Consider the following 121896-nt stretch of genomic DNA (forward strand, 5'->3'; position numbering starts at 1 on the left):
CATGTTATGTGAAAAGTCCCCATGAACACCTTGTGAGTGTTCATAAGTACCAAAAATAGGAAGAAGGCAAAAGAAACAAAAACTTGTTTCTTTCTTTTGTTATGCTGTAGCAGCACATTAAAGCCAAGAAGAAAGGAAATATTTGTTGACAATCAAATGAAACAAGAAGAGTGTCAGCAACTTTCATCTCTTGGATGGTTCTATTCTATAAATTGAATCAAATGGACAAGTTCATTGACAATTTTGCAGCATGTGGATCCATCTAAGGTAGTCAGCAAATAACCAGACGCTGATGATCATGGACATTCAAACTACCTCAAAACCAAATCAAATAAATGATGTCCAACATTAATGTGGGCTCACAGCAAGCGAACAATGGTCACTTGTTATCAAATTAATTTGGTTCCAATAGAATCTAAGCTAAATCATATCAAAGGGACAAGGAACTTGTCAATGACACCAAAAGCAAAAAGAGGCTGAAGCAAAACAGAGGTGCTCCATATTTTGTTTGCATATCCAATTAGAAAAGACTAAAGGCGCCCCCTAAAATTCATCATCAATTAATGATGTGCAAGTTCTATTTGAGTCAAGGCTCATGAAGTTTTCAACTTCCTCACATCACTCTTGCCGTTAGAAACAAAAGAAAACAAAGTACCCTGGCACTTGTATCCCATTTGTATTCCAAGAGACGAAGACGTGAGTTCACTACTTGTAGCACAAAGCTAAGCAAGTGCACTCTAAAAAGATACCAAAGGAGCATCAATATGGATTAACTTGTTTGTCAATCATAATAGCCCATTAATCTTAAATTCTTCAAATCATGCTTGGATACAAATGCATGTGTTAATGATCATATTAAATTAGTGGGTTCATCAAAATTGCCCATTAGTTTTCTTTGACATTACAATGAAAAAAATGATACAAAACCATTTCAAATTTTCTCAGGGGTCATCTACCCATGCAAATTTCACTGAGATCAAATTCAAATCTCTCAAACACAAATTCAAAATTAGTAGGCCATACTTACCCACTAATTTCTAAAATTTGGAACTACGTCAGTTTGATCCCATCAAGGGTACTAACCATAACCAAATTTGAATCCCTGGTTTATCCTAACCAAATTCGCCCAAACACTTTTCCAAATTTCCGAACTAAATTGGTTTGATCCCGCTGTCGTTGTGGGTACGTAGGCAATCTAGCATTCCACTAGGCGCAATCGCAACCAAGTTTGAATCGCCGGTTACATCAACCAAATTCCCCCAAATCAAATTTGTCTCCATACAATTCAATTCCAAACTACGTTGGTTTGATCCCTTCAAAAGGGTACGTAGGCAATCTAGAGACTTAATCTAGATGCAACCACCCAAATCCCAAATCCAAACAGAATCCCTGGCTTATTCTTAACCAAATTCGCCCCAAACACAATTCCATATTGAAGCCCTAGTTTGTTCAGCTAAATTCACTCAAACACTCCTCAATACAATTCAAATCAAATTTCCCGCAATGAGTCATTTATTCATTGCGATTTTTTGAACTACGAGTGGCTTGATTCCCGTAAGGGATACATAGGCACAATGAGGTTCGACTTAGGAGCAGCCACAAAATTAAACACATAAGTTTTGTTTCTTTATGATGAAATAAAGGGGGTTCCCTTGAAGCAAGTGATTGTAATTAAGAGACACCGTGTCTCGAATCAGGCGATCCTAAAATAATAGAACCCCATTATTTAATTAGTGGTGGTGAAATTATGTTGGGTGGTTCACATTTTTCTTCAACATAATTTTTGGCACACCCAGTGGGACCCATTTTCCTTTTCATCTCCATTCATAAATAGACTAATCATATTTATTTTGTGTTTGCCTCAAGTTATTTAAACCAAAACAAGGGCACCACAAGTTATGCTACTTCTAAGAGCTTCTTTAGAGTTATGGCTAGCACGGCGACTGCAAAGGTCATTAATTCCTAAGCCACAAGAACTCCATCTAGGAAGGTAACCCCAAAATTCAAGAAAGAGGGTTGTTAGCTGTGAATTTGTCCAAATTGAAGATTTTGGAGTAGAGACAACAAATGCCACAAAGGCTGAATTCTTTGAAGCCATCAAGGTTCCAAGGCAATTAAACCATTCACAAGCACTCAGTCATGATTGGTTGAATCTTTATCAACTTGGTCTTTCTAGCTTCAACATCAACGATTGCTAAGGGCACAGAGGAACAAACGTCATCAATTTGAGCATCACAAAACCTATGATGGTGATTTATGTTAATGAACCCTCACTATCCAAGTATGCTCACCAAGTTGTTGAATCATCAAGGTTGAACAAGTCCAACAAATTCATAAATACAAATAGAGCAAAGTAAAGCTGTGCCAATCAAGTGACGAGAGCTCGAGCACCACAGGGTGTATTTCCCCCACGTATAATTTAAGTCAAGACATGAAACAGATATGTCACAGGGGGCAATCCCCTCAGCTCAAAGTCAAATCAAGACATGAAACTGATATGTCACAGGGGGAAATCCTCTCAATTGTAACTGAAATCAACACATGGAAGTGAAATCAAGACATGAAGTTGATATGTTACAAGGCAATCACCTCAAGTTAAGACACGAAACTAATGTCACAGAGAGTAATCCCCTCAGTTCAAAGTCAAGCCAAAACATGGAAATGATATGTCACATGAGGCATCTTCAAAGATTCATGGGGAAGCCAAGACTTTGAATGGGTCGCACTGTTACTTCAAAGTAGTAGGTGATGTCACATCATTCCCGAAGAATGCTCTTAGCCCTAAATGACAACTTCAAATGTGATGAGGTAACAAATTCCAAATCTCCTACGCAAGAAGAGAATATTTCAAAATCAACAATCCATGCTTGAGGCTTGAAAATAAAAGAAGACACGAAGTTTGAAGCGATGCTAGTCTTGGTTACTATTTCGGAGGAAAATAGCCTAACGAGATACTCACATAGCGTCCCTAATGGCTCAAATGGCCTCCAAGAATACCCAAGACGATCGAGAAAATAAAGTAGGAATAAGAAGGCAGAAAAAAGGTCCATGTCCCACAAAAGGGATGGATATGAACAGCCTACAAGCGTCCTTGTTACCCTCATTGAATTGTTGTCAACACAATTCTTCACAAAGTCAATCAGAGACTAAAGAACAAGTCTTATGGTGAGACATGGTCTGTAAAAAAGACTACAATGTTGATACTGAGGTTGACAATGTCACTTTGCGTTCCGGTCAAGCACCTCATATATGCTGAAAAAGCACAACAACAAAAAATATGGGAAGTAGAGCTTTCCAAAAATTTGAGCATGGGTTCAACAACTTTGACAAAAAGCCATGTGCTCTCTATCACATTGCAGATGAAATGTGAAATTCTCAATGAGCGCTTTCTTCTACGTGACAACGTCCTATTAAGACATCCATGACTTGACACATATGGCACCATTCATCCTACGCTCCACCAATGCTTCAAATATTGTTAGAGTAAAAGAAGTTTCAGTAAACACTGATTCTCTTAGTGTGGAAGTGATAAATTAATCAGATGCAAAGTTTTATCGACAACATAGCCTTATCTTAGCTCAATCTTTAAAAGCTAGATTGCATTGAGGAGGTTGAAAAAAAAGAATTCCCAAAATGCAGAGGCACTTGAGACCACAAATACCATTTGAGTAAACTTTGCACCTTCTATCAAGTCATCCTCAAAAGGTGAAGGAGTTGTCAAGATCAAGCTAAACAAAATTTTAAAGTCCTAAATAAGGGACCAAGGAGAGTCTAGTTTGTTGAAATATACATTGGAGTCCCTTATGACGTGCTACACTTGGGTTCTTCGAAAGATCCATTAGTCCAATTTAAGGGGCAGTATGGTCATTTCAATTAATTTTGGAAACTGATAGCCCAAACAAATGAGTAGTCATTTACAAGAAGGTATCTTGGCTAACATCACCATATACTCCACCAAATAAAAAAAATCAAAAGGGCAAAAGGGGAAGAAAAGCAATGCTAACCTCACAATTCAACAAGTGAATGGCGTACTCAAAGCAACCCAAAGCCAAACTTAAACGTTTCTGAACTTGAACTTCTCGCTATTCTCGAGCAATTAGTGTTTAGAGGAGATGAAGTGAGTACAGAGCTGCTTCACGTCTTGGTATTCAAAAGCCTAGGGGGCAAAAAGCCACCATGCACCTTAGTCTTTAAATGTTTGAAGGATCTTTCCAATAATCAACAAGGAAAGGTTCACAAAAACAAAACAAAAATGGAAGATTAAGATTCAATGAAAGGCAATTTTCAAAATGGCTCAAAAGGGTTAAAAGGGAACAATGACATAGCTCAAGGCAACTACATCTCCGCCAAGGAAAAGATACAGAAATATGTCAACCATCCATAGACAGAGGAACTTCATTGACACTGTTCAACTAGCAGGGACTCACGTCTTTACTAAGGTCTTTACTAATGAGCTCACGAGTTGTCAAACTCTTAAGGGAAATGAATTTCGTGTTGTGTTAATGCGAAGTTCGAAAAATAAAATTATGTCTAACAGCCCATTGCATTGGAAGCCCGAAAGAGCAATTAAAAAAAAATGCTATGTGGGCTGAAAACCCGAAAGAGCAACCCAAGCAAAAGAACTACGGTTGACTTGATCCCTCAAAAGAAGTACATAGGCAATCTAGTCCCAAAAGCTAGATTTAGTCGCAAGTTTCAATTGTCTCTTTCTTTACCTTAAATAAAAGAGAAGTAGGCAAGCAAGCCCAAAAGCTAGCTCTAGCCATAAATTTTCCACCAATGATTTTAGCACGTGGTTAAACTGCTGTATACTACATAAGAACTCGAAAATCAAGAGACCAAAGATAGCCAATGAGCCATCTGCTATCCTCTTTTGTAAAATATTTCATCCATGCTTTTGAGCAATTCTCTTGATCCTCATAGGCCTCCAATCAAATGGGTGGTCATCCTTATATCAAATGGGGTATAACTCGCAAAAAAAATTCTATGGATGACGAATCCATTTTTTCTATGTTAGGCAAAGCATGCCACAAATCCTTGGGTGAGAAACCCCGAAATCATTTGGATACAAATTCATGGGTGACAAACCCCGAAATTATTTGGATGCAAATCCATGGGTGAGTAACCTCGAAATTATTTGGATGTAAAAATTCATATGGGTGAGAAACCCATGAACCAAATTCTGCGGATGATTGATCCATTTTGGGGTCAAACCCACTCTTTATGGATGATGAATCCATCTTGGGTATAAAAACCCGCAAATCAATAATGCTCTGCACAACAAATCTCCATGCTTTGCTTAGCGAACTTGGATGATGAATCCATTTCGGGTACAAAACCCACAAACTAAATTTTGGGAGGAAACCCCATAAATTTCCAATGGATGATGAATCCATGTTATGTGAAAAGTCCCCATGAACACCTTGCAAGTGTTCATAGGCATGAATGTTCATGAGTACCAAAAATAGGAAGAAGGCAAAAGAGAGTGATCTCAACCCACCTTTGTTTCAGGCAAAAACCGTAATCCGTCATGAATGGTGTGAAACAAGTATGATGGCAGCCATTTTTTTTATAAAAAAAAAACTCACAACAAGAAGCCTAAAGCCACTGCATATTTGACTAGCATAATGGCTAGCCATGCAGAAGGAGGAAATAAATGATGTCCAAGCATTAATGTGAGCTCACAACAAGCGAACAATGGGCACTTGTTATCAAATTAATTTGGTTCAAATAGAATCGAAGCTAAATCATATCAAAAGGACAAGGAACTAGTCAATGACGCTAAAAGTAAAAAATGGTTGAAGCAAAACAGAGGTGCTCCATATTTTGTTTGCATGTCCAATTTGAAAGGACTAAAGGCGTTCCCCAAAATTCATCATCAATTAATGATGTACAAGTCCTATTTGAATCATGGCCCATGAAGTTTTTAACTCCCTTACATCACTCTTGCCGTTAGAAACAAAAGAAAACAAAGTGCCATGGCACTTCTGTCCCATTTGTATTCAAAGAGATGAAGACGTGAGTTCACTACTTGCAGCACAAAGCTAAGCAAGTCACAAGAGAGTCAGCGAAGGTTCATCAGAACTAAATCCATTGACGGTCAAGGAGGCTCAATAAAATGCTTATGACATTCGGGTCTATCTGTCTCAATGTTCCCATGAACTGAACAAGGGTTTACTCAAATGCACGATGGCTACCAAACACATTGACAAAAGCCCCACTAAGAAATGTGGGAATCAATCATTGTGGCAAAGAATCTATTCAGAAATGAATGCTAAGCGACTCAACCATGCTGTGATGGTGACTCCAATTAAAATAAATGATTGGTCATGCTCCGAGGATCAAGCTCACTCTCAAAAAAGATACCAAAGGAGCATCAATACGGATTAACGAGTTAGTCAATCACAATGGCCCATTAATCTTAAATTCTCCAAATCATGCATGGATACAAATGCGTGTGTTAATGATCAGATTAAATTAGTGGGTTCATCAAAATTGCCCATTAGTTTTCTTTGACATTACAATGAAAAAAATGATACAAAACCATTCCAAATTTTCTCAGGGGTCATCTACCCATGCAAATTTCACTAAGATCAAATTCAAATCTCTCAAACACAAATTCTAAATTAGTAGGCCATACTTACCCACTAATTTCTAAAATTTGGAACTACGTCGGTTTGATCCCATCAAGGGTACTTAAGCAGTTTAGCATCCCACTAGACGCAACCATAACCAAATTTGAATCCCGGTTTATCCTAACCAAATTCGCCCAAACACTTTTCCAAATTTTGGAACTACGTCGGTTTGATCCCATCAATGGCAAGTAGACAGTCTAGCATCCCACTAGATGCAACTGCAACCAAATTTGAATCCTTGGTTTATCCTAACCAAATTCGCCCAAACACTTTTCCAAATTTCCGAACTAAATTGGTTTGATCCCTTTGTGGGTACGTAGGCAATCTAGCATTCCACTAGGCGCAATTGCAACCAAATTTGAATCACCGGTTTCATCAACCAAATTCCCCCAAATCAAATCTGTCTCCATACAATTCAATTCCGAACTACGTTGGTTTGATCCCTTCAAAAGGGTACGTAGGCAATCTAGAGACTTAATCTAGATCCAACCACCCAAATCCCAAATCCAAACAGAATCCCTGGTTTATTCTTAACCAAAGTCGCCCCAAACACAATTCCGTATTGAAGCCCTAGTTTATTCAGCTAAATTCACTCAAACACTCCTCAATACAACTCAAATTAAATTTTCCGCAATGAGTCATTTATTCATTGCGATTCTTTGAACTACGAGTGGCTTGATTCCCGCAAGGGATACGTAGGCACCCTAAGGTTCAACTTAGGAGCAGCCCCAAAATTAAACACATAAGTTCTGTTGGCGCTAAATCTGAACAGATAGAGATGAGTGCAACTTACAAACGAGATGGACGATCGAGAGATCGATTGAATATTGGATGCCGATTCTTCCTGTCCTTGGATGCTGATCCTGAATAGAAAGAAGTCGAGACTCGTGAGGTCTATGGAACCGGTGTGGAACCAGCCTAAGACCCTCCGATGCCAAAGTAAGTTTGTTGTTTTAAAAGCTCTTGCTGTTGACCATATAGAAGTATAAAAGTCAAGCTGAAAAGTCTTACCCTTGTATTGTAGTGGAAGGGGCCTATTTATAGAGGGCATTTAGTATGCTCTTAGTGCTCATTTTCGATGTGGGACTCGTGGGAGGGCCTTCTGAGGTCGACACGAGTCCTTAGATATTTTGGGCGGGTACTTCGAGGTTGATTCTCTACAATCGGTAGGGGATGCCGATTGTAGACGAGTTGGGCTCGTAATGGCTGTTCGCAGCTTTGAGACAATTCCATCGGTGGCCGATGCCGATTGTCCGAGGCCTTGGGTACTTGGGCGAGTTTATAAGATCCACGTGTCGTTGTACGAGTGGAGGGTCAGATATGGTACAAACAAGTTCTATTTCTTTATGATGGAATCAAAGGGGGTTCCCTTGAAGCAAGTGATTGTAATTAAGAGACACCGCATCTCGAATGGATAAATCCCATTATTTAATTAGTGGTGGAGAAATTATGTTGGGAGGTTCACATTTTTCTTCAACCTAATTTTTGGCACACCCGGTGGGACCCATTTTCCTTTTCATCTTCATTCATAAATGTTGAAATAAAAAAATCGGCAAATAAATCTTATCATTTATTTCAAAAAAAAAATAAAAATCATAAGTGATAAGTGCAAGCCAAGATAAGTTCCCAAAATTTTGGGATATAAGTTATGTTTCAAATTGGGGAGGCTAAATCTAATCAGCACTTATCTGTAATTCAAAAGTGTTGTTGGCTCAAAGGAGTCTTATCTAGTTGGCCTATAAAAAGGCAACAACAGAAAAATGAAAAAAGGAGGAAGAGGGGAGGAGCCAAAGACAGATAAAAAAAAACTGCAGGAGAATTCAGAGCAGTGAAAGGAAGAGGAAAAATTCTACAGGTAGTCGGTCATTTTGATTTTCCTTTTCTATGTTGGGCATAGCATGCCACAAATCCATGGGTTAGAAACCCAAAACCCAAAAATTATATGGATGCAAATCCATGGGTGAGTAACCCCGAAATCATTTGGATGTAAAAATCCATATGGGTGAGTAACCCCGAAAATATTTGGATGCAAATCCATGGGTGAGTAACCCCGAATTTATTTGGATGTAAAAATCCATATGGGTGAGAAACCCAGAACCTCTGCAGATAAAAATCTAGAAAATGAATTCCCCGATGCAAGTAAAAAAAATGGCTTTACCTCTGCTTTGGTGAATCTGGTCAATGTTCGCCTTCTCTCTGTCAAACAAACACTAATGCCTTCGCTGTGTCTGGGCTGTTCTAAAACAATAAAAAGCAGAAAAGAAAAAAATCAGTTGTCTGCGTACAGTCAAAATTAAAAAAAAATAGTTGAAGACAGCCACGGTTCTCTTTAATAGCTTGGTGTGGCTGCACATAGCAACAACAACTAAAAAAATTGAAGGAAAAGAACAGCCATTTGTTTTTTTCGGAGGAAGGCTGGGTGCTGGCACATATAACAGCAACAAACAAAAGAAAAGAAAAAAAATTGCGTACAGACTTTGGAATTGTGTTGTGCAAACAAGCAAAGCAAAGGCATGGCTGCTGTGTGTGAGCAGATAAAAAATACATGAAGAAAGGAGAAAAGTCAAAACAAAAACAAAAAAAGAAGAAGAAGGAAGTGGTTGACGCCACTTTGAGTTTTGAAGAAAAGTTATAAAAAAAAAAAAAAAAAAAAGAGCTTCGTGTCGCAGAGGAAAAAAAGAGAGGAAAAAGACAAAAAAAAGTCTGAAACCTCTTGATATGTTGCGGCAGTTTTTCTTTTTCTTCTTCTGGTTTTCTCCTTTTGTTTGCAAAGGTTCTGTACTAATTGTGACTGGGTGTACTCTTTTAAAGACGGAAGAGATGCAATATTTGCTTTCAATTTGGACTGCTCTTAGGCAATCCAGATAAATATGGGAGTGGCAAAGCCCAGTTATACTTGAAAACAAACTCTACAAGAGTTTCATGGCTATCAGATTGCTTCGATTGGCTGCTGGACCAGAGTTTTTTTCGTGGGCTCCTTGCTCGTGGGCTAGCTGACAACAAATATCAAATGCCCAGAAATGGATTAATGGGCTGTCAAAAAATAATTGCCCATTAATTCTCAAAAGCCCAGAATATTTAGTGGGTGATACAAATAATTACCCATGAAATTTTAGAGGCCCAAATTTCCTATTATGTGGTTAATGGATTAATTTCCTCATAGCCATATTTGGGATCCAAATGCAAATGCCAATTTTAGAAAATTAGTGAGTTAACCAAAATTGCTCATTATTTTTCTTGGACATTGACAAAAAGAAAAATGGTATAAAACCATTCTGAATTTTCTCATGGGTCATCTACCCATGCAAATTCCAACGAGATTAAATTCAAATCTCTCAAACGCAAATTCTCAATTAGTGGACCACACTTACCCATTAATTTCCAATTTTTCCCATAGGTCATCTACCTATGAAAATCTCCAAATTGTCTCAAAGACACAAATTCTCAATTAGTGGGCCACACTTACCCATTAATTTCCAATTTTTCCCATAGGTCATCTACCTATGAAAATCTCCAAATTGTCTCAAAGACACAAATTCTTAATTATTGGGTCACATTTACCAATTAATTACAAATCATTTTGGAACTACGCTGGTTTGATCCCATCAAGGGTACGTAGGTACTCTAACATCCTAATAGACGCAACCGCAGCTACAACACCGCACCAAATCCCAAGTGGTACAAAACCACGCCAAAATACCAAGTGGTACAAAATCACGTCGAAGGCCCAAGTGGTACAAAATCACGTCAAAGTCCCGAGTGGTACAAAACGGTGCAAATGAAACAATCTTTTCCGAACTACGTTGGGTTGATCCCTTCTAAAGGCTACGTAGGCAATCTAGAGATTCAATCTAGATGCAACCGCCCAAATCTCAAATCCAAACAGAATCCCTGGTTATTCTTAACCAAATTCACCCCAAACACACATCAAAATCGAATCCCTAGTTTATTCAGCTAAATTCACTCAGACACTTTCTCAATCAAAGTCATACAAATTTTTCCTTTTGCAATGAGTCATTCATTCATTGCAATTCTTTGAACTACGAGTGGCTTGATTCCCGCGAGGGATACGTAGGCACCCTGAGGTTGGACTTGGGAGCAGCCGCAAAACCAAACACATGTTCTGTTTCTTTATGACGGAATCAAAGGGTTTTCCCTTGAAGCAAGGGATTGTAATTAACAGACTTGTATCTCGAATGGGTCGAACCTAAAATAATAAAACCCCATTATTTAATTAGTGGTGGTGAAATTGTGTTGGGAGGTTCACATTTTTCTTCAACAATAAATAAACTAATCATATTTACTTTGTGTTTGCCTCAAGTTATTTAAACCAAAACAAGCGCACCACAAGTTATGCTACTTCTAAGGGCTTCTTCGGAGTTATGGCTAGCACGGTGACTGCAAAGGTCATTAATGCCCAAGCCACAAGAACTCCATCTAGGAAGGTAACCCCAAAATTCAAGAAAGATGGTTGTTAGCTGTGAATTTGTCGAAATTGAAGATTTTGGAGCAACGACAACAAATGCCACAAATGCTAAATTGTTCGAAGCCATCAAGGTTCCAAGGCAATTAAAGCCTTCACAAGCACTCAGTCATGATTGGTTGAATCTTTATCAACTTGGTCTTTCTAACTTCAACATCAATGGTTGCTAAGGGCACAAAGGACTAACCGTCGTCAACTTGAGCATCACAAAACCTATTATGGTGATTTCTGTTAAAGAACCCTCACTATCCAAGTATGATCACCAAGTTGTTGAATCATCAAGGTTGAACAAGTCCAACAAATTTATAAATACAAATGGAGCAAAGTAAAGCTGTGCTAATCAAGTGACGATAGCTCGAGCACCACAGGGTGCATTTCCCCCACTTATAAGTCAAGTCAAGACATGAAACAGATATGTCACAGGGGGCAATCCCCTCAGCTCAAAGTCAAATCAAGACATGAAACTGATATGTCACCGGGGGGCAGTCCTCTCAATTGTAACTCAAATCAACACATGAAAGTCAAATCAAGACATGAAGCTAATATGTCACATGGGGCATCTTCAAAGATTCAAGGGAAAGCCAAGACTTTCAATGGGTCGCACTGTTACTCCAAAGTAGTAGGCGATGTCACATTATTCCCAAAGAATGCTCTTAGCCCTAAATGAGCATCACAAAACCTATGATGGTGATTTCTATTAAACAACTCTCTAATATCCAGCATAATGACTAAATCATATCAAAAGGACAAGGAACCAGTCAATGACTCAAAAAGCAAAAAGTGGCTGAAGCAAAACAGAGGTGCTCCATATTTTGTTTGCATGTCCAATTTGATCGGACTAAAGGTGTCCCTCAAAATTCATCATCAATTAATGATGTGAAAGTCCTATTTGAATCAAGGTTCATGAAGTTTTCAACTCCCTCACATCACTCTTGCCGTTAGAAACAAAAGAAAATAAAGTGCCCTGGCACTTCAGTCCCATTTGTATTCAAAGAGACGAAGACGTGAGTTTACTACTTGCGTAGCAAAGTTAAGCAACTGCACAAGAGAGTCAGCGAAGGTTCATCAGAACTAAATCCATTGATGGTCAAGAAGGCTCAATAAAATGCTTATGGCATTCGGGTCAATCTGTCTCAATATTCCCATGAACTGAAGTAGCAAGGGTTTTCTCAAATGCACGATGGCTACCAAACACGTTGACAAAAGTCCCACTAAGAAATGTGGAAATCAATCATTGTAGCAAAGAATCTATTTAGAAATGAGTGCCAAACGACTCAGTCATGCTATGATTGTGACTCCAATTCAAATAAATGATTGGTCATGCTCCGAGCATCAAACCCACTCTCAAAAGATACCAAAAAGCATCAATATGGATTAATAGGTTTGTTAATCACAATAGCCCATTAATCTTAAATTCTCCAAATCATGCATGGTTACAAATGCATATGTTAATGATCATAATAAATTAGTGAGTTCATCAAAATTGCCCATTAGTTTTCTTTGACATTAACAATGAAAAAATTGTACAAAACCATTCCAAATTTTCTCAGGGGTCATCTACGCATGCAAATTTCACTAAGATCAAATTCAAATCTCTCAAACATAAATTCTAAATTAGTGGGCCATACTTACCCATTAATTTCCAAAATTTGAACTACGTTGGTTTGATTCCACCAAAGGTACGTAGGCAGTCTAGCATCCTACTAAACGCAACTGCAACCAAATTTGAATCCCTGTTTTATCCTAATCAAATTCTCCCAAACACTTTTCCAAATTTCCGAACTACGGTTGTTTGATCTTGTCCTGGGTACGTAGGCAGTCTACCATCCCACTAGGCACAACCGCAACCCAATTTGAATCACCGGTTACATCAACCCAATTCCCCTAATTCAAATATGTCTCCATACAAATCAATTCCAAACTACATTGGTTTGATCCCTTTAGAAGGGCACGTAGGCAATCAAGAGACTCAATCTAGATGCAAACGGCCAAATCCCAAATCCAAACAGAATAACTGGTTTATTTTTAACCAAATTCGCCCCAAACAGAATTGCATATTGAATCCCTGGTTTAATAAGCTAAATTCACTCAAACTCTCCTCAATACAATTCAAATTAAATTTCCCTTGCAATGAGTCATTTATTCATTGTGATTCTTTGAACTACGAGTGGCTTGATTCCCGCAAGGGATACGTAGGCACCCTGAGATTCGACTTAGGAGCAGCCACAAAGTTAAACACATACGTTATGTTTCTTTATGATGGAATCAAAGGGTGTTCCCTTGAAGCAAGGGATTGTAATTAAGAGACACCGTGTCTTGAATGGGTCGAACCCAAAATAATAAAACCCCATTATTGAATTAGTGGTGGTGAAATTATGTTGGGAGGTTCACATTTTTCTTAACAGTTTTGTTTTTTCTTCTTAGTGTAGCAATCTTAGAAAACTTTCAACAATCATGTGGAAGCTTTATTTCAAACTGTGAATTACATATATTAACAGTGATGACATCCATCTTCCATCAAATCGATCACTTAGCAGATTAATTATAGGCTTATTTACTGTAGTGCCTCCCGAAACTTTGGTCTCTGGAAGTTAAAGTGACTCACTTTACTCCCTTGACCAAGATTTGGTGTCCCACATTTTCACATGTCGTCAACTCCATCCAAAAGTCCGTTAAGTTGGATGACGTGGCAAGGTTATATTTGTAATTTTCTACACATGTATTATTTGCACACCAATTTAAGTCGGTGACATGGCAAAGTGGAAGCCAGCTCCACATAAACTAAAAACATGATAGGATATTCTTAGTATATTTTAATTCTTAGTTTTTAAAAAGAATTAAAATACAATCTTGCACCAACCCACCATCCGATATGATTTGGGCCAGATCTCCTCCTATAACTAAAAATAAATACAATCCCAACAAAAAATATGAATGAAAATATAGAAAAACAAAATTATTGGAATTTAAAATTTTAAAAAGATAAAAAGAAAAAGAAAAACAAGTCATCATCTTCTCCACAGTAGCACCACCACCATTCCCAGCCCACAGCACCACTTTGTCTCTCCATAAAAAGGTATATATAGGAGTTTATAAGGGTGCCTTACAAGGAATTAGATACAGTAATTAATTAGGAGAATTTTTCCTAATTATAAAAGGATGTGTCAACTATATGAAACAAGAAGTAAATCACCTAATTAACTTAGGAAATAAATCTCCTTGATTTAGTAGGTTAACTCACGTCAACACTACTCCTCAAGTTGGTGCATACACGTCACCAATTCCCAACTTGGTAAGTAAGTCATAAACACTCATCCACATACAACTTTTGTAAGACATCCGCTAATTGATCTTTTGATTTTACAAAAGGTAGACAAATGCTCTTGTTCTCAATTTTTACTTCGATGAAATGTCTATCCACCTTAACATGTTCGATCATGTTGAACTGGATTATGAGCAATATCGATCACTGACTTGTTATCATAATGTAACTTCATTGGCTTCTCTGGTTTAAAACCCAATTCGGTCAAGAGTCCTCTGATCCACAATAATTCACAAACTCCTTGAGCCATACCTCGAAACTTTGCTTTTGCACTAGACTGAGCAACCACATTTTTTTTTTACTCCACCAAGTGCCTAGTACCTCCAACGAATGTAAATTAACCTAATATAGAGCGTCTACCTATATTGGAACCAACCCAATCAGCATTTGTATATCCAACAACTTCAAGATTTCCATTCTTTGAGAACATTAACCCCTTTCCAATGGCTAACTTTAAGTATCTTAAGATCTTATCAACTGCGTTCCTATGAGAAACACTAGGTGAATGCATAAACTGACTAACTACACTCACAGCATATGCAATATCAGGTCTTGTGTGTGCCAAATATATCAACCTTCCAACAAGGCGCTAGTATTGTTCCTTATTGGTTGGCAAACGATCCATGTCTTCACATAACTTGCGATTCATCTCAATGGGTGTGCCAGCATGCTTACATCCAAGCATTCATATTTTAGTGAGTAGATCTTTCACATACTTCCTTTGAGATTTTTTTTTAAAAAAAAAAATACCAGTTTTTAACCTTGTTACTTCAATTCTGAGGAAGTATTTCAGAGCCCTAAATCCTTCATCTCAAATTCTTGAGACAAATACTTGTGTAGCTTCTGTTGCTGTCCTGCATTGTTCCCAGTTACGACTATGTCATCCATATAAACAATTAATGCAGTGATTTTTCCTCCATCACACTTTAAGAATAGGGTATGGTCTGAATCACTTTGAGTGTATCCAAAATTCTTTATAGACTTAGTAAATCTTCCAAACCATGCCTGTGAGATTGTTTTAACCCATATAATGACTTTTCTGAGCTTGCAAACTTGGTTCTTCTTGTCAGGAGCTAAATTACATCCTGATGGTAAATCCATGTATACTTCTTCTTCCAAGTCAACATGTAAGAGGGTATTTTTAACATCGAACTGATGTAGTGGCCAATCTAGATTTGCTGCTAGGGACAGTAGAACTGTAATAGTGTCCATGATACCTTCTGACTTGGAGAATGATAACATCAATAGCCTTTCAGATGAAGAGCATAGCCAATGAAAACACATTTTTCTGCTCAGGGATCCAATATGCTTCTTTGGTGATCATGTAAATGTACAAATATAACAGCCAAAAATCCGTGGTTCAAGGTTGGGGGTGAGATGTATTTGGATATGGTGGTGAAGTGTTTGAAGTGGTGTTTGGAAATTCAAGATACTAGAGGGAATCCGATTGATAAGGTAAGCTGCATAGAAGACGACCTCTACCCAAAATGACTGAGGCATATTGGCATCAAAGAGAGAGGCACGAACTACTTTCAATAAATGTCTGTTCTTTTGTTCAGCCAACCCAGTTTGTTGTGGAGTATATGGGCACGAGCGTTGATGTATAATGCCATGATCCTATAAGAACTTGCTAAGATCCTAGTTGAGAAATTCTCCCCTATTGTCATAACGGAGAACCTGGATTCGGGCATGGAACTGTGTTTCCACCATTTTATGGAACTGTTGAAACTTTAAACTAACTTCCCCTTTAGTTTTGAGAAGGGAAACCCAAGTAATGCGTGTGCAATAATCTATAAACGTGACAAAGCATCAAGCTCCCACCAGAGTGACAATTTTAACAGGTCCCCAAACATTAGAATGAACAAGAGAAAACGGAACGAAACTTTTATTTGAACTTAAGGGAAAAGGAACACGATGGCTATTGGCTAGTTCACAAAAGTAACACATAAAACTTGAAATATCTAAATGAGTGAATAAGGATGGAAATAATTTCTGTAAATATCCAAATGAAGCATGTCTAAGACGCCTAGGCCATAACCATACTTCATCAGTTTATGTCCCAACACTAGCTCCCCCAATCTTGAAAGCCTAACCGACTCTGACTTCACTATCAAGCGCCAAGTCCAAGTAGTAGAGTTTGCTCTTCCTAGTACCACAACCAATCGTCTTGTTGCTAAGAATGGAACAATCAACACTTAATTCAAATTGAGGGAGTCAGGGAGAGAGAGAAAGAACCCTCCCCAATCATGAGGTAGGGGGTACCATTAGCATTAGACACCACCGATTGAGGAGATGGAGGTAATTTGTCTAGGATCAAATGTCATATGGTCAGTTGCTCCTGAGTCAATGATCCATGTGTTTTTCTTGGATGAAGTATTTAAAACATAACCTTTGGTACCTGTTGTGGCTATAGATGTAGATGCTGGAGCCAGTGTAGCCGAAACAGCAGGACTTATAGGATTTGATTTGGAAGATGTGTTGAGTGATTTGCTCCTATTTTTGCAGGAAGCTTTGGAGTAAGGGTACCCAATTAGTTCGTAAAAGTTAGCACAATTATGTTTATCTCCTCTAGGTTGGGTGTACTTCTTCGGACGAGATCCAGAGGCCTTATTCTGGGAAGAGCAACTGTTAGAAGTCTGGGGCCCCCTTTTGACGTTGAGTTACCATGATAGAAGCTTCCTGAGCACCAGTCATGGTCATTCTCTGTTGAGCTTCGTGACGAACATAGGCAAAAGTTTGATCAAGGTCTAATTAGGATCTTTGCGTAGGATTTCCCCCCGGACTTGATCAAACTCAAGGTTAAGACCAGAAAGAAAAAGGTGAACTCGATAACGATCTAGTTATGTCTGGCGCTCAGTCACGTCGGCAGCACAATGCATTCGGATGGGACTCTGATGGTCAATTTCTTAAAAGATTCCCTGCAACTAGTTATTGTATTTATAAACGGGTACACCATTCTGTTTAATAGTGAACCCATGTTTGTTGAGATAAAAAAGATAAGTCTCATCACCACCATCATAGTAGGTCTTCTTGACGGCAGCCCAGATTTCTTTAGCGGTACTTAACTGGATGAAACGACTCATTAAGTCAAGGGTTATGGAGTCGATTAACCACCCCTTGAACCAAAAGTTCTCGGCACACCATTTGTTGTAGGTAGGCGAGAGTTTATGAGGCCTTGGAATGTCACCGGCGAGGTAACCCAATTTTTCGCATGCAGCAATGCGCATCTCCATGACTTGAGACCATAAGGCATAATTGGTCTGAGTTAGGATGAAGCCGGCAGGGAGCGAGGAGTTGTCACTTTGAATAGTAACAATTTGAGGAGTGGAGGTGGAAGATTCTCCGTTGATCAAACGCGAGACATCGCCCATTATAGCGGAACGATTTGAGGGTAAGATGTATGTTTTTAGGGAGTTTGATAAGAGGATTTGATTTGAGAGTTTATGATTTTGATTTGAGGACTTTGATTTAGGGTTTTTGTTTGAATTTGAGGGTATGACTTGAGGGCTTAGAGACAACCTAAGATCGATTTCTCTGATACCATGCTAGAATATGTATATGGTTTGAATACCTTAGATTAATTGTATTCTTCTCCATAAGGAAGTATACATAGGAGTTTACAAGGGTGCTTTACAAGGAAATAGATACCGTAATGAATTAAGAGAATATCTCCTAATTATACGAGGATGTGTCAACTATATGAAACAAGGAAGTAAATCACCTAATTAACTTAGAAAATAAATCTCTGTGATTTAGTGGGTTAACTCATGTCGACAGAATGCTAGTTGCTAGCGTAAACGTTATTGTTAAGGATGAGGAGGAAGAGAAGCCAGTTGGTGATGCCGTTGTGGGGAAGGTAAGCTTAGTGCACGAAGGAAAGCATCTAACGAGGAAGAGATGTAGGAACGAAGCCCAATGGATCTCATCAAGAAGAAGGATGATGAATAATAACAAGGCTTATTTACTGTAGTGCCCCCTGAAACTATGGTCAAATCTCACTTTACCCCTTGAAAGTTAAAATGACCCACTTTGCCCCCTTAACTGATGTTTTGCATCTCAATTTACCCCCCACCGTCAAGTCAGTCAATCACTTTATTAAAGTTGTCAATGTGGCACGAATGGGACCCAAAATTTTGTTGAAATGCATACCACATAATTGCCATGTGTGCAAAAAGGTTTATTGTGATTTGGGTTGATTTTGATTTGTTTCTCAAATCTATGTTTGCTATAGTTCATTTGGATTTTTCTGGAGGTGTTGTTGAGAAGCTAATGCTACAAATATGATGAGTTAGATGATGGTGAGCTGCCATGATTATGAAGACTAGTAGTTACTGTGATACTATGGTTCAAATGAAGATTGCACAAAGTGTTGCTGGTGCCATAGAGGTGAAGAGCTCAAGGTTGAGCTAGCTGCCATCTACCAGAAGACTTTATGGGTGCCCTGAAGATGAAGAGCTAGAGGAGCTAGTTGCCATCTACAATAAGACTCGATGGGGCCTTGGAGATGAAGAGCTTAAGGGTGAGGAGCTGCCATTTTCATGAAGACCGGTATTATGGTTCAAAGGTATAGCTCCTTCCTAATATAGGTACATGAAATCTGAGCTTGATTGGATCTTCTTTGTAAGAATCTTTTTTAAACATTGTGGATTGCCTGGTCAGACTTATGACCCCCAGTGTTTACCTAGTGGCGAGTTTTTAGGTTATCATGGTTTGGTGTTGATTCTTGCTTGGTGTCTATTCTGGATCTGTGATTTGATAAGTAGCCTTCATATATTTTATCATGGAGAGTTACATTTACATTGAGAGAAAATTCTAAGCTAAAGGAGAAAAAAACAAAGAGAGTTTGAGAGGAGGCCAGGCAACTCCTTGTCGAAGTGTTAAAAAAGTACCGGAATTGCAAAAAAGTAAGGTCAAACACTTAAAAGTGAGCAAATTATATATATGGTGTTGACGGGTGAAATTGGATTAATGAATTAAGATGGCTCGTTTGGAAGTAATTCTGAATAGGCCAATAATCACTTTAAATGGTTTTAAGTAAATTTATGGAGAATCACATGGGAGGTGCTTCTCCCCAGAATCACTTCAAATCACTAAAAGTGATTATATGAAGAAGACGGGAGGTGCTTCTCCCCAAAAATGATTCTAGCATGTCTAAACTCAATCCCAAACAAGATCACCTATGGAATGATAATTTTCTAGTTATGTTCCACCAAGGGAATAATAAAGGTTGAGACTTTTTTAAAAAATTGGTCCCTATATATGTTTTATCATGGTGGCCAATTTTGTCCCTATGTTTTTAATTTGTCCAATTTACTCCATGTGTTCTCCCCATTCGGTCGTGCCCCTCCGCTCATCACCCTCCTTCCAACTTCTCCACGGTAGACCCTCCCTCCTCGACAACAACCCCATCCTTTTTTATGTTTTCAAGTTTTTTCTTTTCTCTAATGTAATGATTTACTTTTAATGAATTTTTAATATTTTTAGATTAGTTCAATTTTTTTATAATTAATTTCGAAAAGGTTTATAGGTTTTTAAAAGAAAAAAAAAAGGCCTATCATGTTTATTTAAGAGAAAATTTAACGGAACGGGCAATATATTGTCTAACAATCCTAAACACAGGGATCGAATTGACCAAATTGAAAACACATTAACACATGGATAATTTTTGCATTTAACCCAAAAAAAAAAAAAAGTATTGCATTAACAGCTTGTCAAGAATCAAATGCATGGGTTAAGTAACGCAGAAGAGAGTGCACCAGTACATTATACCTTAGAAGAGATGAGATGTTTTAATGACAGAACTTGTAACTTTGTGATTCAAGCAACCACATGGATGTACATATTAGTCAAAAATAAACAGATAGGTAACTGAATATTTTAAACTAGCTAGGTTGTTTTTATTTGGGTGGGGAAGTAAGATAACATAAAAACCGGTAGCCATTCAAAGAAAGGAAGAGTAGAAAAGTGGCTATGAACCTAAATTTTCGCAGTGCTTGTGGGTGCTGTGTTTCTCATGTTCCGTGAGTCTGGCCATTCTCATTATTTTTGGTGAATTGTTGGACCAAGGCCAAACCCATTAATTTGTCTTCAACCCAACGAGTTTGACCATTCAAATACAGAGAATAATAATGTATATATAGAGGTTTCAATCGGCTGTTAGTATACGACACCCTTTGTTTCAGATAGGATGGTCCAAATGTCACATATGCTATAATATAATATTTTTTGGCATTACCAATTTTATAGATGTGATTAATATAGTCTTAGGCTTTTAGTTTGCAACAAAATGCTGATCCTCACTAAGCTTCTTTTTTGTTTGTTATGGCGTTATCGTTAACAATTTATGCGTACACACCAACGGTTTTCCCGACTCTTTTATATCCGTCTCACATATATTAAGTGAGAGAGTTTAGAAAGAAAAAAAAATTGTCTCAATCCATAGTCCATATATAAGTTGCTTCATGGAACGTTAATTGAACCTATCCAAGCTCTGAATGCAGAAACAAGCATCCGAATATTTGAATGCGTAATTTAAAAACTATATTTCGTGTTTTAATTCGATTTGTTGTCTTTTTTTCTTTTCTTGGGTGGTATGGAAGAAAAGTTTGTCAACCCCATTAGCTGTCATGCTAAGCTTCTTAACTTTTTTTTTTTAATAAAAATTTTCACGGTCCAAAAATAGAGTTGGGTAGATATTTCTGACAACTTAAATTCCAACCGATGCAAACTCCAAATGGGTCAATACTCACTTTATCTTACAGTCAATTGCTCTTTCCTCCAGCTTCACTTTCAAGCACCATATACAAAGTCCACTAAGAACATGCTGCCTTCTCTACAAAAGCCGAGTTGCAAATTTTCAAGAGCTTTCTACTTGATGAGCTAGGAAACTCCTTTCTCTCTTTCTTTCTCACCCCAATCACAATGAGCAGCAGCCATGAGCACCACCAGCATTCTCAATCAATTTTCAGACCCTTCCGTACACACGTCCAATTAAATCATGTCTTACATTTCCTATTTTTCGGTTTAGGTTTGTCACTCGGTATCGTAACTACCTTATATTTCCAGAGCTTCTCATTCACTACTTTCCAAGCCTCCCTAAATTCCATTAATTTTAGCTCTCCAAAACCATCATCATCTACAACTCAATCACCACCACCACCAACATTGCTTGCCCCCCCGCCGCCACCGCCATTTCTAGTGCTGTCGTTCTCCACGAATGTGACCTCTAATTATACTAGTGTTTCATTGAAAGAACAAAAACCCCCCGTACACAACATGATCAGTGACGAGGAGTTGTTTTGGAGAGCTTCAATGGTTCCTCAAATTCAAAAGTTGCCTTACAAGTATGTTCCGAAAGTGGCTTTCATGTTCTTGACAAAGGGGCCTCTACCTTTGGGTCCCTTGTGGGAGAAATTTTTCGAGGGACATGAAGGCTTATACTCCGTTTATGTGCACGCACACCCTGATTTTAATGAATCAGTGCCTGAAGATTCTGTCTTCCATGGTAGAAGAATTCATAGCCAGGTAACTAGTTCCTCTAATAATTGCTAAATTGAAGTTTCTGTACATTAGTTACATTACTATGTGTTTATTATGTGTTTGCTGCCATGCTTGAGAAATGCATTAGGGTGGAACCACTACTAATCTTTGATCTCAAATTGATCCTGTGTCCAACTTCACGAACAGAGTTGAAATGTCAAAGTTAGCTGTATTAATTAAAATGGTTTTAACAATTACAGGTCACAACAAAAATTTTAAGGGTTTTTTTATTTTGGAAGAAAAAATCAGAAGGGTTTTAATTACTGATTTTGAAGGGTAAGGATTTTATAGTAAATTAATGGGTTGATGTCTAGAAAACAGAAATTATGGGGGCCTATATTAGACTAGCCCATATATTTTCGATTTATACTCATTTTCTATTAAAAGACATAAGTGTCGACTAGAAAGAAAAAAAAAACACTAATATTAGACACTACTATTGTACGTGATTAGGTGGCGAAAGTCACTATTAGTGTCTAATAGCTAAATGGGCACCAATAACTGTAATAGCTCCTTTTAACCACCTCATTATCATTATGTCCACATGGACCACCAAACTCACAATCTAACTTATTTTGTCACGAATCCAACCTTGGATTTAACTTCATTCCCGACTGATGACCTGTATAAAGCCACAACATAAAGTTATTTTCGCTACATTAGATTGCAATCAAATTACTAATAACAATTATTTGATATCAATACTTCATTTGCGTGCAGCCAGTCTATTGGGGAACATCAACAATGTTAGATGCCGAGAGACGCCTCCTAGCTAATGCACTCCTTGACTTCTCCAATCAAAGATTTGTGTTGCTGTCTGAATCGTGCATTCCATTGTTCAACTTCACAACAACTTATGACTACCTCATCAACTCAAATCTAAGCTTCCTAAGCTCATTTGACGACCCAAGGAAGCCAGGTCGTGGCCGATATAACCCTCAAATGTTTCCAATAATAAACATCACAAATTGGCGAAAAGGGTCTCAATGGTTTGAAGTGCACCGTGAGCTTGCCATCCACATTGTGTCTGACTGCAAATATTATCCTATCTTTCAAGAATACTGTCACCCTCCCTGTTATATTGATGAGCATTATATTCCAACACTGGTGAACTTGTTGTACACTGAGTTGAATTCAAATAGGAGCATTACTTGGGTGGATTGGTCAAGGGGTGGTCCTCATCCTGGGAAATTTGGATGGAGTGATATCACAGATGAGTTTTTGAATCGGATTCGGTTTGGATCAGAATGTGAATACAATGGCAATACAACTTCAATATGTTTCTTGTTTGCTAGAAAATTTATGCCTAATACATTGGAGCCTTTGTTGCGGGTTGCTCCTTTGCTGCTTGGTTTTGATCCGTAGAATTTGTTAGAACAATATTAAACTTATGATGTAATTTATTCCCCTTCTCAATTGTTCTATTTATTTCATACATGAAGTTTTTGCTAGATAAATTAGCTTCAAAATTTTACATATGAAAAAAATTGATGCATTATGCCTAAAAGTTTCTTTTTTTCTTCTAAATATAGTTCTTCCCTATATTTAGTCAAATAATATGGTAGAATATTTTCAGATGTATTTCATTCTCCGAAAGGAGGTATTTATAATACAAGGTTACAAACCCTAGTAGGGTTTAATTAGGAAATAAGTGGAATCCTAATCACATAATATTTATACAAAAGGAAAAAATAAATAAACCCTAATAGAATAGGATATATCTCGCCAACACTCCCCCTCAAGTTGGAGCAAAGACGTCACGCATGTCCAACTTGTCAAGCGAGTTACGAAAGATACTTGTAGAAACAGCTTTCGTAAGAACATCGGCTAACTGATACTCTGAGCGGATGAACAGAAAGGAAACAATCTCTGCATCCAACTTTTCTTTAATGAAATTTCGATCAACCTCCACATGCTTTGTACGATCATGTTGTAACGGGTTATGTGCAATTGCAATCGCAGCCGTATTGTCACAATATAAATCCATGGGTTTCTTAGGCCCAAAACCAAGGTCTCTCAATAATCTCCTCAACCATAGTAACTCAGATACACCATGAGTCATTCCCCAATACTCGGCCTCAGCACTAGATCGAGACACCACCTTTTGTTTCTTGCTCCTCCACGTAACAAGATTACCACCAACAAACATAAAATACCCAGATGTCGAGCGCCTATCTGTAGCTGAACCTGCCTAATCATCATCTGTGTACTCTTCCACATCTGTATGACCGTACTTGGAAAACATTAACCCCTTGCCAGGAGCCCCTTTGAGGTACCTCAAAATACGTGTCACGGCACCCATATGATCTTCACTAGGTGAGTGCATAAACTGACTCACTACACTCACTGCATATGCAATATCTGGACGTGTATGAGCCAAATAAATTAATTTTCCCACAAGCCGTTGATACCGCTCCTTATCAGTAGGAGCTTGATCAGGATACAACCCCAACTTGTGATTCTGTTCACTAGGAGTATAAATGGGTTTACAATCCAACATTCCAGTTTCTGCAAGCAAGTCCAAAATATACTTTCTTTGGGACAGAAAAATACCATGCTTAGATCTGGCAACTTCAATCCCAAGAAAGTATTTCAAGTCACCTAATGATTTCATCTCAAATTCAAACGCAAGATATTTCTGAAGATTCTGTATTTCTACCTGATCATCTCCAGTTACAATCATATCATCAACATAAATTATTAAAGCTGTCAATTTACCTTTGCGACGTTTCAGAAACAAAGTATGATCCGCGTTACTTTGTACATACCCAGACTTCCTCATAGATGCAGCAAACCTCCCGAACCAAGCTCTTGGAGACTGCTTTAATCCATACAATGATTTCCGTAGCTTGCACACCATACCCTCCTTAGAGGTCACAAGGATACCCGGTTGAGAATCCATGTATATTTCTTCTTTGAGGTCACCATGGAGGAACGCATTCTTGACATCAAATTGTAACAGCGGCCAGTCATGATTAGCAGCTAAGGATAAGAGTACGCGTACAGTGTTGAGCTTAGCCACTGGAGCAAAGGTCTCCGTGTAATCCACTCCATATGTCTGAGTATACCCTTTTGCTACCAATCTTGCCTTGTAACGGTCAATGGAACCATCAACCTTATGCTTCAAAGTAAACACTCATCTGCACCCAACAGCCTTTTTCCCTTTTGGTAAAGGAACTAACTCCCAAGTAGCATTCTTGTTCAAGGCTTCCATCTCAATATGCATTGCATCTACCTAGTTTTGATCAGATAGAGCATCCTGCAACTTAGTTGGCACACATACACTAGATAATTGACACAAATATGATGTATATGACTTAGATAAATGATGAGTTGACATATAATGGTTAATGGGATATTTGGACTTGGCATGTATATCAGGAGAATATTGCACTTTAGGTTTCCCACGGGTAGTACATGGGGGCAAAGAATAGGTAGGCACATCATTAGAAAGTACCTCATTATCACGACTTGATTGAGGCAATGGCAGGGCAGAGGGGGGTCTTGTATCAATTTCATCTGTACGAGAGTCGCTAGTATCACTGTTATGTCCTTCTGAGAGAGGCTCGAAAAATCCAAGAATATCGTCTGGCGACCAGTCGTGACATGCCTGGCGACCGGTCGCTTTACTCGTATCGATACTGTTGTCGCTCGTCGAGGCAGGTGACCGGTCGCTTCCTATGTGCGACCGGCCGTTTCCAGGCAAATCCATTAGCGACCGGTCGTATCCAGACAGATTCGTTCGCGATCGGTCGTTTCATCCTAGCAACCGGTCGCTTCCTGTTCACTATAAATTCCTTCTTCATGATCAAGATGTTCGCCAGAAAATCCTTCTTCATGACCAAGATCTTCCATATTTTCCACTCCGAAACTCTTCAATTCACTCCCTCTCTCCCCATGAATTAAAGAGGAGGGAGAAACATAATAGGGTACTTCTTCATTAAAGGTGACATCCAAAGTGACATGTACCTTTTGAGTAGGCGGGTGATAACACTTATAACCCTTCTGAGTAGTAGAATAACCAATGAAGACGCAACGGAGAGCACAAGGATCAAGTTTACTCCGTTGATGGGAGTAGACATGAACATACGCAACACACCCAAACACCTTCGGATGTAACTTAGAGACCGAAACCGGAGGAGTATGAGCACACAACACATCAAGTGGGGTCTTGAAATCAAGAACCCAACTAGGAGTACGGTTAATCAAGTAGGCGGCGGCCAAGACACCATGTCCCCAAAGATGATGGGGAACAAACATATCCAACATCAGAGAGCGAGCAACTTCAAGTAACTGACGATTCTTCCTTTCAGACACGCCATTCTGTTGAGGTGTGAATGGAGTGGTAGTTTGGTGAATAATACCTTGATCACGAAAGAACTTGGTCAAGGTATGATTCACATATTCACCATCATTATCAGTCCGAAATACTTTAACACGAGCATGAAACTGAGTAGACACCATGGCACAAAATTCAGGAAGAATAGAGGCAACATCATGTTTATTCTTCATCAAATACACCCATGTTAAGCAAGTGCAATCATCAATAAACATAACAAACCAACGGAAACCATGAGAAGTCACATGAAAATTGAATCCGGAATTTCTTCACCTGCACAGAATCTCAAATGTTTTTCAGCTGAGCATTCCAACATATCAAAACTAGAACAGTTGTTGGTCTGATGATAACAACCGACAGAGATGTTGAATGATTTGAAACAACTACCCGGCATGTTGTCACCCTGACGGTTCTCACTGTTCCATGATTTGCTCCCACTTACGAAAGTTTTTAGAGAATCCACTTTAGGGAAGTAGAAATAAAGAGCTGTTAGTTTTTTCAACTCATTTACTTGCTCGACAATTACATCTACAATATGGTTCCATTTCCTGTTATAGTGGTCCACATCAATACTTAATTCTTCCCAAGAAGCAATCCCTGAAAATTTATTAAGAGGAACTATATCCCTTGGCTGACCTTGAACATGGTTGTGACTGCTAACATTTTTTTCAAACGAAATTCTCAAGCAGTTTAGATTAGTAAGTTCCACAATCTTGTGGAGAAAACCAAGAATCCCGGTGCCACTTAAATCAAAGATTTCAAGACTTTGGAGTTGTCCTATCTCGGAAGGAAGTTCTTCTAATTCCTCACAGTTGTTTAGATAAAGGCTTCTGAGGTTTCTCAAGCTGGAGATACACGGTGGTAGTGACTTAATTCTTGTGCCATGCAAGTCTAGAAGTTGAAGATTTTCCATACATGTAAAGAAAAACTCTGGAATTCTCCTCAAGTTTTGGTTTTCTTGAAGTAATAATGTTAGGACGGCAGAACATTGGGGGTCTTCAGGTAGAGTGGACAACCGGTGGGAAATCAGTGAGATCTTTTCTGCATTGCTCCACTCTTCCTCTTCAATTCTTTCGCATGCTTCTTTCACTAATACCTCATGACTCCCTCTGTTACGGATTGCAGTTCGTCGCATTATGCGTTGAAAAAGCTCAAACATCTTGTAGTGACGTGACTTTGTTCCTCTTTCCACTACACCCGTCCGTACAAATTCAGTCAGTATACGGTGCCCACTGTCACGTATCTTCCAAAGCCTTCTATTTTGAGTAAAAAAACGTTATGTTCTCCAACACTCAATTATATAGTCTCGATGAACTTCATATCTAACAGGGAAAATTTCCCAATAGAGCAAGAAAGGCTTGTTAGTATCTTTCAGAGTATTGTAAACAAGTTGAAAGAAGGACCCCAGACATCAGAATGTACTAACTCAAAAGGCAAAGCAACTTTATTATTACTTAAGGGAAAAACAGTACGGTGGCTCTTGGCCATTACACAAGTCTCACATTTGAAACTAGACTCATCACACGAACTAAATAATGAAGGAAACAAATGTCTAAGATAACCAAACGACGGATGTCCTAAGCGACGATGTCATAACCAAAGTTGTTGCTTGTCTTTGACACTGCCACTTGGAGCTTTATTAGCGACACAACCACGAACTGCTGCAGCCGGCAACTGTAAGTAATACAACCCCCCTATCCGTTTACCGTGCCCAATTTTCTCGTGAGTCCTGAGATCCTGGAAAAAACAATGGGTAGAATAGAAAGTAGCAGACGCGTTAAGTGTATTAAGTAAACACCCAACAGATGACAAATTGCAATGAATATTAGGAACCAAGAGGGCATGAGACAGAGGTAAAGAAGGAGTGAGATGGATGGTACCTTCACCGGTAACTGGGGAAGGTAAACCATTAGCACTAGTAATATAGGGGTCACGAGGGTTATGTGACAACTCATCAAACATATTATCATTATAAGTCATATGATCAAAAGCACCAGTGTCAATTATCCAAGTAGTAGAACCCATACCTGGCATAGTATCGGAAGCACACAGATTTGCAGATGGAGCCGGAGGACGGGCCTCATCAGAAGTCACCGTGTAAGTGGCCTTGGGGCCATATATACGAGCTTTGTAGTCAGTAAACCAATCTGGGTAACCATGCTCCTTAAAACACTTCTCAGAGTAATGATTCCAATTACAATGGCGACATTTAGGCAGACCTTCAAGAGAGCTAGGGGTAGAGCCAGAAGGACGAGACCCAGCAGAAGAACCAAATTTTCTGGACGGAGAGCGACCGGGCGCATCGTGCTAGGCGACCAGTCGTTGACGAACTGGGTCAACCTTGAGAGCCAGCGATCCTCCTCCAAGCATAGCGGACTGACGGGTGTCTTCCTCCATGACCATATCATAGGCTTCGAGAGGAGGTGGGACAGGACTAAGAGCAAGAATACAGCTATGGACACCATCATACGGTGGATCAAGTCCGAAAATCATAAACTCGATTGGCTTCAATTTCTTTCAGGCGACGAGCCCCATCAGTAGAACAACTAAACTCATGCAGATGCAGACAATCAATCTCTTATCATATAGCATGGAGTTTTTCATAGAACATTCACAGATTCACCATTCTGACCTGTAAGTATGGATTGCCGTCGGAGTTGAAACAAACAAGAACTATTCTGAGTCACAGTGTAGGTCTTCCGAGCAGCCTCCCATATATCAAAAGCAGTATCACCACGTTCAAACAAGGCACGAACTGGTTTAGTCATGGAATTGATAAGCCATGACTGCACTAGACAATTATCTTCTTCCCATTCGGCATAGGCATCGGAATCTAGAGACGGAGCAGGATTCTTTCCATTAATCCAACTTGCCATACGACGACTAGTAATCGTAACACGCACACCACGAGGCCAAAAGGCATAATTGGAGCCATCCAATTTGTCAGAAGTAATCGGGGTAGAGTAATCACGCGATAGACATGCCTCCTTCGGTGTAGACACACTAGTACCAATCACAACCTTGGAATCATCACCCATGATAGCAGCGGAATTATCACCCATGATAACAAAGGAAACAAACACAACACGAAGCACAAACACAGCACAGGCACAGGCACAAGAACCCTAAAAGAAATTAGGGCACACAGTTTGATACAATATTGTCGGGGGTTTCAGTGGTTATATCTCGCCAACATATTTGAAGGAGTTTGATACAATATTGCTTTTCTATTTTTATTTTATTTTATTGCTATTAGTGTTACTTTAAGACATTCGTTGGTTTCTGGAAACTACAGATTACCCATATTCACGTAATATTTTACATTTTCTTCAAGACTAAATGTGGTGGATTTGATGACGGCATTGCTTTAGGCAGTGGTACTAATGCTCATTTAGGCTTATGAGTTGCTTTACAATTATTATAACAAAAGAAATGTGAAGTTTTACGATAAAGAACATGTGACAAAACAAAATCTAACAAACATAAAAATGATTTCTCTTAGACCCATTGTTTCTCTATGCAGGGCTAAAAAAAGAGTTTGTCTCTAGTCCGTGGGTTATATTTGGTAGCCTTTGGATTAAATATGACGGGTGAAATTATAGTATAAATGAGTTAACTTTACCTGCTACCGCGATCCAGTAGACATTCAACTTCAAATTTTAAAACTTTTTAAACACAAAAATTAAAACTACGAAAATAGATGCAAACTTATGGGCAAAAAAATTAAAAAAATTGATGCAACCTCTCAATCTTCTCTTACAGTTTCTTCCATTCTCTCTTAGCTCTCCATATTGTATCACACTTTCTTCCATAACTCTCTGAACTGTCCGCCTTCTCTCACACTTTCTTCCATAACTCTATGAGCTCTCCATCTTCTCTCACACTTGCGCCGATAACTCTATGAGCTCTCCATCTTCTCCATCTTCTCTATGATTCTCCTTCAAACTATGTGAGCTGCGCATCCTTCGAACTCTCTGGGTTTTGCAGTGGTGGTGTTTTGGTGTTTGGATACTACAAATTTCATCATTCAAAACATCTTGGTTGAGCTCAAATAGTTGTAAGGTGATTTTGAAATTTTGAATTTTTTTATTTTTGAATTTATATTTGAATTACCACAAAAATCTAATTTATGCATTTTTGCTAATTAGGTTTTGACATTGGATAAGTGAATGAGTAATTGCTATATAAGTATGATTATTTTGCACATGAATATGGTTTACAAAATTTTGCAAATATATTAGTATGGTACCCTGAAGTTGGGTAGCTCATTAATTACCTAAAAAGCTAATTTCAGGTTTTTTGGTAATTAGGTTTTGGCATTCGGTGAGTGAACGAGCAATTTCTATATTAAGTATAATTATTTTGATTCACATCCAATTGAATATAGTTTGCAAGCATGTGCTAATATATTAGTATGATAGTAACGAATTTTGAAAATCAATCGATATATAGGGTTTATTGCAATTTGGGGAAATGGAGGATAAGGGAGAGGTAGAGAATCCTCTTGAAAGTTCCCTAGAATTATGGTAATCAAGTACTTAGGGATGGCATATGTGTGGTACCAGAAGCAAGTGCCGAGTTTGAGTTTGATAATCTTTGGACGATGTATACAATTTCTATAATATGTATTGCAAGTAAAGCTAGTTTTGGCACTTGGATAAATTCAAGTAGAAAATCATCTTATACAAGGGAGATTTTGTGAAAAGAATATGTGTACTATAAAGAAGGGCGTCATAGGATCCAGGAGTATCATGTTCCCAAAAGATGGTGGTTGCTGACCATATTGATCATAACAAATAACCTCCACCCTCACTCCGCACATCAATGGAAACTCGAATGGAGGGTATATGTGCAATACGACCTAAAAAGTCTTTTATGTTTTCTGAACTTAAATTTCTCTTTAATTGGTGTTATCTTATATTTGTCAGTTGTACAGTATTAATGTGAATTGACTTCAAACTCATGACATATTATTTTAAAACTATTTTATAATTCTTTATCCATTATTAATCTAGATGGCAACAAACAATATATTAAATAGGCTACAACTCAACATGTTATGTTTTCAGGTCTATACACACGTGCAATACTTCACAAGTTTTAGGTGGAGGAATGAAAAAGTCTTTTGTGTTTTATGGTATTGGTATAGGAAAATGATACTCAATGCATGTACAAAGTAACTGAGAGGGTATACATAATGTCGGGGGTTTCAGTGGTTAAAAATTGCAAAGGTCGATGTTGTTTGTGATAGTGAGGTCAAAGAAATTAAGGATTTTGTTGATACTTGTATAGTGTACAAGAGATCGATGTTGTCCAAACTGGCTAACAAGTTGATTGATTGTGCGCTACTCAATAATTAAGGTAATCAAATACTTACAGAGACTTTAGATGGCGTACGAAGGAAGCTGATTTGTTTGGCTGAAGATAGTGGTTCTGTCGACCACCTTGGCAAAGATATCAGCAGTATTTCTAAAGGAGTGCAATTAAAGGATCCAGATCGAGCAAAAATGAAAGGTCATTCAAAAAGAGTTAGATTAAAAAAAGAGAAGGCAGCAAAATGTCACAAGCGACATTATGCTTGTCAAAGATTTGTGATACCGTAAGCAAAGAGGATAATTTGTTGTGTGCATTGCTTAGTTTATCTTTTAATGATCCGCAAACAATATTCATGTGTGATTGATATTTATGTCGTTTTGTCTCATGGTGTAAATCTTTCCCTTCCGACACAGAATTCACAATAATTAATTAGGAGAGTCCTAAAGCTCCTCAAACTTCGCAGCATATGCAGCCAAGCCAGAGCCCCGAAAATACTCCAATTACTCAAACAGACTCTCCTTATGATTTTTATGCGACACATGGAGTACGATCTTCAAGATTTGTAAATCTAAGTAGAACTTACTTGTCTCTTGATGGGAGTAGGATACTGATTTTGAAAATAGGGTTTACATGCAAATGTCTGGATTTTTTTTATAAAAAAAACCAGTCTTATTTGATTCAAATGTGAAGAGATTGTTGTATGGGTACAAGGCCACAATTCTCCCCAAACATTCCGCAGCTTATATATATGTCAACATGGCAGTCCCAAGTGCAGTAATAACCTTCATAGGGCTTGCTGTAGCATATACTCCCATGCAATTGCCATAGTTGCGGTCCTTTTAAGATTTAATGAATTCTGTTAGTTTAAAATGTATGCTCATATATCATTCTGCATGTTTTCACAAAACAAACATTTAATACATTTTAATAACAATTAAAAGAAACTTGAGACCCTCAATTGTGTACTGAAACAAGATGCAATAAGTAAATAATAGTACAAAGTAGAGGGGACTCCCCATCAATTAAACACAGAAAGTGGTTTGAATATTTCAAGCGACAACAAAAGGAGAAAAAAACTTAGGATCTGGCATTAGATCGAAGGTTGAATCCTCGTCATCATCATTCGCATCATCAATAGCATTCCCATGAGCATCACCATCATCATCATCATCATCAATGTCGTCATCTAACATCGACCAAACGTCCACATTACCCACCTCTCATGAAGTAGTTCCGCGAATTTCATTCATATTTGGTATGTGCATCGGTTACCCTAAAAAAATGTGACTGTTCATAACCCAAAGCTTTCCTCTGTCTTTATGCAACTGCCTAAAAAGAATATATGTTGATAAGATGTGTATGTTCAGAACCTGGAGCAACCTGTTGTATACTAGTGTCGATAAATGAGTTGACATATTTTATTTCAACTCAGTATTCAAAACGAATTCTTTATTGTTTAAATTAGTACAATTATTGGGACATATCAATCAAACTTTCATGAAACTTTATTTAAACAAAATTGTGGTAACCATACCATAAACGCTCAAATGCGAAGGATAGTTATTAATTAAAGGTGATAATTAGGTTTATAAAAAGAGGCGCCTGATTGTACTAACGATACTATAAAAGCTTGAAAAAGCAAACCATAAAGTCAATTCCAAGTTGCAAAGTAGAGCCGTGAAATGGATAACCCCATCCCTGAATTGTGTTCGAATTTATGGTTTATGATCATTCAGAAGGTTGCTGCCAACTCTTGTGAAGAATTTCAAAAGATGACATTGGTATGCAAAGAGTTCAGCCAAATGGCATGACACAAACTAGTGTGAAAATGCATGTCGATGGACAAGTTCCCTGATTATGGCTGGAAACCAAGACCCACACTTCTGAAGTTTTTGGATCATTGTCTTATGGCTAACAATCTGGAGGCCTATTTTTGAGAAGGCATGTCATTGTATTTTGACAGTTCCTAAAATTCAAAGAATGAGGTAAGGGTTTCCTTCGGAGGAGAAGTTTTCTCAAATTTTCTTGGGAGACATTTCGTTCATTTCACAGTTAAGGAAATGGAGATTTGAAGGTTTTGTGAGGAATATGAAGGATTGAGATAGTGTGTATGAAGGATTAGAAATGCTAAAAACCTACATATTTCCTTTTCATATAATAAATACATATATGCAGTTAGCAAGCAAACACTCCTCTATAATGAGTAGACATGATTTTTTGCTCTATTCATCTAAAACTTGATGTGTAAACTCATTTATTGTATAGAAAATACAACCATATTAAGCAGAAAAAAGTGAAAAGTTTTGTGTTGTCACATAGGATGAGTTCAAATGTGGTATACAAATTAGGAGTAGACTTATACATAATAGGTATGATGTAATGAATAGACATATGATAAGAATAACCATTAATGGAATTAATTTTATTAGTTCCACGATAATTGATATATTGATATGATTTCTCAAATTTATGAGCTATAGTCTATTTTATAACATAACAAGTGTTTTAAGGATCCACAAAATTGAATATACACTTTGAACCTAGTCGGGTAATGCTTCTGAGCCGGTCGCTAACGTATGGATTCTTTTTTTTTTACTGCTTTGAATTACGCCAATTGAACCCATATTAAACCAACTATGGAAAGTAAAAGGGTTGCTGAACCAAAAGTTACTAGTCCGTCAAATCCCACGATTTCGTTGATGGGGATTTGTCATTAGGAATGGGACCCACCGACCCATGTTTTATTGGATGAACAGCTTCGTAATAACTAATGTTAATATTGTGTTGTATGTTAATACTATCTTCCATCAAGGTTACACATTTGCATCATCAAAGGTTCACAACCGTCTCTAAATTCAATATTGTGCTCCAATTTGTTTTTAAGTCCAATGATGTGAAAATAACTTACCAAAACTTAGTTGATTCAATGTTTGTGTAATAGCTTCCCAACAAAATGCAATTGCAGTATTAAAAAATGATTCTCCAACAAGTGCCCTTACAAATTAAAGTTAGAAAACAGTTAAACACTTCAAGCATCATGTTAAACATAGGCATGTCCGCGTAACCACTTTGTAGCAAGCCTTAGATAGAAGAAAGATATGTCTTCATCAATCATTCTGGTTAAGCTGACATTAGCACTCAGAAACTCGAAAATTTGAGGACATAAATCTCACAATCGCCACTGAGAATAGGAAACAACAATATCAATTTACAATTAACAAGTGTAATTACGAGATGAGATAACTCCAAGACTTAGGTGCAAAGTTACCGACGCGCCAAGTTGCTGTGGACCATAATGTTCCAAAAGAACTTGCCATGGATCCTTTTTAAGACCCTTCTCAACATATTGGGCTTCTTCCAACAATTGTGGAATCATTTTTGCGAAAGGTTGTAGTGCCTTATTGAAGTGAGGATCTTTAGTTTGATCAAGCTTTAAGTCGTATACAATAATTCTGCAACTAGAAAGATCAATCATTGCAGCCATCCAATGCTTTTGCCTTATGTTAAATGGTAAGAAAACATTCTTCACAAAATGCCATATCTCTATATGTGCTTACCCTATCATCCAGCCAACCTTACTTGGTAAGGACTTTGATAAAATCATGATGAACATCCAGACACGCATCAGTTCCTAAAATATTCACATGTGTATTGTAATGGTCAAGCAACATCATATAAGAACAAGTTTCAGTATTCATGAACTTAGTTTTACTATGTTTTCCACATACTTCACTAATATTCAACTAGGGTTTAAGTAAAATTGCACTGCTCCAATAACATAAAACATAAGTATTAACATCAACATTGCTATTAGCAGACAACTTACTTTTCTTATTTTCTCAATTTCTAGAAGAATGCTGGCACTTGCATAAGAGCATAATGAGGAACTCGTTACTCGTCTCATAAGGTCACTAAGCCCAACAGTGACATCCTCGATATCTGGAATCTCTAATCCAAGTTCATTACATGGTGTAAGCCTTCACACAATTTGTTCCATAGTCCTTGCCCTCTTCGTCGCACAACCACAGGTCACCCTCTGACCCATTTTTCTCTTGGAGACAAAGTCGACAACACACTCATCATCAGTACCCTCAGATGTTCCATCACCATCCACTAAGACAATAATTTTTATTTACTTCTCAAGCAAGTTAAGTAGGGCATGACTCACAACACTAAGATCATCCCATCTTGTTTCAAGTGCTCTATGTTCTAACTTTTATTTCATTCTTCACCTCCTCAACATCCTCTATCTCTTTATCTTCCTTCTCCTTATGCTCGCCATTACCCACATTCTCGATCTTGTCATCATCTCCTTGTTTCTCCTCTTCATCATTGCTCACAGTCTCTTTCTTCTCATCCTTTGCATGTTCCTCATGATTGGCCTCCTTATCTTCCTCATCCTCTTTCTCTGCCTTGTTCTTCTTCCTCATCCCTCTCGAAATGTACATCTCCAGATTCACCAATCTCATCTCTAGGTCGCAGTTCTCTCTTTGCAATTGTTGCACCTCATTGCGATGTGCACGATGCAATTGTGACACTTCATGTCAATGCTGACCATGCAACCATGACACCTCAGCCCTCAAACGTGAATCTCATCCACACTTGGTTGTAGCAGACGCAATGCAATAGGCTGTCAAAAATAAAGATTCCACATGGTATTATGAGGGTTTCACATAAATTCAATAAGACACTATTAAGCCATTAGAGAATGATCTAAGAGTTGAATTTAAGATGTGTATTCATGAAACAAAATACAAAAATACTCATGAGTGATGCAATGATACCTGTTTACTTGGGAAGGTAGAGGTGTTCAACTTTCTAAATTCGGGCACTCCTTTGCTTTTCGAATGGGAAATTTGCGACCAATATGTGGTGCCTCTCCAATACTCTTACAATATTTCAGTGACAATTCCAATTGGGAAATTAATTCGTACGCCCAAATTTACACCATTAATATACTACAAGTCTATATAAGCCTTTAATAAAGTTTACAAACAATAATTGTCAACTAATGGAAAGCCTTTATTAATGGAAAGCATAACTCAGCCTTCTTATCTTGCATCTCGGTTTGTTGATTCGTTTACCCTTCTCCTCACAGCCCTTCTTCTTGGCCTTTTTCTCTCATTCATGTCTCCCTTGCCAGATCTAAGCATGGTATCTTTCTGTCCCAAAAAAGAATGTTTTGGATTTACTTGCAGAAATTGGAATGTTAGATTGTAAACCAATTGATACCCCTAGTGAATAGATCATAAGTTGGGGTTATATCCTGATCAAGTCCCTACTGATAAGGAGCGTTATCAATGACTTGTGGGGAAATTGATTTATTTAGCTCATACACGTCCTGATATAGCATATGTAGTGAGTATAGTGAGTCAGTTTATGCATTTTCCTAGTGAAGATCATATGGGTGTTGTGATGTGTATTTTGAGGTATCTGAAAGTAACTCATGGGAAGGGGTTAATGTTTTCTAAGCATGGTCATACGAATGTGGAATGATATACAGATACTGATTGGGCTGGTTCAGTCATTGATACACGTTCTACGTCTAGGTATTTTACATTTGTTGATGGTAATATGGTTACTTGGAAAGATAGTGTCTCGGTCTAGTGCCGAGGCCGAGTATTGTGGGATGGCTCAAGGTGTGTGCAAGTTATTGTGGTTGAGGAGATTGTTGGGAGATCTTGGGTTTGAGCCACATAAACATATGGATTTATATTGTGATAATAAAGCTGCAATTGCGATTGCTCATAACCTTGTGCAACATGATCGTACAAAGCATGTGGAGGTTGATCAACATTTTATTAAAGAAAAGTTGAATGATGAGATGATTTCTTTTCCGCTCATAAGTTTTGAGTACCAGTTAGCAGATGTTCTTACGAAAACTGTTTCTACCAGTGTCTTTCTCAACTCGCTTGACCAGTTGGGCATGCGTGACATCTTTATCCTAACTTGAGGGGGAGTGTTGACAGATCCTAGTTTGATTAGGAGATTTATTTCCTGTTCTATTAGGATTTTATTTCTTTCTCTTATGTACAAATCTTGTGTAATTAAGATTTTATTTCTTTCCCTTTTGGATAATGAAAATATATCAGAAAATATTTTACCCTATATTGTTTGACTTTTTTCTAAAATTTATTTACGTCTATTTAGTATATATTGTTTTCTTAAAATTTATTTATATCTATTTAGTATATACTTAATAGTATTTTCTATCGAATTGAATTCTATACGATTATCTTTGCGATTATCATATTTTCATACAAACTGATCTTCTAATCCAATCCAATTCAATCCAATTTGTACATTGGATTGAATTGGATTGGATCTTGACATCCGAACACATTGAATCGGATTGTAAAATCTCAAATCCAATAAAAGATTGATTGAATTGGATTGATAAAAATTCATTGGTTTCAAACCAACGTACACCCCTAGTAATGTTTGTTGAGTAAAAGGTGGGTGGGGCTGTCCTCGGCAGCTGTAGCAATATTCCCTTAATTTCAAATCCGGACAATTCAATTTAATCCTACGGCTAATAATACAGGTGTGCAACTAAGGACCATATATGACCACATAATAGAAAAAGACTACAAAAAAATGGTCCCACATGCGTAAATCAAGCAGTTGTGTCCCCCGTGCCGTGAGTTGGAGCCCTCCAACTTACCCAAACAAAGAAAGAAAAAAAAACATCAATGAGATTTGCACCAGATGCGATGGGGATGACTGAGACTTGAACAACAAACTCCGGGTTGTCATCTTTGGGCCCATTACTACCGTAAGCGGGAAGTCTACTCAAAAGTTTTTGTTTTTTTTTTTCGGTCAAGCTACTCAAAAGTTTGGGCACCACACAATTCCTATCTTTTCTAAATACGTTTCCAACTTTTTAGATATTATTCAACCTTAGTTTGTAGATAAATTGATTCTAATAAGTTATCAGCTACTAACCGTATTTACCGTCGGAATAATCTGAGTCAGTTAATTTTAGAGTTTGTTTAGCATCACTCTTTTTTTATTGTCAAAATTAGAAAAGAATAGGGAGATTTCTCAAACACACATTGCCATACGAGTTCAAATATGAAATCACTAATCTATAAATCCAAGGGCGGAACTACAGCCACGACTACTGTGAGTTGTAGCCCAGTAGGTTTTGAAGACAAAAAATAAACCTATATCTATATGCTCCAGTTTGCTTGGTTTAATTATTTTTCGCTTCCTTACACAAGTAGATCATATCTATAAACGTGTAAGCAACAGATTAGATTGTTTACTTCTTTCCACAAGACTTTTTTTCTTCTTTCTTTTTTCTGTTTTTCTGCTAGACCTCCAGAAGAGGGAACTATTCGTATGCGCGTGGGATCAAGTTTATATATATATATATATATATATATCTAACGTTGGATTAATCTAAAATGCATATGCCTAACCAGTATTAATTTGACAAAAAGTCTAAAGTGATCCACTTTTCTCAACAAAAAAAAAAAGTGATCAAACAACAATTTCGACCAAAAATCAATAGAAGATAAAAATAAAGTAAATAAAATAAACCTGATCACTTATCAATTCGTGCGTCTGCAAATATTGATAGACCTGATGACTTATCAGTCAAATAATTTTGATACCCTGATCGACTTCTCTCCATTTTTTTTTACCACTTTGCCAGCCCACTGTTTTTGCTTTTTTATTTCAAAATCAGATTCAGAATGCACAACATAAAAAAGTACGTCTCCTACATGGCTTTATTGAATATATGCATCAGGTGGAGTCTAATAAATTGTAGTAATAAGAACTGGCAATCAGTTTGCCAGAATATAATAATAATTGAGACCATGGTATGAATGTGAAATCTATGGACTGCGAATTCCAATGACTAGGATTCCTTTTGTGCGTTGAATAGATTCAACATACATACATGCAACTATTTGGTTAAAAAAATATCTATAACTTTTTGTCTTTGGTATTGAGGTTAGGAATATCTATGAAGACATTCAATTTCCTAAAATGAATGGGGAAATAAGATCGGGGTGAAAATAACAGTAATTTTGAAGAAGAGAAGTAGAGCCTATAGTAGGGAAAGAGGGGTAGGGTTGAGACGGGAAGGGTTGATGTTTTTTTTTTTAATTTTTTTGAGTTGTAGGGACATATTTTACTTTTTTATTTTTTTCTTGAATTAATAATTAAAGGATATTTGTTAAAATAATGGTGAATGGAAAAATAAAATTGTGTTTTTTAAAATTTACATAGTTGTTGAGGAAATAAGATAGAAGATGAAAATACCAGCACTCGTTTGGTTTTTATAGTTCACTTTCCAATTCATTTTTTTTTTTATATAAAGTTTGGAAACGTTCTAGCTAGGCTACATAAATCATGATGGTCCGCCCCTTCACCACATCAAAAGTTGTGGCAACCATTAAACGTGAAATTTCCTCGTCCCCGCACCTTTCACTGGTTGATTTAGAACGCAACGCAACATATGAACACATAAAAACATACAAAAGGAATCTCACAATAGTTACTTCAACTCCGACTCACGCTCTCTCTCTCTCTCTCTCTCTCTCTCTCTCTCACTCTGTCGTTCAAATTTCCGGCGACCCATCGCCGGGACAATCGCGCAGATGAACGGCTCGTACCCGAACCCGTTCTTGGAGGAGACGGCGTTTTACAACCGCATTGTGCTCGGCAGCCTCGTGCCCAATAGCCTGTGGGCCCCACTCCCCCACTTCTTCCAGACATGGCTGCGCAACTACCTCGGCGGAACCTTGCTCTACATCGTCTCCGGCGTCTTGTGGTGCTTCTACATATACTACTTGAAACGCAGCGTTTATATCCCAAAAGGTACATACACAAACACATCTGCATATATGTTTTCTGATTTTTTTCTCTCTTCATTCTTCAGTGGCATTGACTTTTTTATTTTATAAACATAATAAAAAGATTGTTTTGTGGTGATTTGGTTGTTGGGATGGGATTTATGAGTCTGGATTTTGATGGGTTGTGTTTGGTTATTGATTCTGAATCTCTCTCTCTCTCTCTCTCTCTCTCTCTCGGGTTTAAGGGAAATTTTATGAACACCAGAAAACAGAGTTGCAGACCAACACATTGTTTTGTCTTCCATTATTTATTTATTTATTTATTTTGGTGAATTAGCTAGTCTGGACTGATGGGAGTGGTCTATGTCATTTGTTAAAACTTTATTTTGTTCTTCTTGTTATGCTCTATTTTATTTTCAGTTTTTCATTTTCATTTCTGATTTTGGAAGTTTATATTTTGTGAGAGTTGGGTTATGTTTCCTTTATATTTAGTGAATTTGCAGATTGGTTTTGCTTGCTTCAGAACTTTTGAATCTGCTTGGGTTTTCTACGAATTAGGTGGAATAATTTGATTCACAGTGAAATTAGGTGCAATATTTAGTTCAACTTGTTTCTAATGTACAACGACGGATCTGTATATTAGCTTTTTAGTTGATCTTGATTGATGAGAACAATTTGAGTTACTGCGTTTTTTTGACGTGCTTAAAAGTTTGATATGAAATGGGTTTTGTTTGTTTTCTTTCTTGACCTTTTTCTTTTTAATTTTCAAGCTCTGTTTCATTTATGGCTTGTGTAATTTAAAAAAAAAACGGAGTTTTGCTACTTAATATAAAGCATGAGATGAATATATTATTTTATTTTTTGTGTTCCTTCACTGTTGAACATGTGTTTATTATCCCTTGTAAATGCTCAGTGTGGACAATATTTATCTGAATGAACCTTGTCATGTTTCAGTCTACCATTCTGCAGAATTCTTGGTTTGCCCACATGGTTATATGCGCGTCAGGAGTTGTAATTTTTTTTTTTCTCAAAATTTTTGTTTGGATTGAAAACTGTTCTGAGACGAGAAAAGAAGGAAAAAGAAAATAATATCGACATACATTCACCTGATACACTACAAGGTTATTGATCCTCTGCTATTTTGTTTATTGACTATAGGATTTCTTCTGTATTTACAACCATTTTGTTGGTTTTTGTGTAATCCCAAGTACAAACTGATCCTACACTACATGCTTTAAAGTAGCTAGTACCCTGAAACTGTTTTTTGTTAGTCAAATTTACGGGCAGGAATAACTTTAGAACATCAAAATCCATACTTTTAAGGACTCTTGAAGAGTGAGTATGAATGCTTATTTGTATGACTGAAAGTTGGGGACTCTTCATGACACTTGAAACTTGGAATTCTGCTTTCTTCAATGTTGAAAAACCAGGGAAAAAAATGTCTTCCCACTTAGTACAGATTGACATTTCACTCCCTCATTGCAGATGCCATTCCCTCTAATAAAGCCATGCTTTTGCAAATATATGTTGCCATGAAGGCCATGCCTTGGTACAGTGCTCTTCCAACCATTTCTGAGTACATGGTTGAAAATGGCTGGGCAAGGTGCTTCTCAAGAATAAGTGATGTCAGTTGGCTTGCATACCTGATGTATATAGCAATTTATCTTATATTTGTGGAGTTCGGAATTTATTGGATGCATAGAGAGTTACATGACATAAAACCTCTGTATAAATATCTTCATGCTACCCACCACATCTACAACAAGCAGAATACCCTCTCTCCATTTGCTGGTAAGCTGTCAAACTACCCAACTTTCATGCTTTATGCCAATTTTAATATTATCTCATCTGTAACTGAAAAAAATTATATTTATCTCATCTATCTAAATTGGATGCAAGCATGTGCACATATATTTTAGTAATTTCTGATTTATTACCTGATTTTATTATTTGTGTTACTACATATGTAAAAATGTTTGGTGGACTTCATGAGGTTGCATGTTTCTCTTATGCTCTTTCCTGAACTCTTTCTTTTCTTTCTCTCTCTCTCTCTCTCTCTCTCTCTCTCTCTCTCCTTCCGTGTGTATCTCATGCTGGAGAACCATATACAATGTTATTATCATCTTGTTTAATTTTTTCTATCCTGCCAATTGAGTTCTCTCTTCTGCCCCAATTTAAGCATGTGCCGGATTTCTCTTTAAAAGACTTTTAATCCATAGATGAATTCTAGACATTTCACACTTTATAATCCCTTCTTGTTTATTCTGTATGTAAATTCCGTTAATATTCTTAAAGTTACTGTTATTAATTAATAACTGTTAAGTGCAAGAGGCCACTTTTGGAGTGCAAATAAAATTCCATTAATGTTCCTGTTTTTCATTTTTTTTTCTTCATATTTTAAGATGTTTGTTCTCTCGCAAAGCGATTTTGGCTGTAGAGCTCTGCAGCTCTCAGTTGCTTTCAGGAAATTAACTGTGCAATTCTCAGTTGCTTTCTGGAACAGGAAGAAGCATGAACTACATGAAATGTGTGTACACTTTAAATTGTTCTTTCTTCTAAAGCTACCATGTTTAAAATTTATTGATACAAATACCATTCCCACAATGTTATGGCCTTTCAGCTTTATCAGGCAAAACTGAACAGTTTATGATATCTAGTTTTCATATTTGTAGAGTTGGGTGAATTGTGCATTTACATCCACTCTTTCTGGTAGCTTAACAAGCTAATGATGTACCATCTTTCATTTCCTCTGCAAACTTCTCTCTCTCTCTCTCTCTCTCTCTCTCTCTCTCTCTCTCTAGGATTAACAAAACTTGAATATGCTCAAGTTCTCCCCCAGTCACTGATTGACCAATAGTTCAACCTTATTCTCACCAATTAGAGTTTGGTATGGCATAGGCTTCTGATATTATGCTTTTGCTACTAAGGCCATTCCAACATCAAGTTGTAGAAAACAATCTATGCATTGACAATGAAATGGACTTGGATTTGATAGTACTCAGGTAATAATATTCCATGTATGGTTTGTATTTATGAAAGCGATTTACAAAGTCTATTCTAAGTGGGGGATTATGGGATAGAGTTCGTTTTTTATGGTGCTTTGTTTATCTGTTCTGCATTCTGCTTGGGATCATTTAAGATTGTTTTTTATGTTTATAGAATCTACGTGGTTTTGGATTTTATGTACTCCAGTGGACAGCTTGTCCATTACTTGTCTTTTGGTCCATTCTGCATGTACTCAAGGCTTTTGATGAACATGGCTGTTATCGTAATATGGATTAGTCTATCATGCACTATGTAGTGGTTCACTTTTCTTGATCACCCAAAAGCTAAAGAAGGAAAGAAAATTTGCTGGTTTTCACTTTGTAAAATCAAATATGTTCAACTTATCTTTATTTCCTTCAGGTTCGAATACTTGATTTCTTTTGAACCTCCACCTTTCTATCAGGCATCGAAATTTGTTTCCTACTTTTGTGCTACTGACTATTTTGGATGTGTTATTTTCAGGTTTGGCTTTTCACCCACTTGATGGGATACTGCAGGCAGTTCCACATGTTATAGCTCTGTTTGTTGTGCCAATGCATTTCACAACCCACATAGCGCTCCTATTTATGGAGGCCATATGGACAGCAAACATTCACGATTGCATCCATTCCAAAATATGGCCTGTCATGGGTGCTGGCTACCACACCATACATCATACAACTTACCGCCATAATTATGGCCATTATACAATATGGATGGATTGGATGTTTGGAACGCTTCGTGATCCTATTGACGACGAATTAAAGGTCTTATGATGAACTCACTGCGTCAGTTACCTTTATGCAGCTTTGATTTTTCATTGAATTTCTATGCTGGTTGGATTTCTTTTCATGTATGTGGTCTTTGCTTGTACATAGAAGCTGGCAAAGAAGATGTTTTCATCATTAAGAGGGGCTTTATCTCCTTCATATCTATTCAGTTGGTCCTAAATCCCATAGCCCATGTTGTCACTGAAAAAAACTGCAGTTGTGAACTTTTGGGGCGTGTTTTGAATGAATTAGGAGTTCTCTTAATTGGAGATATTTTGTTTTCTGACTGGAATTAGAGATGTGCTGTGGAAGTTTTTCTGTTAAGTTTTAAATTAAAGATAATGGAATTGTGGAAATGAGTCAAAGGAACCTTTGAACAATAGGATTGCATCTTTGCTTAAGTTGATTGTACAACATTGCGTAGAACCTTTGAAACAGTCTCTATACTATGTAGATGTTGCATAGAACAATGAGGTTAACTTGTTTTGGGTTTCAAGGAAGGTGTTCTTGAAAGATTGGGTGAGCCATGGTGGTAACTTATGTATTAAACTTTCAAATAGTAGAGGTCATATAAAGGTCACCAAAGTTTAATTTGAATCGAGGAAAGTAGGGTAGGAGCGACAATTGTTTGACATGACATGACACCACAACTTGAATCCTATAAAATATGACATCATTCACCAACATGAATAATAAACAGGTCGGGTTCAAACATGAGTAACTTGATATTTAGAAAATAGAAACTCAATTTTGGTAAGGTATTTATAGCCCAATCGGTTAAGAGAATTTATCCCCGCGCACCTTCGGTCATAAATTGGATTCTCCCATTCTCCAATATCGTTTGTATATAAAATAAAAATAAATAAATAAAAAAAGAGACAATAAGCATAAGTGAGGGTTTAAACTACTAAATATATGTGCCCTTAAATTAATCGAAGAGCTAGATCCTAACATGTCCTCAGTCCATAAGCGAGCAGGACCGATGTGTTTGATAGGTTGGATTCTCCCTTCACCCAATATCATTTGTATAAAAACAGACAAGAAGCATAAGTAAAGATTTAAACTACCAACTATATGTGCCCTTAGATTAATGGAAGAGCCAGATCCTAACATGTCCTCAGTCCATAAGCGAGCAGGACCGAGAGTAATTTGATAGCATTAATCAATTAAACGGGTCAACTAAAGTTAACACGAATTACCACCTCTAATTTTCCTAATTTTGGAGTTATTTTTTGGGTGCTTATGAGGTCCGCATCTCCGGTGCAAATAGAAGCTGCCAAACCCAAAATGCAAACCGTCTCAAAATATCCAACTCTTCTCTTTCTGTTATCCCATGATCAAACCATCACCAGTTCTTGGAGAAAAACCAAGATAAGAAACTGAGAGAGACTTCATCCTCACTTCACTCTTCCCTGTCCTCCACAGTCCCTCAGAAGCAAATTATGCCTGCCACTCTCTTTCTCACTCCTCTTTCCACTCTACTAAACACTACCCATCATCTTCCCTCTCACTCTAACCCACCATTCCATTCATACAATCCCATCTCATCTGCCTTAAACTCAAAACCCCCACAAAACCCCAAACCAACTAACCTAATTCCCTCAAAATCTCCCAATTCTCTCTCACTCAGCTCCACCACAACAAACCCGAATTCGAAGGCTCAATCAGAGCCTAATTCAAGCTCTGATGCTTGTATTAAGGCGCCCACAGCTCCATGGATGAAGGGTCCTCTTCTTCTTCAACCACATGAAGTCATTGATTTCTCAAAACCCAGAAACAAGAAGACCCACAACAATGCCAAAGCCGAAAAGCCCGATACTGTGCTGGCTGGGAAGTTAGTTGGCATTAGAGGCGATAAAGCAATCAAGCAAATTGTCCAAAGCATTGAAAGGCTTGGACCAAACCAGAAAACAGATGAAGCCCAGAAAGGTTTTGGGGAATTTAGAATTTGGGATTCTTTGGAGGGACTTGGACAAAATGAAAAATCGGATGAAACCCACAACGATTTTGTGGAGTTTGGAATTGATGGTTGCTTGGAGGGACTTGGAAAAGCTGCGGATTCGAGATTTGGCGGGAAAATGCCGTGGGAGAGGGATGAAAGGATCGTCTTTCAGAAAATAAAGAAGAAAAGGGTGGCAAGTGCAGCCGAACTGAGCCTCGAGAAAGAGTTGCTTGAGAGGTTGAGAGGTGAGGCTGCAAAGATGAGGAAATGGGTGAAGGTCAAGAAAGCTGGGGTTACTCAAGCCGTTGTGGATGATATAAAGTTCATTTGGAAAACAAATGAACTTGCCATGGTCAAATTTGATGTGCCTCTCTGCCGGAATATGCATAGAGCTCAAGAAATAGTTGAGGTTGGGTTTGTTCATTTGCTTTACTTTATTTTTTCATGCAAAGAATGTTATATTCTGACAATTTCTAATCATTTTCTTGAGTTTAACAAAACTGATTGTAGTGGCTTCATATTTAATGTATAATTGATAGGAAGAATTATATTCTAGAATGACATAGCTTTACTGTTCAAAGATTTGAATAACACTAACTTGTATAATGTAACTGAAGTCATTCTACATTAGCCAAAATTTATCTGCTGATATGGGAAGGCTTTAGTTTCATGCTACTTGATGCCAAAAGTACTTTTTGTCTTGGCATTTCATTTTTTAAAATTTATCATCTAATTGTTGTTCTGCAGCATTTCATTTTTTTAAATATATGCTTTATGTTCAGTTACTTTAGTTGTCTGCTTGAAGAACATTGAACTTAGAGATTCATTTCAATAACAGCTCGTGTAGCATGGGACTTTTGCCTGTTGGGATTCTTCTTACAAAATTAGAGATAGTTATTATGAGAGTTGTATTAACTGATCAACATTCGTATGCTGGTTCAATTCTTGTATATATATTTGTGTTCTTATTTCAGTTTCCAGTGATGATGATATATATGTGTGTGTGTGCATGTATTTCATATACAGACCAAGACTGGAGGCATGGTTGTTTGGAGAAAGAAAGATACACTTGTAATTTATAGAGGATGCAATTATCAGTCGAGTTCAAAATTTTTTCCAAAGATGCGCCCATGCTCTGCTGACTGTCAAGAAACATCGTCCTCAGATCACATGCAGCCGGATTTGGAAGAAAGTAGTAGTTATCAATGTAAATCATTTGAAAGTCCTGTGGATGAAAAGATGAACGGAAAGGATGCAGAAGAGGATTGTATTCAAACTGGAACCTTTCAAGAAACGAGTATGAGTTGCCAACCAACTAGTAGGTCATTATATGAGAAGGAATCAGATAGATTATTGGATGGCTTGGGACCTCGATTCATTGACTGGTGGATGCACAAACCTTTGCCAGTAGATGCGGACTTGCTTCCGGAAGTAGTTCCTGGGTTTAAAGCTCCAATTAGGCGTTGTCCACCACACACTAGATCAAAGCTAACAGATGATGAACTAACATTCTTGAGGAAGTTTGCTCGCACATTACCTACTCATTTTGTCTTAGGTATTACCTTTCCTGCTGTTATATGTCAATTTTTCCCCATAAAATGGACCATACTTGGCAATGCATAGTGGTGCATGCATCTATGTACTCAACTTCTCTACTTTTGTTTGCCTTTTTTAAAATTTTAATTTTTTTACTTTCTGAAGGAAGGAACAGAAAACTTCAAGGCCTCGCTGCTGCCATCTTAAAATTGTGGGAGAAAAGTCTTATAGCGAAGATTGCTGTGAAGTTTGGAGTTCCGAACACAAACAACGAGCAAATGGCATATGAGCTGAAGGCAAGTTTAAGAGAATATATGCACATACATGACATCCATTATTTTTTGAAAACCTTTCTTATGCGTATCGGTATTGGGTAATTAAAGGTGTATATTAATGACTCTCCTTTTGTGGGAAAAATTGCCCACCTATTAATTTCCTGAATGATTATCCGCCTGATCAGAATTCACAATTGCCAATTCTTCTTTTCAACAAAAAATCACAATAGCTTCACCAAGCTTGAGCCATAATAGATAAATTCAATTAAGCTGTAATCTCAACAAGAAAATGAAGCCTTAATCTCAACTAAGTACGTATTGGCTTAAATCTTTTTTTTTTTTTCATTCATCCCTACCTGAAGCTGTTTTCTCTTTTGCACTTTGAGGGCATGTCCTTCATGTTACTTGCACCTATGTCATTGGGTATCATGTTGTCTCTTTTCCACCAAGTTGTATCAAATTAACTCTTTCGCTGGTCGACATGCATGTCTATGTTCCATTTCTACATTGCAACTGCTGCATATTGCTTGTGAAATGTAAATGTATTTTAAAGGTAATTTTTATTAATGCAGTGTCTCACAGGAGGAGTTCTGATACTACGTAATAAGTTTATTATATTACTTTATAGAGGCAAGGACTTCCTTCCTTGTGGGGTTGCAGATTTAGTAGCAAAAAGGGAAGTGGAGCTCACAAGATGGCAACTCTATGAAGAACATGCACGCCAAAAAGCAATTGAAACTTTTTGTGAATCTGGTGAACCGTTAGTGAATACAGTTGGAACATTATCAGAATTCCAAGATATCCAAACAGAGTATGGAGAAATTATAAAAGAAAATAAGAATGTCGAAATTAAGCTGGAAGCTGAAAAGGAACGACTAGAGAGGGAACTGAGGAATCAAGAGCGGAAGTTTTTCATTGTAAGATTCTAACTCATAAAACATTCATTACCGATTTTCTTTTTCATAATTGTTTTGTCATTCATAATAGTTTTTTATTGTTTTTTCAGCTAAACAAAAAAATAGAGAAATCAACAAATGAGTTATCAAATTTGAATTCTCAAAGGACACCTGCTGAGCAGGATGTTGACCAGGAAATGATGACTGAAGAAGAGAAAGAATGTTTACGATTGATAGGACTGAAGATGCGTAGTTGCTTGGTGCTTGGTAAAGAGAAACTTTCATCACTTATAAACATTAATTGCTCTAACCCTGTAATCTTTATTCTCCATACATTCATTATCTTCGGTGTTATATTCATATAGACTACTCAATGCTCATTAGTCCCATATCACAACTTGAAAGGAATTTCACTTATAGTGTCACTTTTTGGGTCATGTGAAAGTAAAATGTCTAAAGGATACATACATAGATATATATATATATATATATATATATATATATATACAGAAATTCTCCTATGCGGACGTTTGGACGTTATTACGGTGCGAACGCCATGTATTTTCTACTACCCCTCCCTGCTTTCCTCCCCATTTACAATGGCATCCACACAGTAATAATGTGCGGACATCTGGATTAGAGAATAAGTGTATATATATAGAATATATTTTTGTGTTGGTCAATGGATTCCTTATGGCTGATGGAGCCTTGTCTTTTTGCTGCCCAAACCATCCTTGGTTTATTTTTCTTTTTAATAAGATAATAGATTAATCTTGATTGTTGCAATTTAATTTATATATATGTGTATAACCATTTATTGTTGTTTCAGATTTTATTCTTCTTGCTTCTGAATTATGGTTCAATTTCATCTAATAAAAAGAAAAAAGTTTGGAATGGTCGGGCCCATGGTTTGCTCCCATGTGGTCTAAGGTTCGAAACCCCCACAGGCACTTACCTAGCTATTTGCTAGAGTTTCCTGCCTCCCAAAGATTGTAGGGTTGGGCGGGGCCCCAGTTTCAAAGCTGTGTCCTCAAAACAGGATTTGTGAATTTATGGGTATCACAGGCTGGGAACAAAATCAGATTCTCATTACTAAAGATCTTAAATTCCTAGCCACATGGAGGTTCCAACTCATAGATGTTTTAGCAGTCTGCAACTAAAGTTTAAGAGAGAGCTAGGTTGTTTTTTTAAAAGCAGCACAAATGACATATCGCTTTGCTTTTCTTTTCCTTTCTTCATACATTCATTAGAATTCCTTTTGATTATGATATGTTGCCTATTCCTATTGATGTTTTCCTAATAATGTTTTCATAAATCTCTCGGAGCCCTATGATATATCTGGTGTTATTTAACAGTTTGTCTGGAAAGGGCACTAGTCCTAATTTGAAGGCTTAATTTAAATCTTGTTCTTCCTGGTTTGATAAGTTGTTCTTTATAATCATACTTTTTTACTTCATTGTCGGCTTCAGGCAGGCGTGGGGTTTTTAATGGTGTAATGGAAGGTCTTCATCAGCATTGGAAGCACAGAGAGGTAGTCAAGGTTATTACGATGCAGAAACTGTTAAGACAGGTCATGCACACTGCAAAGTTGCTTGAAGCAGAAAGCGGTGGGATTCTAGTTTCAGTGGATAGGCTAAAAGAAGGCCATGCTATTATTATTTACCGTGGGAAAAATTACCAACGGCCTTTAAGGCCAACAGGGGGGAATCTTCTATCTAAAAGAAAAGCATTGCATAGATCTCTTGAAATGCAGAGAATTGGAGTAAGATCTTAATTTCCTATCATTCTACTATTTCTCTAACTTTGTTTGATACCACTGTTTCCAATACTAATCCACTTCTTTTCAATCTCAGTCACTCAAGTTTTTCGCATCCCAGAGACAGCAAGCAACCTTAGACTTGAAACTCAAACTGGTAAGAGTTTCAATTTTTTTCCTGAAACAAAATGCTTGAGGCATACTCTTCCATCTTTTTCAAGTTAAGTCTAATGCGCCTTACAAGTCCTAACTAAATCCTAAATGAGTTAACTTTCTTCGATATTTGTTCCATTGTCAGCAAGTTTCTTTGTTTTTTTATCCTCACTTTAAAACTTTTATGCCAAACGTTTGACATCTAATATGACTTGTTTCATGCATTGCCTCATTAGTAAGAACTTCAAGATGAACCTAAAATCATTTTGAGCCCATGAATGGCAGGAAACTCTGGAAAAAAAGAAGAGGAGTTGATCGAAGAGAATCTGAAGTTTGAAATACTATTGACTAATTGATGTATCATGCTGTTTCCCTTGAATTTTCGGCTCCTTTATTGAAGCATGTTGATTTGCCATAGGACAGAAATTTCTTCTCAGTCATTAATTCACTTTACAAGTAAGTAAGGCCTTGGAATCTCAAAGTATTAGTCTGCAAAATTGTTCGTATCATATATTCCCCAAGCATTTGACTATGATAGACTAGTTTCACATGTACACCAGATTTTAGCTTAGATGCATTATATCTCTACAAAAGAACAAAGTTAGGTCAGTTCTTTATAACCTTTTGGAGAAAAGCTTGAGCCAATTCGTTTAAGTTCACTTGATTGTGCATGATGTATTTAATAATACACTAGAATGTTCCTGCCTAGTATGATTTTTCTCTGCCAGGTTAAGCATAGTTTGTGTCATTCAGTTAGATTATGAGATCCATTTAAACTCTCTTAATAAATCATATCTGTTCCTAATATTAGAAAATTTATAACATCTGTTGCTTGCATTCCGAATCTCCCCATAATCTGCTTGGTCTCAGTGATCCAATCACTGGTTAAATTGGTTGTTATAAGCATCTTAATAAGGAATTTGGACTTTCTTTTTCTTCTTTTTTTTTATTTTTTATTTACTTTTGTTATTGAAAAGCATTGTTGTATTTTATATTGCCAACAAAAAGAAAATACCGATCAATGGCCTGAAAGTAGTTTCTTGAAATTGAAAGTGAAAAATAGAAAGGATGTGAGAGTCTTGTCAGTACGAGATTTTATTGCTTTTGCCAAGGGCTTGCAAACAAAAAATACTTTTTCATATGGATCTTGAGTTTATCGTGTAAACTTGAAACTAATTGTTGCTGAGGACTTCACTGTAAATTTGTAATGCATTTGTATGACATTCACCTTTGCTTTAACAATTCAGGTTGCAAGACTTGAATTTACCTGCAGTTACTGCTACTTGATAACTTGATAGTAATTACATTGCATGCAGTATTTTTTTTGAACAATTTGGAACATCATTTCTGTTTCTAAATCATTGATTTTATTGAGATGACGATGTTGTGCCAGAATGATGAGATCTTGCTGGAGAAGCCAAGAATATCTTTGGAAGGAATTTCCAAGGTTTGAAGGCTGCCTTCCAGCATTTCTATCACCTTACTCATGGATGGCCAATCAGAGGGATTAATCTGAATGCACCACAAACTTACCAAAATCATTTTCCTTACCATTTGTTCTTCCTCGCCAGTAGTAATCCCCTGGAGACCTAAATCCCTCAGTTTTAAATGCTATGGCTTTCACTTTCTTCCAATATTTTGTTAAAAATATGGTGTGGAAATACAAATAAGTACTGCACTAGGAAAAATTGATGAAGCGGGTTAGTGAAAGTGTCATTTTTGTGGACATTTTCTCTCTACTGTGACGTCTCGAGTTAAAAAAATTATTTCGGATGCAGTGCTGGTTGAGCAGCATAGGAGGCCGGTAGAATAGCCCGTTGATTTTGACTGAAGGATGCTAGATCCTTCAACTGGCAGCATGTTTTTATCATATTTTTTCTATATTTTCAGTCACATTTTTTATAGGGTTAATTATCTTAGAGTATAGAATAACCGTACAAACTTAGATTTTAGGTTTTGGGGCCCAAAACTCGAGAGCTAAAACTTCAAATCTAAGTGAGAAATTGTGCTGGTTGACCTGCATATTCATTAGTTTAGGATGAATTTCCTATTCCAAAATGAATTTTAAAAGAACAAGGAAGACATACCTGGTTTTATCTGAACCCTTGGACATTTAGATAGATAAGGCTGATCAGGGCAATAGCATGAAAATCCTGTTGAACTCAGATTATACCCGCACTGCCCATCTGATCTAGTACACTCATCACATAGACTATTATTCGCTGTCCACAACAATCTAAAACCACCCTGTAAAACCGCAGCCAGACTGATTTGATGGTTTTGTAGATTTAACAATGCCGTTTGATCTGCAGGAACATTGACGCGGCTGTTCCACTTGCCCAAATGACTGCTTGCTGATGTTAGGTTCCTTGCCACATCGTAGTAGCTGAAGTTGCCTGTGTTATTCCATTTACTGCACAATCAATTGACTGGTGAGAAAGCTCTGGAATTGAAGGGCATCCACACTACAGTATGAGCTTGTGACTATCAGAAGCTTAGTTAAAGAAGCGGCGATCCAGAGTAGTATTGACGACAATGCCTGCTGGACAAGTATTGTTCCACAAATCTGCTAAGGCAACTTTGAGAGTCTGTCATGTTGTTGATTCCAAAAATCTGGTAACATTGTGACATGATTGATATCTCAGGGCCATCAGTTTTGCATTCTAGTTCAGACGCAGGGTGGCCGCAGTACTCTGGCCGGTGGAGACCCCAGAATGGATATCCTATGTCATTGTCATCTATTCCTGAGCACCAAAATGTTTTACTGAAGTTTAGGTATTGCTTGTCATAGCCGGCAGACAGAGAGGGGAGGACATTTGCAATAGAGCGAAAGAGAAACGAACACAGGCAACAAAGTTTCATTTTTCTCTCCATGGAGCTAAGAAAGCCAGAAATAGAACTCAGATATGGAAAGTGAAGTTATTTTGTTTCTGTAAATGTACATATTCTTTTTGTTTTTGGTTTTTTGCTTGAGACAAACAGTGTTTGAATTCAATGGCTGTTCCCAAGGAAATGACTTTGAATCTTCTTTCAGTTAATTTAGCATGCCCCTGCACCAGAGAAGATTAAAAGAGGCTAAGACAAATCCTGTTGTCTAGAAGGATGACTATATTTAACTAGAGTTATTTTGACTCCATTGCTGATGCTACCTCAGATTGCAGGTAACAACGAATTAGCACACATAAGTAGCTGCTTACTATCTTGGGCATAATCATAACTAAACTTCTTCTTTTTTCGCCTTGTACTTGTAGCTTGAAGATTTTTGTTCCAATGGCAGTCCTAGCACTCCTTATTCTCATTCCAGTCAATGTATCAAGTGGAACATTATTTTTCCCAAGGAAAGAATTAGTTTTGAGTGACATTGATAAACTCTCTATATCAAATGTGCGCCCTAAATCCATAAGGTAACTCTGTAACTCTTTTATACTTTTACAAATATTCAGACTTGATGATAACTGATTAACGTATGAGGTGCAGTATTGACTTCTCTTTAATTGAAATTATGCATAAAAAAGATGACGTTCTTGATATTAATGAGCAAATGAAGGTCAAAATAACACCATTGTTATGCATACCTTTTTAATTTTTCATGTTCAACACATACATCCAGTTATTATTTACTTACCGATGATAGCGCGTAGATGAGAAGAATATTGTTGTACCTGGATTGTTATATTGAATTTAACATTAAAACATGCCTAAATTCCTTTAGTTGGATAGTTCTTTGTTTATTTGGATAGTTGAAGTTGTGATTCTATTAATCCGGTAAAAGTAGATTGAGCCAATAATATAATAGGAGTGATATTATTTCTAGTTTCACCAACTATAACAGCAGATTCCATTATAGATACAGTCCAGCTCGTATTTGTATTTTTTTGGCCAACCAGCTCATCTTTGTATTACCCAACTGAAATTGAAATCCTTTACTTTCTGTTGGTCACGTGTTAGAATCAAAAACTGATTTGGAAGTGAATTCTGAGAAGAAATGCTTCTTAAAATCGCTTAAAACCACTTAAACTGATTATATGAATAAAATGATCTGCAGTCCCAATCCCAATGGGCAATTCACTGTTAAGATTGCTTACAAGCTCCGAAGGCAGGAGAACCCTGCCCATCCCCAAGCCCCGCTGCTGAAAAAATGTGGGGGTTAACCATTCCCCTCAAGGTCAAAATCTTTGCTTGGCAGCTAATTAAGAATAAACCGCAAGTTAGATGCAGACTTCACAGATTTATCCCTCAGATGAACCCTGAATGCCCTCTTTGTTGAAGCCATCCGGAAACTGTGGATCATCTTTTTGAACACTGCACCTTTGCCAAGAATTTATGGGGTTGTACGGCCTCGCTTCCTCCTATAAGTCAGGACAATGATTTTCTCTTCTGGCTAGCTAAGCTTTCTACAAACTCTCAGGATCATGGCCTAGACCAACTCTCAAATGCTCTGTTGGTTTGTTGGCAAATTTGGGATGCCAGGGAATTGCTTGCTGCTTTCGAAATGTTATTCCACATGCAGCAAGATGTATCCACATTGCCACTCAAGTTGGTATAGAATACTGGGAGCAATCATAAATCTAAAGCCAAGATTTCTAATGACTTGGCCATCAAGTGGAGTGGGTTAAGATCAATTTTGATGGTTCGGTCCAAGGCCTGCAAGGTTCTACTGGCTTTGTCATTAGGGACTGTGATGGTCATGTTTTATTAGCTGGAGACAAGAAAATTGGAGAGGTCACTATTACAGTAGCTGAAGGATTGGCCCTGTGTGATCTGCTGATCCTTGCTATAGATAGTGGATGGAAGAAGCTTGTCATCGAAGGAGATGCTAAACTTATTATGGACTGTGTCAAGAAGAAAGTTGCCATCAAGTGGAGTGTTCATCTAGTAGTTCAAGATATCTGGCAGCTTAGTTCATCTTGTGAGTCAGTATCTTTCGAGCATGTGTTCAGGGAAGCCAACTTTACAGTTGATGCCTTGGCTGGCTAATCTGGGCCAGTGTTTGCCCTCTTCCTCACTTTGGTCTCGTTCTACTTTGACATCTTTAGGCCTCCATGTCCTAGTGGGTTTGTCTTGTAATTTTCATTTCCGCATAAATAAATAAATAAATAAAAAGATTATATGGAGAAGTGATTATTGGCATATCCAAAATTATTGGCTTTCATAAAAAGTAAAACAAAACAAAAAACAAGATTTCTATAATAAGGACCTTATTTTGAGGACCTTACATAAGGATTAGCAAGGATGACAGCACAACCACAAAATTTGAATATTTTTGTAGATAAAATTTGTTAGAAGTGCAAAATTGAGAAGGAAAAGAAGACAAAGCATAGAAATAAGAAGAGAAAGCAAACAAAAGCATAGAGGCAAAAGTATTCCCCTTTATTTCTTTCCAACACAACAACAGAAGCATTTTTCTTATCAACATGGCAAGAATTTTGTACCTTTTTTTTAACTTAAGTATCAGCATTCATTTGCTCCACCTCCATGTCCCATTATGCCATCTTCACCTTCATTTGCTCCACTTTCGTATCCCATTATGCAGCTATGGAGAGCAACAGCTGTATAAAAGTATGTTTCACAACTGGTAAGAAGATCTCATTATAATCAACTCATTCCTTTTGTAAGTACCCCTTACCACTAGACAAGCTTTGAGTCTAGTTGGCTCTTTCTCATGTATTCATTCCTTCTTCTTAAACACCCACTTGTAGCCGATCACCTTCCGATCTTTGGGTTTAGGAACCAACTCTTAAATGGAGTTTCAATGTAGAGATTGTTGCGTAGATACAGCTGCACCAAAATGGATTCAGTTGCATCCTCAACTTGTGATACTCGCAAGTGCACGAGCCGTTCGGTAGTATAGCGTATGTAAGTGCGAGGTCGATCCCACGAGGATTGGTGATTGAATGATTCAATTCATTTTCCCTACACAAAACAGAAATGAAAAAGAAAGGAAATAAATACAACAAGAAAAAAGGAAATAACTCAAGCAAATAAGTTCCCAAGTTCAATTAGATTAATGGATTGATTCTAGCTAAAGTATGATTAAGCCATGGTGTTTGGTCATAACCTTGTGTTCCTAATTCCCTAATTTGATCATTTGTTGTCTAACCTAAAATTAAGCATTAGGAACCCATTAAGCATAGAAGAACAATTTAAACAACCAAGCATGTATCTAATCCCTGTTGTCGAATGTCCATACATACTCTTCCTATTCATAGTTCAATTCGAATTAAAGCATGGTGTATACTCTTAATTCAAACCAAGATAGCTAACATGCAAGCCTAAATGGTGATCAATCATTCAAACTAGCATATTAACTTATAAGCATAATGAATAAGAACATGAACCATAATTGAAACTTGGAAACTAATCAAACTTGAATACTTAAGAAAGAATGTACATTACAAGAAAAATAAGTTACAACTAAGAAAACATTAAAGAAAGCTAGAATTGAGAACTAGAAAGCAAAACTAAGAGAATTTGAGGGAGAGAAGGGAGGGGAGCTTTAGAGAAGTGTTTGAGAGCTCCCCCCCTTGGGGTGTGTTTACAAGCTTAGAGAACATCCCTATTTATAGGCCTAGGGGAAGTGAAAATCTGAATTTGATATGGCTAATGCATACAACACTTGTATTAGAAAATATGAATTGGTTGATGCACTTGTATTAGAAAATCTGAATTGGTTGATGCACTTCACCAATAAATCCCACCAGCAGCCCTAGCTCATCTTCATGTCACCATGACCAAGCTTCCAACCAGCTACAATAGCTCATGCCTAGCTCACCATGACCAAGCTTCCAACCAGAAACAATAGCTCATCCTGAGGTCAGCATGACCAGCAACTTCAAGGGCTTACAAATTGGGCTTCACTTAAGCAAATGACGAATTTAAGATGTCCATTGTGAAGTTCAGAATGTGTCTGATCCAACCACACAAGTATTGGCCCATTCCAAGCTCGGATGAAGAAGTTAAGGACAAAACAAATTGTTAACTCGTTTTGCTCGCTGACAAAAATCCATCCTGAGCATGGGTCTGTGTTTGCTAGGTAACGGACTCCAGATGTATCCAATGAGGCTGAAATTTGGATATGTAATAGTACACACCCATTGGAACAACTTTCATGAAGGATGCTGCCTCATCCGAGCTGTGTAGGTTGCTGAAACAAAGCTTGCAATATGACCTACGGAACTGGACTGGCAGGGGGCTGTAGCCAAAAATGAGTTTGTCTTTAAGCTCTTCTTCCCTTCATCCAAATTAGGCCTTAACATGCTTGAATTGCATGAATTATGCTCTCATGCTCCTTTGGCCTACAAAACACACAAAGGGAGGCAAATAACTCAAAATTATAGGAAACTAAGCAAAAGAAGTAAGTAAATTTGGGCATGTATATGTATGAAATTATGAGCTTAACAGAGATTCCATCTCATCTATCATGGCACCCATCCAACTTTCCCACTCTGAACTCTTAACAGCTTCTTGGAATGTGGTTAGATCCCCTTCACTCATGTTTAGTACATAGTGAACTGCGTCCGTCTCCCATCCAAACCGTTGAGGAGGTTTGATGGTTCCCTTGGGCCTGGACCTAGCTATAGATGGCGGCTCCACCTGATCTTGAGCCTATTCTTCTTTTTCATCTTGAGTTTTTTGTTGTTGCCCAAGTTCCTCCACCTTAGTGTTAGACTCCACCGCCTCATGAACGTCTTCAATTGGTTACATTCTTGGAGTATCCCCGAATACTCTCCGCGGTGTGATACTAACGGTTGTCTTTATGCCAACAACATCCTCCTTTGCCTCCGGTATCTTGATTTTAATCATAAGCATGGTCTTCTCATCAAACACTACTTCTCTACTGAGTATTTTCTTCTGGTTCACTAGATCCCATAACTTTAAACCTTTCACACCGCTCTCAAAGCCGAGGAAAATGCACTCAAGAGACTTTGGTTTCAATTTGGTTCTCTCATCACTAGGTATGAGAGCATAAGCACTGCATCCAAATACTTTAATATTAGTATACTCAATAGACTTATTAGACCATACCTCTTTCGCACACTTGAAATAAAGATACTTTGATGGCGACCGATTAACCAAATAGGAAGTGTGGTTAACTGCTGTTGAGGCCCAAAAAATCCAAGGTTGGGCCCGAATAAATTCCCGGCCCAGTACGACGCCTTATTAAGAAAAACCCGACTTGGAGCACGCGAAAGTCTGTCATGCACGCTCGCATGAGCCACAGCTTACGTGTCATGCCAAATAAATAATTCGTCACGCTAAGAATTGAAATAAGCCTATAAAAGGCACTAGCTCTACAAAGCCCATGCTAATTATCCCGTAAAGCATTATATCCTTTTTCAAAGGCGATAAAATTCGAGCACGCCAATCTACATGCCATGCCAAGCGGAAGATCATTATTTTACACCTAGCCACGCTACAAACTTAAGTGGGCCCAAGCCACGCAAATGCCCGGGGCTTGCTGAGTGGGTTGTGGTATGGATGGTAACAAGCTTTCATGAGGCCCATTGATGAGCCGAGAAATGGAAGTTTTGGGTTTCTTGGGAGCCCAAAACTCAAGCTCATTTCTTGAGCCCAAATATGTGGGTAAGCATAAAAGAGAGAGAAAATGAAGCCCAATACTCTAGAAAAATTAGCCCTTCACCTTAATAAAATAACCCATCACCCTAGAGAGGCCCAAGTAACCAAGGAAAATATCTGCCATCTCTCCAGCATTTAGCTGGAAACAAAAACAACGACAAAACCAAAGCTACCCATGTGAGTGGATTGCTGGGAGCCTCTAACACATGGCCAAAGACAAATCCCAACACAAGCCATCCAAAAAACCAAAGGATACTTGAGCAAAACACCCTTCAGACCAGTGCCCTTACCAATTTCTTTCTCCCACCAGGTCTGGCCATAGAAGAGGGAAGGAAAGAAGGTGAGGTGATAACCAAAAATGGTGTTCACCACTAAAGAAGCTGCGGGAAAAGCCTTAGAGCTCCCAAAAACCTTGTCTTTGTGTGTTTGGACAGAAAAGGGTTTCACAAATGGGGGTGAGTCGAAGAAAGTGAAGGGAAAGGAAAGGGGAGACTTAGCAAAATGGGAGAGAAACCATTAGGGTTTCTTGGGAAAGGAAGGCTTCCAGCAGCTATAAAAGGAGCCATCTTCTACCCATCAAAACCAACCCACATCTGGAGAGCAAGCTTCCTCTCTCACCTACAAAACCCTGCAATTTCGTGCCCTATTCCTCCATTTCCTCCCATTTTCGCTCCTGTTAGACTGTTCCAAAATTTGACAGAGCTCTCGTCGAGCTGCCGGAAACTGCTCAACACACCCACCTTTCTTCCTCTTTCTCTCTTTCTTCAACAAATCCTTCCAAAATACCTTCCCCCTTTCCTTGGAACCCCTGTTTCTCATAGGAACTCACAGCTCTCTCTCTCTTTAATGCTAAACTCGTGATTGCTTTGCTCCCATGCCACAAGCCTCTCATGTCAAGCTAGAAAATTTATCTGTAAGCAATTGTTGGTTTCATTGGTGAAGGAGACCAATGTGTTTCCTAAGGCTCCACTAACCTTTCGAAGCATTCTTGGGGTCTGATTCTTGAACTCAGACACATGGGGTAATTTCACCCATTTGCTCCTAACGGCAGCCTAGGCCCGCAGTAGCTGCCGGAACGAAAAAGCCCCTATAACTGCCTCAACCTAAAATGCCTCGGGCAAGTCGGCATAAATCCTCATGCACCGCTCAGGCTCCATAAGAGTTCTATTCATCCTCTTTGCGGCTCTGTTTTGTTGTGGCGTCTTCTTTATGGTAAAATGCCCCTTGTCACCCTCGCTCTTGCAAAACTCCAGAAATTTTATGACTTATGCTATTGGGATTGGTATGAAAAGATTATACATGATCTTCATCTTAAAATTGAAAAATCAACACTTATATACCCGATGTCTTAAGCTTACACTCAATAGTTTGGTGCATCTGGGATTAGGAGAGGTCCTGAGCATAAGCAGGCAAGGCCCCCCTAGGGCCCCTAAATTGGAAGGGCCCCCAATTTGTATAATACCCTATATACAAAAACTTACAAATTGGGGGCCCTCCCAATTTAGGGGTCCTGGGCGGCCGCCTTGCCTGCTTAAGCCAGGACCTCCCCTGATCCTAGATGCACCAAAAATTGCGGCCAAACCAATTATTAAATAAATTTTTTTTATATAAATATTATGTTGCGCCCAAACCAATTATTGTAAATATAAAAAACTTACCTAATCATTTAATTCAAAATTAAAAATAGGAAAAATCAATAAAGGCCCACTCATTGTAAAAAGGAAAAAGAAAAAAGACTTGCCCAATTACTCAATCAAAATTAAAAAGGAGAAACTCAATAAAGAACCAATTATTTTTTAAACTTATAGCTTAAATCAATCAACCTAGTTGAATCAATTAGGAAATTGAAAAATACATGGTAGAAAAACTTGATTATGTAAAGTTAATTGATACTTTTGAATCGAAAAATGTAAGACGAGTGATATTTAAGTGATGTTTTGATTCATTTTATAAAGTTGTTGTGTAAATTACATATTGATTTTTTATTTTATGTTACAATTGTGAATTTTAGTTCATATATATAGTATTTTTTTAACTTACCAAAAACAAAATCACATCAATATACATATAGAGTAGAAGGCCCCATTTAGGATGTTCGCCTAGGGCCTTCAAAACATAGGACCGCCGCTGTTTGGGATTAGCAAAAAATTCAACCAAATAAAGCATGGAAACAAAGTTTCTAATCTTTCACAATTTACTTTTCATTGAAAAAGAAAAAAACAATTACCAAATCTGTCTTCATATCTGAAAGCTATCTTCTGTTTTGCTGAACAAATATGCTTTCCGAAGTATTTAACAATTGAAAAAACAAAAACAGTTGAATTAATAAAAAAATAGTTTACATTCTCATTTCGGATAATGAAAGCTGTTTTTTTTTTGGTTACAAGGATGGCAGAAGCCAAAGAAGAAAAGCTAAACAGGCACAACCCTATCATAGGCCCTCCCTAGATCATCATCCCGCAAAGTGCTGGTAAGATGATCAGGAGCAGAATCATAGTGGTGCATACCCAAAGGAAGCTCATGCCCCATATTGGCAAGCAGGTCAGCAGCTCTATTTTGTTCCCTGTAAATATGAGAGATGTTGCAACTCCAGTTGCGATGCATTAAGTCCTTGCAGTCTTCAATCAAGCAGAATAGAGGGTGGGATTGCTCACAGGTTTTGGTTATCAAGGTGACAGTTGTCATTGAATCAGTCTCAATATCAAGGGATCTAATGTTTTTAGCCCAAGCCATTTGCAAGCCTCTGAGTAGACTCCATAACTCAGCCTCCAAAATAGTTCCAAATCCGAGGTTAGCTGAAAAACCACAAATCCAAGTTCCATTTGCGTTTCTCAGCAGCCCACCAGCGCATATTAAACCAGAGTTGATTTTGCAGCTACCATCCACATTCAATTTAACATTTCCAAGGGAGGGAGGCTGCCAAAGAACTTGGATAACCTCTCTAGCATGATTAACATTAGTCACCTTATTGATGTCAAACCATTCACCAGCAAACTGAAGAATAACCTGCATGAGGTGGGGGGGAGCTTCATAATGAAAGCTGTTTCATTTTCCCAAGCCAAATTTCTTACAACTTAGCTGGAATTTCCTAATTAATAGAGATCTGCTGACGAAGCTAATTGCCTTATCCTGTTTCAGATGGTTTGGGATGTGGTGACAGAGTCTTCTGCAACTATTGTAGGAGAAAACAAGAAAGGCTTGGGTGCGATTTGCAAGGAATGAAGGGGTCCTTCCAACATCTCCACAACTTTGGTCATTGATGGCCGATCAGAAGGAATGGTCTGAATGCACCACAGGCTTATTAATACCATCTTTCTTGCTACTTCTTTTTCCTCCTCAGATATATCCCCAAATATATGTTCAGCCTTGTGTAGCTCTAGATCTTTATAAACATAATTTGGGAATATTTCACTCGTACGAGACACTCCCGAATCCAAATTCTTTCTTGCTCCAACCATTTCAAGAATCAACATCCCGTAGCTGTACACATCAGATTTGTGAGATACGCCTCCAAAGCTCCGACTAAAAACTTCTGGTGCTATGTATCCTGTAGTTCCTCTCGCACCTAACATTGATACAATACTCTCCTTTGTTTCGCATAATTTGGCAAGGCCAAAATCAGAGATTTTTGGGCAAAAATCTTTATCCAAAAGAATGTTCTGTGGCTTTATGTCAAAATGCAGAATTCTCGTGTTACATCCACGGTGTAAGTATTCTAGTCCTCGTGCAATGCAAACTGCAATTTCAGATAGTGTTTTCCATTCTAAGCGACAATTTGTCATTTCAGAACCGTGCTTATGTATGAAATTATCCAGAGATCCATTAGGCATGAACTCATAAATCAAAGCTCTTTTGTCCCTCTCATAACAGAATCCAGAAAGAGTGACTATGTTGACATGGGAAGTTCTACCAATGCTAGCAACTTCATTAATAAATTCTTCCCCGTTACCCTTCGACTCGCTTAGGACTTTGACCGCCACGAGAAGGCCATCAGGTAGCCTGCCTTTGTACACGGTTCCATATCCACCTTTACCTATTTTATCTTTGAACGAGTCTGTCATTTTCTTGACATTTGCATAACTATACCTCTTTGGAGTAAACGATCCATAGTTCCTAATACGTGCCTCAACATCAAATTCAAACTCATCATCCCTTTTATCTTTCTTGAAGAAGGCCAATATTCTTTTCCTTGTTATGCATATAGTAAAAAAAATGATTATGATGATCGACGGAACAGCAACCGCAATGCCTATATATGGAAAAATTGTTCAAGTTATATGCATTTCTGTGATTTGTGAAAGAAAACAAAGATCGAAACTTCTGGTATTTTCTATTTATATCATATATACTCACCTACGGCCAATTCTTTCCGTGAACCTGCACAGAAGAAAGTTAACTCATAAGAGTTTTTCGGATGAAAATTTGCAATGCGACCATGGGAAAACTAAGTACAAAGTAAGGTTTTACCCCAAAAAAAAAAAAAATGTACAAAATAAGGCATAGCTTGGGTGTTTAAGTGTCATCTTGTGTGAAGTTGAGGTCATGTGTTCAAGTCCTCTAAGTTGCACCTTACTTTTATTTAAATTAAATAAAATGAAAATGGCGTCACATGATAGTTGGTGGTGGGTGGTAACCATTTTCAACCATCAATAGTGGCCATGTGGGTATAGGGCTAAATCATAAAAGGGGTCTCCAAAATCACGTAGGTTTTGAGTGCTTCACATAAATTATGTCCAAAACTTGACTAAACCTCGCTCAAGCTGCTGGATTTTTCACTAACTTTTCATCATTCTGAATTTATATTTTTCTATGCTTAATTTCATCAAAGATAGACGAATAGCTACTCTCTAATAGCCAGTCAATATAAGACTTTTCGTAATGTCCATTCGGATATAGTTTCAATTACAATTTCAATCCAATCGCTCTTGTTAAATATTCAATGAAAGTTTTGGTGACCACTAAAACGCGTCTTTTCAGAAAAAAAAAAAAAAGAAAAAGAAAAAAAAAGACGGACACCTCATGGTATTTTACCCCCAAAAAAAAAGGAAATTAAAATGACCAAAAATAGCACAGAATTCCCAATTCCCGACCCCAGTTTTGTCAGACCTGGAATTCAATGACTTCAAAATCTTCTAACATCTTACTCATAATCTGTAATTTATAAGAAATTGACAAAGGGCAGGCATACCTTGTCGTCCGAGTGAAGTTGTATTACATATGGTTGCATAGGCCTGATCATGGCAAAAGCAACTGAATCCACCATTAGTAGTGTTAAGCCCACACTTCCCTCCTGATTCCACACAACGGTTACATTGATCATCATCAATCTCCAAGTCCAATTCAGATCCCCCATCTACTACTTCGCCAATAGTCATTTGATTGGCCTCTAGAGCCACAACAGCTGTTGTAAAAACCGGAACAATGACCCCATTTTTACAGGCGCCAGTAGCAACTGGATCACTTGGGGGACTTTGTGTGACATACGAAACAGTGATGTTACCTTTGTTCGTACTGCAAACTTGGGAACTAGAAGTAAGCCCTGGGACACTTGTATTGCACCCGTAGTAAAAGGTCAGGTTTGTAACCTCAGAAGTATAACTAAACAGAGAGAAGTTGATGTTGGTGTTGACATAAGTAAGAGGACAGATAGTTTTCCAATAGTCCTGCCTAGCAACCGTAACAGACGAAGCAATAGAGTTCATTTTAAGAATTCTGTAGTTGATATTCGACATGTTGATCATGGGGGTGTTGTCTACGCATTTGACCCCGAACCCTGGCAGACCACAGTAATTAGCTCGGTTTACTCCCCAGAAGGGGTACGTGATGCCTCCAACGCCACCGCAGTTAATATCCTCACCGCAGTTTGCGTATTGTTCATTGTCCTGGCCTAGACTTAACTCAACGTTGACCGAAAGAAAGGAAGTGATCAAAAGCAAAGGAAACAACGATTGAAGCAGTAGGGGATGCATATTTGTTGGGAAGGCTCAGGGTGAGAGACAAACCAATACAAATTTAAAAGTAGAAAAAGGGACATAGAAGCAGTAGGGGATGCATATTTGGGAAGGCTCAGGGTGAGAGACAAACCAATACAAATTTAAAAATAGAAAAAGGGACATGGAAGCAGTATTGGATGCATATTTGGTTTTCAGTTGTAGGCCTTTGAAATATTCAACGAATGGGACACAGAAGACTTTCACATTTTGATTCATACATGGTTCTGCCAAGATTTCAATGGTGGGTCTTTTGAATAATTTTTTTTTTTCTTCCACCAACTAGCTTGTGGTGTACTCCTGCTTTCAAAATTAGAAGAGATAGTCCCCCTGCCCTCTTCGTTTATACTATCGCTTGTTTCCAAAAAAGCCAACGGGGTCTAGTCCAATGGAAAAGAGCCTTAACTTGCAGACAAGAGGTTTCAGGTTCAAATTCCCATGACATCATTTGTGTGTTTGAGAGAAATCCCCTTCCTAAATTTAGACTATCGTTTCTACTAAAAATAAAGAAAAAAAAGAACAGAAGAGATACAAAGTTGGAATTCCCACTACCTTTGGCTACTAAAAAAGGCCCAAGACCAATAAAAGAAAAGAGACACGGGGATAAATTTGGGCACGGAAATAGAAACTGTCAATTGAGGTAGTTCTTCTGATAACCACCAGCACAAAAAGATGTTAGAAATTCTTGAAGTTTGAAAAAGGAGAAGATGAATTTCTCACGGATCAGCGGGGCAGAGGTGGACTAAGAGTCAAAGTTTGTATTTGTATTTTTTTGTTTATAAGACTTTTCTGTAGTTTGATAAAAGTGGCACGTGCAGTCAAATTTGGGTGACCACTAAAACGCGCCTATGCAGAAAATTAATGCAGTTTTCTTTTTCTTTTTGCAGGAAATGTGGAGTTATCAAGAAATAGGCTCGAAACCTCTGCTTCACAGTAATTTCAAAAAGAGAAACAAAGGGAGAGGTGAGGTGTTTTTATTTGTGCTATGCGAGGTGAACTTTTCAAACATTAATTTATTTTAACAAAAAAATTTATAAATAATACAATACACAATTAAATTGTACTATTAATTATTATTGAACCCTAATAATGTATTAAGTATAATCAAATATAAGTACTAATGGTCTCATTCATGCATAATAATCAATCCCTAAATCTAAAACAAAAGCAAAAAGACAATTCAGTTCATATATTAAGGTTGTTTACACCCAAAATAAACAGCCAATAAGAGCAGGACACGTGGAGAAAACTGGGCTTGGTCAGAGGCGCCCTCGGCACTCTACCTACCGATATCTCCATTAGGGCAACACCCTCTCCCGGGACACGTGGCACGCTCCCAAGCGACGCCCACAGTCCCACATCGAAATAATCAACAAAATGCACACCTCCCAAGACCTATAAAAGGAGGCCAATCATCCCCAAAATGGAGGTAATCAGAACTTACGGCACACAAGCCTATTGATCTGTCAGTTGAACTTTCTATTCCAGAACTTACTTAAGCATCGGAGAGCCTTCGGCCGGTACCACACCGGTGCCCTAGGTCTTACCGTGCGCTTACTTTTATTGCAGATCGCACAGTCTACCGAAGCATCAAGTCTACCGAAGACACAAATTTACTAAGTTGACCCTCTAAGTCAAAGAACCACTTTTTGGCGTCAACAGTTTGGCGCCGTCTGTGGGAATTCGATAAAATCGACCCTTTATCCCGAACATATGGGGACCACTGAAAAAACTACGTTCGTACCACGAGAGGGGATGCCGTTCGGCATGCCAAGCGGGGTGAGCCCTGCGCCAGCCCCATACACACCGGCAACTAATCCCCCTGTGATCCAATCCGCCGAAAACGCGGAGCTTTTAGCCCAAGTCGTGTCCCTTCGGCAGGACATGGCTAGGATGCAAGAACACAATAATCTTCTCTCGACCAGAGTGGAAGAAACGCAACTGCTGTTAAACCAGCAGCAAACACAGAACATGCCGACAGACCGATCGTCCGAAAGCCTACAGACTCCTCGTCGGCAGAAGAAGGGCAAGAAGGTGGCAAAGGCAACGCCTGCGCCGTCTAAACAATTGGTGGTCCCGGCACCCAAAAATAAGCCCCATGTACCGAAGAAGGTCTATTCCGATTGCCGACACCGGCTGCTGGAGTGAGAAGTCGAACGGCAGTCCGAACGGCAGCAATCGCCGATCAGGATCAACGCCCGCTTGGACGATCCCCGACTGAAGAACATGGGGAGGAAGTCTCCGATACGAAGGATACCGGTCATGGAATCCACGGCAGAGTCTGACCACGAGTACACTCCTTCCCCCAACCGGTCATCTTCCTACCGTTCGGCAACCCCGACGAAGTTCTCAGAGGTTAACCCTGCCAGGTCCCAGCCGCGATCGGTGCATCAAACGGCGGAGGAGATACCGGACAGAGACCCAGTCATCCGCCTCCTCCTTCAAAGGGTACAGAAGATGGAGGACGATCGGACTCGTTCACAGGAGCCAGACTGGGGAAGGCTTCGGCCGGGACCCTTCACCGAGCGCATAAGGCACTCACGGCAGGATAGGGATGTGCAGCCCCTCCGCATAACCCCCTACACAGGGGTGGAGGATCCATTGACGTACCTTCATTCTTTTCAATCGGCAGTAGGGTGCCGAGGGCTAAGCGACGAAGGCCTTTGCCTTCTGTTCCCTTCCTCACTCACAGAAGCAGCTCTGAATTGGTTCTACCGTTTGGAACCAGGGACGGTCGACTCCTTCGACGAGCTGAAGCAAATCTTCCTGAACCACTTCATGATTCAGACAGACAGACTGTACTCTGCCGATGATCTGTATACCATCCGGCAGAGGGATGACGAACCATTGCGCGAGTATGCCGCACGATTCAGCCACGAGTACTCGAGATGTCCGGATACCGATGACAGGGCAGCCTACGGCGCCTTCAAGAGTGGCCTACGGTCCTCACACTTTTGGTATCTGGTACACAGTAGCAATTGGCGTACGTATGATGAACTCATGAAGCAAGCGGCAATCCACCCCAAGGCTGAATACTTCAACTCGAGGGCCAAGCCCACGGCTCGGCAGAGCGAACCAGTACAGCGCCCCTCCACGGCACTGGCATCGCCGTACGCACCACCAACCCAGACTGCGGCGTACTCTGAAAATCACAAACGCAAAGATGCCGGAAGCTCCCAAAAGGGGCATTCCAAGAAAAACAAGAGCAGGTACGGCAGGGACAACTACCGAGCCCCACTAACGGCACATAACCAAGGAACATAGGTGTTCACCCTGCTCAACACCTCCTACGAGGCAGTGCTGATGAACGAAAACGAGATAATCCCGAAGCCAGCATTCCGAAAGCCCAGTCGACAAGACGGTAGGGATACAGGGAAGTTTTGTCGATACCACCAGCAGAACAGCCACAATACCGAGGACTGCATAAGCCTGCGAAAAATCGTCGAGTGGTTAATTCGGGAAGGCAAACTGGATCAATACATAGCCAGACCTCAGCAGGCGCCAGTCCCGAACGCTAATCGGCAGATCAACATGATCAGCACGATCAGCGGAGGCCTAACCCTTGCCGGAGCATCTAACCGTTCGATAAAGCAGTATGTCAGGGCGGCACAGTATCCCCAAGTCCTCGGCATTGAAAGCAGCCGGCATACAAAGATGCCGAAGGTCAGGTGGGAACCCATCACCTTCTCCGAAGAAGAAGAGGAAGGGATCATCTACCCACACAACGACCCTATGATCATCCGAGCCGACGTTGCCGAGTTCGATGTCGGACGAATCCTAATCGACAATGGCAGTTCGGTAAACGTCATCTTTGCCGATGCATTCAAAGAACTCGGAATTGACGACAGCCAAGTCAATCGGCAACTCTCGCCTCTCCTTAGCTTTTCAGGAGACCTGGTCCAGCCAATCGGTAGTGTCAGCTTGCCAATCGCCTTCGACACAGCACCACGAAGGACCATGGTCTACGACCAGTTCCTTGTGGTAGACTATCCTACGGCGTACAACGTAATTGTCGGCCGAACGACGCTAATGGCAATAAAGGCCCATTTGTCCCCCCACATGCTACTCATGAAGTTCCCAACCTGCTACGGCACGGGGGCAATCAGGGGCGATCAATTGAGCGCTCGGAACTGCTACGCCACAACGTTGAAATCGGCAGCTCCCCACAAGCAGAAGGAAACCTTCACGGTCGCAGACTTGCCGAACGGCAATGAACCAGTGGACGATCCAAGGGAGGAAACGCCCACTCTAGTGGCACAACCTGCCGAAGATCTGGAAACGGTGGCGCTAGACGAGAATCAACCGGACCGGTGTGTGAAAATCGGTACCATGCTGAACGCCACCCTCCGAGCCGAATTCATCCAGTTCCTTCGGCAGAACTCAGAAGTCTTTGCTTGGTCCTACAACGACATGCCGGGCATATCACCTGACATCATCAGCCACAAGCTGAGCATCTCGCCGGCATTCAAACCTATCAGGCAAAAGCGCCGATCCTACGATACCGAACGGTATGAAGCCATGAAGAACGAGGTGGACAAACTCATGACCATCGGCTTCATACGAGAGGCCATATATCCGGAATGGCTGGCAAACTCAGTCATGGTTCGGAAGGCAAAGGGCGGATGGCGAATGTGCCAGGACTACACCGACCTCAATAAGGCCTGTCCGAAGGATAGCTTCCCGTTGCCGCGCATCGATCAGCTGGTTGACGCCACTGCCGGTCATGAACTGCTCAGCTTCATGGACGCATACTCTGGGTACAACCAGATCTTCATGCACCCTGCCGATAGCGAACACACGGCGTTCATAACTGACAAAGGCCTGTATTGCTATAACGTCATGCCGTTCGGCTTGAAGAATGCGGGGGCAACCTATCAGAGACTGGTCAGCCGAATCTTCGCTGAGCAGATCGGTAGCACCATGGAGGTCTACGTAGATGACATGCTAGTAAAGAGCCGAACGGCAGGGGAGTATTTGAAAAACCTATCGCTCATGTTCGGCATCTTGAAGGATTACCGAATGAGACTCAACCCGACGAAGTGCGCCTTCGGCGTATCTTCCGGAAGATTCCTCGTTTTCATGATCAGCCAGAGAGGTATTGAGGCAAACCCCGATAAAATCAAAGCCATAATCAACATGGAGGTGCCGAAGATACAAAAGGACATCCAGAGCCTTACCGGACGAGTGGCAGCCCTCACTCGCTTCATCTCCAAAGCTACAGACAAATGTGCACCGTTCTTCAAAGCCTTGAAAGGGGGCAAACACCATATAGAGTGGACTGCCGAATGTGATGAGGCGTTTCAAGACTTGAAGGACTACATGGGCCGAGCACCGCTACTATCGAAACCCCTCCCTGGAGAAACGCTCTCTCTATATCTATCGGTATCCAGCACTGCCGTCAGCTCTGTACTGATACGGATCCCAGAGAAGGCAGAGCTGCCGATCTTCTACGTCAGTAAGGCACTTCAGGGGGCAAAGTCTCGGTATCCCCCGCTCGAGCAGCTGGCTTTAGCTCTGGTCGTTTCTGCCCGGCGGTTAAGGCCCTATTTTCAGGCCCACACCATCATCGTTCTAACCAACCAGCCCCTTTGGCAAGTTTTTCAAAAACCAGAAACATCCGGAAGATTGGTGAAATGGGCGATCGAGCTAGGAGAATTCGACGTGCAGTTCAAACCTAGGCCTGCCGAAAAGGGACAAGCCGTAGCAGACTTCATCGATGAGCTGACACCTTCGGAGACTTCAGAAACTGAGAAAACCCCTCCACAGGAAGGCCTACCGAACGGCAGTCGCCTCGACCAGTCAACTCATTTCTGGATCCTGCATGTTGACGGTTCGGCAAACCAACAAGGATGCGGAGCAGGTCTGGTACTCACCGCTCCCGATGGAGCCAAAATTGAAAATGCCATCAGGTTTGGCTTCCGAACGTCCAACAACGAAGCCGAATACGAGGCACTTTTGGCTGGCCTACGGCTCGCCAGAAGCATGGGGGCAATTCAGGTGACTGCCGACTTCGCAGCTAATAGTAAACCAGGTGACTGCCGACTTCGCAGCTAAAGACGCATCCATGACGGCATATCTTACGGCAGCACACCAACTGCTAAACAAGTTCCAGGCGTACGAGATTCGGCAGATACCAAGGAACGAGAACAGTCATGCCGACGCCCTCGCTAGACTGGCTTCGGCAATCAACGACAAAGTGGGTCGAAAGATCCCCGTCGAGATACTGGCCCTTCCGAGCACCGCCACTGCCGAGGTCTGCGCTGTAGAGTACAACGATACGTGGATGTCGCCTATTCACGCTTACCTAACGAACGGTACCCTCCCTACGGATAAGGCCAAGGCCAGACAGCTGCGTTACCGATCGACGAGGTACATTGTCATCAACGACGTTCTGTACAAACGTGGCTACTCGACCCCCTACATGAAATGTATCACTGAATAGCAGGGCGAGTATGTCCTTCGGGAGATCCACAGTGGTGTCTGCGGCGATCACTCCGGTTCTAAATCCCTGGCCCACAAAGCCTTTCGGCAGGGCTACTATTGGCCATCCATGCACAGGGACGCAATCGCGATGGTAAAGAAGTGCGACAAATGCCAGAGGTTCGGTAACATCCCGCACCTACCTGCCGAACCCCTCACGCCTATCGTAAGCCTATGGCCATTCGCCCAATGGGGACTCGACCTAATTGGACCAATGCCGCAAGGTAAAGGACAGGTCAAGTACGCGATCGTTGCCGTGGACTACTTCACGAAATGGGTTGAGGCCGAAGCCTTAGCCACCATAACGGCAGCTAGAGTTGAAGAGTTTGTCTGGACCAACATCTGTTGCCGCTTCGGCATTCCCTACGCCATGATCACTGATAACGGCAGACAGTTCGATTCGGCGCTCTTCAGGCAGTTCTGCACTCGCCTCAAAATCAACCTGTTCTTCGCCTCGCCAGCTCACCCTCAATCGAACGGCCAAGTTGAGGCCGTAAATAAGATCATCAAGAAACTCTTGAAACGGCAACTCAACAGTGCCAAGGGCGCTTGGCCGGAGAAGCTTCCCGAAGCTCTATGGGCCATACGGACATCCTACCGAACCTCCACAGGGGAAACTTCTTTCAGCCTCGCATTCGGCTCGGAAGCCGTTGTCCCAGTTGAGATCGGTGAGTCTTCTTACCGAACGGAAAGCTTCGAGCCGAAGGCTAACGAGGTAGCACTCGCGTTAAGCCTGGATTTAATCGAAGAACGGCGACCGGTAGCCAACCTTCGGAATGAAGCTTACAAACAGCGCGTCTCTCGGTACTACGACTCAAGGGTCAAACCGCGTTCCTTCAGAATCGGGGACTGGGTCATGCGCAAGGTTTCGCTTGCAACCAAAAACCCAACGGAAGGAACCCTCGGACCTTCTTGGGAAGGACCTTACGAAGTCATCGGCATCCTACGTTCCGGTACTTACAGGCTCCGAGGCACAGATGGGAAGACCCTCGGTCACCGATGGAATGTGGACCATCTCAAGAGTTATTTTAAATAAAGCCCCCTAGCCAACGGCAGGGAGGAATTTGTATTTTTGCCTACGGCATATATAAAGAAAACGAGATTATCCAGTCCCATGTATTCGGAACGTAACATCCTAGCGGTATCCGTTCAAAAAAAAACATTGTTTCGGTAGGGCTCACCAAAATGAGCCACAGTAACATTGCCTACGGCAACTAAAAGTAGACCACTACATGCTTACTGCCGATTCCAACTTAGCTTGTCAATTTTCATTCCAAGTTAATACAGTATGTACGAGCCTACGGCAGTACAATGCCCAAGAATTACCTACGGTATTCTCATCGCGCAAGGACTACAAGGCTATACGGTATCCCAGACGTGCCCACGGCATCTCCATAGGCGAAAGGCTTTGTGGGACCGTGTTCCCACCGATGCTTTGGTTTGTATACGAAGGTAAGGGCACTTTGGTTAAATCCAAGGCAAACCAACTCCTAAGTGGCCAACGGCCCAATCAGTAATCATCCTACAGTTATTAGCCCACGGCAGTAACAAGCATGGATAAGAATTCAAACATAAATTGGCAAAAACACAAGTTTAAAAAGACAAATTACTTTAAAAATTAAAAATGCCCTCGGCATTAATGTGTTCGGAAATTTTGCCAACGGCAATTAAAATACAAAAAAAATTACTATTATAAAAATACAACTCATGCCTCGGCAGCACGACCTCCCTGCTCTTCGGTAGCCTCAACCGCGGCATCGACGGTCGCATCAGGGGCATCCTCGGCATCCGGACCCTCGGCATCCTCAGGGGCATCTTCCCCCTCGTATTCCTCGATCATCTCTTCTGTGAGGCCTTCCGGTAGGGGAGGGGGATCGGCAGCGAAGTTCAGGTTCAGCTTCTGGCCCGGATTAAACCGCTTGAAACGGTAGATGAGGTCCGCCATCTCCGAAGCCACTTCGGTATCCACCAAAGAGGTGAACTCAGAGGAGGAACGGTATCCCCCGATGGCTTCGTTAACGGCAGCCTCTATCTCCGCTGCCTTCGATCGCTCGGACGCCTCCAATGCCGTCTGCACCGCCACCTTCACTCCTTCGGCATGCCTAGCCGCCTGCTCAGCGCCGTCTAGAGCCTCACGCATCTCGGCAAGCTTTGCCTCATGCGCTTGAATCTGCCGTTCGGCAGCACGCATGTCCTGCACCAGGCTGGCGTGGTCCTGGAGCGCCTTTGCGGCATCGGCAACCTTGGAGCGGCCGTCCTCGTAGAGCCGTTTCGCGCGTTCGGCAGCGTTGATGGCTCTCTTCATGCACAGCCACATGTCCATCGACGCCTGAGAAACAAAACCACAAGTCAGTATCAAACAGAAGAAAACTATTGACAAAAGCACGATTGGAGTTCGAAGGTTACCGTGGCCTGCAGACGGAAGGCGCGCCCAGCCTCCTCCCGAAGAGCCCTCTTCGGCAGCTCGTCAATCTCAGCAAGGTCCATCTGCGAACCCACGATCATGTGGTTCGCAAACTGGACCGTCTTCGAAGGACAGGCCAGTGTGACCGCCTCGGTAGGCCCCCCTTCCTCCTCAGCGGCAAAGATGGCCCTCTGGCGGCAAAGATGGCCCTGCTGAAGGACGTCGGTGAAGAACGCAACCTCACCGTCCTCAGGGTCGCTCAGGGATTCGGTAGGGCTCGGGATCCTCATCCCTACCGAATTGGGAATCCTATACTCCGCCCTAATCCTCTCCAGCTCTCGGTAGGTCAACTTATTGGGCGGTAGGTAATCTACGTCAAAGAGCTGCTCCCTCGGTACCCCCATCGGTATCCTTTGATTCCCTCTGCTCACTATTGTCACCCTCGGTAGGGTAACTGGCTCGGAAGTCTCCTCACGGCCAGAAGTAGAAGCCTCTTCACGGTGACTGGAAGATGCCTCCGGCATCCGGGCGTCTTCCGCTTGAGGTTCGGGACGCTGGCTCAACCCAGCCTGCCGACCATCACTGTAAACAACAGCCAACGGCAGGGGCTGACTGGTCATGAGCCCCTTACCGATTCCATGGGTGGGCGCAGGTCTAACCCTCTCGCCAACTACTTCCACCTCTGAACCACTATCGCTATCGGTATCAAACCCCGACTCCTCATTGTCGGTAGCCCTTCTCCTATCTGGAGACTCATTCTCGAACGCGTTGGGCTCGCTCTCGAATCCTGACTCGCTATCAGACATCTACAAAAACAACGGAAGGAAACTAAGGGCCATACGGGGGACTATCCTACCGATGCCTACGTCTCTACCTATGGCAACTAGACTACCGAACCACATCCCACTTGCATAAAGTTCTAGTCTAGTTCAAACCATGGAAGGACGTATGCACAATGAAAAGAAGAAATGAAAATTGCAAAGTTACCGAACGGTACCTTGTGTGTTGGAAGTAAAAGGCTCGAATTGCTTCTAGTACCGTTTGATGTTGCCGGAAATCGCCTGTATTGCCGTCTGCTCACGCCGGAAATCGCCTTTGTTACCGATCGCCTTCGTCAGAAATCGCCTGGACAGAGCTCTCGCCTCACTCACAAACGCAAAGTGAGCTTCACCTCAGAGACTCCCTCTATTTATAGGGCGAAAGTCGCAACGGTATGCCTCGAAAGACCAAACGGCGCATTAATGGCGCCGCTCCGCGTGATTAGACACGCCACGTGTCATGCGCTGGGTGGAACTTCTGACAGCACGCTGGGTGCAGAAGACGAAGCGTCATTCTGTCCCATCATTACCCTCCACTGTGCGTGAGACGCATGAGAAAATCAAAACTCGCCCAAGTTAACAAGTTATCGGCAAGCATCCCTCGGAACCTCCTAATATACCAAAAACTGCCGAACAGTAACCCTCAAAGTAGCGACTCTTGAGTTTCCAGGCAGGTTTTTGAGATCAATCGGCACCAGGACAAGGCCCCAGCGCGCCTCCCTGACAGACTACCGAACGGTAGATTAACCGAGCGCCTACCGAAGGACATACAAGTCCCCGACCGAGAAATCTCGCTCGAGAACTTGGGGGACTCCTGTTTACACCCAAAATAAACAGCCAATAAGAGCAGGACACGTGGAGAAAACTGGGCTTGGTCAGAGGCGCCCTCGGCACTCTACCTACCGATATCTCCATTAGGGCAACACCCTCTCCCGGGACACGTGGCACGCTCCCAAGCGACGCCCACAGTCCCACATCGAAATAATCAACAAAATGCACACCTCCCAAGACCTATAAAAGGAGGCCAATCATCCCCAAAATGGAGGTAATCAGAACTTACGGCACACAAGCCTATTGATCTGTCAGTTGAACTTTCTATTCCCGAACTTACTTAAGCATCGGAGAGCCTTCGGCCGGTACCACACCGGTGCCCTAGGTCTTACCGTGCGCTTACTTTTATTGCAGATCGCACAGTCTACCGAAGCATCAAGTCTACCGAAGACACAAATTTACTAAGTTGACCCTCTAAGTCAAAGAACCACTTTTTGGCGTCAACAAAGGTTATACTAAATATATATATATATAGGTCCATGTTAATATATTAATTTAGAAAGGAAAAAAGAAAAGAAAATCATGATTTAAGTGGAGGCGTTAGGTCTGTTGTTTGTTTAAAAACAAAAAATCATGATTTAAAAATTATAAAAAAAGGCATGCTGAACGTGCGTTTCTTTATGTAATCCCAGTGCTGAACGTGAGTTTCATTAACTATATGAAACGAAGTCGTTTCATTCCCAACGAACCCTGAAAAAAACACGCGAGGTCATCTTCTTCCTCTCGCAGCCGCTTGCAGAACAATGGCGCTTCGTCCGCCTAACAACACCTCGTCACGCTAAACGTGCAACTTGCTAAATAGAATAACGCCTCAAGCGATTTCCTTCCACCTCGCTCCGACGCGCGCTTAGGCATGCCGTGAGAATGGGATGGATACATTTCACTCGAAGGGGAGAGTGGCTGCAAACAGAGTTTCTAATATTTCATAATCTACTTTTTCTATTTTTTTTTTTTTTTTTGAAAATCCTCGCGTACGAGGAGAGAATACTCATAATAACAAAGTAGAAGGACGAGGGGGGCGAAAAGCCTGACCTCGAGTACAACTATCGACATCAAGGGCGTCCTGAATAAAATCAGGGGGCACCTCGACCCACTCACATGGGTGCGAACAGTTAACAGCAAATTTAGCTAAACAATGAGCTACACCATTGGCCTCACGGCGAACAAAACTAAAGCAATCCCTCCGGTGATCCTGCAAGCTAGACTGAATATCTTCGATAAGCTGCCCCAAGGGGGACAAGTTTACCTCGGAGGAGAGAACATCCTGGATAGTATTGAGCGAGTCACCCTCAAACCTGACCGCCTGCCCCCCCATCTTCCCCCAGAACCGTACAGCCTCTTGAGCCGCGAGGCACTCAACATGTTCCGCAGAACTAGCGAAAGACACACGCTTCGCAAGGGCAGCCAGAAATCTCCCATCTTCGTCCCTAATGACAACCCCAACACCCCCCCAGTCGACCCAGGGTGGAAGGCCCCGTCGAAGTTGATTTTGATCGTGCCTGGTGGAGGGCAACTCCAGCAACTCGCACCAAGGGAGGCATGACTACCCGTAGGCTGGTCATTTGCACACCGGAACTCCTCCATATATTGGAGCACAAACTGAACGAGATCATGCGGCTGCCGCTGCGTGCTACGCCATGTAACATCATTCCGGTTAGACCACAGGGCCCACATCACGACCATGGACAGGGCACGAGCAGCGGACGTCAACTCACGCCAAGAGACAAAGAGCCAATCTTGTAAGGGTAAGTCAGCGTGCCTGTCAGAGGAGAGAAGACCCGGGAGCAAACGCCAGACCGCCTGAGCAAACGGGCAATTCCGGAGGATATGCAATGCTGACTCCTCCGCACCTCCACAAACGCAGCACCCCAGCTGCGGTAAAGAGACCCGCCGCTTAGCAAGAGCACAACACGTAGGAAGGATATCATGGATACCACGCCAGGTACATAATTTAATCTTTTTAGGGAGCTTTGCATTCCAAACCCACTTCCACAACAGAGTCATGCCCGAAACTGAGGAAGATGGTGGGTCGGGGTCAGTCGACAAAGTAAGAGCCACACGGTACGCGCTCTTAACAGAAAATTTTCCCTTCCGGTCAAAATGCCAAATGAGGTAGTCTGGGGGAGACCGGAGGCTTAAAGGCACCATGAGAATCTCCTCCACATCCAAGGGCAGGAACAGGGACGTAAGAAGTGGTATATTCCTCTGGGGTTGGCTCGCCTTACAAATGAGGCTGCTAACTTTTAACTCTTCAAGCCCCACGACAGGAGGAGTAACCACTTCAAAGCTGGTTGGCCTAGGGAGCCACCGGTCCCCCCAAAACCTTAATATCGGACCCATTACCCACAACGCCACCGAGAACCACGGGTAATAACCTTCATAGCAGAGAGAATGCTACTCCAAACAAATGATGGTTTGGAACCCGGAACCGCATCCAGGAGAGAAGAGTGGGGAAAATACCTAGCCTTCAAGACCTTGCTGATCAGAGAATCTGGGTTATGAAGGAGGCGCCACCCTTGCTTAGCAAGCATAGCAAGGTTGAACGCATAGAGGCTCCTAAAACCCAACCCACCCTCGCTCTTTGGTAGACCCAACTTGCCCCAACGCATCCAGTGGATTTTTCGCCTATCACCATGCTGACCCCACCAGAACCTTTGCCATAAGTTGCTCAAGATCAGAACAAAAGTTTTTGGGTAGCAGGAAGCAACTCATAGTGTAAGTAGGAATAGCCTGGGCCACCACCTTAATTAAGATTTCCTTGCCTGCCATACTGAGGGTCTTGTCCTGCCAACCCTGCATCCTCTTCCAAACACGCTCCTTAATGCTCTGGAAGCAAATATTTTTTGAGCGTCCCACCACCGTAGGCAGCCCCAGATAAATGTCATGGTGAGAAACTTTGTTGACGCCGAGTTGATGGGCCAAGATCCCCTGAACGTCAATAGGGATATTTGAGCTAAAAGCCACAGTACTCTTTCCACAATTAATTTTCTGTCCCGAGGCCCGTTCATATAACTCAAGGATATGTCGTAAATGGTAACAGTTAGCTGAGTTAGCCCGAGCAAAGATAAAGCTGTCATCCGCAAAGAAAAGGTGGCTGACGCTCGGCGCCCCACGACAGATGGTGATACCCTGCAGCTCCCTACGACGCTCGGCCATATTAAGCAGGGTAGTAAGCCCCTCCGCACAGAATAGGAACAGGTAGGGCGAAATAGGGTCCCCCTGACGAAGGCCCCTAGAAGGATGCAAGTTGCCCCGAGGCTCCCCATTAATAAGGAAGGAATATGTAACTGTACGGACACAGGCCATCAGCATTTCCACCCACTGAGCGTGGAACCCCAGCTTCAACATGACCTCCTCCAGGAAATTCCACTCCACACGGTCATAGGCCTTACTCATGTCTAGTTTAATCGCCATGCAACCCTTCTTGCCACGTCTACGCTTACGTAAATGGTGGGTCATTTCAAAAACCACAATGGAATTGTCAGAAATCAATCTACTCGGAACAAAAGCGGACTGGTTTGGGGAGATGATGTGATGAAGGAGTCCTTTTAACCGGTTTGCAAGGACCTTCGCCCCAATACGGTAGATAACATTGCACAGGCTAATAAGGCGAATATGAGACATATTTCGAACCTCCCTCACCTTAGGGATTAAAGCAACAGAAGTAGAATTGATCCTTGAGACTGCCCCCGGACACCGAAAATACTCAGTGACAGCACGCACAACGTCGTCCCCAACAATAGCCCAGTATTTCTGATAGAAAAAAGGGGACATACCATCCGGCCCAGGAGCCTTGGAAGGATGCATTTGGAACAGAGCATGTTTTATCTCAACAGAACAGAACGGCTGCATAAGGGAATGGTTCATCTCAGGCGAGACCCGACACTCCAGGTCATCAAGAATCTCACCCATCCCCTCACCCTGAGCAGACGAAAACAACTGGGTGAAATAATCAAGAACCGTCTTCTCAATCCCAGCATCGTAAGAATGCCACCTACCCTCCTCATCAAGTATACCCCGTAACAGGTTCCGCTTTCGGCGATGATTGGCATGTTGGTGGAAGAACCTGGAGTTTTTGTCCCCCGCTTTCAGCCAAATAGCCCTTGAGCGCTGCCTCCAATATATCTCCTCCATCTGAAGCAGAGCGTTAAGGTCACCCTGAACCACCCGTTTCTCATCCTCCAAGGAACTAGAGTACGGAGCTCGAAAAAGAAGGGCCAACTTCGCCCGAAGGTCAGAAAGACGCCGTGCAGTATTACCAAATTCCACCAAACTCCAGGTTCGCAACTTCAGGGACGTCGATGATTGACGTTTCTCGAAGCGTGTAGTAGGGTTCAACCAAGAACCAGCAGACCAGCTCTGCTGCACCACCCGCTCACAGTCAGCATGGGCTGACCACATCTCCTCAAAACGAAACCGCTTTCGGGACGGACGACGACGCCGCGGCTGAGACTGGAGAACCACAAGGATGGGCAGATGATCTGACGCACAAGGGTCAAGATGCAAAACATACGAAAGAGGGAAATGGTCCTGCCAGTCCGACGTTGCCAAAGCCCGGTCCAGCCGCTCACGGATTACCTCACCCGCATAGTTTCGCTTCCAAGTAAACTTGTAGCCAGAGAAACCCAAGTCCTGAAAAGCACAGAGATCCACAACCTCACGAAAACCATTCATCTGCCGATCACTACGAGGGAGCCCCCCCTCCTTCTCATGAGCAAAGAGGAGCTCATTAAAATCACCAACACAAAGCCAAGGTAAATGATTATGCAAACCCAGCTGGGAAAGCAACACCCAGGACTTATCCCGGTCGGCGGTTGCCGGAAAGCCGTAGAAGCCCGTGAGACGCCATCTCCCAGCCACCCCAATAGAACCAACTTCAGCATCAATAAAGTGATCCGAAAAAGACTTAATAAACAACTCAGTATCATTGTTCCAGAGTAGAGCCAAATCACCAGATTGGCCCCTGGAACTCACGGCCAGAACATGCGCAAAACCAAACCTCATTTTCAACTTGTTCATGTGACCACTACTACAACGGGTTTCACAAAGGAAAACGATCGCGGGAGATTCTTTTCGGATTAAACTCTTTAATCCATTAACTGTCCAAGGGTTCCCAAGTCCTTGGCAGTTCCAGCATAGGATATTCATTGGGACCGGGGGGGCTGAGCCGAAGCAGCCTCCACCGATGAGTTCATTGTAGTTGGGTCAGTATGGCACCTAAAACGTTTTTGGGTTGGCAGGTCATCCCCAAAAGGAGCAACATGCATGCGTCGCTTAGCTGGAGTGAGGTCAGGAGGAAACTCAGAAGCAATACGTTTTGCCATACGTCCTTTGCTGCTGGTTTTGCATGACCAACCATGCACAAAATTACTGTCAGCCCCTTGCTGTCTAGTTCCCATAATGTGCTCAGTGGTTGGCCCAAGAAGGAAAGGATCAGACCCAAGTGGCTGGGCCACATCAGCCACATTGTTTCCCAAGATAGGGCCCAAGCATGAGTCCAACGATTCCCCAAGGCCTAAAAGGTGGTGGCCAGAAAGATTTACCAGTGGCCCACTTGACAAGAAAGCAGCAGGTGTCCTATATAGATTTTCAGAACTATCAGTGTCAAAAGGCAAGACATGTGCACGAGAAGGTTTCAAAGAGATCGTTGTATCCACCATATTAGAATCATGAATCGGTGTGCCAAGGAGCATAGGTTGGTTCCCAAATTCCATGGGGTTAAGTCCCATCCCAAGCGCCAGAGAATGTTCCTCCGACAAAATGGCGGTGGCAGCAGTACCAAGACCAGGCACAGAGTTCAAGTGCAGACTCTCCTCCTGTTCCACTGTCAGTGCGGGGATGTCAGACCCAGCGGTGCCCCCGAAACCCAGACCAGGAGTGTGGTCAACACCTGCCACTGGATCAGAGTAACGCCGACCAGGTGCACGACGACGGCCTCTTGGTTGGGGAGGTGCTGTAAATAAAGTATCGAGACTTGGTGCCGGCCCAGTGCCCATCCATTCTCCGAATAGCTGCTCTGATTGGGTTCTCATAGTAGCGGTAACAAAACTACAATCATTTTCCCCATGGCCAAGACGCCCACAAGCAAAGCAGAAGTTTGAGAGTTTCTCATAACAAAAAGCAATCCATAGTTTGGAATGATCTGACCGTGGTAGACCAAACCCAGGTGGAAGGGGTTTACTTATGTCAACCAAAACACGGACTCGGAGAAAGCCCCGAAGACCACCTGCTTGGACTGGGTCCTCTACTTGCAGAACATCACCAATAAAACGCCCCAGAAGATTAGCTTTCGCAATGGTCATATCTTTCAAAGGAACACCATGTGCTTGAACCCAAAAAGGTATACGGTGAAATTGAATTTCTTCAATAGCCAAATCAGATGGCCAAGGTTGAATGGAAGAAGAGAACCCCATAACTGACCAAGGCCCGGTATCCAGGATCCTTTTGGCCATTGTCGCATCACTGACAGTAATAGCAAAGATTTTATCCTTCACCTCCACTATTTTGGCTTCACCAAAACCGCTCCAGGCCTTCTTGAGAATTCCCTTTGCAGCTCCCCTGTTTGGGGGTTTGTCTGCAATGATGGTTCCAGCTAACATAGTCCCCGCATGGACCCCACCAAGGTCAAGACAATCCCATTGTTGAAGGAGCTGGTCAGCACTTAAGGTATTCTCTGTCATTTTGAAAAAAGAAAAAAGTGGGTCGATGGTGAAAAAAACAGGAAGGGATAAGAGGTACAAGTGAAGGGAAAGAGTTTTAAGGAAAAAAGGGGAGGGTAGTTTAAAGAGCTGAATTGTGGTTTGAGGGTAAAGATGGTGGAGAAAAAAGTAAAGAGTGAAAGGGTAGGTGAGGACTTGGACAAAAAGAAAGGTAGATGTGGAAAGAGATGAGATTTGGAACTAGAAGTTGTCTAGGAAGAACTCAAACTAAGTTGGAAAAAGGAAGAACAGTAATACCACGAAGGATATGGAAACTCTCAGGTAGAGAGGGAAGCTCTCAAGAAGAGAGAGAATGTGGTTTCATAATCTACTTTTTCTATTAAACAAAAACAGTAGAATCAATGAAAACAGCTTTCATTCTGAGTTTTCGGATAATCCAAACGGTTTCATTTTCACCAAGCCAACTTTCTTACAAGAGATCTTCTAATGAAACTAATTGCCTTAGTCCATTTCAGATGGTTGGGATGTGGTCACAGAGTCTTCTGCAGCTACTGTAGTCATAGAGTCTTCTGCAGCTATTGTAGGAGTAGACAAGAAAGGCTTGGGTGCAATTGGCAAGGAATGAAGGGGTCCTTCCAACATCTCTACAACTTTGCTCATTGATGGCCGATCAGAAGGAATGGTCTGAATGCACCACAGACTTATTAATACCATCTTTCTTGCTATTTCTTTTTCCTCCTCTGTGATTGCCCCAAATGCATTTTCATCCTTTTCTAGCTCTAGATCTTTATAAACATAATCTGGAAACATTTGACTCGTATGATACACTCCCGGATCCAAATTCTTTTTTGCTCCAACCATTTCAAGAACCAACATCCCGTAGCTGTAAACATCAGATTTGTAAGATACTCCACCAAAGTTCCGGCTAAACACTTCTGGTGCAATGTATCCTGCAGTTCCTCTTGCCCCCATCATCGATACAATACTGTCATTCGTTTTGCATAATTTGGCAAGGCCAAAATCAGAGATTTTTGGGCGAAAATCTTTGTCGAGAAGAATGTTCTGTGGCTTTATGTCAAAATGCAAAATTCTTGTGTTACATCCACGATGTAAGTATTCTAGTCCCCGAGCAGTGCCAACTGCAATTTCAGATGGTGTTTTCCACTCTAGGCGACAATTTGCCATTTCAGATCCATGCTTATGTATGAAATTATCCAGAGATCCGTTAGGCATGAACTCATAAATCAAAGCTGTTATGTCCCGCTCATAACAGAATCCATAAAGAATGACTATGTTGACATGGGAGGTTCTACCAATGCTCGCAACTTCATTAATAAAGTCTTCTCCATTACCCTTGGACTCGCTTAGAACTTTGACCGCCACGAGAAGGCCATCTGGTAGCCTGCCTTTGTACACGGTTCCATATCCACCTTTACCTATTTTATCTTTGAAAGAGTCTGTCATTTGCTTGACGTTTGCGTAGGTATACCTCTTTGGAGTAAGCGATCCATAGTTCCTTATAAATGCCTCAACATCAAACTCATCCCTCTTAGCCTCAGCATCAAACTCATCCCTCTTATCTTTCTTGACCGTTCTTTTCCTTGCTATGCATATAATACAAAGAATGATTACCATCACGTAAAATCCAACAGCCAAACCTGCAACAAAATACTTGTTTCATTATAATTACTTGATTTGTTGGATTTTTATTTTATGTAGTTATTAGTTAAGCTCCTAGTCATTTTAAACAGTCATTCAAGTTCTAAAACCACTTTGGAGGGCTACCATTTTAACAGTCAATCAAGAACTACAACGAAAACAAGTAACGAAGCAGTTACTAATATAAATACTGTTTTAAAGAAGTGAAATATTACCCATTGCAATTTCCTTCTTTTTTCCTGAAACTGCCACAAGATAGAGAAATGTTAATCGATAAATGAATAATCAATTGTTAAAAAAAGACTATCTCAATTACATCAACAAAACTACCTTTTTTGTCAGTGCTTATTTGCCTTAAGTTTGGTCATTGTGTCGCTAATTTTACTCAATCGAGTCAATTTGTTGCCAAATGCTTACAATTTGAGAACATTCCATTTGTATTTTCTTTTTCTAAAACCTTATTATTAAAATATTAATTAGTATAGAATCAATAAGAACCCTATAATCCCCCTACTTAATCAAAAAAAATAAGAACCCTATAATGCCAACGAGGGTTGGTTCAATTGGTAAAGACCCTTTATCTTTGCTATCAAGGCCTAGGTTCGAGTCCCACTGCTGACAATGTCTCTTGGTGGATAATCTGTAAAAACATAAAAATGGACTAAGACCACCTCTATAAGTCCTCAGAGAGGCCTTGGTATGTCCTAGACCTGAGATGGGGTAGCCTCCCCTCCCCCTAAACTTTTTTCATTAAAAAAGAGAAAAGAAAAACAAAGAACCCTATAATTATTTAAAAAGAAGGCTGTTATTGGCACTCCAAAAAAGTTGCTGTGCACTTCCTTTCAGAATGACAGTTTTGGAGTGACTTCAAGTTCAATATAAAAGAAGTATACCTCCCTTACATTTTTACGAGGGACGAGTGTAAGCTTGGGAGAGAGATCTGGTACACAAGGGTGGGGAGGAGGGTTGGTACATAGTTTCTAACATTGATCTTACTATAGCCAAAATTTAGTCCCTTGAACTCAGGGTAGCCACAATACTCTGGCCAGTTTGATCCCCTGAAAGGATAACTAATATTTGAAATATTTGAGTATTGAAATTATGTGCTGCAGTTGAGGGAGTCAAAGTCGACTTACTGGTCAACACTTCGAGAATAAGACTTAGTCAATGAAAATTTTGGTGACCACAAAAACGCTTCTCTAAAGAAAATGAAGTTTTTTCTTTTGCTAGAAATGGAATTATAAACTTCAACAAAGACTTACTAAATGTAGGTAGGATGCATAATAGAAAAATGTAGAGCTACCAATGCTGGAATTAAATTACTTGAAAAAAATTCAAAGTCATCTTCCCAATTAATTATTTTTAAATTTTTTTTTTTTAATAAGAGAGTAACAAGGAGCATGCATACATGAAGTTAATAACTTTTAAAAAACTTATTAAATGAATGAGTTTTGTATACTTTTAAAGCTAAGAAGAAAATCTCATACAATTTTTGGGCATGTTTTTCTTTGGCAGAAAACTTCTACTACCCCTCACCTTTTTCTCGTGTAAATATATCAAATTATAGAGTACTCTTTTCTGAGGCAGAAATTATTATATCTTACTTTTGTCTGAAAATTCCTTCATATTGTTTTTTAGGACTTTTTTTATTCGGAGGGATGATAATGTGTTAAACTCACACACACTACACGAGTGCTACGACTCAAACTCAGAACATTTCTTGAAGGAGCAATTGCTCCAAATCACTACACTAGTGAAATCTTGACTGAAAATTCCTATTTTCAATACATGAATTATGTACGAAGTATTCATGAAAGCATATTTTTTAAATGGCATATGCAAGTGAAATAAGACATTTTTCAGTCCCAACAATGCTACATATTTATTAAAAAAACACAACCACCGCGCACATGAAATGAAAGCTTGTTTTATTGACAAACAATCTTTATCAAGAATTCATTACCTTTTAATAGAAGGTCCATTTAACAAACATCAAACGCGGAAATTAATTTCTTTGACTTGTGACTAGTCCATAAGCTAAACAAATTCATACAAGTTTCTAAATTCAGATAAGGTCATTACAGTAAATGTCATAGGCAGCCTAGATAACTCAGAACATACGAAACATGCATGCACAAGTGGTATGAATCATTTGGTTTTGTTTTGGCATGGAAATGGCCAGCCTAGCTAATTGGGGAGATGATATTAAAATACCAGAAGAACCCAACTTGAAGTTTCCAATGGAATGCCGCATGGGTTTTCCATGGCTATGTGAAAGGAATTTGGATGGAATAGGTGAAAGTTCTAACTTCATCTTCTTCTGAGACCCAACTCAAAAACCCAATCTTTCTTTGGCCCCTCACTTGTTTCTAGACCAGACTATATACTAAAAGAAAACAGAGGAAACAAGAAGTAGTTAGCCTAAACGCTAGATTTCTATATAACTCTCTAACTTGAGCCAAAGCCCTTTGGCATTGGTTGCTAAGTACGTGAACTCAGTTGTAGATGTATTGTACCCGCACTGACCACCAGATCCGTTACATTGCTTACACAAGTTATTACTTGCATCCCATGTCAACCCAAAACCGGAATCAAGATTAGCAACTAGATTGTCCTTGGTCGAATTCATAGCCAAATTCACACTCGCTGATTGCGAAACGCGGGTAGTGATAGTCGTGTTGCACGTTGCAAAGGTATCACTAATATTCGTAAGCCCTGAATTCGTGAGGTTTTGTGTGACAAAGTAATTGATGTAATTGGCAGTGCTGTTTATGCTGCAGTTGAACTGACTTGTTAGCTGAATTGGAAGAGGAATATTGAGTGGGGGGCAGTCATAGAACAGCAGTAGTTCTTCAACATCTGAAGCATATTCTACATGGTTTACTTCTATTGTGGTGTTGCCAGGTGACACAGGACAAACGTTGTTCCAGTAGTCTGTCCTAGCGATTCTGAGAGTACTTGCACTTTGGTTGATATCCAGGACTCGATAATCTTCGTCCTGGAATGAGATCACTGGGGCGTCCCCAGTGCAGTTCAACTTGAATTCCGGGTAGCCACAATAATCGGGCCGGCTTGATCCCCAAAAAGGGTAACCAATATTCGGAATATTTGCGCATGGAAACGAAGCACTGCAGTTGAGGTATTGCTCATCATCCTCACCCAAAGATCTTGAAATATACAATAGGCATATAGTACTTGTGATCACAAGGAGAAAATAGATCTTTTGGAAGGGATAAAGATTCATTTTCATTAAGAGAGAGAGAGAGAGAGAGAGAGAGAGAGAAGTAATTAAATTTTGAGAAAGGAAAAGATGAAGGAATTATGTTCATCAAGATCTCACTTATCAGCAGGACCGATTAGGTGACGTTAGAGTCAACGTCGACTTATTGATTGGTGAGTATAATAAGACTTATCTCTTGTTTAATAAAAATGCCAGAAAGTTTTTTATTTTTAATAGTCAAGAAATTTCCCCAAATATTTTAGAGCCACCGATCATGAGTCATCTCTAAATCTCTTGTCTTTTTCCTCAAATTGTTTTGAAACTCTAAATTTATCCTCATACCAAAACCCAAATCAAATTCAAACATCATAGTTTACCTGTATACTTCCCAAAGCATATATATCCCACAAACAAATTCCGCTACAATGTCAAATCCAATTGAAACATCATAGTTTAACTGCTTGCAACTCCACACCATTCAGAATGACAATTTTGGGTTGCCTGCTGAAATCATGTGGAATGAGACCAACTATAGTCTTTAGTCTGAAGTCATGGAGATGCGAATTGCCGAGCGAGAAAAATATAGGTACGTACCTGACTAGTGTCACGCCCCAAATATAGGTATTTGTCTACAGTTGTTAGATCAGACACGTATGTGGGAAGAATTTTCGTTTCCTTTTCTTGCCATTTTTGAACTTTTGACACACAGGTAACTTAGCACACTATATAATCTTTGTTCTTGTTTTCTTTTTATTCAGAGTTGCAGGAGACAAGTATATACCAAAATGTAGAACATAAACTAAGCAAAACAGAGCATCGCATTCAGAAGACAGAATTACTGGTTGGAACCAATCGCCGAAAAAGATTTGAGCTATGAACACCAAGTTTACCATTTGAAAGGTTAATTAAGCATAGAATATTCTTGGGATGGAGGTCAACTTGCGCAGCCTAACAAAAGCTGTGAACTTCAAAAATGGAGTTTTATATTTTATTATCTTCAGACAAACTATCACATACAATTTCACTCATCTTCAAGTTCAATGAGATGCAGTATTCAAACAATATGATAATAATGATGCAGATTTATATTACATGTTTTTCTTTTTTGGATTATGAAAAGATTATATATTTTCTCCATCTTAAAATTGAAAATCAACACTTATATACCGATATGTCTTAAGCTTACACGCAAAGGCTTTGATGTGGTCATAGAGTCTTCTGTTTCAGATGGTTGAGATGTGGTCATACAGTCTTCTGCAGCTATTGTAGGAGAAACCAACAAAGGCTTTGGTGCAATTTGCAAGGAATGAAGGGGTCCTTCCAGCATCTCTACCACTTTGCTCATTGATGGCCGATCAGAAGGATTGGTCTGAATGCACCACAGACTTATTAATACCATCTTTCTTGCTATTTGTTTTTCCTCCTCTGTGGTTGCCCCAAAAACATTCTCATCCTTGTCTAGCTCTAGATCTTTATAAATGTAATGCGGAAACATTTCACTCGTATGAGACACTGCCGAATCCAAATTCTTTCTTGCTCCAACCATTTCAAGAACCAACATCCCGTAGCTGTAAACATCACATTTGTGAGATACGCCTCCAAAGTTCCAGCTAAATACTTCTGGTGCGATGTATCCAGCAGTTCCCCTTGTCCCAAGCATCGATACGATACTCTCCTTTCTTTTGCACAATTTGGCAAGGCCAAAATCAGCTACTTTTGGGCAAAAATCTTTGTCCAAAAGAATGTTCTGTGGCTTTATGTCAAAATGCACAATTCTTGTTTTACATCCACGGTGTAAGTATTCTAGTCCTCGGGCAATGCCGACTGCAATTTCAGATAGTTGTTTCCATTCTAAGCGAGAATTTGCCATTTCAGATCCTTGCTTACGTATGAAATTATCCAGAGATCCATTAGGCATGAATTCATAAATCAAAGCTCTTTTGTCCCTCTCATAACAGAATCCACAAAGAGTGACTATGTTGACATGGGAAGTTCTACCAATGCTAGCAACTTCATTAATGAAGTCTTCTCCATTACCCTTGGACTCACTTAGGACTTTAACTGCCACCAGAAGGCCATCAGGTAGCTTTCCTCTGTATACTGTGCCATATCCTCCTTTACCTATTTGATCTTTGAACCAATGAGTCATCTTCTTCACATCGGAGTAACTATACCTCTTTGGGGCCATCCATCCATTATTTGTTATAACTTCCTGGATGTCAATCTCATTCTTCTTATATTTCTTGAAGAAAAGCACTTCTTTTTTTAATGTGTATACCATAAAAACAATGAAAACAATGGCGGAAGTTACACCCGCTACAATCCCTATAAATTCAAAAATATTTTCAAGTTATGCATTTCATTAAGTTGTGAAAGACATAAAAGCATCTCAATACCAGGAAAGAAATAAAAGCAATAAAATAAAGTGATATAATGAAACTTGGAACAAAATACTTGTTTCTTTATATTTCACTTTTCTTCTTGTATTTTAATTTAGAGATTTTTGTAGACATGTCACTTGAATTTATACCTCAGTTTCAATTTGTCACCTTAAAGAAAAATTTAAGAGAAATGTCACCTTAATTTTTAAAAATCCATAATTTGTCATCGGACTTTAACACCATCCAATTTTCCATCCATTTTAAGGGTATTTTAGTCTTTTCTATTTTTAAGGGTATTTTAAAAATGGAAAAATCATTATAATTTTTTTTTTATACGTGGTCAGAGAGAGAGAGAATAGGTGGGGAGGGGTGTCATGTGCAATGTGTTTTGGGGTCGGGTGGGGTTATGAAGGGGGGAAAAGGGAGAGAGATGTCTCTTTTTTCTCTAATTTTTCTTGAAAATGGAAAGACTAAAATACCCTTTAAAATGGATGGAAAATTGGATGGTGTTAAAGTCATATGAAAAATCATGGATTTTGAAAAATTCATGTGACATTTCTCTTAAATTTTTCTTTAGGGTGGCAAATTGAAACTAAAGTATAAGTTTAGGTGGCATTTCAACAATTATCCCTTTAATTTATTGTAGTTTTGTTAGGTGATAGTTAAGCTCCTGGTCATTTTAAGCAGTCATGTAAGTGTAACTTTTAAATGTATTTTGGAGGGCTACCATTTAATAGTTACTGAATCAAGGGCTAGAACGAAACGAAGGAACCAAGCAGAGTTACCTATTGCAATCATTTCTCCTGAAACTGTCACAAGATAGAGAAATGTTAATCAATAAATGAATATATATATATATATATATATATATATATATTGATTGAAAAAAGACCATGCCAACAGATATTTTGTAGTTACATGTTGCTAATTTCACTAAATCTAGTTACTTTGTTGCCAAATGTTCACAATTTGATAACATGGCATTTTTTTTTTCTCTAAAAAATTATTAAAATATTCATTAATCAATTTAAAATCAATAAAAATCCTGTCGTTTTAATTTGACAGTGGGATTTCATAGCAGGAAAGCAAACTAGGTTCGCAAAACTAAAAGACGAGAAAGTTTTGGATATCGGACAGTCAAAACACTAGGTAAAAATTTCCAGAAATTCCTAATTCATGACGGCTTACTGTTGCTATCTTTCTTAATCCTACCCGTGAAAAAAGAAATAAAAATATGAAGTCAACAATTCCTAGTTAGTTGTTACTGATGGTCTTTGGTTCGAACTTCCATTGTAATTTGATGGTGTGTGTGAGAAACCTCTCTTTGGTTATAATTTTTACTATTACTAAAAAAAATTATAAAAAGGAGAAAAAAATTTAAACTTCAAGTACGTATACTATTGAATATGGTACCTGATATGTCGCAAACCCGATCCCCACAAAAGCAAACGGGCCGGCTCGAATTGGAGTCAAACCCACAGCCCCCTTTAAAATAAAGACATTTAGCGCATTCATTATCATAAGGGTTGGTATAGTTAACATTAAAGCCTTCCATGATCGCTTCCTGAAACAGCGACCTATTGGCACCGAGCTTCGCAGCCGCGGTCTTGAGAATCGGCACTGTAGTTTCAATCTCACAGTTGACATCGCCCATAATCGGGTGGATCGGGAACGTCCCCATCAGGTAATAAGAGTCGTTGAAAGGCAGATTGACGTTGCAGGGAAACCAATTCTCAGGCTTTGGGGTAATGGTAGAGGAATTACAGCCGTAGAAAATGGACACCTCCGTGTCGTCGTTCTCACTGGAGGCGAAGAACTCGGATTTGATAGTTACGTTGGCGAGTTTGTCTGTGCATGTCGAGTTCCAGAGGTCTGAGCGGACTAACCTTAGATTTTTGTGAACCAGGTTGAGTTCGAGAATTCGGTACCTCAGCGACATGATGGTCAGCTCGGGCGAGTCATCCACGCAGCTGATGTGGAACTCCGGTGGACCACAATGGCCAGGGCGCGCCCCGCCGGTGAACGGGTATGAGAGGCCTTGGAGCGGGCCACAGGCGAAAGTCTGGGAGCAGACGGAAGGGGTTTCCTTAGGCTGTGTTTCCTGTGTTTCCTTAGGCCAAAACGATGTCGTGGCGTCCAAGGAGTAGAAGAAGAAGAGGAGAAGGAGGAGGTTGAGGATGGGAGAGAGGAGGATTGGGTGCATTTTGGACGGAGGTGGGAGTGTTGTGAGCTTGCTGGTAAATGCTAATAAAGATTAAATACAGGTTTGATGAAGGACGCGTTGATTAACTACTAGTTGACTTTTTATGTGGTTGTAAACTTATGGAATCTGCATATTCATTAGAGTATCCGCGTGGGGCTCTCTCTAATGGGACAAAAGCTTGCAATTTATATTCATTAGCAGCATGAAAGTAAATAACAAGTTGTCTACTGTGAAGAAATTGTTGGAGTAACAATAGGAAATATGAATTTAAAGATAATAATACTTTTCAATAAAATTGTAATTATCAAATACAATAACAAATTTACATGAAATTAATGTAAATTAGCAAACACAAACTGAAAATATTGACAACTTTAGCGATTGTGGCTTGCAAGAATTGCAATGTCCTAAAGACAGATTTCGCCTCTGCTTTTGTGCTCACAGTTCTATAGGCGTCTATCTCCCAAGATTCAACAATCGATAATCCTAAATTGAAGCATTTCAATTTAAGACTCTGGCGAATGATAAGTGCATTATTTCCTATATTTGTACATATCTTATATTTGGTTTTTGTAGGAATTAAAAATAGCATTATTACCTTACTTTCCTTAATTTTAGCTATTATGCGCTCTTGGAAGGTTTTTGACTGAAAATCGACTTTTCGAATAAATTTTAGGGCAAGGACAATTGGAGAAGAAAGCTAAGACATTGAGGATCATTGTGTCAAAATTTCATAATTTTCTACGAAGCCAAATGCACAAGACTAGCAAGTCAACACAGCCTAAGTTGAAATCCCGTCAGAACTACACTACTATGGAAGGATGAATTAAGACTTTTCTGATTTTTTCTAGTGGCATGTGATATATGCTTGGAAAGTTTAGAGATCAAGCTTAAGTTCTCATATTTTTCTAGAATTTTCTAGGAAGTGGAAAGACCCAAAAATATGTGTGCCAATTGGCTGATGTGCTTCCAAGACAAATAATGATTCTTTCCTAATTTGTTTCCTTAATTGTTTGGGATTTTGTTTTGCTTTATGAGAGTTTTTCCATACCTTTTTAGAGTAGGGTTTTGTTCGGTTCATTTTTACACATGATTTATCATGTTATTCACCCATTATTTTGAGTTAGTTCTTGACATTTTATAGCTGTTTACTTCCTTTTTGTGTTTTCATAGGTTTTACCTGGGTTAGAATGAAAATGAGCTAAAAGTGCATTATTGGTTATAAATTCTGATTTTTGTTCATTTTCGTAGGTCAACTTCTTGGCCTTGGATCAGCATGCTCTGGTGCTCGGATGAGTGAAGATCCTCATGAAACTTGTTCCAATGGATGTTAACTACAACATATCCGAATTTGAGCTCCATTGGACAAGTGTAGCCTATCCAACTGATCTAACAATTGATGCTGGCTCTGGAAATATGTTTTGGGCAAGTTTTACTTTCACTTGGTGTTACCTCATTTCTACTTGTGTTCACACCTTTTTGTGTACCTGTGATGGTAGGGTAAAGTTCCCCATTAATTTAAAGACCATGGTTGGTCAATAAATTAACTTTCTTTGTGTGTCGAGCGTGCCACCGTTGCCAATTTTTCAATTCTAACAGATTTGAGAGTAAAAATAACTTGCGCCCCAAGCTATTGACTTTGAACAAGCGATTGTGAATTTGGGTGAGGAATATCTCCCAAGTAAGTTCTTTTCTATGCCTTAGACTGGTAAGGACTTTTACAATTTTCCTCAGTACGAAAACCGGTAGTTCTGGCCAGAATGAAAGATGACAGATTGAACCAATTTCAAGCAGAACTCCCTTTTACAAGACTCAAAAAGGGAAAAATTGACTATACAAGGACAAGAAGAGGGCTGTGCTTCCATTTCTGTCTGGATAGTTGCCTCTGTTCTGGGCTGGACTGGGTACGCCTGTGCTGGACTGGACTTTTAACAACTTCAACTGCTAGGCTTCAGCTGCAAATCGATACCAAAGCTTGAGTTTGGCAGAGCTTTAATCTATTTCGAGCCCTGGAAGGCTTTTGGATGGGCAGAACTGGGACTTCTCCAGTCTGAAAGGGGTAGAAGTGGCTAGACTCGAGCTGGAAATGGGCTGTAATACCTGTGCTGCTTAGTCAGGGCTGTTCATAAATTTGTTGAGGTTTTCATATTTGAGAAATCTCAAAACTCTGCTTGCCCTGGCTCTGCTGAACCAAATTTGTAACGAGACCTCGTTATTGTTGATTTGTGAACTGGAATTCAAATCAGAAACAGTGGTTCAGCTGTCTTTGCTGGGAGAAAAACAGGATGATTCTGCAAGCTTGTTGAAGAAGCTTTTGAAATTAAGATGCTTCAGACTCTGGGTCTGTTGGACTTAGCTTGGAGTTCTCGTGATCAAGTGATCATTTTGAGTGTTTGTCTTTTGACTGGGTTTTGGTTGAGTTGGTTGATTGTCGTTGTCTCTGTTCACCCCCTCTTATATATATATGAAATGTTCTTTTGAAAGTGGGCGGCAAGTAATCAAAAGATCTTTTTAATTTTTAATTTAAAAACAACAGGGGTTCCATCCATTTTCTGGCATGCGAGCACTTATCAATTAGTTTCTTGAAGTGATCATTTCCCTGCGTTTTGATGGGGTGCCATACTGTTCTTCCATTTCAACTGCTTTTGCAAGAGTCTGAAGCTTGCGATGGCAAGTTCCCAGTTTTTGAACAACTCCCTGTTTCCGCTTTATCTCCTTTTCATAGAAACAGCGTGTGCTTATCCTTTGAAAATGGCGCCTTCTTTGGTGCAGAAGGATATCTTCCGAATAAACAAAACGGGGCTTGGTCTCCTGGCAACAGAGTTTTTCAGAAACGTCCTTCTTTCATACCTGCTCCTGTTCAATCTTGATTTCAGCCGATTTTGTTGACTTTTCTTAGTCAGGGATCACGTGGGATTGTTTTTAAAAGATCAGCTGGGTTTAGTTTGCGTTTTGAGCCCCATTCTAGTTCTTCCAAGGCCCAAGTTGCTTTCTGATTTCCACTGTTCCCAGGCCTCTTATCGTTTTGGGCCAGGTGTTCTTGGCCTGTCCACTCGTTTAATGGGCTGGGTCGTGCTGATGGGCTTGAGGTCGTCTGATACAAGCGGCCTAGGAGATGGTGTGGGCTTTTGTTTTCGGCGTGCCAAATTTGGGCCCAAACAATGCCCCCATTAAATCTGAACCGTTTATCAAACGGTTTTCAGATTTAATGTTTTCGGCTATTTGATTTGTGCGCGCCAGTTTAAAACGTCCCCTGTCTGCCACGTCCACCTACCTAGACTTCGTGGGAAATTGGTCAGTTACTAGCTGGTCACTAGCTCATCATTATTAGCTTTCAGGTGGCGTCTTGTCTTCCCTTTCCCACGATTTTGAGTCCCTTAAAAGAAATTTGAAATTTCCAGTTCCTGTTCATCTCAAAACCTAGCTTTCTCAGAGTTCAATTTTCTCGGTTTTTGTCAGAATCCTTTCCCTTTGCTCTGTTCAATCCTTAAACCCTTTTCCGTTCCTAGCCTGTAAGCCCAGAAAATGTCTTCTCCAAGGACTCGTGCCCACAGTGCTTCCTCCTCGGTTCCTCCAGACTACATTACCGGGACTGGAATCGACGCTCACGCCATGGAAGTTCGAAGCAAACTTCATCCTTTTGTTCAGAAAAAATTGGACGAAAACGTCCTTCATTTGTTCGACAGTACTCTGACTTTGGGACCTCGCTGGTTTGGTTCTGTCCCAGCTGAGATAGCAGAGTTAATAAAGAAGGATGCCGAAGCACCTCTGTGTTACCAAGGGAACTCTGCCTTATCCTTTTATTCTTGGGTCAGCAAGAATTTGAGCCGTTCGTTTCCGTCCAGTGAAGTGAGGAATAGTCCTGTGAAGTGGGCGGACTGGATTGACAAACTTCTTCCCAAGTTTGGAGCTCACTGGAGGCGGGCAAGAATTTATGATGCAATCCTTCTGTCTAAACAGTCCATTAATCGGGATGAGAACCTGCTTGCTGCCGCTCTATGTTTCTGGAATTCTGCCAGCAATACATTTGATTTCCGTGTGGGTCCGATGGTGCCAACCCTGCTGGACATGGCTCAAATCTTTGGGTTCAGGCCTCATGGGAGACCTGCTGATGCTGTTGGTGACTATCATCGAAGGAAGAACCAGGAGAAACTAGCAAAACCCTTCACCATCTCTCCTGCTGCTATCAACCAGAACTGTTCCTTCTCTAATTATTTGAGAAAATTCAGTGTGGAGAAGGACAAGGATCAGCAGCATATGCTATTCCTTCTGTACAGGCTGAACAGATTTGTATTCCCCAACCGTTCCTCTGCTGTTCTGCTTGAGTACAGGCATTTGGCAGAAGCCTTGCACAACCATACTGATGTTGGTCTTGGGCCGTCGGTTCTGGCCCATCTTTTCAAGAATTTGCATACTGCCACAATGGAGAGTCCTCTGAATTTATCTGCTCCTGGTTCATGTTGGATGATCCAGGTCTGGCTGCATGTATATTTTCCAGAGTTTCGATTTCCTGATCTAGTTCTGCCTGAAAATCGGGTTCTGGCTCTTCCTCTGATGTCAGCAGAAGTGCCCAAGCGCTCTATTGAAGAGTACCTGATGTGGTTCAGGCATTGTAGCAAGAAATCAGCACCTCAGTGGCAAGTGGTGATTAGAAGGACGTATCCTTGGTTCCGACCTGGATATCGACTTTTTGAAAAGGAGCCGGAAGATGAAATTGCACGGACAGAATTCAGGGAGATATTCCTGAGTGTGACCCTGTTAAGAGATCTGCCTCATGGAGGCGGAAGGCCTCCAAGTTATCATCTAGGGGCGGAAGTATACCATCCTAACTTCTGTGCAAGACAGCTTGGCTGTCCCCAGGTTATTCCTTTCAAATACTACAGGAGCTGCAATCGAGCCAGTTCCTGGAGGGACTTGGATAATTTGGAGGTGCACAAGGATGCACAGTGCGCAGTGAACAAGATAAAAAATAGTCTAGATGGTCTCTACCCATCCTGGGAGCCAAATTCATCCAGTTCCTCCGATTTTGATGCTTGGTGGAAGGCCAGGTTTCGAGGGATGCCTGCTTCGGCTGCTGCAGTCAAGGTGCTTTTTGAGGCCTGGGCCTGTGGAAATGTGTTTGGAGAGGCAGTAGCCAGAAGTTTCACAGTTCAGACCATCCAGGACCTCAACAATCAAATCATAGAAGGTAGATTCATCATTCTGTCTGTATTTTCTTGTTCCGTTATCTATATTTGTCTGACAAATCTATTCTGCCTGTATCAGATCCTTCCATGAAGAAAATCATTGGGGGACAAACGTGTCAGGCTGGAGCAATGTTTGGTAAGCTTTGATTTACCCTGTTCCTTCCATTTTATTTTGCATGATTTAGTTCTGACTTCATATTTCTCTTGTGCAGTTAGTTCTGTCATTGCTGCTGGTGATTTGGAGCCCCCTTCTGGTGATGACGAGGATGAAAACCTGACAGAACCGCCACCTGCTGAGGCTGCCTCCACTGCTGGAAAGAAAAGAAAGGAAAGTACTCCTGCACGGGGCAATGTGGCCCAACCTGAGACCTCTGGTATGGTTCTTGTATTCAGATTTCATTTCCGTCGGCCTGTTCTGTCCTGTTTGCTCTTCTGACTCTTGCTTGTTCTGTGCAACTGAAAGTCTCCCTCCTCCTCCTCCTCTCACTAGGTCTAAAAGACTTAGGAAGAGGCGTGAGATTGATTCTGATGAGACAGAGGAGTTTGCTGCCAATTCGGATGAGGCCTCTGGAACTGATAATGAGCTGCAAGAAGCTTTTGAGGCTGTTGATCAGGAGAAGCAGCAAGAAACAACAGCGGAAGCCCCTTCAAAAAAGAAAGGAAAAGATTTGGACGAAGAGGTGAGACTGAATTCTGGCCACTCAAAAATATGCTCTTTCTGTTTTTCTTTTTCCAATTCCTAATTTTGTTTGTCTGTTTAGGAGGAGATCCCGGCTGAGGTGATAGCAGAGAGCATTGCCTTGGCGCAGAAACAGCGTGCTATGCCTAGGACAGAACTGACTAGCTCGGAACTGGCCGCTTTTGATGACACAGAGGCTGAACAATCCACTGCAGCTCCAGCCTCTGAGGAGCAGCCAGAGGGTTCTGTTTCAGAACCAATGGAACAGGCAGCAGCTTCTGCGGGAGTTTCAACCAATCCGCCTGTATTTGAGCCCATAGAACAGGCTGATCCTCCTGTCGCAGCTCACGCAGAACAGGCAATGCTGGGGTTTGAGGAGCAGATAGAGGCTTTAGCAGTATTGGAACCTGTGGAACCGGCAGGACTTCTGGTTGCAGGCCTGGCAGAACCATCTGCCTCGGGGCCTGTGGAGCAGGTGGAGCTTCCTGTTGCAACCCCAGAATCTGAAGCAGAATTAACTGCTACTGTTTCTGAAGCCATGGTAAGTCTTTGTCCTTTTATTTCTGTCCATCCTTCGCGCTTTATCCTGTCCTTGTTTTCTTTTACATCTTATTCTTTTCAGGTGGAAGTGCCCGGAACTGCAGGAGCCGTGGCAGTGGTTATTAGCCCTTTGAAGCCTGTTTCGCAGCTGTAAGTATTCACCATGTCATGAATTTTTCTTTTATTTCTGCCTTTTTCTAATCCACAATTTTGATTTTGCAGATGCCTGTCCAATCCCGTGCTGTTTCAACCATCACAGCCTCCTTTGCTGACCCAGAATTGGCTGAATTCGAGGCTATGGACTTGGACGCCCAACTGGACAGGCTGGAGAAACTCAGTTCTACCCCTAACAAGACCCAATTCAAAGCAGTGGATGAGGCCATGGAGAGGGTGAAGGTCTGGCAATCTACTGCGCTGGAACTGGAGGAAAATAGGAAAGCTGTAGAACAACTAATGAAAGATCTGGACCTGCTGCACAGGCAGAACATGGCTCCTAAGCCAATTCTTGAGATAAGTCTGAACCTGGCCAGAGATGTGCTTAACCTTCACGATCGCTATGAGGATCTCAAGCCTACCTTCGAGACTTCTGAACTCTGCAAGGCAACTCATGACGCCAACTTGGCTGATTATGCAAAACAGAAGGCAGAACTGGATCAGATGGTCGCGGGGTACAAAGAGGCCAAGGCTACTGCAGATAGGCTGGAGAAGCAGATTGAGGAGCTTCAAAAGCAGCTGGCAGAACGCAGGGAGGTACAGCGCAAGCTGGGTGCTGGACTGAGCTCCAAGACTAAGGCCACCTTCCTTGTGCAGACCATGGTTTCAGCCTCCAGGCCAGCTTTGGAAGTTGCAGAGGCTTCAATCCACCAGGGAGTACTGCTTCAGAATGAGCTTTTGATTAAGAAGACGAGTCTGCAGGAAACCCTTAGCAAACTAGGATTTTAAAATTCAGATTTTGGAATTGTAATGAACTGGTTGAGTCACCAAAGTGACTATTTGAAAATGAAAGTTTATTTATTTTTTGGAATTTTGATTTCTCTTGATAAACTGAAATAAAAGATTATACTAATACAGAATTAAATCTTAAAACAAAATCAAACAACAGTTTCAAGTTGTTGCCTTTCTATCCCAGGATCTGTCTGCACAGCCTGTGAATCCCACATAGTTGGATAGAATTTCTTTAACCATTTGCCATTGATTGGCGCAGCATGAACTTCTCCTTCTCGATCCTGTAGTTTGTATGCTCCTAATCCCAAGACTTGGTTAATTATAAAAGGGCCTTCCCAAGTTGGTGACCACTTTCCATAACCAGCTATATGTGTTCCGAGGGGCAGAACTGCTTTCCAGACTATCTCTCCTTCTTCAAAACTCTTATTTTTAACTCTCTTGTTGTACGCTCTTGACACAACCTGTTTTCATGCTAAGAGTTTGTTGAGGGTATCAATCCTACTTGCATCCAACCCTTCCAGTTCTAACAACATGGCCTGGTTGTAGTCTTCTCCCACTAGTTCGTGTTGATGAGCAATTCTGAGGGATTGAACTGCAATTTCCATAGGCAGAATTGCATCGTGTCCATAAGTTAAGGCATACGGAGTCATGCCAGTTGCTTCCCTTTTTGAAGTTCTGTACGCCCACAATGTTTCTGACAGTTTCTCATGCCATTGCTTTGGATTTTTCTCAAGCATTTTTCTAATAATATTGATTATCACTTTGTTACTTGATTCTGCCTGTCCATTGGCTTGAGCATAATAAGGAGTGGATTGGAGCAGCTTAAATTTGAATGCTTCTGCCATGTTTAACATATCTCCAGATATGAAAGAAGATCCCCTGTCGGTAGTGATTGATTATGGAATACCAAATCTTTGTATGATCTGTTCCTCTATGAAAGTGATGATTTCTTGAGACGTGGTAGACTTAACAGGCTTGGCTTCTACCCATTTGGTAAAATAATCCGTTGCTACAATGATGAAACAATGTTGTTGGCTGCTGGCTGGATAAATCTTGCCAATGAGGTCCATTGCCCATCCTCTGAATGGCCATGGCTTGACTACTGGATTCATGGGAACCGAGGGAACCTGCTGGATTGGTCCATGTCTTTGACAAGCTTCACATCCCTTGGAATAATTAATGCAATCTTTCATCATGGTTGGCCAGAAATAACCATACCTTCTGATTAGCCAACAAATTTTCCTTCCACCTTGATGCGCTCCACATATCCCTTCGTGGGTTTCTCCCATGACCTTCATGTATTCTTTCTTTCCCAAGCATCTTAGCAATATCTCATCCTTGCTTTTTCGGACCAGATCTTCATTCCACATAATATAGTTTGAAGCCATGATTCTGACTTTCTTTTCAGAAGGCAGAATTGGATACTGCAAGTAGTTTATGATGGGAGTTCTCCAATCATCTTCAGTGATTATGGCAGAATTGACATCTACCTCCATTCCTCTGGTCAGAACAGATGACAGACTTTTCTTTCCTACCCTGATAATCCTTTGCACACAATCTTCCGGGATTTGTATTCCTGTAGCTATTTGAGCCAGTTCATTGGCTGCAAAGTTCTCTTCTCTTGGGATGTGTTCCCAAGTGGCTTCCCTGAATTCTGTCAACAGATTCCTAGCTGCTACTAAATAGACAGCTAAGGCAGGGTTCAAACATTTGTATTCTCCAGCAATCTATTTTAAAACAAGCATAGAATCTCCCAGGATTTCTACAGACTGGACTCCGAGTTCTACCAATATTTCAAGGCCAATGATTAGAGCTTCGTATTCGGCCCTGTTGTTGGTGCATTGGAAATCCAGCTGAAAAGAATAACAATGTCTGACTCCCAAAGGTTCCTCTAGAACAATTCCTGCTCCGGAGGTTAAGTCAGTTTTTGATCCGTCAAAATACAACTTCCATGGTGTGAGATGAATCGAATAAATGGGATTATTAAGGCAAACATGAGCTCTTGTCAATAGATCTACATTTGCTATATCCAAAGAGTCCATATTTTCAATTTCTTCTCCTGGATGATCGGCTAGGAAGTCTGCTACAGCTTGTCCCTTGACAGCTTTCTGAGGGACATATCTGAAAGCAAATTCTGTCAGAGCCAGAGTCCATTTCCCAATTCTGCCTCTTAGCATTGGCCTTGTTAGCATATATTTGATTAGGTCTGTCTTGGCAATGATGTAAATGGTAAATGGCAGCATGTAGTGTCTGAGTTTTATAGCAGTGAAATATAAAGCCAGACAAAGCCTTTCGATCACAGAATAATTTCTTTCTACTTCTGTCAGAGTTCTGCTTAGATAGTATACCGCTTGCTCCTTCCCTTCGTTGTTGTCTTGGGCTAACAGACTTCCAATTGATGTTCCTGACGCAGACACATAGAGTTTGAGCGGTCTGCCCTTCTTTGGTGGGGACAGAACTGGTGGATTTGACAGATAGTGTTTAATTTCTTCAAAAGCCTGTTGGTGCTGTTCCTCCCATTTGAAAATCTGTTCCTGTTTTAGCCTTAACAAGGAAGAAAAGGGCTGAATCTTTCCCGCAGAATTGGATATGAATCTTCTTAGGAAGTTAATTTTTCCCAGAAGACTTTGCATCTCCTTCTTGTTCCGAGGTGGTTGAGCTTCTATGATGGACTTTGCTTTATTTTTATCAACTTCTATGCCTTTTTGATGGACTAAAAAACCCAAGAAGTTTCCTGCCTGCACTCCAAAAATACATTTTTTAGGATTCATTTTCAATTTATGCTGTCTCATTCTTTGGAATGCCTTTCTCAGATCCGACACATGACTTTCAGCTTCCTTGGATTTAATTATCACATCATCTATATATACTTCTAGAGAATGTCCTATCATATCATGGAAAACAGAATTCATTGCTCTTTGATAAGTGGCTCCTGCATTTCGTAAGCCAAAAGGCATTACAGTGTATTCAAAAGCACCTATGTGCCCTGGACACATGAAAGCTGTTTTGTGGATATCTTCTTCTGCTACCATGATCTGGTTATACCCTGCGTTGCCGTCCATGAAAGATAGCATTTGGTTATGGGCAGCTCCATCTACTAGCATATCTGCCATAGGCATAGGATATTCATCCTTGGGGGATGCTTCATTCAGATTTCTGTAATCCACACAGATCCTAACTGCCCCTGTTTTCCTTTTCAAAACTGGCACAATATTGGCTAACCAATCAGTGTAAATGGCCGACCTGATGAATTCTGCCTTGAGCAACCTTTCTATCTCTTCTTTGACTTTTAGTTCTGTCTCCATGGACATTCTCCTTCTGGCCTGTTTGACTGGAAGGTATCCTTCCCTGATAGGCAGCTTGTGTTCTACCAATTTTCTGTCCAATCCAGGCATCTCGTGATAATGCCAAGCAAAACAGTCTTTAAAATCATGCAAAAGTGCGATGATTTCGTTTTTGAGCGGTTCTTCCAATAGTGCACTAATGAAAGTGGGTCTTGGATCCTCTTGTTGTGTAGATACAGCTGCACCAAAATGGATTCAGTTGCATCCTCAACTTGTGATACTCGCAAGTGCACGAGCCGTTCGGTAGTATAGCGTATGTAAGTGCGAGGTCGATCCCACGAGGATTGGTGATTGAATGATCCAATTCATTTCTCCTACACAAAACAGAAATGAAAAAGAAAGGAAATAAATAAAACAAGGAAGAAAGAAAATAACTAACTCAAGTAGATAAGTTCCCAAGTTCAATTAGATTAACGGATTGATTCTAGCTAATGTATGATTAAGCCATGGTGTTTGGTCATAACCTTGTGTTCCTAATTCCCTAATTTGATCATTTGTTGTCTAACCTAAAATTAAGCATTAGGAACCCATTAAGCATAGAAGAACATTTTAAACAACCAAGTATGTATCTAATCCCTGTTGTCGAATGTCCATACATACTCTTCCTATTCATAGTTCAATTCGAATTAAAGCATGGTGTATACTCTTAATTCAAATCAAGATAGCTAACATGCAAGCCTAAATGGTGATCAATCATTCAAACTAGCATATTAACTTATAAGCATAATGAATAAGAACAAAAACCATAATTGAAACTTGGAAACTAATTCAACTTGAAAACTTAAGAAAAGAATTTACATTACAAAGAAAAATAAACTACAACTAAGAAGCAAAAGGAAAGCTAGAATTGAGAACTAGAAAGCAAAATTAAGAGAATTTGAGGGAGAGAAGGGAAGGGAGCTCTAGAGAAGTGTTTGAGAGCTCCCCCCCTTGGGGTGTGTTTACAAGCTTAAAGAACTTCTCTATTTATAGGCCTAGGGGAAGTGAAAATCTGAATTCAATATGACTAATGCATACAACACTTGTATTATAAAATCTAAATTGGTTGATGCACTTCACCAATAAATCCCACCAGCAGCCCTAGCTCATCTTCATGTCACCATGACCAAGCTTCCAACCAGAAACAATAGCTCATCCTGAGGTCAGCATGACCAGCAACTTCAAGGGCTTACAAATTGGGCTAGGCTGAATCAAATGAAGACTTTAAGATGTCTATTGTGAAGTTCAGAATGTTTATGATCCAACCACACAAGTATTGGCCCAATCCAAGCTCGGAGGAGGAAGTTAAGGCCGAAACAAATTGCTAACTCGTTTTGCTCGCTGACAAAAATCCATCCTGAGCATGGTTCAGTGTTTGCTAGGTTACGGACTCCAGATTTATCCAATGGGGCTGAATTTTGGATATGTTATAGTACACACCCATTGGAACAACGTTCATGAAGAATTCGGCCTCATCCGAGTTGTGTAGGTTACTGAAACAAAGCTTGCAATATGACCTACGGAACTGGACTGGCAGGGGGCTGTAGCCAAAATGAGTTTGTCTTTAAGCACTTCTTCCCTTTATCCAAATCAGGCTTTAACATGCATGGATTGCATCATTTCCTATCCAAAGCCATCATTGTTACCTAAAGCTGAAAGATAAACACAAAAAGGATTAAAAGCACAAGTTTAACTCAAAAACATAACCAAATCATAAGCTAGAAGGGTACAAAATGATATACAATTATGAACCGATCACCTCTTCTGTCCCTAGATTAATCTCCTGTAATGGATCTTCCACTTCTAGTAAGGAATCATCTAGTGCTGATGGTGCAAAGTCCAATATTTCCTCCTGTAAACTCTCTTCCTGTTCTTCGATGCTCTCATGCATGAATTCTGCCATATTAATGGCTGGATTCTGCACAATGAGTTTCTTTTCTTCCCAGTATATCAACAATCTTTTTGTAATGGATCGGATTGTTGCAGCTCGATCCTTTTCCTGTTGATTGGGACTAAACATCGGAGTTCTGGAGGTTCAGAACAAAAGGCCTATTCCAGTCTTCTAGAGAACTGGCCAGACCGTCTTCAATGAGCCTTTGGGCCGTGACACCATGAGGGCGGCCGTTCTGGTTGACTCCAAAGAAAGTGAAAGGACCAAGGTCATCATGATAGTATCTTGCCTCAAAACACATGGCAGAAGGCAGAAATGGCCGTGGATCGGCCTCTACTATCTCCATGTAACCTTCTTCATGCCAAAGAGCTAGCTGCTGATGCAGAGTAGAAGGAACGCAGAGGCTTTGGTGAATCCAGTTTCTTCCGAGCAATGCATTGTAGGTAGTATAAGTAGTGTCCACCACAAAGAATGCAATTTTCAGCTTTTTGGTTCCAACAATGACATCCACGTCCAAAATTCCATGAGTCTTAGTGATGCCCCCGGCAAAGTTGGTGACGGTCAGACGTGTTGGAATTAGATCATTTTCTGTTCTGCCCATTTTACTCAACAGTCTGTGTGGTAAAAGGTTAATGGCTGCGCCTCCATCTACCATTACATTGGAAATAGGAATGCCTCCAAAGTTTGCAGTTATGAATAGAGGCCTGAGGTGATTGGCCATTTCCCCGGTTGGTTTGGAGAAACAAAGCTGTTCTGCAACTGGTTTCATGGTGGTTCCGCCTGTTCCGGCAGCAGGCACTTGCTGTTCTGGCACTCCTTCTACTTCCGTCAGTCTGCACTCGAAGCTTTCTTGCGAGAGTACGTCTCCCTCTAGAGTGCTTCCTTGTCCTTCTGTTGCCCTGAATCTCTCCGATAGGATAAATACCATGTTAATGCCAAGATCACCTTGCAACAAGTTCTCCAATTCTGCCCCAAAAGCTTCGGTTTCTTCATCTAATCCCCCATCGTATTCCATCTCCTCTGTCCAATCTCCTTGTTCTCCTGTTTCGAGGAAACCAGCTTGATCATCAGCAGATGGCTCATAGTCCAACTGTTCCTCCTCGTTTTCTTCAGTCCAGCCTTGTTGTTCTTCTTCTGGAACAGGTTCTGGCCCTTCTTGTACTTGTTGAAGTTTGGGTTGATCGGCTGGGGATGAGGTTGAACAGATGAAGGATTCTGTCTTTATCAGCTTTTGGGACTTATGTTTTGTCTGTTCTGCCTGAGGAATTGCTTCTGGATTTTCTCTTCTCCTGGCAGAATTTGGCTCTGTCAACACCTACACATCTTTCCTGTTTCTAAGGAAGGTGGAATATTGCCTCTGAACTCTTCTTTTCAGAGTTCTGGTTAATTCCAAGGTTGGTCTGCCGCTTTTTCCAACGGAATACCATCTTCCCTCTATGATAGTTGCTAAGGGCTTGTCATTTCCCGACATCCTAATTGGTATCTCCGCCTTAGGCTGCTCTGGCATTCTTCTGTTGTGCTGATCTGGCCTAAGATAATCCTTTCGTCTGACTCTGTTTCTGGGAGGAATCGGAGCTAGGCCTCGCTGGTGCGATGTTCCAATCCGGTCAAACACGCTGTGTGTGGCCTGGTTCTGCCTCTCCAGAGTCACTTCTAACTCACTTTCGCACTTGCATTTACTGCATAATACTATTCCAGCCGAGATGGTCGCCTTTGGCCTTTGGAAGTCCTCCTTTACAGTTCTTCTACTCCTGCTGGAACTGGCATTTTTTCTTCGTTCTGGCCAATTCAGGTTGACCATGTTAACTTGGGGCTGGGGAAAAGGATCTGTCGTAACTGAGGGAGGTTTTTCTGCCAGCTTCAATCTCCATGCAGTTATTCCTTCTTGTATGACATCTCTGAAAACGACACAACTGTTGGTGGAGTGATTCCAAGAGTTGTGCCATCTGCAATACTACCTGCCCTTAAGCTCTTCTGGTTTAGGCAGCTTATGAGGCGTCTCTATTGCCTTTTGCGCCAGCATCTCATCAAACAAAGCATCAACCTTAGTTAGATCGAAAGAGTAGACCTTGTTCTGTGTTGGTTTGTTTGGAACAAATCCTCCTGTGAATGGTGGCGGCCTCTGGTCCTTTGGTGGCTTTGTAAGAGCTTTGCAGCTAATAGGATGTTTTAACTTTGCCATTTCTGCCACTGCAACCTCTCTTTCCTCTGAGCCTTCCGTGTCCTCTTCTGACTCTACTTCAATCAAATGGATTGAAGAAAAAGGGGTCTTGTAGTATGTGCCTTTGGAAGAGTTCCTCTTCTGCTGTTCCTCCCTTAGCAGTTCCTCATATTTGGATGCTTTGTCTGCCAGTTCTGCCAGATCTCCGAACAGCACCCCATCAAATCTTTTTCTCAAAGAAATCTTGAGGGAAGTTTGAGCCATCTGAATGAAGTGCCTTTCTTCCATAGGGATTCGGCATTTCATCTTGAGCTTTCTAAACCTGGCTATGAAATCCTGAGCAGGTTCGTCTTCGCTTTGCTTGAGAGCAGCAAGATCGCTGATGGTGACTTCTGGCTGGATCCTGAAATAATAGTCATGGAAAACGTTTTCCATTTGCTCCCAGGTCTGCACAGAATTGGCTGGCAGACTGGTATACCAGGTGAAAGCCTGTCCAGAGAGAGAATTCCCAAAAAGCCTTAGCTTTAACAGAGGATTATTCTCTATAGCTATGCACTGGACAGAAAATCTGCCTATGTGCTCAACCGACGAAGCATGAGGATCTTCTCCGTTAAATAAGGTGAAGTTTGGTACTTTGAAACCTGCAGGTAAAGGTATCTGGTCTATGTAAGCCGGGTACGGCTTTCTGTAGGTAGGCCTTTCTCCTCTCCTGGCCTCCGGCTCCATCATTTCTCTGATCATTCTCTGTAGTGCCCCCATGTCATTCAAAGCATTGACAGGACGTGGATTTCGTCCCTGTTCTGGCTGATCATGATCAAACCTGTGCTCTATTCTGTATGATCGGGGCAGAGCTTCCTCCCTATGTTCTTCCTCTTCTTCAATCTCCAGATGGTTTCTCCAATTTGCCCCTGGTCTGTTCCTGTCATTGTTGGCAAAAGGGTTAATTCCCCCTCTGCCTCTCCTGCCCCTTGCTAGTGGAGGAAATGGATTGGGGTCCATTCTTCTTGGTCTGTAGGGTGGCACAGCTGGCGCCTCAGGCAGAAGTGGCAGTGGTTGATCTCGCGGGGCCACAGGTTGCGGCGCAGGCGGTTCTGGCTGATTCTGGGGAACCTGAACTGGTGCAGGTCCTTCCGGCCTGACTGAGGCGTCATGTTCTTGGGCGAGAAGGGCTCCGCCCCTCTGTCCAGGTTGGATTTCTTCGGGTCCCGGTACTCCAGCTATCTATGCAATAAGAGGATTCTCTTGATATGGCCATGCCAGTCCTGGTGGAGGACCGTAGGGAAGGTCCAACTGCTGAACTATGGCGTCAGGATTTGGAATTCTGGCCATAGCGGCCTCGCGGTCTTTTCTGAACTGCCTGTTAACTTGCCACTGCATCATGGCTGTTATATTATTCAAAGACTCCTGACTCCTTTGTGTTGTAGCCTCTTGTCGGAACACGGCTTCCTGTATTTGGTTCAGCCTCCTGGAACCAGTTCTGGAACGTCTGCTTCCTGTACTGCCATGAGCTGATTGTCTAGCGTCGCTTTCTTCTGAGTCTGGTCCTTCTTGGAAAGCTGCTTGGTCTCGTTCCATTGTGCGATATGGGTTCTGGCTAGAACTTCCAATATACATATACTTTCAAAATACTGCAGGGTGTATATACTGAGAAGTCCCACTGGGCGTGCCAAATTGTTCACCCCTTTTTGTGCACCTGTGATGGTAGGGTAAAGTTCCCCATTAATTTAAAGACCATGGTTGGTCAATAAATTAACTTTCTTTGTGTGTCGAGCGTGCCACCGTTAGCAATTTTTCAATTCTAACAGATTTGAGAGTAAAAATAACTTGCGCCCCAAGCTATTGACTTTGAACAAGCGATTGTGAATTTGGGTGAGGAATATCTCCCAAGTAAGTTCTTTTCTATGCCTTAGACTGGTAAGGACTTTTACAATTTTCCTCAGTACGAAAACCGGTAGTTCTGGCCAGAATGAAAGATGACAGATTGAACCAATTTTAGGCAGAACTCCCTTTTACAAGACTCAAAAAGGGAAAAACTGACTATACAAGGACAAGAAGAGGGCTGTGCTTCCATTTCTGTCTGGATAGTTGCCTCTGTTCTGGGCTGGACTGGGTACGCCTGTGCTGGACTGGACTTTTAACAACTTCAACTGCTAGGCTTCAGCTGCAAATCGATACCAAAGCTTGAGTTTGGTAGAGCTTTAATCTATTTCGAACCCTGGAAGGCTTTTGGATGGTCAGAACTGGGACTTCTCCAGTCTGAAAGGGGCAGAAGTGGCTGGACTCGAATTAAAGTATGGTGTCTACTCTTAATTCAAACCAAGATAGCTAACATGCAAGCCTAAATGGTGATCAATCATTCAAACTAGCATATTAACTTATAAGCATAATGAATAAGAACAAAAATCATAATTGAAACTTGGAAACTAATCAAACTTGAAACTAAAGAAAAGAATTTACATAACAATGAAAATTAAAGTAGAACTTGGAAAGACTTAAAGGAAAATTTCAGCACAAAAATCTCATTATAACAATTGAAAACTAAAAAGAGAAACTAAGAGAATTTGAGGGAGAGAAGGGAAGGGAGCTCTAGAGAAGTGTTTGAGAGCTCCCCCCCTTGGGGTGTGTTTACAAGCTTAGAGAACCACCCTATTTATAGGCCTAGGGGAAGTGAAAATCTGAATTATACAATTGAATTTTCTAAACACACTAACTTCACCTAACACACAACACTTAATTCATCAACTTAACCTAACACACAATTGCATTTGAAAACAATTCTTCTTGTCATTAAGCTTAGTGTTGCATCATCCACTTCAACATCTTTCAATTCATTTGGCTGCTGCAAAATTCCACTCAATTATAGGAATTGAATATGCTTCACCTAACTTCCCCACAATCAATAACACCTCATGCTTATGTCAAGCATGACAATGCATTGCAGTCTTCTTTTGGGCTCGTTTTGGGCTTGTTTCTCCATCCATAAAATTCTGGAAAAATATGGATCTTGAAGATCTTTGAATTATCTTTCCAAGCATATTCAGCCCAACTCAAGGAAAAATCCGGAAGGCCTTCAAATGTGATTTTTGGCCCAGTAACGCAGATGCTGCCGAATTTGACCTTAAGTTGCCAAAACATGTATAACTTTCTCTAGAAGACTCGGAATCATGAACCGTAAAATTCTACAGAAAATAGACTTCCGTATCTTTCCAATGATGTATGGCTCATCATCTGGTTCTTCTTGAGCAAGTGCAGTCCAATCCGTGAAGTTGACTGATCTGCAGACACCGTTTTGAGCTAACTTGTCTCCAAAATGCAATTAGTGATTCTCAAGCTTATCACACTGAAATAAACACAAAACGTATTAAAAGCACAAATTTAACTCAAAAACATAACCAAATCATAAATTAGAAGGGTACAAAATGATATGTAAATATGCACCGATCAAATACCCCCAAACCTAGATTTTGCTAGTCCTCGAGCAAAACAAAAGGAAAACAAAGATAAAAACAAACAAGAAGTTAACTAGACCACTTTCGTAGGTAACTCGATTGCATTGAGCATATGCAACAAGCCTTTAAACCTCTAGGCATCACTAGTAGGAGGAGTTGTGTCTCCTGAGGGTTTAACAGATACGATACCCACAAACGTTTTACTGACTCTGTAAAACAAGGTAATTAGAAAACTTAAAAGATTGTTAGTCCTTAAGCAAAATAAAAAACAAAAACAAAAAAAATAATTACATTAACAAAAACAAAACAAAACAAAACAAAACAAAACAAAATTACAAAAATAAAAAGAACTCAAAACAATCTTTCCGAACATTTTCTGAAGAGAAATGACTCATGCACATGGATGGGGAACCAAGTCTTGCTGTTATCCAGTTGAGGGAAATCATGAAAGAATTGCGCGAAACAAGAAAGGTAGCGGAGAAAGCTTTGGAGAAGGCGCAGAACACTGCTTGCCGTGAGGGCTCAAAAGAGGGCAAGAGGAAGCAGAGACATGAGGTCTCTGAGGGAGACTCCTCTAGCAGCACACACTCGAGCGCCCGTGATAGGGCCACGGCAGAAGGTCAAGACAAAGATCCCGACCCGCATAAAATGGCGAAAAGGGCGAAGGACACTGATTTGCGTAGTCAAATCGAGAAGATTATCAGAGGGTACAAGCCACAAAAGCCCGCTGAACTGGCTTTGGAGGCGGCGAAGGGAATCTGCAAATCGCCATTCACAGAAGACATCCTGAAAGCCAAGAAGCCAGTTAAGTTCACCCAACCCAAGTTTAAGCTATTCGAGGGCACGACTGATCCCATTGAACACATCTACCATTTTCAACAACAAATGGTGCTCGAAGGGGACGACGAGGCCCTGTTATGTAAGTTGTTCCCCTCAAGTTTTTCGGGATCGGCCCTGATTTGGTTCAGACAGCTGAAACCAAGGTCTATTGGCGGCTTCACCCAACTCTGTGAAATGTTCATATCTCAGTACATTTGCAATTAGAAAAGAAGGAAAGACGTCACGATCCTATTCAGCACGAAGCAAAGTACTGGAGAAAGCCTTAAAGACTACCTGAGGCGTTTTACGGAGGAAATGTCCACTCTTGAGGAATGTGATTCTCATACTGCTTCGCTGGCGTTTCGTGAGGGGGTCATACCTGGAACAAAAATGCACAGGTCTTTAGTGAAGACCCCACCAGTGGATATGAGGGAGGTGATGGCCCGGGCGGATGGAATCATCAGACTAGAAGAAGAAGAGCTCACCCAGTCAAAGCGCACCACTTCCACCATTGCAACCCCAAAGCCTCCACCGGAGCAAAAGGTGGAGACAAAGCGATATTCCTCGAGACAAGATTTCAGCAATGGACCTAAGCAGAGCCGACCCTTCACCAGGCTCATAGTGAGTTTAGCTAAACTCTTTCACGAGAACAAGGGCAAAGGTATATTCCGAACACCACCTGCGATCCGCGAATCCCCAGAAAAGCGCGACAGGAACCAGATGTGCGCCCATCATAATGACTTTGGACACACTACTGATGACTGCCGAAGTCTCAGGTATCAGGTGGAGGCAATGCTGAGAAAGGGAATGTTATCCCAATACCGAGCCGAACCTGAGAATAGGGCAAGTGAAGAGGGCGGGTCAAAAACAATGACCGGAAATATCGCAAATGAAGAACTGCTGGAGATCAACACCATCCATGGCCGGTCAAATCCCGCGGAAGGAAGAGAGGCTCGATCCCGATTCGAAAAAAGACAAGCTGAAAAGGTGAGACGCATAAACGGGATCGCGTCTGCCTCTGAATCTGCCAAAGCCCTGGAAAAGATTAGAGTCATCTCGTTCACGCAAAAAGACATGGAAGGAATTGAATTCCCTCACAACGACGCGCTGGTGGTGACCCTCCGCGTTGCCAATTCAATGGTAAAAAGAGTGATGATTGACGGGGGAAGTAGCGCAGACGTGTTATTCTGGAGCACCTTCAAGAGAATGAAGCTAGATGAAAAGGAGATTCAACCAAACCCAACACCGATCTACGCATTCGAAGGGACGAAAGCGCAACCAATCGGAGACATGACTCTGCCAGTCATTGCCGCAGGTAAGACCTTATTCGTTACTTTCGTAGTTGTGGATGCGCCGAGCGCGTATAATGCTATAATGGGAAGGAATTGGATTCATCGAATGGATGGAGAAGCATCGACACGTTGTCAAGTGATGAGGTGCATATCTGAGGATGGAAGAACCACAATTGATATCAAGGGGGACCAAGTGGAGGCCAGAAGATGCTACAGCATAGCAACTAATCCTAAGGCTGCGACTTCGCAGCAGAGCGAGGATTTATAGCAATTAATGGAGGACTCGCCAAAACGAGAGGAGGAGGATAACTCAGAGCTTCCGACGATCGAACCACTCAGGGAAGAAGTTCTGGATCCTACTTATCCTGATAGAAAGGTGTTGGTTGGCAAACTTGTGTTCATTCTTGCAGGAATTCATATCGTTGTTTGAGAAGCATGAGTTGTATCTTCATGGCTATTTCACACACACACCTTGAGCATGATTTTTGTGAGATTGTGGTAGCACTTGAATAATGTTTGGAACTTCCTTAGTGCTTGTTTTGTTCCTTGTTGAGCCATGTCTATGAAGTTTAAAATTTCTGTTCGGTTGGAAGGTTAACGTTTTTGTTTTTGTTTTGTTTTTGTTTTTTGTTTTTCTTAAGGACTAACAAACCTATTAAGTTTTCTAACCACTTTGTTTTGTAGAGTCAGTAAAACGTTTGTGGGTATCATATCTGTTAAACCCTCAGGAGACACAACTCCTCCTACTAGGGATGCCTAGAGGTTTAAAGGCTTGTTGCATACGCTCAATGCAATCGAGTTACCTACGAAAGTGGTCTAGTTAACTTCTTATTTTGTTTTATTTTTCTTCGTTTTCCTTTTGTTTTGCTTTAGAACTAGCAAAATCTAGGTTTGGGGGTATTTGATCGGTTCATAATTGTATATCATTTTGTACCCTTCTAGCTTATGATTTGGTTATGTTTTTGAGTTAAACTTGTGCTTTTAATCCTTTTTGTGTTTATCTTTCAGTTCATTGAGCTTTAGGTAATAATGATGACTTTAGAGAGCATAATTCATGCAATTCAAGCATGTTAAGGCCTAATTTGGATGAATGGATGAAGAGCTTAAAGACAAACTCATTTTGGCTACAGCCCCCTGCCAGTCCAGTTCCGTAGGTCATATTGCAAGCTTTGTTTCAACAACCTACATAGCTCGAATGAGGCCACATTCTTCATGAAAGTTGTTCCAATTGGTGTTTACTATAACATATCCAAAATTCAGCCCCATTGGATAAATCTGGAGTCCGTTACCTAGCAAACACAGAACCATGCTCAGGATGGATCTTATCAGCGCGGAAAATGAGTTAGCAATTTGTTTCGGCCTTAACTTCTTCCTCCGACCTTGGATTGGCCCAAATAACATATGGCTGGAAAGAAGACATTCTTAACTTCAATTTCGAGTGCTTAAAGTCCTAATTTGATTAAGAGAAGCCCAAGTTGTAAGCCCTTGAAGTTGCTGGTCATGCTGACCTCAGCATGTGCTGGTTGGATGCTTGGTCATGGTGACATGAAGATGAGCTAGGGCTGCTGGTGGGATCTATTGGTGAAGTGCATCAACCAATTCAAGATTTTCTAATACAAGTGCATCAACCATTTCAGATTTTATAAAACAAGTGTTGTATGCATTAGCCATATTGAATTCAGATTTTCACTTCCCCTAGGCCTATAAATAGGGAAGTTCTCTAAGCTTGTAAACACACCCCAAGGGGGGGAGCTCTCAAACACTTCTCTAGAGCTCCCTTCCCTTCTCTCCCTCAAATTCTCTTAGTTTCTCTTTCTAGTTTTCAATTGTTATAATGAGATCTTTGTGCTGAAATTTTCCTTTAAGTCTTTCCAAGTTCTACTTTAATTTTCATTGTTATGTAAATTCTTTTCTTTAGTTTCAAGTTTGATTAGTTTCCAAGTTTCAATTATGATTTTTGTTCTTATTCATTATGCTTATAAGTTAATATGCTAGTTTGAATGATTGATCACCATTTAGGCTTGCATGTTAGCTATCTTGGTTTGAATTAAGAGTAGACACCATACTTTAATTCGAATTGAACTATGAATAGGAAGAGTATGTATGGACATTCGACAACAGGGATTAGATACATGCTTGGTTGTTTAAATTGTTCTTCTATGCTTAATGGGTTCCTAATGCTTAATTTTAGGTTAGACAACAAATGATCAAATTAGGGAATTAGGAACACAAGGTTATGACCACACACCATGGCTTAATCATACATTAGCTAGAATCAATCCGTTAATCTAATTGAACTTGGGAACTTATCTGCTTGAGTTAGTTATTTTCTTTCTTCCTTGTTTTATTTATTTCCCTTCTTTTTCATTTCTGTTTTGTGTAGGGAAAATGAATTGAATCATTCAATCACCAATCCTCGTGGGATCGACCTCGCACTTACATACGCTATACTACCGAACGGCTCGTGCACTTGCGAGTATCACAAGTTGAGGATGCAGCTGAATCCATTTTGGTGCAGCTGTATTTACACAACAGTCGACGTATCAAAGATTAGTGAACAAGATGTTCAAAGGCTTGATCGGCAAAACGATGGAAGGTTTACATCGATGACATGGTCGTCAAGAGCCAAGAAAAATCCCAACATGTCAGGCGCCTGGAAGAAGTTTTCAATATACTGAGAAGATACCGCATGCGGCTTAACCCGAAGAAGTGCGCATTCGGTGTCTCGTCAGGATAGTTCTTGGGGCAAATAGTGAACAGGCGAGGTATCGAGCCCAACCCATCGAAGGTGGAGGTGCTGCGGAATATGCCTGATCCAAGGACGCCTAGAGATGTGCAGGTTCTGACTGGGTGAATAGCAGCTCTCAGCCGATTCATTTCAAGATCGTCAGATCGTTGTAAGCCATTCTTCCAGGCAATTAGAAACAAGGACGGAAGCGTATGGGGGCCAGAACAAAGAGAAGCCTTCGAGCAGCTGAAGAAGTACCTCGCTAGTCCCCTGACCTTGACTATTCCAAAGCAAGGTGAACCTTTATACCTATATATGGCTATCACTAAGATTGCTGTAAGTGCTGTACTATTAAGGGAGGAAAATTCAATCCAGCAACCCATATTTTATGTGAGCAAAAGCTTAATTGAGGCTGAGAAGAGATATCCACCGGCTGAGAAACTCGTGTTAGCTTTAGTAACGGCCAATCGGAAACTTCGACAATACTTCGAGGCACACACGATCATCGTATTGACGACCCAACCAATCAGGGCGGTCATGTCCAAGCCAGACCTCTCAGGAAGAGTTACAAAGTGGGCCATCGAGCTTGGAGCATTCGACATTAGATATCAACCTCGGACAGCCAAGAAGGGCCAGGTAATTGCTGATTTCCTAGTGGAATACTATCCATCTAACAAACAGCAGGAAAACCGTGATGAGGCCAAGGAGGCACGAAACTCGGACAAGGCCCAATGGGAATTGTATGTAGACGGATCATCTAATCAGGCAGGAGCCGGAGTCGGGATAGTCCTCAAACAACGTGGCGGAATACGAAGCCCTAGTGTTAGGACTCCAACTAGCTAGGACACTGAAGGCGGAAAGCCTAGTTGTCCATAGCGACTCTCTCCTCATAGTCGGCCAGATAACTGAGGAGTACGCAACTAAGGATGAACGAATGGGGGCATATCAACAGTTGGTAAAAGATTTAGCCAGCGGGTTCGAGGAAGTAGAGTTTGAACGTTCAGGCAGATCACTTGGCCCACGCTGCATCAACATCAGTGGAAGACATGAGGGTCACCCCGGTAGGACTCTTATCGAGTCCTAGTATAACTCCAATTGATCCTAGAGTTATGCAGATTGATGCCGAAGAAGAAACGTGGATAACTCCAATCATGAACTATCTCACGAAGGGAACCCAACCCGATGACCCGATCGAGGCAACGAAATTGTGAATAAAGGCCGCAAGGTATGCCATTATAGATGATACTCTTTTTCGTAAGTCTTTTTCAGGGCCGTATCTCAGATGCCTCGATCCACGTGAAGCCGAATGGGTGCTAAAAGACATGTGGGAACCACACGGGTGGGAGAAGCTTAGCCCACAAGGCGTTGACCCAAGGATATTTTTGGCCTTATATGGCCCGCGATGCAGAGCAATTTTCAAGGAAATGTGATAAATGTCAAAGGCATGCGCCCCTGATCAGGTAACCAGCCGAGGAACTCAACCCTGTTGTAGGGCCTTGGCCATTCGCCCGATGGGGGATAGACATCGTGGGACCACTTCCCACCGCAGTGGGGGGCAAGAAATTCGTCCTTTTGGCCACTGATTACTTCACCAAGTGGGTGGAAGCTGAAGCTTACAAAACAGTGACCCAAACAGATGTGGTAAGATTCGTATGGCGGAATATAATTTGTCGCTTTGGGATACCAAGGGCCATAGTGACGGACAACGGGACCCAGTTCGATAACCGTAAATTCAGAAGTTATTGCGAGGAAAAAGGGATCATTCAGCAGTTCTCGACCCGAAGTTATCCTCAAGGAAACGGACAAGCCGAGAAAACTAATCGTACGATATTTGATTGCTTGAAGAGAAGGCTTGAACAACGCAAAGGCAAATGGTCAGAAGAGCTGCCCAACGTACTATGGGCATACCGTACTACCAAACGGAAACCAACCGGCGAAAGCCCTTTTTCCTTGGCTTATGGAACTGAAGCCGTCATCCCCACAGAAATTGGGCTACCCACAATCAGGACATTGGTGGTAGAGAGCAATGATAATGAGCAACAGTTAGCTCACAACCTTGACGTGCTTGAAGAACAACGAGAGACTGCGGCGTTACGACTTGCGAACTACCAGAACCAAGCAGCCAATTACTTCAACAAACGAGTACGGCAGAGGAAATTCAAGGTAGGCGAATGGGTACTAAGAAAGGTTATGGAGAACATCAAGGACCTAAACGCAAGGAAATTCGGAAGGACATGGGAAGGACCGTACGAGGTAACGGAGGCTTATGGAAAAGGGGCCTATATGCTGAGGCATATCGAGAGCGGTCAATACGTACCACGCCCTTGGAATGCAATTCATCTGAGGAAGTATTTCATTTGATTTTATAGTTTTCATTTCTTTGTTGCTTTCATCTTTTCTGTTGTGAAATTTCACTAAATTGTCCGTCGTTCGATGAACGCTTAATGGAACACATGTTTTCTTCACATTCGAAAAGTTTGGTCGAAGGCCACATCTGTTTAAATTAGCATCGCCAGAATCCACTTGGTCGAAGACCTTGTAAATAAGAAAATGTGTATACTAATCCATGGGTACATAAGGTGCTTGGCCAAAAGGCAAAAGGAAAAGTACGGTTCAAGATCGCAATCAAGACGTGGTCGAAGATCACGCATGAAGAAGCGATTGGAGATCGCGCATAAAAAGCGATTGAAAATCGCGCACAAAGAAGTGATTGGAAATCACGCATAAAAGTAATCGGAGATTACGACATGGTTGGGGACCGTGATATGGTTAGAGATCAAACAACATGAATAAAAATGCGCATGTGACAAGGTCGATGACCACATGGTTAACCGAAACAATAACATTAGGCTTCTATGGCCGTGAAAGGAAAAACATGAAATGTTTATAGGAGGAGGGCCTCCGAGTTATTAAAAGCTGGAAAGTACATAATGCTATTGAGTCTACAGTAGCATAGGCTAATATGATGGCAAGGGGAGACTGTCCCAATCCACGTAAGGATAGACCATTTTGGCCTTGCTGCGAAAGTGGTGGATACCTTGTCTAAACCCATCACGTATGCCGTCAGAATGGGCTGCGGACACGGCGCGATCTGCATCAGCAAGATCACTTCGGAGGCGAGTCACTTGGGCACTGACGCATGCCAGATCCTCCTTGAGTAAGTTACGTTCCATTAGCAGCATGTTATGATCGAAGTGACAGGAGCAGCGGGGAACGCGAGACGGACCAGCTTCATCCCGTGCCCTTGAAGTGCTCCTTCTCATAGTAGCCTTTCCTCCGCCTATGGTGTCACCAGATCGGGATCTGGACCCACGGAGCGAATCGGGAACTGCCGAGTAATCTGAAACATCCGTCGGGGAGCCGGCAGAGGAATCCTGAGAGCATATCTCAATGATTCCATTAGGGCTCTTGGAATCCCGCTTAGGAGAATCCCTCCTTGGTAGAGACGAAGTCCTCCCCCTCGGGGAATCTCCTTTCTTTGGAACATCTGCGCAAAGGCGGAAGTGGAGCTTTAGCTTACGTCTATGAGCCATGAACGGGGATAGGTATGTTTACTTGAAAACCAAATTACCCTTTATATAGAGGCTTACCCAGGGACGTAACGATAGGATATCCAATCCCTTACTTTTTGAATTTGAAAATGACGATACATCCTGGGAGGATCTTGGCCAAGTTTGAAAAACCGTTGCGCTAAGCCTCAGGTACTTACGTTTAGGATTAAAATTCGAATCAAGAGGATAATTCATAACGCTTGATGAAGCGAGTTCTGGGGACGTGATAATTGAGTACATCAAAACAAAGACAGAATTGAAAAGAAAATACAACAAGTGGTGAACGAAACAAGACAATCTAGGGCGTGTCATCAAATGGGTCAGGAACGACCCCCGAGGTAGGCCCAGCACAAGTAGAAAATCCAGCAGGTGAGGTGAAGCCCGTAAAACCAAGGACAGGCCCAGTGCTGGCCATAGACGACGTAACATTAGCGCTAGGGACAATGCTCCCAACCGACCCAGAGGGGTTTGACCCATGAAAGGCCGCTGGTGAGATCCTGCGATGGGGGACGTAATCCGCCGGAGGACGGTCCGCAGGGTCCATACCCTGAAAAAGTTCGTAACCAGCGGGGTCAAAGCCCAACTCATCATCATAGTCATCTGGGCTCACCACAAACCGGTGCTCAGGAAGCTGCTGACCTTGAACCCAACCATATCTGAATTGCCTGGCCACCTCCACCTTAATCTGTTTGGTGTTGGCTTCATACTCCTCGTCCCTACTGCGTGCGGCATCCACCAGTTCTTGTTTAAGACGGTTAACCTCCATCAGTACAGTGCTTTGGCCACTTTTCAGAGTTCGCAGTTCGCCCCGCTGTTGCTCGAGCTCATCCTCACACTCCTTGATGCGCTTCCCGCTAAGTTCGAGGGTCGCCGTTTTTTCGCATATCTCGCGGCTCATAGCTTGAAACCTCGCCATTTGCTTGTTGCGAATTCCAGCCATCTGCAAGAAGTAAAAGGCGGGGCGTTAAACAGGCAATTATGATAGGACATGGCAATTGGATGACACAAGTACAAATCTCAAACGTACCGCGTTCAAGCACAGTGACTGATAACTCCACATTTGTTCGTCAGTCATGGACGCGAGGTCGTTCTCTCCCAATGAGCTAGCAGGAGTGGGGGCACAAGGGCCTTGCTGAGGTCGGGATGGTGTACTCGAAGCAGACGCATTTGGTGAACCCAAACCCAAAACGACCTGTGAAGCATGGCGTGATTTCTTCGCAAACCCAGAGGACTCGGGCTCTTTTCCCGATCTCCTTTCCCTACGGCCTGGGACTGACAATGAGCGTGGTGTCGACATATCTGACTGGTCAGACTCGGACCCGGATGTGTAGTCTTCGGAGATGCTATGCTGAGCTAACTCAACCTCCCTTTCTTGAAAGCTGGCCTGGATGAGAGACGCTGAATCCTCGGTACAACAAAGCTCAATGTCGACGGAGCAAATGTCCTTGAACAAGTCTATTTCGCGTAGGTTCGAATCGGCCAAAGTGAACGGCAAATAAGTCAACGTACGACGAGCAGTGGAGAGACGAACGAGTGTCGCAGGATCGACAAAGTGCATAATGTCCCACCCTTGACCAGCCAAATTGTCCTCCAACCAAGCAATTCGGTCCTCAGGAATCAGATATCTTTTATCCAAACGAAGTTCTGCCAAAATAAGAGGTTTGTTAAACCTGCAAAAACACAATATGCTATGTTTCAAAGACATAAATATATATACCAGGTTTTGGGCCAAATGCCGACGGGATAGGCATGTTAGACATCTCTGGCGCCGCCCACTCCCCAGTGATTAAGAGAGGTTGGTTTTTCCAGTACTTAGCGGAAGTGGGCTTACAGGTAAATACCTTTTTACCCAATCCGGACGTAAAGAAGAAATAATGACTTTCCCCTCTGACACAAGCCAAGTCGTAAAGGTACATGAAATCCTTAAAGCTAAGGGACACACCTCATTTCAAACCAACGGCTAGAAATCCAGATATGAGAAGGTAAGAATTCGGGTTTAGTTGCATGGGGTGAAGGCCTAAGTAGAATAAGAGCATATGAAAGAGGGGATGGAGCGGGAACCTAACATACTCTAAGTGGGCCGGCGAGAGAATTAAGGAACCCTGAGGGATACCGGCACCAGTGTACATATTCGCCCCCATAGGAAGAGGACCGACCCCTACGTTGTCGGGAACACATCCTTTGGTGCGAGCCTTAAGTATCTCATAGTTCGGTGGGACGCCACCGGATTTGGGCCAAATCTCGTGGCTCCACATGAAAAATAGCAAAGATGAAAATAGTACTTACTTGGTGGTGGCAGAAACAAGATCCCTTCGGCGGAGTTCTCAAATGCACAGAACACTTTCCTCTCCTTTCACGCCTGAGGCTTGAATATGAGGAACAAGAGCACATGGTTTTGCGAGTGAATGTACCCCCATCAACCGAACTTTTATAGCGGAGGTGAAGGGTTGGTAAGGTAATTCACAGAAGTCACGGGAAAGTCTGTCGAAAGCAAGGATAAGGCTGGATGTGGCTGGTTCAGATATTTGCTTCAGGCTCTGACAACAAAGCTTAGTATGATATGATAGCTCGAATTGATTTCTACCCAACGCATGCAGAAAGCTACATGCACTCAGCAGATGCAGACAATAAGTAGTGCAAGGTACACCTACGGAGCTAAGCTTGTTCACCCCTTCACGCAAAGACTAGAGCACGGATAGCTAAAGCGAACCACGCCAAAAAAAAAAAAAAAAAAAAGAGTCGTGAACACCTTGGATTGGCGGAGAGACCGAAGGCACACGGGTCCGGAACGACAGCTAAGGGGTATTTGGGGTCTGTATGGATAGCTGAAGCAAAAAAAAAAAAAAAAAAAAAAAAAAAAAAAAAAAAAAGCCCAAACTTGATGGGATCAGCCAGGAGAGAGAATGTGGGGATTGGCTAGGAGAGAGAATATGGGATCGAATTGGTAAAAGTCCAAACTTGATGGGATCCGCCAGGAGAGAGAATATGGGATTGGCTAGGAGAGAGAATATGGGATCGGATTGGCAAAAGTCCAAACTTGATGGGATCGGCCAGGAGAGAGAATGTGGGATTGGCTAGGAGAGAGAATATGGGATCGGATTGGCAAAAGTCCAAACTTGATGGGATCGACCAGGAGAGAGAATGTGGGATCGGTCAGGAGAGAGAATATGAGATCGGTCAGGAGAGAGAATATGAGATCGGTCAGGAGAGAGAATATGGGATGGGATTGGCAAAAGCCCAAACTTGATGGGATCGGCCAAGAGAGAGAATGTGGCATTGGCCAGGAGAGAGAGTAAGAGAGAATATAGGATTGGACG

General features: G+C 41.0%; 8 protein-coding genes and 1 pseudogene across 14 annotated transcripts; 5 read left to right on the plus strand and 4 right to left on the minus strand.

The window, feature by feature from the left end:
• The first annotated feature begins 21206 nt into the window (after positions 1–21206).
• LOC110771065 (Core-2/I-branching beta-1,6-N-acetylglucosaminyltransferase family protein) lies at positions 21207–23380 on the plus strand. The gene is made up of 2 exons (XM_021975298.2): positions 21207–21964; positions 22700–23380. Exons 1-2 carry the CDS (start codon positions 21362–21364, stop codon positions 23342–23344), a joined length of 1248 nt encoding a protein of 415 aa, XP_021830990.2. The 5' UTR covers positions 21207–21361; the 3' UTR covers positions 23345–23380.
• Positions 23381–40003: 16623 nt separating this feature from the next.
• On the plus strand, positions 40004–44518 carry LOC110763174 (delta(7)-sterol-C5(6)-desaturase). Its single transcript, XM_021965937.2, has 3 exons — positions 40004–40466; positions 41927–42232; positions 43949–44518. Exons 1-3 carry the CDS (start codon positions 40247–40249, stop codon positions 44239–44241), a joined length of 819 nt encoding a protein of 272 aa, XP_021821629.2. The 5' UTR covers positions 40004–40246; the 3' UTR covers positions 44242–44518.
• A 967-nt stretch (positions 44519–45485) lies between these two features.
• CRS1 (maize chloroplast splicing factor-like protein) lies at positions 45486–61895 on the plus strand. 5 transcript variants are annotated; one of them, XM_021965931.2, is made up of 12 exons: positions 45486–46586; positions 47204–47732; positions 47879–48009; positions 48561–48905; positions 48995–49151; positions 50354–50646; positions 50738–50797; positions 51079–51249; positions 53106–53731; positions 53828–53954; positions 54045–54197; positions 54839–55910. In XM_021965931.2, the coding sequence occupies exons 1-8, from the start codon at positions 45678–45680 to the stop codon at positions 51106–51108; spliced, it is 2454 nt and encodes an 817-aa protein (XP_021821623.1). In that variant the 5' UTR covers positions 45486–45677; the 3' UTR covers positions 51109–51249; positions 53106–53731; positions 53828–53954; positions 54045–54197; positions 54839–55910. The 5 variants fall into 5 exon arrangements, with proteins under 5 accessions (XP_021821623.1, XP_088106582.1, XP_088106581.1 ...); XM_088250456.1 differs by having other exon boundaries at positions 53106–53343; positions 53439–53954; XM_088250455.1 differs by lacking the exon at positions 54839–55910 and adding an exon at positions 61758–61895 and having other exon boundaries at positions 53106–53954.
• LOC110763171 (LEAF RUST 10 DISEASE-RESISTANCE LOCUS RECEPTOR-LIKE PROTEIN KINASE-like 2.1) lies at positions 61670–65705 on the minus strand (annotated as a pseudogene). The gene is made up of 3 exons (XR_015834511.1): positions 64559–65705; positions 63724–63747; positions 61670–63619 (listed from the first exon to the last, which is right to left on the minus strand). The product of XR_015834511.1 is annotated as an LEAF RUST 10 DISEASE-RESISTANCE LOCUS RECEPTOR-LIKE PROTEIN KINASE-like 2.1 (transcript).
• Positions 65706–71424: 5719 nt separating this feature from the next.
• Positions 71425–71802, plus strand: LOC148295854 (uncharacterized). The gene has a single exon (XM_088250615.1). It carries the CDS (start codon positions 71425–71427, stop codon positions 71800–71802), a length of 378 nt encoding a protein of 125 aa, XP_088106741.1.
• A 5079-nt stretch (positions 71803–76881) lies between these two features.
• LOC148295855 (uncharacterized) lies at positions 76882–78233 on the minus strand. Its single transcript, XM_088250617.1, has 2 exons — positions 77464–78233; positions 76882–77320 (listed from the first exon to the last, which is right to left on the minus strand). Exons 1-2 carry the CDS (start codon positions 78231–78233, stop codon positions 76882–76884), a joined length of 1209 nt encoding a protein of 402 aa, XP_088106743.1.
• Positions 78234–82642: 4409 nt separating this feature from the next.
• Positions 82643–87499, minus strand: LOC110763172 (LEAF RUST 10 DISEASE-RESISTANCE LOCUS RECEPTOR-LIKE PROTEIN KINASE-like 2.1). Its single transcript, XM_088250618.1, has 4 exons — positions 86641–87499; positions 86426–86478; positions 84427–84456; positions 82643–84210 (listed from the first exon to the last, which is right to left on the minus strand). The coding sequence occupies exons 1-4, from the start codon at positions 87459–87461 to the stop codon at positions 83054–83056; spliced, it is 2061 nt and encodes a 686-aa protein (XP_088106744.1). The 5' UTR covers positions 87462–87499; the 3' UTR covers positions 82643–83053.
• Positions 87500–88405: 906 nt separating this feature from the next.
• Positions 88406–92059, minus strand: LOC148295856 (LEAF RUST 10 DISEASE-RESISTANCE LOCUS RECEPTOR-LIKE PROTEIN KINASE-like 2.1). Of its 2 annotated transcripts, XM_088249852.1 has the most exons (3): positions 91226–92059; positions 90598–90621; positions 88406–89756 (listed from the first exon to the last, which is right to left on the minus strand). In XM_088249852.1, the coding sequence occupies exons 1-3, from the start codon at positions 92013–92015 to the stop codon at positions 88591–88593; spliced, it is 1980 nt and encodes a 659-aa protein (XP_088105978.1). In that variant the 5' UTR covers positions 92016–92059; the 3' UTR covers positions 88406–88590. The 2 variants fall into 2 exon arrangements, with proteins under 2 accessions (XP_088105978.1, XP_088105979.1); XM_088249853.1 differs by lacking the exon at positions 90598–90621.
• A 19264-nt stretch (positions 92060–111323) lies between these two features.
• On the plus strand, positions 111324–112568 carry LOC110750513 (uncharacterized). The gene has a single exon (XM_021950849.2). The coding sequence runs from the start codon at positions 111324–111326 to the stop codon at positions 112566–112568; it is 1245 nt and encodes a 414-aa protein (XP_021806541.2).
• Positions 112569–121896: the final 9328 nt, after the last annotated feature.

This window comes from Prunus avium, chromosome 3 (genome assembly GCF_965620075.1).
Source record: "Prunus avium chromosome 3, drPruAviu1.hap1.1, whole genome shotgun sequence".
Lineage (NCBI taxonomy): Eukaryota > Viridiplantae > Streptophyta > Magnoliopsida > Rosales > Rosaceae > Prunus > Prunus avium.

Bases quoted from the DNA above. Each gene is read 5' to 3' on its own strand.
- LOC110750513 (XM_021950849.2), top strand. From the start codon at position 111,324: ATGTCCACTCTTGAGGAATGTGATTCTCATACTGCTTCGCTGGCGTTT.
- LOC148295856 (XM_088249852.1), bottom strand. From the start codon at position 92,015: ATGCACCCAATCCTCCTCTCTCCCATCCTCAACCTCCTCCTTCTCCTC. The intron at 90,622-91,225 runs GTACCATATTCA...ATCTTGTGACAG, and splicing joins TCGGGTTTGCGACATATCAG to TTTCAGGAGAAATGATTGCA. The intron at 89,757-90,597 runs GTAACTCTGCTT...TTGAATTTATAG, and splicing joins AGGAGAAATGATTGCAATAG to GGATTGTAGCGGGTGTAACT.
- LOC110763172 (XM_088250618.1), bottom strand. From the start codon at position 87,461: ATGAAAATGAATCTTTATCCCTTCCAAAAGATCTATTTTCTCCTTGTG. The intron at 84,457-86,425 runs GTATTTTAATAT...ATCTTGTGGCAG, and splicing joins CTTCAAGTTGGGTTCTTCTG to TTTCAGGAAAAAAGAAGGAA. The intron at 84,211-84,426 runs GTAATATTTCAC...ATTTTGTTGCAG, and splicing joins AAAGAAGGAAATTGCAATGG to GTTTGGCTGTTGGATTTTAC.
- CRS1 (XM_088250455.1), top strand. From the start codon at position 45,678: ATGCCTGCCACTCTCTTTCTCACTCCTCTTTCCACTCTACTAAACACT. The intron at 47,733-47,878 runs GTATTACCTTTC...TACTTTCTGAAG, and splicing joins ACCTACTCATTTTGTCTTAG to GAAGGAACAGAAAACTTCAA. The intron at 48,906-48,994 runs GTAAGATTCTAA...TTGTTTTTTCAG, and splicing joins AAGAGCGGAAGTTTTTCATT to CTAAACAAAAAAATAGAGAA.
- LOC110763174 (XM_021965937.2), top strand. From the start codon at position 40,247: ATGAACGGCTCGTACCCGAACCCGTTCTTGGAGGAGACGGCGTTTTAC. The intron at 40,467-41,926 runs GTACATACACAA...CCCTCATTGCAG, and splicing joins CAGCGTTTATATCCCAAAAG to ATGCCATTCCCTCTAATAAA. The intron at 42,233-43,948 runs GTAAGCTGTCAA...TGTTATTTTCAG, and splicing joins TACCCTCTCTCCATTTGCTG to GTTTGGCTTTTCACCCACTT.
- LOC148295854 (XM_088250615.1), top strand. From the start codon at position 71,425: ATGACGGCATATCTTACGGCAGCACACCAACTGCTAAACAAGTTCCAG.
- LOC148295855 (XM_088250617.1), bottom strand. From the start codon at position 78,233: ATGGGTCCGATATTAAGGTTTTGGGGGGACCGGTGGCTCCCTAGGCCA. The intron at 77,321-77,463 runs GTGTGCAAATGA...GGTTGTCATTAG, and splicing joins CAATATATGGAGGAGTTCCG to GGACGAAGATGGGAGATTTC.
- LOC110771065 (XM_021975298.2), top strand. From the start codon at position 21,362: ATGAGCAGCAGCCATGAGCACCACCAGCATTCTCAATCAATTTTCAGA. The intron at 21,965-22,699 runs GTAACTAGTTCC...ATTTGCGTGCAG, and splicing joins GTAGAAGAATTCATAGCCAG to CCAGTCTATTGGGGAACATC.